Source organism: Lycorma delicatula, chromosome 9, assembly GCF_047948215.1.
Source record: "Lycorma delicatula isolate Av1 chromosome 9, ASM4794821v1, whole genome shotgun sequence".
Classification (NCBI taxonomy): Eukaryota; Metazoa; Arthropoda; class Insecta; order Hemiptera; family Fulgoridae; genus Lycorma; species Lycorma delicatula.
The window spans coordinates 41,549,435-41,693,613 of NC_134463.1; the positions used below are offsets into that span (position 1 = coordinate 41,549,435).

The 144,179-nt window shown below is 31.3% G+C and overlaps 2 protein-coding genes across 4 annotated transcripts; both read left to right on the forward strand.

Moving 5' to 3' along the window:
* Positions 1-787: 787 nt before the first annotated feature.
* On the forward strand, positions 788-79,358 carry LOC142330556 (UDP-glycosyltransferase UGT5-like). 3 transcript variants are annotated; one of them, XM_075375906.1, is made up of 4 exons: positions 788-1,702; positions 65,244-65,466; positions 70,180-70,399; positions 73,656-79,358. In XM_075375906.1, exons 1-4 carry the CDS (start codon positions 788-790, stop codon positions 73,960-73,962), a joined length of 1,665 nt encoding a protein of 554 aa, XP_075232021.1. In that variant the 3' UTR covers positions 73,963-79,358. The 3 variants fall into 3 exon arrangements, with proteins under 3 accessions (XP_075232021.1, XP_075232022.1, XP_075232023.1); XM_075375907.1 differs by lacking the exon at positions 788-1,702 and adding an exon at positions 31,094-32,095 and having other exon boundaries at positions 73,656-79,354; XM_075375908.1 differs by lacking the exon at positions 788-1,702 and adding an exon at positions 57,912-58,238 and having other exon boundaries at positions 73,656-79,356.
* Positions 44,247-47,420, forward strand: LOC142330557 (UDP-glycosyltransferase UGT5-like). Its single transcript, XM_075375909.1, has 2 exons — positions 44,247-45,375; positions 46,602-47,420. The coding sequence occupies exons 1-2, from the start codon at positions 44,533-44,535 to the stop codon at positions 46,611-46,613; spliced, it is 855 nt and encodes a 284-aa protein (XP_075232024.1). The 5' UTR covers positions 44,247-44,532; the 3' UTR covers positions 46,614-47,420.
* Positions 79,359-144,179: the final 64,821 nt, after the last annotated feature.

Here is a 144,179-nt window from a genome sequence, read left to right on the forward strand (position 1 = left end):
AATTTGGAAAAATCGCATTTTTAAAAAATCTAGATTGCAAAATTATTGTACAAAAACTGTCAGACCGATTTTGTTGAAACTTGGTGCGTTGCTTTATTATATCAAAAAATTGTTTGGGATAAAATCTGAAAGTCCTACGTATAATATAAGTAATTGCAAAAAAATTCGCAAAAAATTCTTTTTTTCGATAGTTATTGTTATTTTTGCATCAATAATAACGTATTTTTCGATTTACAACCGATGATATCAGGTGTAAAATAATTAACTAAACTTTTCTCTCTCTCGGTCTTTTCTATAAAATAAACAGTTATCGAGTTATCTAGGGAAATAAGAGAAAAAATGGATATTTTTTTTACATTTTGTTTAATAAAATTTAAGCACATCTTTTTCAACCGGCGCATAACGAAATATTTCTGATGATATTCCGGAGACATTAAAGCAAAAATTAGCCATCACATAGAAAAAATTCAAATATGCCCATTTTAAAAAAGATACCGTCAGAATTATTATATTTTAAGATATCATTTAATACTACTGGATAAAAAATGGCGTAGATAGTAGTACCTCTGAAAGACAACAAATACTAACGTTATAAACATTTCTATGCATTACGTAACGATAAGATAGAGAGTGTCTGTAAAAACAAACTCTCGATACGAATAACTCGATAAACGCATAACTCGATAAAAACTTACACGGTAGTCTAAACCCCACTACAACTTCCAAAATTCTATACAAAGGCGCAGATTTGAAGGCCAACTACCTTAGTTGTACGTGCGAGCATGGAATGTCCACGACGTATGTAATAAGTCTGCGTAAATATTACACTAAATATATAACGTTAAGAAATAAAAATAAAATAATAATGTTAAAGCAACACTTGTTCAATTTGTTTTTAATAATATTAATCGATCTACTACGCAACGCAACAAGTGCTAGAATATTAGGTATATTTCCAATACGCGGTGTAAGTCATTATAAATCGTTTGAAATATTAGGTTTAGAATTAGTTACAAGAGGGCACGAATTAGTTGTGATCAATAATTTTCCACAAAATAATCCTGTTAAAGGTTTTACAGATATAGATGTTTCAAATTTTAGTGAAATATGTACGAATTCAATATCCGTTGAAGATTTTGGTAATATACCGACGGGGACAATATATGATGTAATAGATTTATATTTTTTTATCCACAATACTGCTGAAGTATTTAAATCACCTCAAGTTATTAAATTAATTAATAATACTAATAATGAAAACTTTGATTTAATTATAACCGAAATGTTTAATACGGATATGTTTTTGGGATTTGCATATAAATACAACGCTCCGATTATCGGTTTCACGTTTAGCACAATGATGCCGTGGATCGACGGAAGATTTGGTAATCCAAATAATCCGAGTTATATACCGTGTTTATCCAGTCAATATTATAATAAAATGGATTTTTTTCAAAGAGTATCGAATAGTTTACAAACATTTATATCGATAATAGCGTATAAATGGTTTTATTTACCGTTATCGGAATTGTACGCTAAAAAGTATTTTGGACACGATTTACCTCCGTTGGATGAACTCGTTAAACAATCTTCGTTGATCTTTTTCAACGGTCATCGGAGTATTCACGGATCCAGGCCTCTAGTACCCGGTGTAATTGAAGTCGGCGGTCTTCATATCCGGCAACAGAAAAAAATCCCACAGGTAACTTTTATAAATTTTTTTTTTTTTTTTGTCTTCAGTCATTTGACTGGTTTGATGCAGCTCTCCAAGATTCCCTATCTAGTGCTAGTCGTTTCATTTCAGTATACCCTCTACATCCTACATCCCTAACAATTTGTTTTACATAAAACAAATTTATAATTTTATAAAAATTATATCGATTAAAAAATTAATTATAAAATTTCGATTTTATGTTGAAAATTTATTTATTTATTAACATAAATTTAAAATTGTATTATATTTTACATTTCCGTGACTTTCCGTTCTACCGTGGTAGAATGATAGTGTATTTCCCTTTCATTTGGAGGTTCTAGGTTCAATCGGTTATTAACGACATTTTTTACACGCTATAAAAAATTAATTTCATTATCATCCATCTGCAGCTGCAGAGTGTTAGCCAGAATAAATGGAAAAATAAATAAATGGCTTTCCCTTCAAGTCTCAATTATAAACATTCACCTGATCTATTCGTTCTTTCGAGGGAAGAAATCGGAAATACTTATTTTTAAAAAAATCTGCTTTAAATTTAAATTGCGTTTATTACAGTATTACCGGCTGCAAACATCAACATTTCTATATATATTCCTTTCTATATTATTCTATCTGCTACGCCACATTAATTTGGGCGATACGTCCGGTTACTCTACTAACACACTCTGATCGATTAATAATAATGCTGTCGCTTTCTTAAACCTCATGTTTGAATAGTTTTTACTACCATCGGTAGTTTACTAATTTCTTTCTTTAGTCTTTCTTATCGTTGTAACACTTTCAAAACAACCGAATTAGAAATCGCAAAAATTGTTGACTTTTCTGAAAGAAATGATTTTTTTTTTTAAACGGCCAGTTCCTGTGATAAACGAAGAGTGAAAGGGTATGCTAATCATGCAACGGTTTAATCGGCCCAATAAAGAACCTAATAGGAAACCGCTTCGTTCCTCATTTTATGAAATAAGTCTGATACAGTACACTTATATTTAGAGTGGAGGGGTAATAAATCTGATAGTGATAATAATCGGTTGAATTTATCACGAAAATCTCCAGTAACGTTATATGTTAATTTTTTTTCATATATAAAGTGATTCAGGAGGAAAGGGAAATAATTTGGGAACTAAATCTGGAACTTCAAATTAGAAAAAAGGTTCATATAAACATGTCCGAAAAATCTTTGTTATCGAATTACAACTAACAAAAAAATTCGCCAGGATTTCAGTTCCACCGGTAAAATAAGGTCATACTGAAATTTTTAAGACGTTATATAAGGGATAAAATTGATGATTTTTTTTTAATGTTGTTTGACGTGAAAAAACGAATTAAATAGATCCCAGAATTGCATCTCCTGTAGTTTTCATGATATCCAACGTAAAAAAAAATTTCGGTGACGAAAAATATGTTTTATTTTAGTTATTTTTTTTTACTACCATAACTTTGTTAAATGATTAATAAATTTGTAAATTTTATTCATAAAACTTGTAGAAAATTTAATTCTGAAAAAATTGTTGTAATGAAGTCTACGAAAAAGATAAAAAAAAAAACTTTTAATATTAAAAACAAAACAGAAGAAAAGAAAAGAAAAATGTTATGAATTTGTAAAGATTAAAAACAGCTGCTATCAGTACAATAAATTTAGACCTTTGAAAAATTAGGTTGGCAACACTACCTGTCTGCTTTGAAATTAATTCCAACAATACTCATTGTTATCATAAAATTGTGCTTACGAGTTAATAGTAAATGTAAGGCGGTTTAGTTATTTTTAATATAATTTTGATTGTGTTTTATTACTTTTGGGAATCAAGTTACGTAATGTTTTTGTATTTGTTATACTCTAAACTTACCTATATTTTTCCATTAGAATTTTAATTTAAAAACTTGAAATTCCGTTTTGAATTCTTTCTGTTGAGAAATGCCGCGTCTCTTCACTCATGCAAAATATTCAGATATGATTTTTGTGTACTGCTTTTGCAATGGAAATGCTCCAGCTGCGGTAGAAGAATACCACCGTATATATCCTTTATAGTTTTTCTTAGCTTCCGGGAATCACGTCAGGTATACTTCAGAGGATGAATGAGTTATGTATGACTGTAGGTGAAGTGTAGTCTTATACGGCCTCAGGTCAACCATTTCTGAGATGTGTAGTTAATTCAAACCCAACCACCAAAGAACACCGGTATCCACGATTTAGTAGTATTCAAATCCGTATAAAAGTAACTGCCATTATTAGGATTTGAACGTTGGAACTCTCTACTTCAAAATCAGCTGATTTGCGAAGACGCGTTCACCACTAGACAAACCCGATGGGTCAACGTAGATATCCTGGACGAGTAGTTCCGAACCGTAAAGTATTTTGTAGAATTTTTAATAATCTTCACGAGATGGTACACTTTCCACCGCTCATGTTTGATGTGAACGTCAACCGGTACATGATGATGAAAGGAAAAACATTCTTCAGGTTGTACAGCTTAGTCCTACAACGAGCACGCGAAAAATTTCTACACGGCTCAACATTCCACAGTACGTTTTGGAGGAGATTACATGCTCAGAGACTGGTCCTTATCATGTTTAGAATGTCCATCGGTGATCGTGCTAGACGACTGCAATTTTGTCGATGGGTTAACAATAATTACCACTTAATTCCGTTCATACAATTTTCGAACTAACCTACTTTTTCCCGTAATTTTCCCTAATTTTTTCCCGTATAAACAACACATGGAATTCAGATCGATTATCTGAAGAAAACCCACATGTTGTAGTTGAATCACATTTCCAGCAACGATTTTTGGTGAATGTTTGGTGTGGCATGATCGATAACCAAATAATAAGCCGTTTCATACTAGAACTACGTGTTACGGGGAGAAAATTATCTGGAATTTTTAAATAATGAATTTCTTACAGCGCTTGGAAATTTCTCAACGGTGAAACAAATGTACTATTAACTTTTGTATTCAGACCGATTTTTTGTGTCTAACAATTTGTTTCAACATCTTTGTACCATTGCAAAAAGCATCTGCGTCGATTGCAACAAGATTTAATTCCATCAGATTAATAGGAAAAATTTTATCCGCGAACAAACATAAAAAAAACAAATAAATATACGTGTCAATTACACAAACTCCTTTTTTGAAGTCGGTTAAGAATTCTCCGTTGGCTGGGATGGATCGATGAGTTACGATCGAATTATAAATAGAAAAATCGAGTTCGATAACAATGAGGCTACTGTGACTCAATAGTAATGAGGAACCTTCTGTAGGAATTGTTATTGGAAGATAAAGTGAAGTACAGATGTAAAGGCGTTCTGGCATAGACCAATATGGAATAAGCGCGGTGTTATCAAACCACATTCACATTGCTCTACTCTTTGCTTTCAGTCGACATGCATATTAAATTCATTACTATTGATTTCTCAGAGTAACGTCGAAAGAAATTTTTACATTATTGATGAGTTGTTTGTAATATCTTTGCTATTGTACTAAAACATTCAATAATTATTAAAATGATCTACGTTTTTATAAAATAAATTTGTGAATATTTTATATATTTAAACGATGTAAATTATAAATTAATAAATTTTACTATCCGATTTTCTCGCGTTATGCATAATTTTGTTGAAAAACATATGTATAATGTTATAAAAATGATTGAAATCTTATTTTTCATTTTAAAATTAGATGTTTATTATTTGTAGATTTGTAATTGCTCCTAACTGAATTAATAATAAGAAGAAAAATGAAATTTTTCTTGATTACGATAATGTATGAATAAACATAGAAACTCGTACTGCTATGCAATGTACTAATAGGCTTAGAATTATCACTAATAAAGTTTATGTTTATACATATTTAATGAATTATTGCCAGAGTTAAAAAGACTGTCATTTGAGCTCCGTACAAATCGTTTTATATGAACACGCTTTATCATTTATTGAATTGAAATTATTTAAAAACGTTATTGATATGTAAATCCATTTCAAGTAATAAATAAAGAAAAATTAAATCGAACTTGAGCTGATAACAACTGTTATTTCATTTATCAACTGCTTAACATGATGTTTAATTGAACAGAATATCTAGAAGTTCAACAGTTTCAGTTAAAAAAATGTATTATATTTGTTCATTGTTTTATAACCTCATTATATCTAATTAAAAGTATAATTTATATAACAGCAATGAATGAAGAAAGGAAAGAAAGATTGCGTAAAAATTTCCGTTAAAAAAATACAATTTAAAGTTTTGATTGTTTTCTATTTAAAAAATTTATTTATTTATGAGAGATTACGAAAGAGTGTCATTGAATTTTTATTAAGCTAATAATTTTATTTTTCAATTAGGCTAATTATTACCATTTAATTACACTTTAATGTCGTTAATAACGATCAAATAATCCTAATAACATGTAATTTTAGTAAAATCAGAAAATAAAAATGTATTAAATAAAGTACGAGGGTTATTTTTTTTCAAGGTTCAATCGGTCACGAAATTAAAACCACAGTGAAAATAAAATATTTTTTATTTGTAAAAAGTACTGACATAGTTACGCTATTTCTCTACATAATCGCCACTCCGATTTAAACATTTGTCGTAGCGGGATACCAACTTTCCAATATCCTCGTCATAGAACGGAGCCGCCTGTGTTTTCAGCCATGCTTGTACGTTGGTCTGCAGCTCGATGTCTGTGCCATAATGTTGTACTCCTAGCCAGCGTTTCATGCAAGCAAAGAGGTGAAAATCGGATGGAGCCAAGTCCGGGCTGTATGGCGGGTGATCAAACACTTTCCAACGAAAACGCTGCAAGAGCTTCTTTGTTACAACTGCAGTGTGCGGCCGAGAATTGTCATGGAGAAAGACAACGCCTGATGACAACATTCCACTCCGCTTATTCTGAATCGCCCTTCGTAGACGTTGAAGAGTCAAGCAGTATGAGGCTGCAGTGATGGTCGTGCCACGTTCCATGAAATCCACCAAGAGAACTCTATTTCGGTCCCAGAACACAGCAGACGTACACTTTCTGTTGGAGAAGGTTCGCTTGAACTTCTTTGGTTTACTGGAAGAATGAGAATGCATCCGCTGTTTGGATTGTTCTTTTGTTTCTTCAGTTTCGAAATGGACCCGTGTCTCGTCCCCTGTGACAATTTTTTTTCAAAAAATCTTCTTCATTGTAGTAGCGCTGGAGAAACGTTAGGGAGGCGTCCATTCTCATTGTTTTGTGATGGTCGGACAGCATGTTGGGAACCCATCTCGCACACAGTTTGCGGTACTGAAGTCTCTCACTCACAATGGTGTAGAGAGCTGACCTTGACGATTTTCTCGAATCACTACATCCACTCGCTCAACGAGATCATCGGTTGACACTCGCTTCCTTCCCTAACCGCCTGCATCATGAACATCTGTACGTCCTGCTTTAAACTTCCTGCACCATTGTCGCACTTTGCTGTCACTCATTGAAGTTTCACCGTACACATTACTTATTCGTCGATGAATTTCAGCCGCATTACAACCCTCAGCCTGAAGAAATCGAATTACCGCACGCACTTCACACTTGGCGGAAGATGCTATTGTTGTAGACATGCTTACGTGGTAGCTGCGTGTTCAGAAGTAAACGAAGTGTCGCGGCGTGATTGAAGGCCATACTAGAGACGCTGCGCAACACATATGCGCAAAGGTTCATCCAATTTTTGCGCGGGTTTTTATTTCGCGACCGATCGGACCTTGAAAAAAATAACCCTCGTATAATTATAAAAAAAAGAACAATAAAGGAAGAAAAATTAAACTTTTAACAATTAAAAAATTGTTAATTAAAAAATTGGAAATTAACAATCTTTATAAATGAAGATGTTTATAATTCATATACAGATTAAGACACAATTTATAATAATATATAATATACGTAAATATCGGGTGAGAAATTATAAGAATGGAAACAGCTTTATACTGTATATATCCTGAACTCCTAGGGGAAGACACCCTCCAACCATCTTTTCCGTACCTAGCCCTGATGCGCTTTACCGGAAGTCATATTATAAACCTCGGCATATGACATCTCTCAGTCGCCTCAGTCCTCAGTCGCGAATGCCACAAGCAACATTCCTATCGGTGTAGCGATTACTAAAAATAACAAAACACATCTCTAGTCTCAAGCAAGCCTGAAAGGACATCTCCTAGTTGTCGAAGGAACTGAATTACCTACCTATCTGTAAAGTAATGTGAGTTCACATGCGACACAAACGCGGAAAAAACAGCAAAACAAAAACAAAACCCCGAAATTAAAACTAATCATTAACCAACTAACTAATCAAAACCGATATAACACTAACAGAACAAAAACAACAATAACAAGAAACCGTAACAAAACAAAGTATGCAGGAACAAGACCAAGCAGTACCCTAGATTCTCTCCGCAATCCGTTCCCTGGCCAAATAGTGCAGAAATTCTACAACCACTGATCATTCAGCCCGGTCCTTCGAGTTTTGGCTGATGTCAAGTGTTGTTCCGACGGTATCCGGTCGACAAATTACTGCAACGTTAACATCGATGTTCGTTCTACGTAACAACCAATGCCCATACCTGCGTAGGAGGGTAACTCGCCAGGTTCATTAAAAACCTTCATACCGTGTTGGACTATAAAACCCTCAACCAAATCACCGCTAAAATCGGTGAGAGCACTACGCCACAAATGTGACTTAGCGTTGACATCCGCACCAATGAGGACTGGACTCGGACCAGAAAATTTGAGGATCCTACCCCAGAGTTCAAGATGACGATCAGCAGGGTCACGGTACTGAAAATATGAACTTACAATATAAAGATGCAAGTTCGGAATATCCAAACGAACGACAACATGATGCTTATTAGAGAACTGCCGAAGAAAAACACAATCCAACTCTTCTGCACAGAACAGGGACGTACTATTACAATAATGAAAAAACGTTTTCCAACGACAGAAACCAGTCGGCAGATCACCAGAAACAATGTAGGGATGTTACAATAAAACAATATCCATATTCCTACGAAGAGCAACCTTATCAACCTCTGCCTGAATAATTTATGCGTACAACTGACCGAACTAACCGTGTAAACCTATCGATTACAGTACATGTTGACAGCTCTCTGATAACACGGACAGTCATAATGCATACAATAGCGACATTTACAGTTTTGTAGTATTGATAATAATAAACAATAATAACTAATAATCAACAACACAATAAATTAAACGGCTATATCAACTGATATTATTTATTTTAAATATTATAATATCTATTTCAAAATTTTAAATAAATGTTTCAAATCGTAAATTAAAAATAAAATAAATTTTGAAAGCATACCATTCTACAATAAATGTTCAAAATGCTTCTCCTCTACAGTTTGTCAGTGTTCTAACCTCAAGTAATATCCGTTTATAACTTGTTATATCATGTCTGGTAGTACACGAGCAGATTCGTCGATTATTTTTCTTTTCAATTCATCAATGTCTGTAGGTTTTGTTTTGTAAACAATATGTTTCAGGTATTCCAAAAAAAGTAATCCAGAGGAGACAGGTCTGTAATCCTGACAGGTCAATCTACCGATCTTCTAGGACCTATCCAGTATTATTCATTTAAAATTTGTCGTGCTCTTAGATAACAATCAGTGCCGGATTTAACTTGGACGAGGCCCCAAGCAAATCGATATTTTTGAGTCCCCCCTCCCCCCTGGATAAACTTTTTTCTGCTGCAAAATCTTGAATGACATCCAAGTTCATTTAGTGAAGCAAATTTTTTACTTCGAGGCCCCTCTCAAAGTGAGGCCTAAAGCAGCTACTTGTTTTGCTTTATGGTAAATCCGTCACTGATAACAATCAGGTGGTGTTCTGTCTTTTGAAATCATATGTTATTATTTAATTCTTGCCAAACATTTTCCAGGGGGAAACTCCTATCGGCTAACAATTTGCGGTAAGCGTCTCCTATAAGATTGCTATTTAAAATAAAACACCCTATAATACCAACATTCCCGCTCAAACGTTCACTTTCTGAGGGTGCTGAATATGAGTTTCTAACATCCATCTGGAATTATTATCTCTTCAGTATGGAGAGTTTTGCTTATTCACATGGCCATTTAATATAAAAGTCGTTTCATCATTAAATATTATTGAATTAGAAAAATTTGCGTCGATGTTTAATTTTTGCATGATATTATCATAATATCAACTCGGCGCTCAAAATCATTTTCCTAAACTTCTTGCACCGGTTGTAATTTTTAAGGGTGAAATTTATTTGTTTTGAGAATTTTTTGAACAGAAAAATAACCGATGTCATGGGTTCGACAACAGCTTTCCGAATCGATGAATGAGGGTCTTCAATACATCTAATGACTTTGCATGAATTCTGACAGGTCCTTGGTCTAACGGTGCGAGTATGATGCTTTATAGTACCGGTATCTTCAAATTGCTACACCACAGTCGATTTACTTAATGGTTCTCTATTTGGAAATTTATTATTAAATAAATCACATACCTCTTGTAAAGGCCGAACTCTGTCACCATACCTGTACATTATCAACAGAATTATTCTTTCAGTTTTACTTAAAGAAGGCATTGTGCTATTTGAAGATTTAATATTTTATAAAACTAAATAAATGAATGAGGAAACTAATAATAAAACTTTCACTAAAAAGCAAATTTGAACAGCTATGCCTACAACTTAATTTTTAGTAGCACTATCAAATTTTACCACTACAATTATGTTGAAGTAAAAAGATGAAAGAGGAGTTAATAAGTCGTATAGTTTCAAACTGCCTAATACAAACTGTATTGTTGTAAATTAACAGCTGATAAGTAACAAATATCAGCTGATATTAAGACTAGAAGGTAATTTTTATTTAGAAAATAATATCAGTCAATATAGCCGTTTAATTTTTTGTGTTGTTAATTATTAGTTATTGTTTATTATTATCAATATTATAGTTCTGTTTAAAGTTCGTAATTGTATGCATTATGAATGTAAAATGCAATAAAATTGCTCATTCACCGCGTTTTACCTCGTTTTATTGTTAACACGATTTTTCGGTCATTGCAACTTTGAATGCTAGAAAAACGGGTTTCACCATTGTTTTTCTTGAAAAATTTTAAATCGAAGTCATGTGTCATATATCCACGTTACTATTTAAAAAAATTAAGTTTGATTCAATATAGCGGATCCAAGATGGCGGACAAATATTTTAAAGCCATCATAATGCTGATTTTTTTATTTATTTATGTAGAACCGCATTTCTTTCTGCCTCCAAATTCCTCTCAGATATATGCCGTATAAAGCTGTTTCCTTACTTAAATATCACCTGGTATAATATATATATATATATATGTATTTCCTTTTTTTCTATAACTTGTGTCTTAATTTAGACAAAACGTCCGCAATCTCATGCCATGTAAATACTGTTAAAAAAAAATTCGAAGAATTTTTAATTCTTTTGAGAAAAATGATGTAAACATATTATGTAAAAAACATTATGATTCCTCAGTCAGATTTCATAAATAATTGCCAGATGGAAGCCCGTTGCACTCCCTGCAAAACCTCTGGCTACGCTTTGGGGGGCGCTGAGGTTGCTGAAATGTACACCGGAAGTGAGGTGTACTCGTTGTGGAGCATAGAATTATGGAGCATAGAATTATTAGGATAGACTCGTGCAGGAGAGGTGGGACGGTCCGGCGTCTCATGACCGATAAGTGGACGGGGACGGCTGGCGGATCCATGGGGGAATAAATAAGATCGTAGTCCCGGTAGGGGGATCCCTCTGGGAGTTCCTCACTAGAGGCGAGGTGTAAAGACTAGAGTCCCGGTGGAGGAATTCCTTTGCGGTCCCCTCATTTGAAGCACGGCGACTAATGGAAAGACCGGGTCCCGGCTACCTGGGTGGAACTTTGAGTTCTGCTGAGGTAGTTTGAGGCGATAGCACCCACCGGAGCTATAAGCTGAATTTATGCTTAATTGGGGATTCGGCTTGGGGGGGGGGGAGGTAAACATAGAGTAAATAAAAAAAGAGATTTCATAAATAAAATATAAATTTTTATTTTTATTTTAAAAAAACAAATGGGGACAGAAGGAAAAAAAGGAAAAATAAGGAAAAATTGCCAATTTTTCATAGAATATTTTCACTTTGTTACGTAATACAAATATTTCGTTTTTTTTTTTTTATAACGTAATGATATAAAGACCCAAGTTCTGATATTCAACCCACCGGGTTGGTGTAGTGGTGAACGCGTCTTCCCGATTTGAAAGTCGAAAGTTCCAGCGTTCATGTCCTAGTAAAGTCAGTTATTTTTACAGGGATTTGAATACTAGATCGTGGATACCGATCTAGTATTAGACCTAGGTGTTTTTTGGTGGTTGGGTTTCAATTAACCACACATCTCAGGAATGGTCGACCTGAGACTGTACAAGACTGCACTTCATTTACACTCATAAATATCATCCTCCTCATTCATCCTTTGAAGTATTATCTGAACGGTAGTTACCGGAGGCTAAACAGGAAAAAAGAATAGAAGTTCTGATATTCAAAGAAAACTTAAAGGAAAGAATTGAAAAAAAATATTCGTTTTTGGTCCCGTGATTCTGGAAAAAGTAGATTAAAAAATGAATTAAAAAAAAAATAAATAAATAAAACCTTTATTATTTCTATTTTATAGAACGCACTTGTATAAAATAACTTTAAAAATTTAATATATGTAATTAAACTACATAGAAATTTACTACATAGAAGGTTTTTCGTTATTTCTGCTGAGAAACGGCGAAAAAACTACTAAAAGACAAAAGGATGCAGATTCTTTTTCTTATTTTTATTCAGACTCAAGTTTCTCGTCGACTATTCAGATACGTTTGAACGTATTTTTTCATGCGGACATCGTTTTTTAGGTTTACTCATGTATTATGGGTAAATAAAAATAGAAAATAAGATAAACTAAAAAAATTATGAAAACCGACTTCATTAAAGCACTAAAAAATTAAATATATGGTTTTTTAAATTCTTAAAAATTTTTCGTTTTTAAGACGGCGCCCAGTTAAAGGTTAGTAAACTTAAAAATTATTTGTTTTTATAGTCGCGCCAGCTTCAAAATATTATTCAGCTTTGACATTTAAAGATTGAAAAAAATTGATTTCTTTTCTATTTTGGTGTGTTAAGTATTTTAGTCTATTATTATTATCGTTATTAAAGCTTAATTTATAAGTATGAAATATTTTATTCCTCAAACATTATACGTAAAAAACTATCTCATTGTAATATCGAACGTGCAGCATCATAAATTATTTGTTCTGTTAACGAAAAAAAGAATAGATTAAAGAACTATCTTTTTTCTATTCATTATAAACAAATTAAAGAGTATGTGTCGTATACGCGTCATATATATATATATGAAAATACATGACACATATACTTAGCTTTGTAATTACAATAAGTACAAAACTCAAGGTTACAGCAGAACAGGATATTTACTTTTTGTAGTTACGAGTGTTATGTAAAATATTGTTAACCGTGATAAAAAACATTTAAAAAATAAATGAAATTTGATCTATCACTACACCGTAGAACTGTTATATAAAACCTTCGGTAAATAAATACTTAATAATATTATTGCGTATACGAATAATGTATATTGGTAAAATTATTAAATAATAATTATTATCATCACAGGATAAATAAATGTAACTAGATACTTTCTAATAGTAGTTTAATATGTAGGTATTGTAATACCTACATATTAAACCTACATATTTAATATGTAGGTATTACAATACCTACATATTAAACTACTTTGTTTAGTAAGTGGGGTCGTAGGCTTCGTGAACTGTTAGTTGTCCCCCCAGTATCAGAGAGAGTTTCGGTCTGCAAACAGGAACAGAGAGAGAAAACCATTTACAATCGGAATGGAATGGAACGTAACGATAGCGGGAGTTGATTACCTCCCTAACTAACCGCAGAACCTGGACAAATGTCCCTTATTGCTGTCTCTTTCTTTTATCGGTCGGATCATTAGTTAGTTAGTGGCGGTTATAGATTTTCATGTTTTATTTATGGAAGGATTTGGTTTTTGCGTTCTGGTCCTTCAGAATTTTTTAACACCCCCAAAGTCCTCGCCGTTTAAACTTAACACAATTACTTCAAAGTGTTGTGGTGTTCGTCTACCCCCCTAGTTAGCCACCATCCGTGGCGTCCCATGGGGGGTCGACGATAGCCTCATCAAGGCACGTCAGCCTCCTCTTCTGGATGACCAACGTACCTTTCTGCTAAGAAACTACCCTTCCCGTCGCTACACTACGTGTGCAAGACTCGCATTTCGCGAACCCAGCACAACGAAGACCGCGTCCCAACCTAAAAAACCTTGACGGTCCCCGTAGCCATCATTAGGGAGCTCCAATCCCCCACTCGGTCCTTTAGACCTATGTGAAATAATTTACCGGGCTGATCGTGGTAGACTAGGCGTATATGAGCCTCATACTCCCGGTGTAATTTCCCTTCAGTTCGTCCATTTAAGCCCACTGAAGGTGCTAGCGTCTTTCGGGTTAACAGGAATACGCTTACTGGCACCCTGGTTTTTGGAGGAAACAATACGCTCCCTTCTTCGGAGGGAGTCACATGTGCTGGTAAAATTGTAAGTTAGGAAAGGAAACCCACCGAGTTGGTCTAGTGGTGAACACGTCTTCGGAAATCAGCTGATTTTGAAGTCCAGATTACCAACTTTCAAACCCTAGTATAGGCCATTACTTTTATACAGATTTGAGTACTATATCGTGAATACCGGTTTTCTTTGGTGGTTGGGTTTCAATTAACCGCACATCTCAGAAAAGTTCGACATGAGATTGTACAAGACTACACTTCACTTACACTCATACATATCATCCTCATTCATCTGAAGTAATACCTGACGGTGATTCCCGGAGGCTAAACAGGAAAAAAGTTAGGAAAGGAAGGTGGGTAGTTGGTAAGCGGAAATTAGGGAACGTCTTCTTCATTCTGGCTGCTCTTCGTGCTGGTGCTCTGCTGGGCTCGGTCGGCCGGACTCCAGTCCATGGCGGTGGGTCGCGTTGTGGTTCTCCATTCTTCTTCTTCTTTCTTCTTTGACCTGCCTTTCCATAAACCGGTTGTAATCAGATTCCAAACCGCTAATCTCATAATGTCCCGTCGCCCTGAAAAGGGATGCACGGGGAAAGTGCAGGCCTCTTCATTCTTTCGGGTGGTGGCTGCTAGGCTCGTCGCTTCTGCTCGCTCTTCATCTTGATGAGATGAAATGGAAATGAGGAACTCACAATGTGACCTAGTTTCGCGTTCGCGGGTTGGGAGCGGCGATCGTCTTATAATTTTGTAGTTCGTCGGTCGAAGAAGAGAATTTTTTCTTTCACAAAAAAAAATTATTTCAAAATCTTCCAGACCACGTGTGTTCGGGATAGGGTTGGGGGAACGCGTGGCTGCCGTCAATTGCCTGCGCCAACTGTGAAAACCTGAAACAGACAGAAAAAGAAACAAACAGATATTTCCCTAATTCAGAAGGGTGGGAGGGCACCTCATTCGTGTAGTAATTCCTGGCATATAACATACAATTATGACAAACCAAAGGTATACTGATAATTGTGCGTAGCCCGATATGATGATGTGGATACTAACTTATAATGGCCTTTCCGGGCCTAAGGTTCGGTCGAAGTTGCTTTATCGCGAACGATTTTTTCTTCGTAAGATAGTAACCAATAGTCGCACTCCGACTGCGGCTCTGAAAAAAAACCCGCATCTTTCGCAAACGTTTTGTCCACGCGCGGCTTCTATAAAACGCAACAAAACCAATATCGATTGATACTTACTGATAATGACCCTTTTCAGGGCTGGGATGTGGTCCAAGTTCACTTCTTAAATCGCTGGGCAAAAAAGCGGCCAAACACGATCGATACTTACTGATGATGGCCTTTTTTTTAAGGGCCATCTCGAGTCGAGGTTCATTTATTGAGTCTGCTGGGCGACCCCCGGACTGTTGTTTTTTTTACCGCAACTTATGTGGGAAAAAGTCTTTTTTTCTTTTTAATGGCCCTTATACGGGCCAATGTTGAATGTTGCTTCGAATTGTATTTTTCACAAAAACAGGGTTTTTGTGAAAAACAGTTACTTTACAATTACTCTGGCACAGAGTATACCAGAAGGCCTCGCTGCCCCAAAACCGGGTGGCGGGTCTTCATTCCTTCTCGCAGCCTTTTATTCAACTTGCACACCGAAGAGATGTCGTTTGAAACCGAGGCGAGGTATTCGTTCCACCAATCCTCACTGTGTTTTGTCAGTAGCAGTTTCATCCTTTCTGTTTGTACATAAAAAGTCCGTTTATCATCGGGGGACAGGGTGATGCGGTATCTCCTGCTTAGTTTACGCTTCTTTGCCATTGCTTCACAGATGTAAGGCGGGAGATTATTACGAATAGGCCGCGCGCCCTTTTCCGTAGAGCTGTTTGAAAAAGCCCCGCTATGGCCGTTATATCGGTCATTGACGATATAACGCGGTCGACCATGCCGTCGATTTCTTCCGGTGTAGTAAGGATTTAAGGATCCTTCGGCCTATAATCCCGTTGGAGAGTTTCGTAGAATCTTTTCCAGTTCACTGACCTTTGGGGTAGAGTCGGCGGATCACGCCCGACCCTACTTGGCCCAGCTCCGGTAAAATTGGAGGGTGGTCCAAGCTGAGGTCTTCGATTGTTTCAATCATGAACGGAATTGTTACCGTCCTCATAATTACAATGTCGAGCACATCAGGTCTCGACCAAACAGTTCGATGGACGAAGGTGGGCAATTCGGGACCTACGACGATTAATCGACGGGCCTTTACCTTTTCGCATAGCAACCTGCCATTTACGCTTGTCAAATTGCTATTCCAAGACGTGTGCTTAGAATTAAGGTTGCCCAGGAGTATCACGGGTCTTTCTCAATTTTCTAGCATGGCATCGAGATCAGCATCGGATACCGTTGTGTTTGGATTACTATATGCCGAGACCAGCCGATACACTGTGCCTAGATGCTCCACTGCTCCACATGCACGCAAATCTCCATTACATTGGTGTGGAGATTGACCCGCATATGTAGATGACGTCTATGGGCTAAAATAACGGTTTCACCGCTGGCTCGGCCTCCGGGTTGTACTGGCCTACCCGTCCTATATGTAGTAATTCTGAGTGGTCAGTGGTTTGTCCGGGGTTAGGTGTGTTTCCGACTACAGTATCATGTCTATTAGTAGATCGTCGGTCAGACGGCATAGCTCCATCTTCTTGCCTACTACTGAATTGGCGTTCCATTGTAGTAGTTGGAGAGTTTGTCCAACCATACCGGGTCAATAAGTCCATAACATATTCTATTATGGACTGGAGAAAGTCCTTCAGTGATTCTGCCTGGAGCAGGCTGGGTAGAACCGCCAAAATGTTGGGCAGGACATCTTTAATCGATATCCTCGATGAACCGCCGGAACTCTCCTTCGAGGATACGGCCTCACTCAGTCTTCTTGCCACTGGAGAGACTGGGGATCTTGGACGCTACTCTGAGTGAGCGCTGGGCTTCAGGAGACCTGGTGGGTTTTTCTGCGGATGGAGGCTTGGCTTCCGTCCTCTTTGTCTTAACCCGATTGCTCGGCTCCCTTCTTCCCCTATGGGGCAGGCCCTATCGCGGGCTTGCTTGGCTTTTTAGCCTCGACCATTTTGGCTGTTGGCGCCGTTTGGGGTTCAAGTAGTGTGTGAGATGATATCTCTCTCTTTTCCACCGCCGCGGACACAGCCACTTGAGGTTGGGGGCTTGGTTTTACTCCATTGTCGACCCGTGCCCAGCTACGCCCGTCAGTGACAGCGGAATTTTTGTGGGTACCCTTTTGTCTGGCCAGCTGTTTCTTGTAATAAGGACAGCCCTTGTAGTGGTACCTTGCAGTTTGCGCAGGAGGCGGGCTCCTCGCGTGGTTTAAGGCAGGACACCGTCTTATGTCCCCCGCCACACTTGACGCAGAGCTGTGCCCTGCGGCAATAGTTTGACGAATGGCCAAACGTTTGATGCATGGGCATTAAGGGGAAGGCCCTCGTGACACAAATGAGGTCACAGTTATTCTACAATAGAATAAATTATCGAGGTTGTAAATACCTCTGGTGGCTGGCTTCTTTTAAGTGCCATAAAGCACGTAGGGGTCTCCCTTCCGTTCATTGTGGTCAGCTCTTTGACTACGTTGACCTCCCTTTCCTTACGGAGCTGATATATGTGGAATGCAATTCCCTTGGAGTGCAGAAAACTCTGTACTTCTCGTCGGAAATCACCCTTACTGCTCAGCTGCAGTCTCACAGAGAGACCGGAACTCTTGGCTACCAGGCGCCCTCTCACGATAGCGGAAATGGCTCTTGCCAGTGTTGGCTAATCCCTGGGGCAGTCCAACATAATGGGCGGAATTTTTTTCCGCTTAACGACCGGTGGTTGGGAGGTAATTTCGTCACCAACCTCCATGGTGACAGCTGCCATTTCTGGGCCGCCCCCAGCAGTGCTCCGCTCCGCGGCCAAATTCTCCACGGACCAACCCTTGGCGCTTAAATCTCTTCCGGACCTCTGCACCGCTTTCCTCTCCTCCCTCGGAAAATTCCTGTGATGGACAGCGAGGAGGAGAAGGACGAGAAGTCGCCATGGACAATTAAATTAAAATTAAAATTGATTATGGACTTAATTACTTAATACAATTCAATGAGTAACTTTATATTTAATTTGAAAGACTAGATGAATGAATCAATTAATATGATTAGAACAGTGACAACTATGCAATTAAGAATTACATAATTTTTTAGTGTTATATAATTTCGTTGAAAAGTCTAAAAGAGGTTAAGAATTAACCAGGTTAAGAAATGTACATAAGGTTATATGGAATATTTATGTCACGTTTTAATGTTTATATAACTTCATGTGTTACGTAATATTAATAACTACGGTAGAAACATCCTTAGCACAATTCTAAATCATAATTGTGTATAAAATATATAAGTACATAATTATATATATGTATATAGTTTTTTTGTCTCAGGAAAAAAATATGTGATTTTGAAAATATTTTTTTTCCTGGATTCAAATATGCTATCGGTTTTTTCCCATCACGCAAGGTTTCCGAGAGACGGGCATTTGGAATTTCAAACATTTTAATATTTCTGCATTCTTAACTACACAATATTCAAATATTTTACTCATCTACAAAGTAAGAAATAACGATATTCTGCTATATATCACCTGTGGAGCATCCCTCTTGATGATCCAACAATAATCGGTCAGCATAATAGGAATCCATTTGCCTTGATACTCTTTTCCATAGCTGAAAGCTCCTGATGAAAGTGTTCCCCGTGCTCATCGCTCACTGCACCAAGATTTTCCGGGAAGAAATCTAGGTGCAAGGGCAGGAAATGCATCCAAATTTTTATAAAATGTTATAGATCGTCGACAATATCAATATTTTCCGACAATATTGATTGTTGTCGACAATATTTTCCGCCTTTCGACTTTTCAAAAAAACTCTGAGTAACATTTTTGAGTGCTTGCCAACCTGATTTCTCCAGTGGATTCAATAGTACCTCAAACTTTTCATCACGCATTACGGTCGTATTTGTGGACCCACAAATATTTCTTCTTTAATTTTTGCATCACTAATTTTAGGAAACTTCTGTTTTAAGTACATGAAACCAGAAGTATTGCCATGGCCTTGACGAAATTCTTCATTAATCCTAGTTTGATATGTAACGGAGGTAGATACACATTTTTAGGGTTACAAAATGGGTCATGTTTCACATATTCCTGTTCAGGAATGAGTGATTCGCGTTTAGGCCGTTCTTTTCTAATGAAATGGTTTTTTCTGCCCCTACTATCCCATTTACAAAAAACAACACTACTTTGTGTAACCAAGCTGGAGACCAAGAATAAGTGCAATTACCTTCAAATAACCACAAATATTCCATTCAAATACTCCATATTGAAGCTTTTCCAATATGTCCTTTTTCAACCAACTGGCTTTCAGAAGTGTACATTTATTTCTCAATTTTTTTTTTGCCAGTTCTATTGTGTCTTCTAAATTGAATGTTACATTATTTTGGGCAATGTCATTTTTAACACATGTCCAGACATTCTTAATAGTATTTAAATCGGAATGATAAAGTGGTAATCTGACAACCTTATATCCCTTTTCAGTAAATAAAGAATCTATTTTGTACATTTTAAATTGCGGTTTATGTAGTTTTATCGGCATATACAATTCAGGTTTGAACATTTGAAAATCAAAATCGGCATATACAATTCAGGTTTGAAAATCGTATCCTGTTTTTAATGAGCCAGTCGATCATGCCTCGTTTTTTTTTTATTCGAATTAGAAACCGGGTTTATTTGAAAACTGTGGTACGGTGCGTTGTTCATGACTATTATAGATCTCGGTGACAGATTCGGTAGCAACAGGGACACAACCTATTTTTGAAAATTATTAAAATTCATATCGTCATGGTAATCACCTGTTTTTTGACTCGACTTAAATATTAGGAAAGCATTTTCTATAAAACCGTCTTCTCCTTCTGCATTAACTATTATTGCTCACTCCCTTTAGAAACGGGAACAAATCACGAAACAGAAATAAAAACTAAGCCAATAATAACACAATGAAACAAACAAATTTTAAACTAACCTAAAATAAACATGAAACAAATCTAAAACTAACCAATATAAAACAAACTTATCAAAACGCATAAGAAGATCAACTCCTATTTCTCTGATCTCCTTTAAAGTGATAAATACTTTATTCTTAAAAATATATATAGTTTTTAAAAAAATACATTTTCAGTGCATAAATAATAATAAAAATTATAACCTTTAAACTCTGACAAAATTAAACATTAAATGGAAACATATAATACAGTACCAAACTGAACATTAACGTTAAACCACAATAATGAGGAGAATACATAACTAAATCAAAAACAAAAGCAAAACCACAGACATCAAAGTCTGAAACTGATAAAATAAATCAACATAGATAAAAACAAAACAAAACCAACCTAACAAGACCATGTGTACATGCTGTACATACCATATGGCTTAGATCCGGCCCCTGCATGGTAGGAGGGAAAGTTTTTTAGCGGGTGAGAGCCCCGCACTGCCTTCAGTGCGGGCCTGACGGCGGCTGGTAGAGCTTTTTCCTCCCCTACGGAAAGAAAAAAAAACTTAACAAGACCAAACACAAATCAAAAACCGGCACAATAACTAAAAACAGAAAAATAGAAGAACAATAAACCAAAGCAGAAAACCCTAACAAAAGCAAAGACAATATTACTAACCCTATAATAGCCCTCAATATCAATCCTACCATTCAGAAGGTCCCCCTCACGCTTTTACGGGGGACATTCTTCTGACTTACAATCACGGTTGGCCGCTTTCGAGCACGGAGATAGTTTGCGGAGATAGGAGGGCCTACCTGCCCTCCTATTCTTTTTAACCTGATAGTCTTTAACATAGTGTCCCCTTTTGCCAAAGTGGGAACAAAGCTCTTTCTTTTCTTTACATGATTTTGCCACGTGGCCGAATCCCAAACACCGGAAACATATGCTGATGTTTAAATAATCCTTGATTTTATATGACTGGTAATCAATAAATAACCTAGCCTTTTCCGAAAACATCGTACGCCAAAGCTTATCGCACTCAACTACATAATGAACGACATTACTGTCTCTATGTCCAGCACGAAACACCACCTTGAACAAAGTGGCGAAGTTTTCCACTAAATAATCCGTGTTTTTTTACCCTTACCGCATTCATGAACCCGTCTTCTCTAATGTTCCACGGGACATGATACACTATCATCCTTGGCCGCATGGTTTTCGTTGCAACAGTAGTGATCGGATATTTGTTTACAACCTCATTACTTCTTACTCCACGCTCCGTCTCACTGTCATTGGTCACAATCCCTTCTTTCCACCAATTTACCGGTTTTTTCCCAGAAATTATGGATTTATGTTTACGCTACAATATTTTAAACTAACGGCGCATCCAATTTCTATCCGCCACCATTGAACAAACAATCTGTATTTACCGTTATTACAGTAGACGTATGCGTCACGAAAGAGTTATCTTACGAACCATTTGATCACGCTTTCCTACTAGTAAAACTTGTTCGTTTGTGCTATACTCTTGGATTTCAGTTTACTTAGAAAAAATCTATAAGAATTACGGATGTTAAAAAATACGTTTTCGACTTATTTTCCAGCTAGTTCCATTTCACCGTTTTATAACTTCATTCAGGAATTATAAAGCTGGTATTTAAATACATGCTTGAGTTTAACTAAAGAATTCACTTTCTATGCGTTAAATTTTTTTTTTCAGTTGCAATTTTAGTTGTTAGTAAAGTTGGAAAATTTTTTACTTCCTTGTACGAAATAAAGGAAGTATTGTGATCGAGAAAAATTTCGATTTTCATATTTCAACGGAAATATCCATTTTAAGTAGTTTAACGTGACGTCCGTGCCGGCATAAGACCTCACGCCGAAACTAGTCAAAATGGATTCAGGGATGGTCAAAATGGATATTTCCGTTGAAATCTAAAAACCGAAATTTATCGCGATCACAATACTTCCTTTACTTCGTACAAGGAAGTAATCAGTCATTTTACGGCATTATATTTCTGTTGCCATGGTGAGCAAAATATAATGAAGTAAAAGGATTAATCTTTGTGTTTTTAATAGCCTACCCCCACCGTTACGGGTTCTCGATCTATAGCTTTAAAACCTTTCCAGGATAACACGATTACATCCTGAAAATTTGAAAGCAATCTGTCGGTTGGTTTTCACGTGATGCATTTGCAAACAAACAGATCCACAAAATTTCGCATTTATATATAAGATTAAAAAATTAACAAAGCAGTATTTTTTTCGTAAAAGAAAATTTTTTAAGTGCATTTTAAATAAATTGGTGGAAAATGTTTTCTGACTGTTTGGCTCTTTATTATAATATAGGAAGGAAGCGGTATACCCTTCCTTCCTATAAAAAGGAAAGGCCGTATGGCCCTTTCTCGTAAACCAAAGTATTATGTTGAGTTACATGAAATCAGTTCCATTATCTGGTTTGGTAATTATAGACATTGTTATTCTTTTAGAAAATAATGACCATTCTGTTCAGTAAAGATTTCACATTTATAAATATTGTCGCGTGGTTCGCGGCTCGATCAGGATATTGAGAATCTGACAATTTAGAATTTTATAGAATTACAGTTTATTGGTTTAAATTTTTCATAATTACAACCAGACAAATTAATAATAATAACAATGGTGATAAATGCAATAATGATACTAATAATAATAAGTGAGACAATAATAAAACAATTAATAACATATAGTAAATGCACAAATATTAATATAGTAATTACAACCACAATAATAATCATGATAACAGTATTAATAATAGTTGTAAACAATAATATTACTATTATTTTGACTAGTTTGTCGTGACGTCTGTACGTAATTATGTACGTACATGCGTATGTATGTCGCATAACTCAAAAACGATTAGCTGTAAAATGTTGAAATTTTTTAATATCTACTTGTGCACCTCCCCTTTTGATTGCAATCGACTGAACGAGTGTCCAAAAAAAATCCAAAATAAAAAAAATTTAGATTTTTTACTTTTTCTTAACTGCACTAATAAGCCCTCATTGAGAGCTTTTCAACTATGTATCATAAGATATATATTTTTTCATTGGTTCCAGAGTTATAGCCAAATAAAATTTTAATTAATGAAATATTTAGTTCTTACAAGTAGGAATCTTTTCGAATCAGACTTCATCTCCTTTTTTTTAACTTTTTTTTAATTTAAATATATTGATTTGTTATAAAAAAATTTACGATAAATAATAATTCGTTAGTAACAATAAAAAAAAAAAAAAAAAAATGAAAAAATATCAGAAGTTATTAATGAAATAAAATTTTAGGTACTTTTTATTTTTTTTTAAATATGTATATGTAATTTAATAGGCGTACAAGGAAGCCATGCGGTGTCCATATCAGAATTTCTTTTTGTTGAACAGAGAGTTCAACAATTGAAGTGAACTGAAACGAGTAAACAACAATACTGTAGAGATGTGAACACAGTTTCATAATTTTTATTGGCAAGGGAATAAAGAAAAAATTACGAAGAAAAGAATTTTAATCTGTTATGAAAAGGAGTATCTAAGTCTCACATTACAACATAATAATGAAACAAGTAAGATAGACAAATACGAGTTATACTACTATATTCTACCATTATGTGAAGCGACTGCACTCTTTTTCTAACAGATGCGAGATTTATCGATTTTAAAGTGCATCGCTGGGTAAACGAACATCTCAACTGAAGGCGAATATTCTTCAAGAAATCAAAGACATTGGAAATTTTAACGTTTTGCGTCAGGTGACTCTCAGTATTATAATTCGAGCATAAAAATGCATCGCAGCGTAGGACTTTGTAAAAGTCCTTTGTAAAAATATTGTATATAAGTAAATCTTTGCTAATACAAAATTTAATTAACGTTTTCATTTCTTTCGTAATGTGTTACATGTCACAATTGTGTTTCGTCTGTGTATGTTCGGTTTGAAATCTCTCCCCCGGTTTTAATGATTTAATTATGTAATATTTTGACTACAATTTTGAAAAAATCAAAATGTTCAATAAAAAAAAATCTAGGTCTGATTTGACCTTAAAATCGCTTGACACTTGATCCCTTTCATCAAACGGGGTTTTTACCTTAAAAATTATGCAGCATTAAAAATATAATGGGAAAAAATTCAAATTTTTAATAAAATGTTTCACTTGACAAAATGGCGTTGCTAAAAAAAAATCAAAACATTTAGTAAAAAATTTGGGTGTCATTTGACTACTCTTGTTCGACAGCTACCTCACACAATATATTTTTTTTACTTTCCCGTCTATCGCTGTAACAGAGCGATAGCTTTAGAAGGGAAAATATTGTAATCGGTCCAATTTGGGCATATGCGGTTTTTCACGGGATTTTTACGTTTTGAACCTAAGGAACCCAAAAAATCTGATGGAAATTTTCCGGATGTTCATAGGTACGTATGATATTCGGTGTCGTCTTCTAAATTACCTTAATCAAAATAGGTTAATACAAATAAATAATACATCTTCCAAAAATTTCTATAACTTTTTTTTGTTTTTTGACTAAGGTCATATTGTTTGAAACGTCGATATTTGCAAAAATCATTATGCCGAAAATGTTGATTGATCGGTAAACTTTCTTTTTATAGAAACAATGTTTTAGCAGCTATAACCGGAAAGTAAAAATATTTAAGATAGCTAAATAAAGAATTCTTTAAAAGAATTACAAAAAGAATAAAACGCAGACAAATAAACATGATTAACTATTGTGATTTTTTATCATTGTAAGTTTCATTTCATAAGGCTAAAAAGTCGTTCGAGATATTTACTCAGCCTTTTTTTTTTGTTTTACTACTCGGTTTTATATTTTGAATTTTGAGAGTCTACTTAAGAAATCATCTTTATTTCACTTCGTTTGGGTTAAATTATTTAGCTGAAAATAAATAACAATTGCATAATTTGTAAATAAATTCCTTTAAATTATAAGCATGTACTTTTTTCTGTTAAACTAATACCTGACAGTGTTTCCCTCCGGGAATCACTGTCAGGTATTAGTTCAGAGGATGAATGAGGATAATATGTAAGTTTAAGTGAAGTATAAATCTTGTACAGTCTCAGGTTGACCATTTCTGAGATTCTTTGGTTAATTGAAACCCAACCACCAAAGAACACCGGTATCCACGATCTAGTATTCAAATCCGTATAAAAAAGCAACTGCCTTTACTAGGATTCGAACGTTGTAACTCTCGACTTCGAAATCAGCTGATTTGCGAAGACGCGTTCACCACCAGACGAACCATGTGGATTTATAAGCATGTATTAAATCAATATTAAGTTGCATAGTTAAAATAGCAATGTTACGTAGTAATAAAAATATTTATTTTAATTTGTGGTTTAGAGTTTATATCGCACTTGGTTTATTAAATGTTTAATGAGTCCAGTAATAATGAGTCATTAAAATTTTCCCAACTCCTACTGATCAACTTTGAAAATACTTGGGAGACGCATGATTTTTTTTTTACCGACGACATTATTTTTAGTTGTTTTTTTTAAAAATAAATTTGAGTCGTTGTAGTTTAGTTTATCAGAAGGTAGTTTACATCTAAACTTCCTTCTGATAAAAATTAATTTTATTACGTTTCATATCAAATTCATTTGCTCTGTGATAAGTCGTATCTGCTGCAGTATTTAAGTTAAAACTGAAAAAGGCTTATCTTTTGAAATTTAAAATCCTTGAAGTACATAAAACCCTAGTTTTGTTTACAATTGCCTTGATAAAAAATTTAAAAAATAGATAATGCATCTTATGGGAATAAGAATAAATTCTTATCATTTATTTTTACCATACATAACCTATATAAATCATAAGATAATTTTATTTTTAAATTCGTTTAACTTCAAATATTATCTCGATATACATCGAGTGAATTTAAGTTTCTTACGAACGAGTACGGTGTAGTAATCTCATTTATGATTAATATTTATTACAGTTTAATTTAAATTCAATTTATCTAACGACCGGATTTATCGGTAGAAAATGAAATACAAGGGCCGTTAGGAAAGTTCTTGACCTGACAAAGAAAATACAAGATTTTTGCGAAATTATTTTCTCAACCTTGTCACCTTGTAGTTCGATATAATTATACAAACGATTTTCCAACTTTTGCCCCTGTATTTATCAACCGAACTGTCGGCTGACTTTGGGGGGAACGAGTGAGCGGGGTTTGTTGTACTTACTATCTAACCAGATGATGTCATCCGATAATTAATAATACTGCAAATTTGTATATAAAATTCAAACACAACAGACTACTACAATACAATGACTAGCACACTAGATACAGCGGTGAGGGGCAAACTTTTAGCTCACATATTGTAAATGATATTAATTCAAAGTCTGACCTGTCACTGTCTATTAACGCATCAATTTATCTAGCTGCTGTGAACTATTTTTTTATTTTTAAATGGGCTTTAAAATATATACACTTGCCGCATGCCCTATTTTATACTACAAGTATTGGTATAGGTAGTTGGACATAGAGATTTACGTCAAGAAAGACGAGCTGGGCAATAGATGTTTGGGCTCTCGGATTTTCAGTGGTTACAGATGGCGTTTGTAGAATCATTGGCGCAGGCACGACAAAAGGACGGAGAGGAGGTTGATATTGACGAGGTCATCCAGGATGCTTGTACTTCGACCTTGAAGAGAAGAGAGGTGCGGTCGCGTCCAATGCAGATATATTGGTCGTCGGACGAGATTGTCGCTCTGTAGAGGATATGCGTTCGCAAAAGGCGTATCCTCACAAAATTAAGAAGACGAGAGAACCGACAGGAGAACGAGAGAGCCATGGCAGAATGGAAAGATTCTGCAAGGAGCCTTCGAAGAGCCATCAACAAAGCCAAGCAGAATAGACGGAGGGAGATCTGTACTCAGCTGGAGGAGAACCCCTGGGACATAGCATACAAATTGGTAACAAAGAGGCTGGGAAGGTCACTTCCCAGATGCTGAGATGGAGGGAGTTGGCGGCCACAGAGATACCGCGTATCACTTCGGAGCAGCTGTGGTACGCGGTCTCTCGACTCCGTCCTGGAAAGAGCCCAGGGATGGATGGAGTGCCTGCGGAGGCGATGAGGGCGTTAGTAGAGGCCTCCCCGATTACTTTTTTGGAAGTATTTAAGCCTGTTTAAGAAGAGATTCCCAATACCATGGAAGATGGCGAGAGTAGAACTACTCTCGCCATACAACTACTCTTAGGGAGGAGAACTCCTCCCTAAGGGAGTGGTGGAGAGGGGGGCCTAATGAGTTACAGACCGATTTATCTAACTGGTAACCTGGGAAAACTTTTCGAAGTTATTCTGGCAAACAGGCTGGAAGACGAGTTAGAGAGAACTATGGGATTCTCGGTAAAGCAATATGGCTTCCGGAAAGGAAGAAGCGCAGTGGATGCTGTTAAAAAAGTGAAAGAGGTGGTGGAGGCGGTGGTCAGGGGGTCTAGGAATGTGAGAAAGATTCCCCTAGTCGTTTTCTTGGATGTTGCTAATGCATTTAATACGGTAAGGTGGGAAGCCATACTGCGGCAGTTGGAGGAGCGAGGCATTTCACCTTACTTGTTGAGGATGATGTAGTTGTACCTCAGTGGAAGGAACTTAAGTATCACGTCTAAGGAGAGGGAGGATGTCATCGTGCCGCAAAGATCAATCTCGGGGCCCATCTTGTGGAATGTGGTGTACGACGACCTCCTTCAGCAGGAGTGGTTGCCGGAAGTATAATTATTGGCATATGCCGATGATTTGGCGGTAGTAGTGGCGGCGAAGGAGCTGGAGAAGGTGGTGGGGATAGCTACGAGAACCGTTGAGAAGATCAAATCAAGGCTTCAAACGCAGGGCTGCAACTGTCAGCTAAGAAAACTGAAATTGTAGCAATGACGGGGAGGCGGCGTATACCCCCTTTTGCTGTCCAAGTCGATGGAGAAATGATCGCCCCAAAGGAAGTGACAAAATACTTGGGAGTGTGGCTCTGGGATTTCTCACTTCACATGAAGCAAGTGGCCATGAAGGCGGAAAAAATGGCATTGCTGAAGCTTATGGCCAATGCCGGGGGTCCTAAGACAATCAAGCTCAGAATGCTGGCATCTACCGTGCTATCGATGATTTTATATGCGGCACCGGAATGGTGGGAGGCATTTGGAGTGATGAGAAATGCCCGGAGATTGAATGGAATATACAGGAGGCTGGCGATAAGAGTTGCGCGGCTCTACCGGATGGTATCATTGGATGCCTCACTGATGGTGGCTGGTATGCTGCCGTTTTACCTACTGGCCAAAGAAACAAGAGATAGAGCCACAGAAGGTAGAGAGGAGGCTAGGCGCCGCTTGCTGGCTGACTGGCAGGAAAGGTGGCGGATTGCAAAGGAGGGGCACTGGACCTACGCCTTGATCTCAGAGATGGCTGCCTGGGTAAATAGACTGCATAGAGAAATGGACTTCTGGACGGCTCAGTGGTTGTCGGGTCATGGGTCGTTCGGGGTTTACCTTTGCAGGATCGGAAAGAGGCGCACAGAACTGTGCCAGTATTGTGATGACGTGGATACGGTGGAGCACACCTTCTTTGTGTGCCTCAGATGGAGGCAGGAGATACCACGTGACGATACCACTCGCCGGGGGAAGTCATGCGGCTGATGCTCTCTTCCGGTGAGGGATGGACTGCGTGTTCCCGTTGGTTTAAAAGGGTGTTAAAACAGAAAACGATAGTGGCAGACAACGGAGATGTCGGTTGAGGGTAGCGATGGGCGTCAGCCTTCTAGGGCGGGTGGCGGGGGTGCCTCAGCATTGTCGTCACCAATGGCTCCCGCGGGACGCGTTCCTGTTGTCTGAGGCCGGGATAGCTGTGGTGTATGTATTCTGAGCTGTATATATTATTGATTCTAAATGTGTCTGAATGTGTTATGTAGTATATATATATATATATATATATATATATATATATATATTTGTAAATAGAGTGTGAATGAGAGGTGTAAATATTTGTATGATTGTGAGGTGTGCTCGTGACGCGCGTGGTGCAGAGGTTAGCCATCGGCGGCAATTGCAGCATCACGTTGCGTGAGGGAGTGGTTTTTATTGCGTCCCACTGTAGGCGGTGAACCCCACGCACCCAGTATGTACGAGCTACTGGGCGTTTCGTTGAGGCGAATTTTCCCACTTCCGACGTAAAAAAAAAAAATAAAAACAACTGAAACAATTTAGACAGGTCAGGGCAGTTAACACTAATAATTTACAGTTTTTTTTCAAAATAAATAACCGGTCATTTTCATATTCTCCGTAACATATTTTACATATTAAAATAACTCGACTGCAAGCAGTAATTACTGAATTTATTATTTAAATAATCAACACATTACAGTTAATTAATCGTGGTTAGCGAGCGTAGGTTATGCTTTGGTTACATTATGTTGATTCTGTGCAGTGACGAATCGTACATCAACATAACCTTTTTTTCTGTTTAGCTTCCGGAACCACCGAAAGGTATTACTTCAGAGGGTGATATGTATGAATGTAAATGAAGTATAGTCTTGTACAGTTTCAGGTCGACCATCTCTGAGATGTGTGGTTAATTGAAACCCAGTCACCAAAGTACACCGATATAGTATTCAGATCGGTGGGTTATATATTAAGCCCGGTGAGTTATATCAATATAACCTAACCAAACATAACCTACGCTTGCTTCGTTCGCTAATCTCGTCTAATTAACGTTAAATATACAAATACGTATGTTATTCTCCTACATTGGAGGCGATTAATAAAATTCACTAGTAGTGATGCATAATCACCGGGTTAATCAAATTTAGCTTAACATATACACCATCGTTCTTTTCTCGATCGCTATTAACTACTTAATCTCACGTCAATTGTCGAAAAATTTATGTTTACTGTTTTCCCCTCGACCATTTCCAAAAAAAAGAAATCTAATTTTAAAAAGATAAAGAGGTACTTATATCTTCTCCAGCGGTCTTCAGTTAGTGATGTACATTTTCTCTAAAACTAACCTCCCAACCTTACTTTTTACCGGCCTCCGTGGCGCGAGTAGTAGCGTCTCTAGCCCTTTCATCCAGAGGTCCCGGATTCGAATCCCGGTTAGGCATGGCATTTTCACACACAAATCATTCATCTCATCCTCAGAAGCATGCCTAACAGTGGACCCGGAAGTTAAGAAAAAAAATCTTCCGATATCGTTAATACAATGAGATTATTTGGCACTCGATCAATCGATCGACAATACTACTTTACACTTTATTTTTCCTTTATAATCTGACTACTTTGTAGAGCTGAATTTATCGAATATAGTATAAAATAAGTGAAATCTAAATTCTTTTAAAAACTGAAACGAAACACTGTCTTGAAAAATAATTACAATCAATGCACATTTTTAACTAAAATAATAATTAATTAATATGATAATTTTTATATTTTATTTATTTAGTTTTTATTGTTGTTAATTTGAAATAATAATTAATTTTATGAACAATAATGACATTTACTTTTTCATAAATAAGTTAGAACTTATTATGAATATATATAAATATATATATATATATTTGTGTGAGAAACTTACATATATGGACCATCACGACATTGTAGTAGAAGGATAAATCAGTCACTTGAAAACCAAATGCAAGTGGAATATTCAAGGTTAGAAGGTTGGCAGCATGCATTTAATATCCAGTAACTGTTGTATAACAATATACATGTAGATCAAACGTACCTGTACAGTCGAGTGGTAACAGTTAACTTACTACGTACCTCACTGTGAACAATCGGTCTTTAAGCGAATGAATAATTCAACGAGTGAAATTTTTAAAAAAATTTCATAATTTTAATACAGTAACAACTATTTATCGAACGGTTTTTAATTTATTTTATTTAACAATGATTAAAATAAGTTTATTTTTATTATTTCAACTTATTTTAATTTTAAATAATAAGGTCGGTAGTGAAAGGATATTGTGCATATTTCCGACTAATGCGAAGAGTCATTATTCGGCATTCGAACCGTTAGCTTTAGAACTAGCTAAGAAAGGACACGAGTTGGTTATAATAAATAGTTTTCCACAGAAAAAACCGGTCAAAAATATAAGAGATATCGATGTATCAGAGTATTTTATCCCTCTTATAAGCGCTATAAATATTAATGAATTATTGGATATTCCGACGGGCACGATAAACGAACTGACCATGATGACGGTTTTGGTCAACTTGTCCCAAAAAGTATTCGAAAATCCGGAGGTTAAAAATTTGTTAAATTCATCCGATGAAAAATTTGATTTGGTTATCGCTGAAATGTTTAATACCGATATGTATTTGGGGTTCGCTCAAAAGTTTAATACATCGATAATCGGTTTTACGTTCAGTACGATATTGCCTTGGGTAAATGCAAGATTTTCAAACCCCGATAATCCGAGTTATATACCGAGCATATGTAGTCAATTCAGTTATAAAATGGACTTTTTACAACGGGTATCGAACAGTTTACAGACTTTTATCGCAAAATTATTGTATAAATTTCGAGTCGATGTGTTATCGGAATATCACGCTAAAGGGTTTTTTGGAGAAGATATTCCTCCTCTGCAAGAGTTGGCCAAGAAATCTAGTCTATTACTTTTTAATAGTCATTTTACAATACACGGGGCAAGACCCTTAATGCCAGGAGTTATTGAAGTTGGCGGATTACATATTCCGTTTCAAGCCAGCACATTACCTAAGGTAAATTTGTATCATTTTTATTAGTTATTATTAAGTAGAATTGCTAAAATATTAATACAAAATACAAGTAAATTATTTTTGAAAGCTATTCTATCAAACATAGCTGTAATCAGTTCATATAATTAATATAAAAGTATAAGTAATAATTAAAAAAACACCTCTTTCCAGAGGTGTTTTTTTAAAATACTTTTTTAATTACTTAATAAGTAATTAAAAAAAGCTTCACGTCATCTTATTATAAAGTGTAAATTAAAAATTAGTCAATTTAATTAAAATTATAATAAACGGTTTGTGTTCAGAATGCCTAACCGAAAATTGTTATACTTATGATGATGGTACGAATAGACGGAATCGCTCGTAATTTTTTTTTTTAAGTAGTTCACTCGGTACAAAAAGACTAAATTATTTTATCTATTTTACTGCGACCTTGAGCGAGAGTATATATTCTATTTTAATAAATAAAATAAGATAAATGAATATATAAATGATAAAAAATCCACTCCCTGGGGATACAACCCGAAACCTGAGAGATATTAGAAATATCTCTTTACATAATTTTTTCTTCATCACATTGTAGGTTGTATTGCCATTACATCCAACCGTTTTCGAAATGGTTTCAAATTTTTTCAAGTATAATTCACTCAAGATTATAATAAACTGATCCGATGTACAATTAACTTATCGATATAAATAACACATTCAAACATTACATAAAACAGAATAAAACTTTGAAAATCTAATCGTAGAAATTAAGACAAAAATACTAAGAAATCTAAAGTAATATGTAAATTTTACAATAGCAAGTCAGAAATTTGTCTAATATCCGAGAGTTATTCAATATACTCCCACCAAATAAATTTGGAAATTAAACGAATATATCTTAAATCAAAATAACATATTCGACGACATACAAAAGAGTTTTCCTATACTTTTTAAGACGGGTCCATTAACAATAGTGCCACCTCTACCCCGTCTGAGAAGAAACTTCACTTCATAATTGAAAATATAAGTATTCTGAAAACATATTTCTACGTACTCAGAAAACGTTGCTAATTTCATATTATTATATATACAGAGTTTTTCTAAAATGGTGGGCTGACTATACTTTTTTGGATTCTATTGTAAAACCAAACAAAAAATATCGTATGGAAAAATGGCAATTTCTCTTTCGTTCTCCCCCTGTCCGCCATTTTGTAAATTATTATATAAAAGTTTATATTCCAAGTTCGGATAGAGGAATCACATTAATTAGATAAGCGTATTTGTAATATAATTTTAAAATTTAGCAAAAGATCTGACTTAAATACCTTTACAAATTCAAAATGGCGGCAATGTTTATTTTTCAGCCCGTTATATCTCCATAAATATAAGTTGTATCCAAATGTATTTAGCTAAACTATTAAGCCTTTTATTTTGAACAAAATTACATTTTATCTTTTTAAATCGGTTAACAAATAGCCGAGTTATGGCAGAAAATTAATGTTATAATTATGTGTTTGTTTTCATGTTCTCCACTTTCAATTCGATTAAATATTAATTGTTAATTCTACTATTGTAAATTATTGTGAAATTAAGAAATAATTTTCTCACAATAAAATTTAATATTACATAATAATAAAACAATTGATGTTAATTTTTCACTTTTGAATAATTTTACACAGAGACTATTACTGCTGATCGTATTAACAATGTAAAAATGAAGCTTCTTTCAACAGAATTGTGTTCAAAATTATCACAATTAGCGTATCTGGAGCGACGAGAATCCTCAAGGTACATTCAAAAGTAGCCATCAACAAGAATTTTCCCTGAACATATGGGCAGGTATTTTTAATGATTATCTTTTGGGTCCTGTCATTCTACCAAATCATTTAAATTGAGAAAATTATCTTGCTCGTTTGACCGAAAATCTTCCACACTTTTTGGACGACTTACCTCCATAATTAAGAGGAAATATGTGGTTTCACCACGATGGAGTTCCAGTACATTTCAGTCAGTTGGTAACAGATTTCCTGCATGAAACTTTCTATGAAAAATTAATAAGCCGCGGAGGGCCAGCCCGATCACCTAACTTAAACCCTCTTGACCTCGACCTGTGGGATTATTTGAAACATATTGCTTATTCAACTCCAATACTCAACATTGAGGATCTTCAACAAAGGATCCAAAATGGATTTCAAGAAATTAGGAATACTCGTGGAATTTTTGAACGGTTAAGACAATCTTGTAAGAAAAAGACTGGAGACTTGTGTAATTTCTAATGGTGGACACTTTCAACATCTCCTATAACTTGTAAACTTTTGTTAAAAAAACAGGTATAGCTAATGTTCTACAGCATTTAACGTAAGATTATCACCGGGAGTTGTTTTATTTTTTTAATTATTAGGTTTATTATTGTGAGAAAATTATTACTCAATTTGGTACTAATCTGCAATACTAGAATTAACAATAAATAAAAACAATTTATATTTAATCGAATTGAACTTAAAGTGGAAGACATGAAAACAACTCAAAATTTCATCAATTTTCTGCCATAACTCGGCTATTTGTTAACCGATTTAAAAAAATTAAATATCATTTTTTTTTCAAAATAAAAGGCTTAATATTTTAGCAAAAACACTCATTTTGATATTCCTTATATTTATGGAGATATAACGGATTGATAAACATGGCCGCCATTTTGTAATTTGCGAAGATTTAAGTTTTGAGTTTTTGATAATTTTGAAACTTTATAATAAAAACGCTTACCAAATATTAATATGATTCCTCTATCAGAACTTGAGATATACATCTTTATATAAAAATAACGAAATAGCGGACAGGTGGATAACGAAAGAGAAATTGCCATTTTTCCTAAGGATATTTTTTGTTTAGTTTTACAAGTAAAATCCAAAAAAGTATAGCCGCCAGCCCACCATTTAAGAAGCACTCTGTATTGTTTCAAAGCAGGAGAGACGCATCGACACAAATTTAAAAAAAAGAAGCTCATGTGTACTTATGTACGCACGTAAGAAGTTATACTTGGTGTGAATAAAAAAATAATTTTTTTACGCATTCAAACAAATTTGAACTTAGTCAAACGATCGAAAGACGACATTAAATACCATGAATAAAAGTTTGAATAAATAACACTTAAAAAAATATTTATTTTATACAGTTTAATAATATTGAAGTATTCGTTATCATATAAACTAAGTTCATCGAATATATTTCGATTAACTTAGTCCTATTAATTCTTCGGATGACGATTGAATAGGCACGAGGGTTATCAGTGGCTTATGATATGAAAAATATGATATAAATATTTTTATTTTATAATAGTGTATTTTATCAACAATTTTGTTTTTGGTAAATTTAAAATTATTTATGGAAAATCAAGAATTTATCTGATGGGTGCTATTTTCAGTGTCATTAAAAAATATAATTTTACTCATAACAAATAATGCTTACATGAATATAACCTCAAATCTTGATAAAAAATTTTCACAAAAAAAAATATTCGCTGCAATATAAATAAAGTTTTATGAATACGAACAGCAATATTCACAGTTTAAAATATCCGTCTTCAGAAATCCGTGTATATAAATATATATTTATTACGACTCAATATCTGTTATGTTTACAACACGTATTGTAAACATAACAGATATTGAATCGTGATTATCACGTGCTAATCACTTAATTGCACTGAACGACTGACTGAATTAGGCTCTACACGCAAACTGATCCACTTGGGCCTGCGCAAATCTTCATGGTGTGTTACATCGGCGCGCGCAACTTCCGTAACTTGCTGGAAATACATTCTGATCAGTTTCTCCTAACGCGCCAAAAGAAGTATAACTTTAAAAAAATTAATAAAAATTTAAGGTGAAAATATATCTTTTTAAAAATTTATATCCGGTTTTCTATATTAAAATATTCTTTGAATAATTCTCTTTTAAAGCGGTATTAATTAAAAAAAAAAAAACTTATGACAATTTTTAAAAAATACACATTTTTCACAGATGTTAGATGGTTTAGAACAAGATACGGCAACAACTTGATTTGAGTTTGTATAAGCGCAAGTTTAAAAGAAACTTTACAAGCATGCAGACTGATTATTTGACTGACGTGACTTATCAAGCGTTTAAAGAAGGGAAAGTAGCGTTGATGATACTGGCCTATGGTTTTTAGAAAAGTATTTGGTACAATAAACATAATACTCCGTAACTGAACACAATGCTTTGTGATTCAATATAATACATTGGCTTACGAGAAAGTGTCTTATTATGGTTCCATTTTCATCTTTTTCTAAATTTAACAAACTATTTAAATTAACCTTCTACCAAATTATTTAAAATCAAATCGAAAGATATTCTTTTATATAAACAATATTAATTTTGTGTATGTGTTTAAATAGATACTAATAAAAAAACATCTGATGTGGACACCATATGACTTCTTTGTACGGCTATTAAATTACATATACACATTTTAAAAAATACATAAAATTTAATTTCATTAACAACTTCTAATTTTTTTATTCTTATTATTGAATTATTATTTATTGTAATTTTTTTTTTACAATCACAGGTTAATAATTATTAATAAGTCAATATATTTAAATTAAAAAAAGGAGATGAAGTTGAATTCGAACCGACGTGCCTTCCCCTTATAAGATTCAAATATTTCATTAATTAAAATTTTATTTGGCTATAACTCTGGAACTAACAAAAATAAATACCACTTGTAACAGATATATCGTTGAAAACCTCAAAATCCAATTTTTTTGGATTTTGGGCTTTTATGGACACTTTTAGTCCAGTCGATTGCAATAAAAAGTGGAGGTGCACAACTAAATATTACAGCAGTCCTAAATCCAAAATTTCAACATCTTAACGGCTAATCGTTTTTGAGTTATGCGAGATACGTACCTACGTACATAAATCACGCGAAAATTAGTCAAAATGGATTCAGGGATGGTAAAAATGGATATTTCCGTTGAAATCTGAAAACCGAAATTTTTCCCGATCACAATACTTCCTTTACTTCCTACAAGGAAGTAATAAATAAAATAAAATTTAAATTTTCCGCATGTATGGTTCACTTGTATTTAAATATGTATTCAAATAATTTTCATTAAAGTCTTCTGAATTGTAATTTATTTCGTAATTATTTTATGTATTTAATATTTCCACTTACTTATTTTAATATTATTTCACGTATTTATATTTTTAATTATTAATTCTACATTTTGTTATCGTTACTCCTCTGATACCACAGTTTCCTTTGATTCATTCAGGTAAATTCGGGAGCAGTTACATAATCTATATAATATATTAATGTCTATCGATAAGAATAAAATATTTATTTTGACGTATATAATTCAGTTTAAATTATAAAAATTAAATGTGTTAGTTGTTTTCTATTAGCATTATGGTATTCATTACGTTTAGATCAATCAGCGAACGAAATAAAGTTGTTACTTATAGACTCAACTAAGTCAGTGATACAAAACTAAATATGACCTAAAAAACAAACACGACAAATTATTTACTGCATTACATAAAAATTAATCGATTAATTATCTTCAATCAATGGATTAATTATTATGTTATGAACCGGCCTCTTTTTCTTAAGGAGGATGGGTACTTGAAATTTCAGAAAATTTACAGTACATGTAATGTGAAAAGTTCTAATTCCTATACTGTTAAGCGAGTCTGAGACCCTGGAACCTTGCATACAACTATCGGTCGGTTTAAATATAGAGTGTGCCAGAATCTATTAATTGACACTAATAAGAGCACCTAATAGAAGCTGACCTTTATAAATAAAATATTTAACACGGGTGTGTCACATGAAGTAAAGGCTTACTAATTGTGTCTTTAACCCAAACAATCATATGAAACAGTTTCCATGCTACTAAAAAGAAGGGTTTACAAAACAGAATATCTGGTTTTAAAGCTTTTAATATCTCTTTACTTTGACTTAAAATAATGAATCACAATTAAAATGAAAAAGTATGTTACTGTTTTTCTCTTTTTAAGTGTTCAATGTGACCACCTTTCGTCAAGCGGAATTCATCCAACCGATAGGAAAGTTCGTTCCGTACTTTAACCAGCATGTCTGGAGTAATGCAGGACAGTAAATCGAGTAGATCTGTAGGTATTGGAGTCATATACACAAAATCCTTTATAAAACCCCGTAAAGAAAAAATCTGATGTGAACACCACATGATTTCCTTGTACCCCTATTTAATTACATATACACATTTGTCTAAAATGAAAAGTATATAAAATTTTATTTCACTAATAACTTCTGATAATTTTTCTTATTTTTTTTTTTATTGTTATTATTGAATTATTATTTATTGTAATTTTTTTTACAATCAGAAGTTAATAATTATTAATAAATCAATATAAAATATAAACTCAATTTAAAATTGAAAAAAAAGTTAAAAAAAAGGGGGATTAAGTCTGATTCGAACCGATGTGCCTTCCCCTTGTAACATCCAAATATTACATTAATTAAGTTTGGCTATAAGTCTGGAACCAATGAAAATAAGTACCATTTATAACATATCGTTGAAAAGCTCTCAATGAGAGTTTATTATTGCAGCTAAGAAAAAGTCCAAAATCATTTTCTTTTTTTAATTTTGGGCTCTTATGGGCACTTTTGGTTCAGTCGATTGCAATCAAAAGGGGAGATGCACAACTAGATGTTTCAACAGTCCTAAATCCAAAATTTCAACATCCTACGACTAATCGTTTTTGAGTTATGCGAGATACGTACATACATACGTACAGACGTCACCGCTGAAACTAGTCAAATTGGATTCAGGAATGATCAAAATGAATATTTCTGTTGAAATCTGAAAACCGAAATTCTTCGCGATCACAATATTTTCTTTACTTTGTATAAGGAAGTAATTAGTCATTTTACGCCATTATATTTCCTGTTGCCATGGTGACAAAATATAATGAAGTAAAAGAATTAATCTTTGTGTTTTTAATAAATATTTTTAATAGTCTACCTCCAACGGAGCTAGGGTTCTCGATCTATGGCTATAAAACCTTTCCTGGATAACACGAAGTCTGAAAATTTGAAAGCAATCCGTCGGTTGGTTCTCACGTGATGCTTTTGCAAACAGACAGATCCACAAAATTTCGCATTTATATATGATTTAAAAATTGATTAACAAAGCAGTATTGTTTTCGTAAAAGAAAATCTTTTAAGTGTATTTTAAATAAATTGGTGGAAAATGTTTTCTGACAGATCGGCTCTTTATTATAATATAGCAACGAAGCATAATACATCCCCTTCTCGTAAACCAAAGTATTATGTTGAGTTACATGAAAACAGATCCATTACCTGATTTGGTAATTATAGACATTTTTATTCTTTTTGAAAATAATGACCATTCTGTTTAGTAAAGATTACACATTCATAAATATTGTCGCGTGGTTCACGGCTAGATCAGGTTATTGACAGGTTGACAGTTTAGAATTTTATATAATTACAGTTTATTGGTTTAAATTTTTTTTAATTATAACCAGACAAATTAATAATAATAACAAATCAAACAATTAATACATAATATAGTACATGACATAATGCATAACATAAGCAAAACAGTAAATATGACATAAAAGCAGTGCATAATATATAACGTAATCAACAATGATATAGCATTCAAAAACATTACACATCAAATAGTGATAAATGTCAATAGTAAATAATAAATATAGATTACACACAAGACAGGGTTCAAAATAAATAATCGTTCGGAATTTATTCCAGGTAGAGGATCAGGTAAAGAGTAGGGTAAATAAGAAATTAGAATTCCAACCCATTAACAAAAGAAACCGCTAGTCTTAACCCTTTTTAGCCGTTAGTCTTATTTAAACAAACAATCGTATAAAGTTCACTTGCAAATACTTTTGCTGTCTACCCTAACAGTTTATGAATGAAATTTATTTCTTTATTTCTTTCACATACACTTATAGTTTTACTGTAACTCACCAATAGTATTTCTTGTTTACTAGAGTTACTCGTGGCGTCATTTTACTCGTATCGAACTCCAGTTCAATACGAACTGAAGTGACTCTTGAATCCATTCAAGACTCTCCTCGCTGGACTGATGTAGTAACGTCTCGCAGAAAAGAACTAATAGAACTCATTTTTAGGAACGGAAAGGAACGCAAAAGTGGCGGGAGTTTCACAAAATTTCTCCCTTTGAATCGCAGAGCGTGGACAGTGTCCCTTGTTGTATGATTCTGTTAATCGGGCATGTTTCAAGGGTTTATTTTAATATCGGGTCAAAGTTTAAAATTTTGTTTTAATTTTATGGACGGATTTGTGAATAGCGTTCCATATTCGTTCGGACCAGCGTTCTCAAACCCATTTCTGGGTCCGACCGCGGGAGACTAGGCTTTTAATACCTGTGCTCCCGACGTAATTCCCCTTCAGACCGTCCACTGAAGTCCTTTCGGTGCTAACGCTTCATAAGCTAGGAGGAATACGCCACAACGGGGCACTAATTGTTTGGAGGGAGCAATGCGCCCCCTTCTCCGGAGGGAGTCGCAATTGCTGATTTAATTTAATTAATTGTAAGTATTAAGATGTTTTAAGGAATGGATAAGGAGAAGATCTTCATCCACTTCTTCAATGGCTGTCCTTCACGGTGCTTCTCTGCTGGGCTCTTTTTCCGGACTCCTGTCCGTGACGTCGGGTCGCATAGTGGGTCTTCTTTCTTCTTTTTCTTCTTCTACAGATGACCTCTTCATTCTTCTTTGGCCTGCACTTTCCGAGACTCTGTAGTAAACGAAATTACATATCAGTAACCTTGATGTTCCCGTGGCCTCGAAGGGCTGAACGGGGGAAAGTGCAGGTTTTTCTTTCTTCGTTCTTCTATGCTGTCGGTGGCTGCTGGGCAGGTGACTGCTGGGCTCGTTCCCTCTTCTTCTTTCTTGAAAGGAAAGGAGATAGGGAACTTACAATTTGTGGTAAAACTGATTCGCGATCGTGATTTGGGAGCGGCGATCGCCTTTTGTCGAAGAAGTAGAAGTAAGAATAGATTGCTCACACAACATAATATTAATCTTCCAGAGACTCGTGTGTCCGGGAAGGGTTTGGGGGGACCGCGTGGCTGCAGTGAAGAAACCTCATTTTTAACTAGTCTTCCAGAGCTATTTATACTTCTAGCCTCTTTACCTGCTTGACCGAACTCAACTCGAAGCGTGAGAACGATAGACGAGCCTGTTCGTTCTCATGGATTCCATAACCAGGTCCGGTAGCTTTTCTCATTGTAGAAATAGTTGTTCATTGTGTGAAGCGAGCAGTATAACAAAGGACGATCGTTAAAATGGACCTATTCTTTACAAAAAGGGTTTTTTTTTGTCCCTTTCTGGATTGCTCCGATTATTACACTTTTTATAACTTTCATAATAATTTATACTCAGGCCCTATATTGATCTTGTTATAATGTAAAAAAAGGACATAAGTTAACGTACGTAATTTCCTAAATATCGGTATACATGATTATGGGTTCCAGATAATTTATTTATTTAATTTATTTATGTAATTTACGTAATGTATTTAGGTTATGTAAATTATTTTATTTATGTAAGGTTATGGAGTAACAGCACAGTGACATGATGTCAATAGTACTCTGCAGAGATGCCAAAGCATCTATTCACAATCTGGCGAGTAAAAGAAAGGTTCCGATAAATTTGTAGTCTCAAACAGACTCAAATTCTGAGACTTGTAGTTAATTGAAACCCAACCGCCAAAGAACACCGGTATTCACAGTCTAGCATTCAGATCCGTATAAAAGCAACTGCATTTATAAGGACTCGAACCTTACAACTCTCGACTTCGAAAATCAGCTGACTTTGCGACGACCAGTTTAATCACTAGACTAACCCGGCGGATTAATGATCTGACAATGTATTTTTTGTATCTTAAAAACTCGTTCTGACTATTTAAGAGAGCCCCATGAGATGATATTATAGTTTAATCGGGAATATACGCATGAATAATAAATATTTAATAATTATGTTAAGCTTAACATTTTATTAAGGCACTTCCGAGCAAAACAATACACAAAAGAGTTACAAATGAAATTGATTTCATCATTATACAATAATTATGACCTGATAAAACACTGAAAAATTACCTTTTTCGGGTAATACAAATATTGTCGTTATCATTAATGGGAATCCTATCCATGTGATAAGCAATAATTCGTTTATCTGAGAAGGATAATGCAACCGGTTAATCTACTATTTGTTTACTAATTGCATCATAATTTTTTTAACTTTATTCAAAATTAACTTTTGTTTAGTCGTTTAGTATATAAATTTTATAATTACAGACAAAATAATAAACAATAATAAGTAAATTTACAATGTATAGGGATTTTTCAAATTGAACCCAAAAAATTGACAGACTGTGGTAGCGACGTTGATTTTTTTTTTTTAATTTTTCAAGCGTTATTTGTTTTAAGTAGTTTATGACAAATCATCATGGAATACTAGACGCCTCAACAAAGTTAATAAATAATGTAATCTTTTACAGCTACGTATCGAGCAGTTTGCGATATTTATGGAGTACATAATCGGCCAAACAAAGGCAAAATTCATTGTTTGGTTAAAAAATTTGAAAAAAAACGCATTTATCTTGATATTAAAACATCAATTCACAAAGAAATGCAAGGAGTCAAGAGAATATTGCTGCTGTAAGTATTCGTAAAAATCGAAATTTATCGGTTTTACATCGTTCACAAGAATTGGGCCTTTCTTCAACAACAACAACAAGCGAATTTCGCGTCAAGATTTTGGTCGGTCTACACTAATATAAGATTCAAATAGCTCAAAAATTAAAGCCACGGGACCATTTTTGGCTTAAGACGGTTTGCTGATTGGACTCTACAACAGCTCGAAGTAGATCCAAAATTTATTAAAACATAATATTGTGAGATGAGGCTCATTTTTGGCTAGATGGCTTTTTAAACAAGAAAATTACTGTATTTAGGATAATTCCAATTCACAAATGATTCAAAGCTACCATTAAATCCGAAAAAAATATCACTGTTTGGTGTGGATTACGGGTTGGTGCATTATTAGCCATTTATTTTCGAAAATGAACAAGGAGGTGCTGTTTCAGTAAATGATGAAGGCTAACGAACTCGTGATTTTTTGTTGCAAATTTAGAAAATTTTGAAATTTTTGACGCGGTGGTGACACGGTGACCCACATGGGTCTGGTGGTGAACGAGTCTTCCCAAATCAGCTGATTTGGAAGTCGAGAGTTCCAGCGTTCAAGTCCTAGTAAAGGCAGTTATTTTAACACGGATTTGAATACTAGATCGTGGATACCGGTGTTCTTTGGTGGTTGGGTTTCAATTAACCACACATTTCAGGAATGGTCGAACTGAGACTGTACAAGACTACTTTTCATTTACACTCATACATATCATCCTCTGAAGTATTATCTGAATGGTAATTACCGTAGCCTAAACAGGAAAAAGAAAGAAATAAGATAGATTTGCACTTTTAATAATTGATTAATATATCAGTGGTAACCATGTTTGAGAAATTGTTTGTTGATATTTTTGATTGTCAAGCAAATCCGTTGGTTATGTATGAAATTGTTTTTCGAACATAATGTAGTATTATAAGCTTCAAAATAAAAAAAAATCTTGGTTGATATTATAAATACTTTTTGTTTTATTGCAGTTTTATTTTTGCGCTGAAAATGAAACTCTGTAATGATTAAAAATAACGTCAATAATAAAATAATAATCTTGATAATTATTTTTGCAACAAACACGTGTGGGTGAGCGCGCGCGCGTAAGTGTGCATGTATTTATCACACACACACAAACACACAGAGCGTATGGGTGCGTGTATATATATAAAGAGAGAGATTGAGAAGAAGGAATGTTAGGAAAATAGTTCATTTATTTTACTCGTGTATTAGTTAGTTAACCTCATGATATGAATAATAATTGTTTGTATATAATCTGATCACATAATCACAGTAAAATTTATTGTAATAGATTTCTTATTTATATTATTAAAGTGTAGTGAGAGAGCTAAAGAATTAAAATAAGATGAAACAACACTACTCATTTTTATCTCAATCCAAAGAGACAGCTTAATATTTCAGTACGTTCAACTACAGCTATAAAAAATTATCTACATTGATACTTATTTTGCAGTACAATTAATTAAGTTTATAAGAACAGTATGATGAAATCTATTGTATTCGTAGTTAACATTTTATTTACAGTTCGTAATATTTATTAAAATTATTTCATTAGTGTCTATGTATCATTCATTATGCAGTGTTTATAATAATTGTGTCATTGCAGATTTAATTGATTTTTTATTTAATTAACTAAAAAGTGCTTTTTTTTTTAAATTATTACATTATATAATTTATCTAATACATTCAGCGATGCGTATAATATACGATAATATACTCGTTTACTTTTTAATTTTTATTTTAAAAATAAATATTAATAATGTCAATTCGAGTAAAATTTTAGGAATATTTCCATTTGGTGCGAAAAGTCATTATATTATGTTTGAACCGTTAATGATCGAGTTAGCGAATAGAGGACATGAAGTCGTTGTTATAAGTGCATTTCCACAAGAAAAATCGGTACCTAGATTGACGGATATAAGCGCAAAAAGTTATTTACAATCGTTAGTTAATAATTTAGACATTAACGAAATCGCAGATACACCTTTTAATATGTTTATTGATCTTTACTATTTATATAAATCGATAAGTAATGCTTCTAAAATATTTGATGTTCCTGATGTAAAAAAATTAATCGATTCAAAAAATGAAAAATTCGATTTAATAATTACTGAATTTTTTAATAATGATATAACATTAAGTTTTGTAAATCGATTTAAAGTGCCATCGATAGCGTTAAGTTCGTGTACGCTATTTCCGTGGGCAAATTCGAGATTCGGAAACCCGGATAATCCATCGTACGTATCCGTCATATTTAACGGTTATCAAAATCGTATGAATTTTTGGCAAAGAACGTATAACACCGTTACTTTAATATTTTCAAAATTAGCTTTTAATTATTTTTATACACGTGAATCAGATTATTTTGGAAAAAAATATTTTGGAAATGATCTTCCACCGTTAGCAGAAATAGGAAAAAATACCAGTTTAATATTAGTTAATACGCATTATAGTTTGCATGGTTCAAGGCCTTTTGTTCCAGCCGTTATTGAAGTCGGAGGAATACATGTAAAACCGCCAAAAAAATTATCTCAGGTAATATTTTTTTTTTTTAATTACAAGTTTTATTAATATTAATTAATTTATAAAACTCTAATATTAATTGAAAAAGCCAAGAAAAAAGACTTTCTCTGGCATCCTGTATACTTTATTCCTTTTTTTTTTTACTAAATAATAACTCATAAAACCTGATTTCCAAGGACTTGTGGCAGCGTCAAACTTAGCAGGCGATTAGTTCTTAGGCACAGAACAAGTAGGGTCTCGTGTAAAGTGAGCGAAATCCTTTGATCATAATTTTACCTGATGATTTAAAAAATCAACTACAATTTAAATATAGTTGTATAAATGACTGAGCAAATGTTTAAAATGATTGATTTAATGTTGTAATTAAATCTTTTAGCATTTAATTTGTTCATTTTGAGTATATATTATAAAGTTATGTCAAAATGCATTTTTCCAACATTTATGAAATTTTGCGGTACTGTTTTCTCCTATGTGGTTGAATTGATACGTGTTCAATTTTTAATAATTTTTTTTCTCAAAACTGCAGATAATATGATATTTTTCTTAAATAGATAGATAATAGGGCTTAGCTTTACCTATTCCTGATATTATCCAGTATTTTCTCTGTTTTCAATGGATATCCATTAGATATTTTGCTCTTTCAACATTTTATTATATTTTAAAAGTTTATCTCAGATATCATTGTCCTAATATTGTGTAGCATTATATATTCCTCTGGAGAGTATTAATATTTAATTTTTTTTTCTCGATAAACTTATTTTTTATTGTTTTTCCCTCAAATACTATACTTTCATTTACAAAAATATTTGAAAAAACAAACAATATTAAAAAAAACACACAAAAAGTCTTGGAAATGTAGCAGATGTACCTGCTCGACAGTCATCTGTCAGTGATGTCTAATCCCTGGAAGCAGTGCCTCGACATATTTTTTCATGGTCAATTAACAATTCCATATTGAATATTACTTTAATTTTCACTTCAGTACAAATTCAACTTCATTGAAGAACACGATTTGTTAAATCCATTACAAAATGAGCAAGGACTGTCGTTCACAGATGCACTTCTATAATAGAGTGTAATAAGAGATTATACCTTCTGAAAAAAAATCGTTCAATCTGTGATACTCTTCATTGTCTATTTATGTTGGATCAAGAGATATTAGTCAGTTGGGTTAGAGTTGCTATATTTAAGAATATTTCTTTTGACTTTTGGTAATCCAGTTTCATTAAAAATTCCAGGTATTCAATTAGGAAAGTGGCCTTTCATCTGGTAAATCCTGGATTCAAATCCCATTCAGACTTGGTATTTTTCACGAACTACCGACATTCATCTCTCATCAATGGTTGTAATTCGTTGGTTGCGGTCGCTTATCAACAATAAAAAATACTATTTATCAAAAAATCCTTTATCAAATAAATAAATCTTTATTCTTGAACTCATAAAAATATATTATACTACGGATCATATCGATATAAGATAAATTATAATAATAAAAACAAATCGTAAATAAAAAATAGATATGTTACAACTCATGTATATAAACACAAACGCATGAAATAATACTGAAGATAAAATCATTATTAAATATAAAAGAATTACTACAAAATACTTCACGATTTAGTAGCCGCAATAGAAAATTGATTTCAGTACATATTTTATGCACAACTTGAATAGAATGCAGATAAACCATTTTTTTTTAACAGACTTAAAAAAAGGAGGAGGTTATCAGTTCGACTGTATTTTTTTTAATGTATGACGCAATATCTCCGATGTTAGTGAAAGATTTTGATATTTTTTTATGAAAAGAGTATAATTTCAGAATGATCACATATAAATTTTAACCAGATTCGATGATAATGCTAGGAAACATACCAAAAAAACCGAACGGCTCGACACCCTTAGCCGCTGACCGCTTACACCAGTATCGTGTTGCTCTGTTCCCTGTTTGACTAGTTTATTAATAACAGTCTATATTATCATTCTTTAGTCTCTATTACATTTATTTATTAGATATTTATATAATTTATTTTTTACTTTTCAGTGCATTTTTATATTTGTTAATATATTATATATATATTTTTTTTTAAATTCTCAATTTGATTTAATTCTTATTTTTTAGTTTTTAGAGGGTTTTTCTAATTTGTTTCCTTTTTTTATTAATGTTAATATTAATATTAGTTAAATAAAAGCTTTTTTAAAATATATTTTTGTAATATTCTTTTTTTTTTGTGTTTTTTTTATTTCCGGGACCACCAAGATGAATAACAATTTTTGTAGCGTGTGAAAATTTCATGCCTAACCGGGATTCGAACCCGGAACTTAATAGATGCTTAGGTAGATATATTATCACCAATTATATATACCTTGGCGAATTAAGATGAAGTATGATGGAATGGAATGCAAAGTTGGCAGGAGTTTATTACTCCCTACTTCATCGCAGAACCTGGACAGAGTCCCTTGCTGCTGGATCATTCTAATCGGGCTTGTTTTTTTTAAAAGGGTTATTTTTAATCTCGGATCTAGTTTTTCAAGTTTTGTTTATTATTAATTTAGTGAATTTAAGACGGATTTAATTGCATTCCAATCCGTTGTTAAACCAGCGTTATCGAACCCATTTCATGGGCCGACCGCGGAAGGCTAGGCTTATAAAGCCTGTCCTCCCGACCGTCCCCCTTCAGACCGTCCACTGAAGTCCTTTCGGTGCTAACTCTTTAATAGGCTAGTGTCCCGTTGTGGCTACGCCACAACGGGACACTAGCTATAAGGAGGGAGCAATGCGTCCCCTTTTCCGGAGGAGTCGCAATTGCTGGGTTATTTTGTCTTACTGTAAGTTTTGAAATAGGAGTGGTTGTGTAGAAGCTCTTCATCCGCTTCTGGTATGGCTGCCCTTCAGGACGCATCTCTGCTGGGCTCTGTTCCGGACTCCAGTCCGTGATGTTGAGGCGAGTATGATCATGAGACGGCTCTCTCTTATATGCTCTGAGATCTCATTTTACATGTGGGAGTCCCGTTTAGCCGCCTAGCGGTCGGTGGAGGTACTAACTTTATCTAACTATGCTAGTTATGGCCGACATCGAATTCAAAAATAGTTTTTTATTGTAAATAATTTTACTTTAGTTAATAAATAAAAATATAATTATTCGAACGTTTTTAGCAATATTATTTTTGAGGTCTGTTTTTATTTTTAGTTTTTATTAATTATTTTCTTTTCAGTTAGCATAATTTAAAAATTCATCAACAGAGTTATAATGTTTCAGAGTACAATTAAAAGACAACAGAGTAAAATGTAATTTTAAAAATCGTTTATTGCATTTTCAATAAATAGGTAGGAAAAATTTTCAAATTGTTCGGCAATTGATAAAAAATGACAACGAAGCATAAGACCCTTTCTCATAAGCTGAAGTATTATGCTTAATTATATGAAAAAGTTCTGTTTTCTATTCTGATAAAAACAGATATTGTTATTTTTTAAGAATAAATGACTATTCTTTAGCAAACATATATAACCACAGAGATAAATTAACATAATTAATTTTTCAAACATAAGTCTACATGATTCATAGTTATGGGTCCCAAACAATGATCTGACTGTTTATTTTTGTAGGCCCTCAGGAACTTTGATCTTTAAACAGAATTCTATGTAGATTTGTATCTTTTTGTTGACATCATTATTTCTAATTGTTTTAACATTTTTTATTAATATTTGATCAGTGTAGGCCCTTGGAAACACGACTGAATAGTATCTCTATGTAAATCTGTTCAATTTGAAGTCTTTCCATTGGTTAAACATTGACTATCTTCACTCTCTACTTTCCTTATCCATGATTTCTTTTCCCCAGATAAAAATCACTCATAGAATTGATAGGTTGATTTACTCACTCTCTCCACTACTGGAGAAGAAGAAATCAATGGAGTAGCTGCTACCTTAAGTGAAGTGGCAAGTCTGCTTGTAACTTTTTCAAAATGATTTTATTTACAACTCCTGTCCTCAAAGGTTGACTGTTAATTTGGTGAAGCTTTCCTTTTTATTTGTTCAATAACATAAAGTAGAAAAACTTATGAATGACTAAAATTTCAACTGGCCTTTAAAGGTCTGTTATTTCTCTATCAATTAAACTTGATCAATTGAATGAACATTTACTCTTTCATTATGGATATTTTCAGAAAAGAAAAGGAATTTCTAGTTAACCACTGCCTCAAATATTGAGTTAATTGTAGTAACTTATCAGTTTAATAAAGCAGGAAATCTTTTCTAGTTTCACAATAGACTCTCCTTATTGTATCATTAATTTAATAAAGTGACTAATATTTGCTGTTGATGCATTCAGTCTTTCTGCATCTTAATTTAACTGCTGCTTTTTATTAATTTCAACAAATTCTAGGAATATCTTGCAGATTATCCATGAAACTCTAACTCAGTTTATCAAATGTGGCTTTGGCTGTTAATATGTTATCTTTCTTTGCACCCTTTTTTCTAGGTTGATACTTCTGCAATATTCCTGATGTCAATAAAATCTCAGAATATAAGGGGGATACAGTTGTGTGCTTTATAGTTTTATTTTTTTGCCTTATTCAGTAAAGTCCACTTTTTCAGTTTATTGGTTTATCCAGAACCTAAAATATTATTAAACATTAACTTATTCTTTGTAAAGGAATTAATTCAATTTTTAAAATAATAATTTATGGAAGATTCTGGATTTGAATTTCCATGAAACTTGGCATTATTCAATTATTATAAAATTCACCTCTCGTCACCTCTGATGACTCTAATTACGTCTAGTTTGGAGATACTTAAATGAATAAATAATAATATAAAATAATCATTTTATTGTTCAAATAAATTAAATTTTACCATATAAAAATTAAAAAGTTCATTTTCTATTAGGTTAGCTTCAAGAAGAGAACCATTCATTCATAAAAATCCTGGAAATCAAAGCCATACAAATATTAAAGAAATAGTAACAAAACAAGAACCCACAACCTTAGCATAAATCCAGTATATAGCCTGTTAAATACTACAGAATGCCATTCTAAAAGAAGTGATCGGAAATTAAGAAAAGAGGTGAATAACAACAAAAAAATGTAATGACTGATACCTTCTATTAACATCAGTACCAATAAACAAAACAAATAGCTCTACACAAAGAAGTGTTTCAAGAACCCTTTTGAGTTGGAGGCATCCATCCTGCCCATGTTTCTCTAAAGAACTGGGTACCTTTAATACAAAACAGAAGAACATATTAGAGACAGATAATTTTGTTTCTACAAATTAAAGATTTTTTAATAAACTTCCTTTCCTACAAAAGCACATAATTTTATAAACTATTTTTCCTGTAATTTAAAAAAGTCAAACTTTGGCTCCTTTAAGGAAAACTCTTTTCCGATCTCAAAATTATCTAACACGTGAACATACCTGACTGAATTATAAGTTATTAACCAGATTGCCGTAGGAAATTAAACAAGACACATACAAAAATCAACACAGACAAATGATTATTGTGTAATAAAACAAATTAAACAATGAAATACTTCATTTTTTCTACAGATCTTTGCTTTTGTTCAGAAGTAATTTAATAACTAAGTTACTGCTGTCATTCCTAACTAAATGAACAGAACGCAATTTATAGACATGATTATAAAGAGATAATTATGAAAACCGTGTATTTTTTCTCAAAACTGTAATTTAATTAATAACTGACTATAATTATTTTAACAACAATGATAAAAGCATAAACTGTTTTGTTAATTTAAAAACTAAAATGAATTCTACTAATAATATTTAATTGTCTAACATAACAATACTAAAAAATAAAAATAGTATACATAACACCTTGTATAATACATACAAATGAATCGCTGAATATTTTTAATTTAATTTACGTATTAGATAATGTTTATTTCTGTAGATCTTATTTTTAGTGTAGTTCCAGAACTGTCAAATTCGTCTTTAATTAACAAAAGTAAAGGGAAAAAACATGAATTCATATAGTAAAAAAAAAAAACCACTTTCCACAAGCAATTTTTTTCTACCTCTTTTTTGTTTAGTTTGTTCTTATTAATTCACTTCACTAAACAGCAGTGAATTAATTATATGGTTTATGTATAATGATAATATGATTGTAATGCAAATATGTAAATTGAGTCATATTTTACATGTTGGCGTTTTCAGAGATCTTAATATTTCATGACTCCCTTTAATGAAAAATCCCAATTTCAGCTTTGGAAAATTCAAGAAGGATATATGTATGAATATATATGTGTGTGTATGTTGGCCTGCTTTTTACTTGACATCTCCAGGTTGGATTGATCTATTTGAATGAATTTTGACCTGATAATTTCTATATATGAACCACTGATGTTATTTCACAATTAGTTATTATTTTGGTTGATATCTTAAAACTGGATTAATTAGTATCTATGAAATTTTGTACAATGACTTCTGAACTCAAATTATTGATGACATTTAATTTTAGTTACAACTGATCAAGGGGGAGGGGTGATACGGTCGCTGTCTTTCCTGTACCTCAAAATTTTACTCGAGAGTAGAATACGTTTTTACATAATTCTTTTCTTGCATACCCAGCAAGGCTGGGACAGTTATGTACCTCTTTCATTTTTTTTTTGAAAAGAAATTATTTTATAATTACCATTAGTGTTAGTGTCTTGGCCTTTCAAATCTGAGACCTCTGTCTTAGATTCGAATCCCTGTCAAACATGGAATTTTTATATGCTACAAAATTTCAATTCCGTATTCCCATGAACAAGCTTTGACCTTATATGGTGAAATAACCATAAAAAAATATACATTTATAAAATGACTAAGATTCAACTGGAAAAAGAGGGTTACCTTTCAAGAAAATCCCTCTTTTATTGATTTTTTTTTTTACATATAAAATGTATATTTAAACATTTCTTAAACAGAAAAACTAAATGTGCAAGAACACTCAATATTTTATGATTTTAATTTAAATTCCAAATTCCACAGATAATAATCATACCATTGCACAGTTTTAAATTAAATATGCAACTATTAAAGAACATAAACAATGATACAATCATTTTCACTTTAGGAAAGAAATATATGTTATTTTGGCTGCTTTATAACTCATAAATGAAAGAAGTAATAAAGGAACTAAGAAGCAAAAAGCCTCGTTTCTCAATCTTAGAAAAAAATGTATGAAACTGTATTAACACACATATATTATTTCTTTCTCTCTCTTTATCTTTCTTTTATTGGTATCATTACTTTACCTTGATTATAAAATGTCCTAGGTATTTAGGCGTTTTAAACGAATCTTCTGCTTTAATATTAATGGTGGTGAAAATCTACTGGTCATTCCTTTTTTTATCCCTACTTTCCTATGTCGGACATACAATGAAGTAAGTGTCCTTACTTCAGCCCAAGGGAGTAGCCTTTTCACCTTCTCGCAAAGAGAAGGAAGTAGCCTTCCTTCTCTTTGCTATGTCTGACATAGCAGGTCAGCTCCCCGGCTGGATATTTTACATGCCTGCCCCTAATCGTCAGGGAATTGCTGGTCATTCCTAATCATCAAATGATGGTGTTTAATAAATTATTATTTTGTCGTATCTTGTAGATTGTGAAATTTGTTTCCAAAGAGTTTAGAAATATATAGGTAGGACACACCTTTTTTAAAAAAAAAAAATTGGAACCTGCAAAATTTCTCTAACTTTATATTCTGGTATTCTATTGTTGGAATATGTTTTGGAGCTTATTCTGACAAAGGCAAGTCTTTAAAAAAATGTCAATTTTTCATCTCCAGTCACATCAAAATTATCAGAAATCATCTGAAACCTATATCAAAAAACCTGAAATGTTATGAAAATAAATAAAAACATTCATATTTTAACTTATGTTTAAATATTTTGCAGGACTGTTTTTTTTTTGTTTTTTTTTTTAATTATAGAGCCAGTAAGTTATACATGAAAAAAAATTCTAAATCTTTTTAAAAAATGTAAACAATTTTTTTCTTGTATTTTAAAAAGCTCATAATGAAATGGTTTCAAACAGAACAATCTTCAATTTAATACAAATAAGATAACTTTTATTTTTTTAGTTTATAAAACGTAATTAGAAAGTCCATAAATTTATATAGAATAAAAAAAAATCTAAAAACCAATTTATCAATTCATATAACTTTCTATTATTTTTCAGTAATAATTTTCAGTTTTTAAAATTATACATTTTTTAATTTTATAAACTATAATATTGCACAGATAAAGATTTTGCTTCAAGGTTACAATAATGAGCTTACGCAGTAGTATTATGAAATATTATCATGTATTTCATAAAATCAAAGATGTTACGAATACAAATTACATAATGTAATTTGATGAAGTGTCTAACTGATAAAGCTTTTTTATTTTGTGTTCAGAAAACTGTTACACAATATATCTTCCTACAACTGAATTAAGATGTAATATAAAAATTCCTATAAAATTTATGGCTTTAATCCAATGTAGGTGTTTACTTTACCGACTAGCACTATAGCAATAGAGGGAAATGTAATCAGTCCAATTTGAGCATATGAAGTTTTCACCAGATCTTTATGTTTTGACACCTAAGGAACCCAAAAACTGGATGGAATTTTTCCATATGTTCACATGTATGTATGTATGTCTCTCTCTCTCTCTCTGTGTGTGTGTGTGTGTGTGTGTGTGTGTGTGTGTGTGTGTTAGGTGTACCCTAAACCACCTTATATCTCCAGAACTACTGGAGTGATTTTGACCAAACTTGAATAGATAGATTATTACTTCTATATATGGGCCATTGATGGCATTAAATTTTCAACTTAAAAGGTCAAGGGGGTGAGGCTGTAGAGCAATGTCAGTGCAAGGTCACCCTCAGAATCTCGAGATTTCACCTAATTTAAGGTCTTATTTTTCTTAGGCACATAAGTTAACAATTAAAAAATAAAATTTTGAAAAAAAATTTTTGCAAAAACACATCCTCACCCCAAAAAATGTTTTAAATAAACTAGTGGGTGTAGTGTGTCATTAGTATCCCCTCTGATCATAAGGAGCAGCAGTGCAGCACTGACTGTACACCTGCTGTAGTTGTCTCTATGTTGTAACATCACAGGTGAGCGGTAGAATTAAATAAATTAATAATATTTAAAGAGTAAAAAAAATATTTAAAGTGGCCGTTAGTACTGCCACACCTGCAGAAATTAAATACTGTATGTGCACGTGTTTTAGTTAGAATCACTGAATTAAGTAAACAAAAAAATATTATTTTTAAATAAAATGATAAATATTTTAAATTAAGTTGTGTCTGTAAGCCGTGCATCAGAAAAGCCGCATGGGAAGAAAATCCTACAATAATAGGATTTACTTATCTAAGTCTGAAAAAAACATTTGGTTCTGTATAGATAAAATTAAAAAAATAATATTCTCATGAATTCATCATGAAAAAATATCAGTCATCGTTTGATTATTTAATTTTATATCATCAGTAATAATATTTAATCCAGCCCAATGAATGGAAATAATGTCAGATAAACATTAAATCAAAGTTTTATTTTCTAGAATAGTCTTAACATTTTTTCATCTGTACAAAACCATCTTGTTTCCTTTTGCTATGTGCTAATATAAGGGAATTGACCCAGAACCTTTGCTCATGCACAGATATTAGTTGATCACCCGGCTAGTTTGTACAACAGCCACTGATTCATAATGTGCAAAATATTAACCACAAGTTCTCGCACCTTGATTCATGAAAATAACTCAAAGTGCCTCCTTAGAAGATGCCAGCTATCAGCAAGCAATTCTTGTACATAGTAGGCCACAAAATGTTGTAAGAATTTTAGTCTTTTCCTAATTATTGTAAAAATCTTTTAGGTCTTATAAAAAATTAATAAGAAGTATTATCCATGTTTGATTGGGAATATTATTGAGTAACATAGTTTTTTTTAAATATATATTTAGAAAGACAGGTTACATTAATTTACCAGGTTACATTAAAACTGGTGTGCAGTTAACTTTCTTCCATTCAACCACTATCACAACAAAATGAAATGTATGATAATACATAAAACACTAACAAAACATTGTGCTATGCTAATACTATCCAAAAAAAAACTATTTTATTAACTAATTCTGTTATTATTATTATACTACCTTATACTATCATATAATACAATTCTATTACTTACATAATATTGACTTACACTAAGCAATATGAATGAGTTATATTAGATGCAATGCTAATTCTATACTAATACCTACTCTAAAAATGATGACCATAAATATCAATGAACTAAACCTAACAAAGTAAACACAAAATAAATAGTAGTGTTGATGATTCGTTATTGGTCAGTAAGGTATAAATATAAAATATTTAAAAGTTATTTACATTAAGTTCTGTCAAACACATATTCCACTTATTAAAACAATTATTAACCCTAGATGCAGGACTAGCACAAAAGTAAATCTCTAAAATTAGATTCTGACTTCAGTTATAATTACAGATTTATTTTGTTTGATTGAAATTTACCAACAGTTGAACAGCTGATTGATTTATGATAACCTTTTGATCATATATTTGATACCAGTTGACCAATTTTTATTTTGTTCCTATCAAATTATTTAGACTTCTGAGGGATTTTCAATCAGGAGTCACAAGCCATATCATCCGCTAGAAAAAAGATAAAGTTTCAACACTAAAAAAATAACCTAATTTTTAATTGCAAAATTTTCTCTTTTCATTTAAAAATAATTTGATCAGTTTTAATTCTCTAATTTATAATATTGCAAGATGTTTAAAAAGTTTCATCTGCTGATAAAATTTTTCAGCATAGTGAAAAACCAGCCTTCGTGGCGCGAGTGGTAGCGTCTCGGCCTTTCACCCGGAGGTCCTGGGTTCGAATCCCGGTCAGGCATGGCATTTTTCATACATGCTACAAAACATTCATCTCATCCTCTGCGGAATGAATTGCTTGACTGTGGACTCGGAGGTAAAACAAACAAAAAAAAAAAACATAGTGAACAAAAGTATGGACCAAATTTTCTTTACATTGCAATTTATGATTTTTGATAAATTTTTGTCGTCAGAAGATGTCACAAGATTTTCACTACCATTTGAGAATTTTAAGTCAAGTTTAGTGGTATGGAAGGGACAGAGTGCTGCTTTTTGAAAGTAATTTATTTGTTAAGTTTCCCCAGGAGAAATAACATGCCTGCAAACAGAACTACTAAATTTCTTATAGTTTTTAATTACTGCATATGGAAACTTTTAAATCAATGCTTTGTAATACTTGTCGACCTTCTTTGAGTACTGGGAGTTTTTTAGACTTTTATTCTGGGGATCAGGCTTGGGATTTTTTACAAATAAATGCAAAAAAACTAATATTCTGTGCTTTACAGAATTTACCCTTTGTATTTCCACCTGTAAGCTTTGAGCTGATGCGATGAAGTAATCATTGACATAAAAATCCATATTACCTGGTATATGAATAAGAATAACAAGAAGGAAATTAAAGCTTATTTATTAGTGGAAAGAACTAAACTATATTTTCTGGTAGAATAATTTAACTGATCTGATTAATTTAATAATTGCTTTTTCTTTAAATCAGAATGATAAACACTATTATGTAGAAGGAGCTGCAATAAAAAAGGTTTTAAGTGATCACTTAAACACTTCATTGTGTAATTAAAGTGGGTGATTATATCAAATAAACATTTTAATCTTACAAAAAAACTGTTACAAAAAACAAATCTAGTTACATATAAAAGACAGCTAAATCGAAAGTTTTATTAGTTATCAAATGTAATTAAGTGGTGCAATGTCTTTAATTTATTCAGTAACATTTTATGATCTAGTAAAATAGACTTACAATAAATTATCATCAAAAGTGATATAAAATTGTTAATATATATATATATATATGAGATAAAATATTAAGATTAAGGTACTTTCATAAGGAAAACGTTAAATACTACAATACACTTGGTGAGAAAAAGTTCATTTTCATAACCAACAAGACAATTCTGTTCTAAAACAACTGCACAAAAATATTACTTGATAAAATATTGCAATAATGTATTTTAAGTTATTGCTTTTATTTTTTTTATTTTTAATACCAACAATTAGTACATCACGTATCCTTGTTGCATTACCATTTGGTGCTAAAAGTCATTTTCTATCATTTGAAACATACATAAATGAATTAGCAAACCGTAATCATAATATTACTGTTATTAGTCCATTTCCAGTAAAAGCACCAATGAAATGGATAAATATAGAAACATATACCAAAATAAAAATTGGTAATTTGGACATAAATATTTCTGATGAGGGAAAGTTTCCTCAAAACGTAATTAATGTCATTGAAAAATTTGATGAAATCATTTCATATAATACCTTGTTTTTTAAGAGTTCAGAGATTCAAGAATTAATAAAATCACATGAAAATTTTGATTTAATAATAACAGAACTTTTTGATACAGACGCATTGCTTATATTTTCTCATATATTTAAAGCACCTACCATTGCTTTAAGTTCGTGTCCTATACTCCCTTGGGCTAATTCACGTTTTGGTAATCCTGACTCCGTATCATATGTACCCAACGCATTTAAACCTTTTGATACGTACAACATGAACTTCTATAACAGATTAATTAATGCTGTGAGTATATTAATGTATAAATTATCATTTTACTACACATTCACAGAAACATCACAAAATAGTATTAAGAACTATTTAAATATTGATTCACCATCTTTAATAGAACTAGGAAAGACCACAAGTTTGATGTTAGTCAACAGTCATTACACATTATATGGATCAAGACCATTTGTGCCGAACATAATTGAAGTGGGTGGAATTCATGTAAAACCAGCTCAAAAGTTACCACAGGTAAATAATTCAACAATATATAGAGGCTCGATGTAAACATAAATAAAATTAATTTCTAAATAATTGAAAAATAATATCCACGTTGTTTTATTGACAAAATAAGTGAATAACTACGAGGGTTATTTTTTTTTCAAGGTCTGATCGGTCACGAAATTAAAACCACAGTGAAAATAAAAAATATTTAATTTGTAACAAGTACTTACATAGTTACACTATTTCTCTACATAGTCGCCACTCCGATTTAAACATTTGTCATAGCGTGGTACCAACTTTCCAATACCATCATCATAAACGGAACCTCCTGTGTTTTCAGCCATGTTTCTACGCTGGTCTGCAGCTTGATGTCTGTGCCAAAATGTTGTCCTCCTAGCCAGCGTTTCATGCGAGCAAAGAGGTGAAAATCGGATGGAGCCAAGTCCGGGCTGTATGGTGGGTGATCAAACACTTCCCAACGAAAACGCTGCAGGAGCTTCTTTGTTACAGCAGCAGTGTGCTGCTGTAACAAAGAATGCTGTTTTTCCATTGTCATGGAAAAAGACAACGCCTGATGACAACATTCCACTCTTGCTTATTCTGAATTACCCTTCGTAGACGTTGAAGTCACGCAGTATGAGGCTGCAGTGATGGTAGTGCCACATTCCATGAATTCCATCAAGAAAACTCCATTCCAGTCCCAGAACACAGTAGCCATACACTTTCTGTTGGAGAAGGTTCGCTTGAACTTCTTTGGTTTACTGGGAGAATGAGAATGCATCCACTGTCTAGATTGTTCTTTTGTTTCTTCAGTTTCGAAGTGGACCCCATGACAATTTTGTTCAAAAAATCTTCTCCTTCATTGTGGTAGCGCTGGAGAAACGTTAGGAAGGCATCCATTTCATTGTTTTGTGATGGTCGGACAGCATCTTGGGAACCCATCTCACACACAGTTTGAGGTACTGAAGTCTCTCTCACAATGGTGTAGAGAGCTGACCTTGAAATTTCAGGAAACAAATCGCTCGATACAGAAATGACGAGTGAACCGACGATTTTCTCGAATCGCCTCATCCACTCGCTCAACGAGATCATCGGTTGACACTCGCTTCCTTCCCTGACCGCCTGCATCATGAACATCTGTACGTCCTGCTTTAAAGTTCCCGCACCATTGCCGCACTTTGCTGTCACTCATTGAAGTTTCACCGTACACATTACTTATTTGTCGATGAATTTCAGCCGCATTACTCCCCTCAGCCTGAAGAAATCGAATTACCGCACGCACTTCACACTTGGCGGGAGATGCTTTTGTTGTAGACATGTTTACGTGGTAGCTGCGTGTTCAGAACTAAACGAAGTTACGCGGCGTAATTGAAGGCCATACTAGAGACACTGCGCAATACATATACGCAAAGGTTCATCCGATTTTTGCGCGAGTTTTTATTTCGCGACCGATTGGACCTTGAAAAAAAATAACCCTCGTATATAGTAGAGAAATAAAACAAAACACCATTTGGGAAATCGTTTTTGTCTTGATTTTAAATTCTATCTTACAAAATAAAAAATTTCTTGATTTTATTTATTTTCTTGCATAATAACTATTTTTCATATAAAAATGACAGTATGTAAACAAAGTGTTCCATTTATCACTTCTTCATCTGACCACGGATTCTATAAAACTGTGAAATGTACACTTTCTGCATTTAAGGATTAAATTTTTAAGGAATTAGATTGAAAGTTTCTTAATTTAATTTTAATCTATTGTTATATTAAATATTAACATTGAATTAGAAAAAATAATTTTATCAATAATAATGACAACAATGACAAGTAATAATAATAATAAACATTCAAAATTAAACATGATGGTTTTAATACTTAAAGTGTTTTGTTTTAATACCACTCATTTCATTTACTTTTTAACAATGATAACAACAATAACGTATTATGCTTTAATTAAAATTAAAATTAGTTTTGAGTATATTTTATTGTTGAGGTAAGAAACACTATGTTCAATGTTTTCATATAATTATCTATAATAATAAAGCTGTAGTGTCTGTTCATTTTTATGTTTTAATTCTAAACGTTTATTTAACAAATTAATGGTTTCAATCATTTTATAATTTTTTGTATCTATCTGTTACTCTGCTACATTAATAATCACTGATATAATCTGAATTAAACTTTTATCTTTTAAAGTTTGATTGACAAAAGAGGCTACATAAGGCCGGTGAATCGCATAACACTTTTAAACAAAACAGGATGTTCTATCACAGAAGAAATCTTTTTATTGAAATTATAGAAGGATGATTATTCTGTTATCATGTTTCATTTTCCGGCAACTCATGAGTTCAAAATCTTTTTGCTAATATTGTGAAAAACATGATATTGAACAGATTCAGATAAAGTAGTAGGAATAGTTTTGATAAGTATTTCTGATTGTAGTCAAATAGTTACGATATTAATTTTAAATAAAGTGGGTAAATATTCAATTTGATTTAATGAAATAATTACACCTTATTACAAAATAAGTTTTATGTACTATTATTTTTTTCTATTTGCAAATTTATCAGTCTTTTATGAATGGAGTATTTCTACTCGACTTAAATCTTTTATTTTTATTACACATCCTAAAAAAGTCAAAATATTTATTCAAAATATTAAATAAATCTTGCAACTATCCATACTGTCTTGATTATTTGAAAAAAATTGGGCAAAATAGACTTTTAAATTTTCTTGAAAAACATGATGTACCAAAACTTACTTTAAAAATGATTTTTTGAAAATTTTGTCTACTGACAAATCTATTTTTGTAATCTTGTAAACACTATTATTTCTTTAATATCATATTATTATTATTAATTATTTATATTATATATTTAAAAAATCATTTTTACTGTGCAGCAGCAACTGTAAATAGCAAAATTAACAAATTAAATTTATAAAAATAAATAGAAGAATAATTAATTATATTTCTGTATTATTAAATCCTAATTTAATTAAAAACAAAAGATTGTTTTTTTCTTTTAATCCAAATCATAAAACTTTAGTGGTGTATGCACAAAGAATCAAGAAAAGACTTTTATGAAAAAAAAACACTTCAACAAAAATGTAAGTCAGTTTGAGTTATATAATTATAATTTTCTGTTTAATGAGACTGATAAATTACTACGTAAATGTTTAATATTAATAACTTTATAAACGTTGACTTATAGTACAAAATGATAACCTAAAAAATTCTCTTCATTCTAGAATAAATTTATAAGCAATATTAAAAAACGAAATATTTTCTCAAATAAAAGAATATTTTGATAAAAAATATTATTTATTAACATTATATAAACTGTGTATTTTGATTTTAAAACTTAAATAAATAGTTTTAAAAAAGAACTTACTGTGAATTAGTTTTAAAAAGTGATCTATATTTGTTCTGTGGATATATTAGAATACAATAATAGAGAAAAAGAATTATAAATTGGTACATTAAATAGTTTAAGGAAAAAAGTTAATTATATAAACATAAAATTTGTTTTAAAATAATAACATATCAATGAATATATTAATTCAAAAAATGATAACGGTAACAATGCATTTTACGCTAAAAACTGTTATTCTTTGTTTTAATACAAGGATTAAACACATCATGTATTTGTGTTGTATTACTGATTGGTATTTAAACTCACTTTCTAGCACTTGAAACATACATAAATGAATTAGCAATCTGTAATAATGAAGTGACTATTAGTACATTTTCAGTAAAACTACCAATAAAATGAATAAATACAGAAACATATACCACATTGGTGTTTTATAAATTGGACATAAATGTATTTTAAGAAGAAATTTGAAAAGTTTCTTGGAATTAAAAAATTTAATATCATTTCAAAAATAACATTATTTTTTTACGAGACCAAAAATTCAATAATTAATAAAATCACATAAAAAAGGTTGATTTAGTAATAACAAAACTTTTTGATATGGATGCATTACTTATATTTTCTCATATATTTAAATCACCTACTATTCTGTTTTAAATTCATGTCCTTAACTCTTGCGCCTACTCACATTTCGATAATCCTGATGGTGTGTCATATGTTCCTTATATGTTTAAAACTTACAATGATTGAAATGAATTTTTAATTTAGATTAATTAATGCCATGAGTATATTCATTTATAAAATTCAATTGTTTAGAATATGAATTTTTTTAACTATTTAATCAATTTAATTGTACAGTGTAACATGTTTGTCTTGTGTTGAGTAAGTGGAGGTCACAATTCTCATATCTAATAGTGCAATAATAAAATCTCCCAGAAAGAAACTTTTTCATTATCAAGAACATATTTCTAGAAAAAATAGCCAAGGTTTTCTAAAATAAAAGTAAACTTTTATTATACCAATTTTTATTTTTTGTTTTCTACAGCCAAATATTTTTATTTGCTAAATTAAAAAAAAATCTTTTATCTGTTTAACATAGAAACTATATTTTGATTAAGAAAAGGAAATTAAAATGTATTTAAATCTGTTTTCTAAATCCAATTTTTGTAATTTTTATATTGAACAAAAATATTTATAAGATTATGCCTTTTTTTTCCAAAAAGTTTTAAAACAGCACAATTACAATAGTAGACTTGAAGAAAGTGATGGAACAAATATTTATTGATAACAATATTTATAATAAGATTCATTGGAAGATGGTCATTATCTAATTAAATTTAGTTAAAACCATTGCGTTATGCAACTTGGTATATTGCTGATTGTGTGAATAGAATTTTCATTAATAATAACTTTACTATTTCTGTCTCCCATAAAACAAAATTTCTTAGTGTTTTATTTTATGTCAAATTCTCTTGGGGTGATTAAATTGATGATTTCATTAGCATCAAAATCAAATGCATTATTTTGCTTTGAAACACGTTAATAAAACTTTAAGCTTGCCATCATTGTAAAATATTTATTATTTATACATATCTCATCTAAAGTGTAATATCAACTCATATGGCTCCAATAAACAGTCAGAATGGGTTTTTAAGATATAAAAATGGACTGTCTGATTACTATCTGGCACCCAGTAATATGAGTCATGTAGACTGATATTTAGAAAATTAAATATGTTAACTTATTCTTGTTTTTTTAAATTTATGAATATGTAATGTAATTTTTGCTAAAAAGAAAAAAAATGGTCATTTATTCTTAATAAATAACTGTCCATCTCTATTAAACCAGACAAAAGAATTGTTTTCATGTTATCAATATGTTATTTACAGATATTCAGCAATTTATTATAGGAATAAATAAAAATAGTAATTTTTGTTTTGTTTATTATGCAGCTAGTTGATTAGTAGGTTAGCGAATGTAAATTATAAAAGTTTCATAGTTTTTGTAAATGGTAAAGGATATTCACAAAAAAAAACAGTATTTAATTGGATCAATGATCATTATTTCAGCCTCACTGATATAGTTGCAATAATAATTGCACTAATTTGAATACATTGGTTTATAATTAATCTCCTGATACTTTGTGCACATATGTTGTGAAAATACATGTTCTTTGTTTATTATTTCACCAACAACAAGCAAGAAACTTACTAGTTCACTGACATATTTATTTTCATTCTAACCACATATTTTCACATTCTAACCATCATATACAGCTATTCTTGATGTAATAAATCCATATTTTTTTATTTCTAAGAAAATAACAGTCATATATTCTTTGACAATATATAAAGTATTTAAATCATATTTCTTTCATGATTTGGATAACTCAAGTAAATCTTTCCATGGAACTGGAAGTAAATGCAAAAAAAATAATAATTTTACATCCTCAGTAATATTTTAATGTGATAATATTTTATTATTATGTTAATCTGTAAATACAAACTAAATGGATTTCTCTTTTGTGACAAATTATTCATATAACAGCCATCCACTTGCAACATAATATCAATGATTGTTTAAAGTTACATAATAATGTTTATTTAAAAATTTCTAAAATTCAAAATTTTGCTGTAAATTTTTTAGATTAAAAAACATTTAAATGTTTAATAATCTATGAAAAATTTACTATCCTGTTTGTGTAGTCTCTTTCAATACAATTTGAGTGTTTGGGAAAGTACTGTCTTTGTATAAGACAATTATACAAAAAAATGTATTGAAATATTACAATAGTTCTGCTATTGAGAGTAAAAATATATTGGTTCCGAGACAAACTACTATTATGAATAGTTACAGACGTTACTATTCCGACATTACAGTATTTAATTGGCAATTTATTTATGCTAGTAATAAGTTAATTAATACAATCCCAAAAATATTTTTTTTGTAGCCGCGTGAACGATGTTGATAAATATGTTTTGGTTTGAATTTTTTTGTAACTTCTTTGAATTGAATATCGATTAAAATGCATTGTCTTAAGGAAGAGAAATAAGGAGATAATGGTTTTCGTTTTAGTTTTATATATGTTTCAGTCAGGAGGAAGTTTTTGTTAATTTTTAAATCTGTAAATAAATACGTATTTAGAATACTAAAAGTAAATAATTTATAAGATTTTTTTGATCTCTGTAATATTATGTCAATACTAATTTATAATTATATTTATCGTAATTATTTTAATAAAATGTAACTTGTTTATTTTTTTAAAGTTTTTACTTTTGTAAGTGACGTTCTGTCTTTGAATAATTTACTCTTTTGAAGACTTAGGTTGAAATAGTATTATGAAAATACAGAATTTTAATTTTATTAGTATTTAAGTGTAACCTTGGAAAGTATTTAAATGTATAATTCTCTTTAACTTTTGTTTATAATGCTTTCTGTTCGCATTGAATTTAATATGTCTTTGTATTTTCAGATTACGTATTTAATTTTGAGTCTAGTTTCTATTTTTTTTATAATAAATTTAAAATTACAGCTTTACATTATTTCCTACATCAACTATCTTTTAATTTTTGTCTTCTCTTATGCACGAATAATAAAACAAATTTTTTTATTAGCTGGGATTAAATTAATATTCTCATTCTTTTTTATTTTGTTTTAGGACCTGGAAAAGTTTATAAATGAATCCTCACATGGTGTCATATATTTCTGTATGGGTTCGATGTTAAAAGCTTCAACGTTACCAGAAGAAAAGAGATTAGATTTAATAGAAGTATTTTCTAAATTACCACAAAGAGTATTATGGAAATGGGAAACAGAAACAATGCCTGATAAACCAGATAATGTTAAACTTCTTAAATGGATGCCACAAAGAGATGTTCTAGGTAAGTTTTGAAAAAAAATTATTTTAAAACTGCTAGTATTATATATATATATATATATATATATATATATATATATATATATATATATATATATATATATATACAGGATGTCCCATATAAAACGCAACCCAACCTTATATTGGTAGGTATTGAAATAATAAAAAGGCATGTGTAAATTTAAATGTAATTTTTATTATTACCATCCATTACCTTACATTTAGAGTAAATGTTGGAAGTGGCCGCCATCTTCTTGAATACAAGCTTCAATTCTTTTTACAGCGTTTCTTGCAACTTTTTTCAAAGTTTGTGGCTGGATATTTAATACAGCTTGTTCAATATTGACTTTCAATTGTTCAAGTGTTCGTGGTTTGTTGCTGTAGGCGTTTTCTTTGAGGTAACCCCGTAGAAATATTTTTTTCCGCGATATCGCGCATCACACGCCCAACTTCTGCGGGTGTAATTGTTTTTCGTGATAAACGTGGGGATTTTCAGCGCTCCAAATTCTATTGTTTTGGCTGTTTACGTAGCCATCCAAATGAAACCGTGTTTCATCTGTGAAAAATAACGAATTCATAACATTAATTCCCTCGCGCAGAAATCGACGGAAGCGTTGACAATATTGTAGCCGTTTTTCTTTGTCGGGCTCAGGAAGTTGATGAACCGTTTGAATGCAATAAGGTCGTAATTGTAATCGTTTGGTCGCCCGATGAACAGTTGATCTAGACAAATTAATTTCAGCAGACAAACGTCTGATCGATTTATTTGGCGAGGCGAGTAATCGGTCTTTGATTTCAGTGACTGTATCTGTATTCAACACTGACGCAGATCTTTTGTGTTCCTTGTTATTAACAGAACCGGTCTCTCTAAATTTTGCGACTAACCTTAATACTGATGTTTTGTTAGGAGCTGGTTTATCTGGGTACTTATGGCGAAATAAATCTCTTAGTACCTATGTACTAAATCACTGATTTCGTACTGAAGTACTACTCGACAATGAAAACACGTTCATCTAGCGAAAACACCATCTTGTCTCTAGCAATACACTGAACGTTATAAGTGCATTGTTGTTACTATCGGTAGTGTTCTACTGCGTCGCCGCGATGTTCAGATGTTGGACGAGTCCATTTCAGTAATGAGTAGGGAAGAAACTTGACTTTTGAAATTTCATGGATGAGCGATTGATGGGTTGCGTTTTATATGGGACACCTGTATATACTCTCATTCTCTCTCTCTCTCTCTCTCTCTCTTTCTTTCTGTGCCATGTTTCTCTCATTGCAAGTGTTTTTGTAGTTCATTTTGATCCATTAGATAACAATTCAAAATTTAATAAGTTAATATTATTTTAAAATACAAGAAAGATATCATTGTAATATTTCATTGAAAATTTATTGTTTAATTATCTGATTATTCCATAGCTTTAAATTTAAAAATTAAAAACATGGAGTTACTTAATGGATTAGTTATGCATTTAGAAGACACTCATAAGCAAGAAAGAAAAAAATAATAATAACGCAATTTAGAAAATATTTAAAAAATGTATAATTATTTATTTTGTTTCTAAAATGCCTTTTAATGGAAATATTGATATAATTTTTTATTTGAGCTGCAAAATTTTATTTTTAAATACGTATACTTTTTAATATGTATGCATATAAGGTTTTTCAAATTATTCTAACACAGTATCACTCTATTTTATTGATTATTAATACTGTCATTAATATATTATTCACTAAAAGTAATAAACCTGAACCTGCTGTTGGAGAGATACCTTCAGATTCTTAAATCATCTTATTCTTGACGATTTTAAATTATAAAACTAACATAAAAAAATTGGGGAATAAGGAAGATGGGTATCAAGAACTACATAGATTTAAAGGAGTATATAGAGATCTGTTATGTTTTTATCTGAGACTATTGCTGACAGCAGTTTAAAATTTTACTGACATACTGAACCAAATCATGTAATAAAATGTTTTCAGTCATCTTTGAGATTATCAACAGTGACTGGTGGTGTTGTTGTTTTCATACCAGTACCAGTCGATGTTTTTTTTAATTAGGCAAGCACATTTCATAATATTCAATCGTGTAAAATACAAGAAGAAAAAATCAAGGTTGTTGTCTGTGTCAGGGACTTTTTGATTTGTGACTGTAAAGTCGTTAGCAAATGTTGATTAATGTTACAGTTTAGCTACTCAACATACTTCTCATATTGCCTGAAGATCACTTAGAAGACTAGAAGACTCAACTCTATAAAGCCTCAACATTATAAAATACCTGAGACAAGAATGAATTTAACAGAACTCTCCGATTCACTTCTAACAAAATAATTAAAAATAAAAAAAATAAATTGAATAACATATGCCATATAAGACTCAAAGAAAATAGCTTGATAAAAATTTAAAAATCTAGATGCACTGTAGCCTTCAGAAAAAACAATCAAAACAAATGATGAATATATAATATAAGCGCGAAAGAACACAATACCAATAGAAAACGTAAACTAAAAATTTTAAATTATGCAGTTCTCTGGATTGGTCAAATTGAATGTGGTTTTAATTAAAGAAATAATGAATACTTAAAAATACTTTATAGTAGTATAGATACAAATCACAAATCCAGCACTGACATCTTATTCTACTTGCACACAAAAAAAAGACCACCCTTAACACGCTTAAATAATAGATGGTTATCTATAATGAAATAGACAACCATACAAATACACACCACAACAATATACTAAAAGAACAGATACAGTTCAAATTACAAACACTTTACAACTGCATCCTTAATGTGGTCTGCCTACTTAAAACAATTTGCCAACTGCAACATCAGCACCAACTGATGAAAATGCTGTAAAAGATTAACTAGGTTTTTAAAATTGTTTTATTGTGCTGTTTGTTCAGAGTGTTATTATAAAAGTTAAAATTTTAAATTAAATGCACAGAATTGCCTGGCAAGGAATCATTTGACAATACAATAAGAAGTGGTATCAAATTGGATATAATTTATTTCCAACATTATTTAATGTTGTTATTGAAGTTAGGAAACCAAGACAGACAATGGTAAGGGAAAAGGGCAAACTCTGAATTTTGCTGATGACTATGTTTTGGGGATAAAAGATGAAAGCTGTTTAAATTCAGCCGAATGCGTGGAATGAGATTATGAGAAATTATATAGTAAATCTTTTACAGAACTCAGCATTTTACACTTTTTTTGCAGTTTACTTGGAAACTAAAACCCTACAAATATAAACGCTTATTTAATACCCTCCAACTTGAGATAAATGCAACCTGTTAATATTTTAAATTACTCAAGCTCAGAAAGTAGTACTAGTAAAGCTTTCATTGCTTTAATAAATTACGTACTCACAATTGAGCTTAGTTTTCCTTTCTAATTTTGGGTTTAAAAGTATGAACCAATAATAATAAATACATACAGTAGGTGATGTTTGAAAATTAATCGAATATATTTTATGGAAACATTACAAATATTCATGTTTAAATTTTTTTTAAGAATAATTTTATAATAATAAATTTATGAAAAATAATCAATCTTTCAGGACCAATATATAAAATAATATTATATTATCAAGAAACCAGAGATTTTTGAATAGTAAGTAGATAAAAATATTTAGTTCTAATTGGCACTTAATAATAGATGATATAGATTATAATAATTCATTATATAGTAATTAAACATTATATAAATATACTGCTTGATGAAAATAACAAGGAACTGCACAGAATTTGCCTGGCTGGATAAAGGGAAACTGCAGTAGAACCTTGATTAGAGCTGTTTCACAACATACACAATTACAATTCTTCAAGGAGGATTATAGTACATATTTGTGATTTATTTTAATAATAAAACCTTAGTTTAATATTCATTATCAATGAAGATTTGAATTTAGAAACATATACCTGGCCTTACCTGTTCCATAATCTACCCTCCAAAAAGCTAATTTTCTTACAACACTTACATGGGCAAAGTTTAAATTTACATCTTAATAATCTCATTCAGTAAATTCTACCAGTATTGCATCGGTCATTCATGTATGATGTGAATGAATTTGGAGGGATAAAAATACAAACTGTCAAATAGATAAGAGGGTAGATAGGTAAATATTCATTCTGAAATATTTAGATGGAGTGTTACATATTTGATCCTCCCTCAAATTAATTCCAATAAACATTAGATTATTTTAAATGCTAATAGGCAGAATTTTACTACAAAGTAGAAGAAAATTTAAAATAAAGTGGAATAATAGTGTTTATTTATGATTATGAATAATTCTAAATTAATACAAAAAAAAGTTGGGAAAATGATGCTTGTAAATATTTCAGAAATAACAAAATGTGTACAAAAAACAAATGTAAAGAAAATGAAGGGAAATAATAGGAGAATTATGCAGTAACAATGATAAAATAAACAGAAAAAATATAAGAGATAAAAAGGTTTTTTCCTGGGAGAACCTAAAAATTCTATATTTTATGGAGATTAATTTTTATCATCATTGATTAAAATTATATTGAAGCAAGAAAATAATAAAAAATGATTTTCCACAGAGTTGAATTCTTAAAGACTTTTACAATCTAAGTTTGAATTATTTTTAAATATGTTTAATCATAAGTGAAACATATTTGTTTATTTTTTTAACAATGAAATGAGTAAGTGTGAATTTTATCTTGGATTTACTTTTATTTTTTGTGACAGCACATCCAAATATTAAAATTTTTATATCGCATGGTGGATTACTCGGTACAACAGAAGCAGTGTATAGTGGTGTTCCTATAATAGGAATGCCATTCTATGGTGATCAAGCCGTTAATGTAGAAGCAGTGCAAGCAGCTGGAGCTGGTATAAGACTAGATTTCAAAAACTTAAATAAAGAAACATTAGAGAATGCTATAAGAAGAATATTAGATGATCCTAAGTAAGTAAATGTTAAAACAGTAAAAACAGTTGTGGTTTTGTTTTAATCTTTTTCTTTTTGTAATATTAGTAATTTCATTATCATAAATAATTAATTTAGTAAAATTTTTTTATTTCCTTTTTTAAGTAATTAAAGGCTAACTCAAATTACAGTCATTGAAACAGATGGATTTTTATAATGTGTGAAAAATGCCAAGCTAGGCTGGGATTCAAAACCACATTTCTGATGAAAACCAGAAATATTACCACTCCATCATAGAAGTTGGTTGAGGGTAATAATAAAATAAAAATATTGATTTAAATTTAATTTACCAAATAATAATGCCTTTTTTTAAATTGAGAATATTCTATTAATTTGAATATAGAAGAAATAATGAATTTTTGTAACTGAATGCATATTCTATGTATATATATACAGAGCCTCACAGTCAAAACAGGAAAAATTTCAGGCGTGTTTTACAAATTATCAGAATATGTTTTAAAGGTAAAAACAAAGTTTATAAAAATGTGTGCAGAAATGTTTTATTTTCAAGTTACAGTTGCAAAAAATTTTCCCCTGATTTCTGTTTCAAGGATAAAATGAAGTCACACTGAATTTCTTTGAACTTTAATTAAGGAGTAAATTTAATGGTTTTATATGGTTTTTGGTCTGAAAATTGAATAAAACAGGTTTCAGAACTGAATAAAAATAATTTTTAATTTCATTTTTTAGGTTTGATGAACAATAATTTTGTTGAAAAGTCTGTAAATATTTGCAGAGAATTGAATTCTGAGAATTTAATTCTAACTATGTATGTAAGAGTGACTAGAAGAGTTTAAGAAATTTGATTTTTGTTATAAACAAACCAGATCGAATGTGACAGAAAAATACTGCATTATAATTTTAAATTAAAACAAGAATCATTTCAATATTTGAAAATATCTGGAAACAAAATCACAAATTATTTATCCAGCGGATCTGTGTATGCTGTTTCAATGGTGGCCATTGAAATGGGTCCAGTGATATGTGAATCATGATTGATACAGCTACCTGGAAATAATTCATTTAGAAAATCACACACTCATAGAGCAAAATTAGCAGAAGCCACATCCCATTATACCCAGATACATTTCATGATATTTTTGTCCTGAAATCGAGATATTAGCTGCATGAACCTTACTCCAGGAAACCTGACTCCTGGTTCCTTGAACTCCAATAAATTGCATATTCAAAATTTTATATTGGAGACTGCTCAGTTGAATTGGCGATTATGACACAGTTTGCATTGGCTACTTCTTTCATCCACTACGTGGTCTGTCTTTAACACTGTCAGAAGTAAATGAACATTTCTTCCAACAAGGATTAATGCTTTACAAGGCAGGACCTTGTTAAAATGTTTATAAGTGCATTCATTATTTGTGGCGTTATAAATCTCATGTGTTGTCATTCATGCACACAAACATTTCCACAACACTGCAGCTGCCTTTGCATCAGCTACGGTTTTGTAGCTGAAACAAAAAAGCGAGTGACTGACCTTGAGAACAGGTAAACTGCAGTAAAAAAATTATTTCTTAGGAAACCAATACCCCATGACTTTCAAATCAGTAGCAACATGTCATCTCTGTGGCAGAATGGTAGCGTCTCAACCTTTCATCTGCAGGTCCCAGGTTCAAATCCCAGTCAGGCATGGCATTTTTCATATGCTACAGATTTCTATTTACAAAATCCCATGCACAAACTTCTTTATAAGCTTATGTGGTGAAAATTAATTCATTAGTAAAATAACATGTTGATTGCAAGAAGGGGTACAGAGACTTCTTGGACATATAGTACAATATAGGCTTCAGAACAAAAACAAAACAAAGCAAAACAAACCATCACCAAAAAAACTTGATTCACAATTAAAAAAAAAAAAAAAAAAAACAATCATAATTAATATATTCCTTGATGTTCTACAATGGACAGCAGGATATAACTACTAACACAATAAAAATAAAAGTGGTCAATAGTAATATATGAGTAGAATCAAAATTTCCTGACCACCTCGTACAAGCAAATTACAAATCCACCATTAATAATGGCTTATATTCAACACACATCCTGAAAAAGGACATCTTGAACATTAAAAAGTAAATATACATGCAAGATGATATGCTAAATTAACGGACAAGTTCGAATTTAATACGCCAAAAAACAATTGAAAATTGTATAGAAATTGTTCTTACAAATGGGACCTTTCTTTTGCAATTAGTGGTAAAACCACTGTTGCACTACCATTAACTCTGCTGAAGAAAGTGTTCTTAAACAGCGTGAAAGCTGTGGATGTTATTTTTTGACATTCTGCTTGATAGCCAACACTTCTGAACGGAAAGTAAATACCGGGGCCTGATTTAGATTCCAGTCTCCAATTAAAAAATATTGCGTAAGAGGTCTGTTTTACATCTTTAAAACAGACATTGTTATTTGCATGTTTGATGTTATTGTAATTTCACTGTTGTAATAATGATAATAATAATAATAATAATAATAAAATTTTTTAATTATGTTCAACAGATTCATTGAAGATAATTTTAACATTAATTTTATTTATCAATCAATTTAAAAAAAAAATTGCGATGAGATTTAAATAATTATTTATTTAAAAAATTATAATTACTCTTTGGTTTAAAGTTCTAATACTGTACAATCTGTATATTTAAATAGATGCTATATAGAAATATTTTATTTATACATTTTTTCCTGACTTAAGCTCATGAGTTTATAACAATAAACATTAAATGAGAAACTTGATTAAATTGAGAAATTAATGATGAAATAGAAGATATTAAATAGAATTAGATATCACATGAGAAACATAAGTGAGATCAGATATTTAACTACAAAGGGAAGTAACTGCAAGCTTAAACCCAATTACAGCTATTTTTTTATTTTTTTTAATCAAAATTAGAAATTAATTTTGTAGCAAATCAAAAAATACCAAGGATACAAACACAAAACCTTTTGCACGCAAGGTGGAGATACATGTTTATCTCTTTATTTACTCTGTTGCATCGGTCAGCAGAAACGCGACTGGGGAAATATGTTTAATCGGATTACTTTTTGAACTCAGATTTGTGTTTACTCATCCCTCAATTACAAAGGACTTTTTAATGAAAATTAATTAGTGGATTTTCAATTCTGATAACCGAAAATATTGCACAACAAAAGAAGTTTTTTTTTCAATAAGTTCACTATATTTTTGAAATACTTAAAAGTTTATTTAGACTTTATTTTACAGATACAAAGAAAACGCAAAACAGTTATCGGAAAGATTTAGGGACAGACCTCAATCACCATTAGAAACGGCGATTTATTGGACAGAATATGTAATAAGACATAAAGGAGCTCCACACCTTAGATCAGCGGCTGTTGATCTCACTTGGTATCAGTATCTTTTGCTTGATGTTGTAGCATTCATTATTTTTATTCTTATCGTTACCGTAACTATACTTTATTACAGTATTAAATTTATTTATAATTTAATAAACAAAGTATTTTCTAAACCTCAAAAAAATGAAAAAAGATCAAAACATAAAGATGACTAATATTATATTAATGTATAAATGAAATTAAGATTCCATGTATGAAATGTTCTACAATCAGTATTCTTGTTTTGAAATTTGTAAGAAAAAATAATCTGCATATCTTTGTATTTTTACTATTTTTAAAATAAATTTTTGGTCTGATGTTTTGTGATGACATGAAAATCTTTGCAACCAGTGGTCTAGTATTCATATAAGTTACACAAAAGAAAATGAAACTAGAAAAGTTATTCATTTTTTAATCGAATTTATTCTTATTCATTAAAATCTTCACTTATGGTACAGATTTCTGCATGGACCACAAGCATATGTTATGGGTATTGAAAAAAACACATACGAAATGGTCTGAAAGATGATGAAAAACTAACCTGATCGGGTTAGTTTTCCATCAGTCACATTGTGGACTGATCGTAACTTTTCTTGTAGTTCACTGTTTAAATACCATAAGCATTCTGTTTATAGTTATTTACATAACTTTTTTCCACACGTTGTGCAATTTAGTTAACACACAGTCAATCTGACAATTTTAAATAGAAAAAAATAAAATTTTAATAATTTACTATTTACTATCAACAAACCAGTCATTAACTGTACAGTGTACTGTTTATTTTATATAGTCATTAATTGTACATATCATATCCCATAATTAGTACATATACTATAACAATGAATGAAAAAATAGATGTTGATATATATGACATGTACTGTAATTATGAAGCTGTCTGTATATACTATGAATAGTAGATGAGCTCTAAAAAAGTGATAACAGTATAGCAATAAAGGATGTCAGTAAGTAGAAAAAAATTAATAACATTATTATAATTTAAAAAAGTAAGTAATATGAATAAGTTAAAAGTAAAATAAAAATTATGTTCTAAAACTCCTAGGCGGAGAGAATTAATTGCATTCCAATAAGAAATAAGTTATTTAGGCCGAGTCATGCTAGTTATAATTTTTTGAAAATGAAAGTGCATATTTTGGTAAATATACACAGAACTTTTCTACATACTATAAAGTAAAATAAAATAACAAAAAACCTCTTTCCTTCTTTGTTGTAATTTTAGATGAGAATGACAGTCATATAAAGAGTGAATGACATCCTGACCCCCCCCCCAGAGTTTTTGAACCTTCAGTGTTTAGTTTTGAACACCTTCAGTGTTTCACTTGTGTGAAACACAAAAACTCTTTCCACATCTAACTTCAATTAGATTATGCTCTCAGATCATTACTTGAGTCTTTGAAACACCAAAAATACTGTTTTCATACCAACACATAAGTGTTGTTTGCAACAACTACAATTTTATCCTACAATTCAATTTACTCAAAAATCAAGAAATAAAGTCACAAATTTAATCTTAAATTTAATCTTTAAACTTCTAATGAAAACATACCGTTAACAAATAGTTTTTAATAAATTACAGTATGATTCACAACTAAATGAGTTATATAAAGGATATGTGATAAAACAAGAAAAATTATAAATGAAATAAAACAGTAATTACAAAGTAACACAAGATGAATAAAAATGGAAAGATTAAAAGATAACAGCTTAGAACACTGATTTCTCTGCAAAGTACAGATTGTACTATACATCAACCCCACTTCTTTTTTGAAGCGCATACAGTTTCACAAATGATACCGTATATGCTTCATGAGAAAAAGATAAATAAACGTTGATGAATAACATCCATAATATTCATACTGAATGAAAATATTCATATTACTCAAGAAAACAACAGGTCTAATTATATTTGTGAAATGAAATCGAACAATAACTTTATCCTTTGTTCTTAACGATCAAGTGTCCAATTTTCAGTATAACTGCTTCTGTAGATGCTAATACATTGTTGGATCGATTAAATATGTCGCACTATTTACTGGTGCAACCACCATTATATTGAACTGAAATGATAAACCCCCTTGATATTACATACATATATGCAAAATGGAAATCCCAGAAATAGTTCAGATAAAAACAAAATTCAATAAAATGCTAGTAATTCAAAACCATAATTATTTCCATAAAAAAAAGTTAAGATCATAATTCATCAGAATTTAATTTGGAACATCTTTAAAAAACTGTTTCACCAACAAAAACTACACAAAAGAATAAAAACTGTGGCAGTATTTACATATAATATTAAATTTCATTCCATGTCGACTCTATTATGTACAGAATTGTTATTTTTAACAGAACTGTGTATTTAAATATAAGATATGAGCTTTGTAAATTTGTTAGAATATAATTTATAATTCTGTAGAATAAATATTAAATAAATGCAACAATTAAAAAAAAAATTCATTGATTTTTTTTCATTGTATCATTATAATCATCCACTTTTGATTTGCAGTATCTGCAGTATCTGGACTGCACTTTCCAGTATTTGCAGTATCTGGACTGCACTTTTTTCTTTACTCTAGCATTTTCAAAATAATATCTGGCAACAGAACACATAATAAATGGAACAATCTTTTGCAATGAACTCTAACAATAGGAACCCAAAATTTAGTTACGATGCATTAGGTAAATATTGTCAACACCTTTTTAATCAAAAACCAAATAATATATTTAAGTTATCCAATAGATATAAGGATCTGTCGATGACTACAACTATTTTAATTTTGCATTCAACAAAGTTATTTCTGAGAATTCTGAATAGGAAGATTAAGTAAAAAAAATGTGGAAAATTTTCACAATGTAATGGAAGAAAACAGAAGAGCTGGTTGTACTGCTAGGCTGTAGAAGATTAAAAATTATGGATAATCTAGAAGGAAATGGGATCTATCAAGAATTTAAATGTTTGGCTGGAAATAGAAGAGAATGGAGATGTACCTGATGAACATAAAGATACTGTGCCTTTAAATTTTTGATTTGTACATCTTCACAGATTCAATGCATTATATCTGGTATATTTTGTTTAGAGAAGAAAAATTAAAACAAATCAAAATAAATAAAATTTAAACATTTACATATTTTTATTGCAGCTCTGGGGATCTCAATGGTGAAATGGTAATGTTTCTGTCTAATCTAAAAGGTTTTGGGTTCAAACCTTAGTCGGATGTAGCTTTTTTTACATATTACAAAATTCCATATTTCTTTTCCTCTGGTAGGCAAGTTCCAGAAGCTATAAGAAGCTTCATGGTAGTTATAAGAAGTACATACAGCTGGACCAACAAACACTTTTTACCTAACATCAGAATGTCGAGGAACAATTACACAGCAAAATTACAACAAATTACAATATTAAGGAATTTGAAAGTTGTTTGTAATCTGATAACCAATTTTTATGTTATTTTGTGCACAGATTTAAAATATGGCCACCATTTTTTTCCATCACCTAAGAAATTTTCACAATACTAAAAAAGAAGTATTATATAAGTATTCCTCATGGAAAACTTTTATTTATAAAAAAGTAATAGGCAGTGGTGGCTCACGTAAAGGTACTGTGGAACTGCAGCACTCCCTATTTTCATTTGATATTATTGATAACATTTAATATAATGAGTCCTCTTTTCTTTAATTCTTTCTTTATACTTGTACAATATATAATCCTTAAGCTTAATGTCAGTAGCCATCCACCAGTTTATGAAAAAGTTACAAAAATCTTTGTATGGAACTGTGCGCCTCGCAGTTCCACCAGTGTGGTGTTTGGTTGATTTGCACATACGCACATAGGAAGCTGCTCGCGTTCCATTTCCTTTATATCTTGGTGAAATCTTTCACCCTGTTCTTCACTACAGCACCAAGATTTTCAGGGAAGTAATCAATATGAAAATGCAGAAAATATACCTTCAAGCTCATCAAACAACCCAAGTCTTGGAATTTCATTAGCATGTTTTCCACTATACACCTAAAATTTGGGTCCTTATTGTTCCCAAGAAATTTCTTTACAACCTGTTTAAGTGCTTTCCATGTTTATTTTTCAATGTTCTCCATTTTGGTTTGAAAGTCTTCATCTTTAAAAAGTTTACGAATATCTAGACTAGTGAAAACGCCTTCTTTCACTTTGGATTCTGACAGTTGTGAAAACTTATGGCATATGTATTTAAAACACTCTCCTTCTTTAGATAGAGCCTTCACAAATTGTTTCATCAATCTCAGTTTGATGTGAAGTATAGGTAGGAGGACTTTCCATGGATCAACCAAACTTTTCTGTATTACATTTTTGCTTTCTAGTTCTAATTATAACAATAATTGAAAGCCAGAGTCATCTGGGAGCTTTCTTTGACACAACGTATACGACTGACTGCTACAACTTACTACTTGTGACAATGTAAGCAGTTTTATTTAACAATATGTTAGTGAGTTCTGCTAATACTGTATTGACATTTTTAATATTCTAATGGTTAATGTTTAAAATATATAAAATGTTTATTATTTTTTAGTTTTACCATAAAAATGCCAAATAGAAAGTGCAAATTTATTGAAAACTATAGTGAGACATATCCGTTCATTAAAAAAGGCAGAACTGAATATGAAGTCTCTTGCAAACACTGTAATATGTATTCAAGTTTTAGCCATGGAGAAATTGCCGATATAAAAGATCAAGATCTTGGTGAGAGGAAAAAACTAAGTGGTCTAATATTGTTGATTATTTTGGGGGAAGGGGTGACCCGGTTTAATTTGGAATAAATCTGGCAACCCTAGTTGTATTATGTGTATCACCCAGAAACCTTTCTGATCTCATCCAGTGCAAGGTCAGTTGTCACTGAAGAATAACTTTAATCTAAGGGGATTGATGAAATTCATTAGCATTATTAAAAAAAGTCCATTGAGTGTGAAAAGAATTTTGACAGAATTCTTTCTATCTTATTAAAACTAAATTTTTAATTATAAATTTATCAAAAAGTTGAGTCCAACAAGAATGAAATTGTACTTGACTGTAAATATATGAGTACTAAAGGTATAAAATAGCAGATATTTGAGCTCAGGATGTCCTGAGATCTTGTGTATATGTATAAGCACATCAAATGCTCATGCTTGCTCTCTTTTTTTAAAATATATTTTTCTTTTTTAGTTGCTCTATACATCTTATAGGGAATTTCATTATTACTGAAGTAAATACCAGTCAAGTTAAAGTAAAATAATTTTCTGAATAGAAACTTTGACAAAATTTATTAAACTCATCTTAATTTTTTCATCTTGATGGCATATTTTACAAACCAAGACTGAATGAGGGGTTAAAATATCAACAACAAACACCATATTTAATGAATTATATTCTGTAGATCATTATATTATAAATATAATATTAATAATCTAATATAATATAATATTAAAAACATTTCAATTTGGAAATGCATAGATACATATTACTGGAATTTAGTTGCTTATGATTATAGTAAGCAATAAAGATAAAATTTAAAAAATATATATTTCATTCAATTATCAAGGTTCTTCTATTCATAAATGTAAAAGACATATATTATAATAGATAAAATTTTAATTCACAATCTACCTACTAACCACTTTAATATTATTGTTATGTACGAATGCACTAACTATTTATTAGATGCAATTTTGTATGATTATATAATTTTGATCACTTATATGAATAAATATATATTTTTATTTGCTGATATATAAATGTATTTATATTATGAGAAAAAAAATTATGTATGAATGTATTTGTAAGACAAAAGTATATGAATTTTAAAAATTATTATAAAAAGTTAGTAAACTTGTTTTTATTTAACCTAATCATATTTTGACTTTCTTAATTAATAGTGAAGAGTGCAAACAGTGTTATACTTAAACATGACTTCCTCAAAAACTCTGCATTTACAAATTATATAATTATGTTTATACATTTATGTAAAATACATGCATCACAAATATTAAAATGAAAAATATTCAACTTTTTTTTTTTAGTAAGGGACTATGGAATGATTTTCTTGTTTTCTTTCCATTATAGAACACTGAAATAATGTATATTCAATAAATTATGCGTTCCATGAGAATAAAACAGTATATCAAAACAGATGTTAGAAATCTGAGGCACTTATACAGTAACACAAGAGCACACATCAAATCATGTTGAAAAATATCTGGTATATCTTGAACATATATTTGTCACTTAATACAGAATGTTTCTGGTAATTCTGCTAATGTTACAGATGCATGAAATAAGCAGCAGATATTATGTAAACACAAAAGAAGTAAGGGACAAGATTAGGCTACCTTGGAGGTCATCATAAATCCAGGAAAATTATTCTTCCAGGAATTCCATGGTATTCTGTAGTGAATGCAGCATTTAAAACTGGTTTCAATGTTTATATACAATTGGTTTCAGCAGGATGTCCTGCAAAATGAAATCACAAAAAGAAGTGATATATTGTCTTCTCGCACTGGTTTTGTAACTAAATGTTCTCTCTCTCTTACAATTAGACAACTCTGCTGCTGATATATATATATTTTTTACTTTTATTTGACAGGTCTTAAATTTTTAATGTAAATTACAATCTTGGGAGTTGTATAGTTGAAAGAACCAAAAGTAAAACAGTCTGTAGAATCTGCAGAGGTGGTATAATGAATGACGAACATTGTTGTATGTCACGTCTATACCACATACTGAGATCGTAGAACTGTATTCATTTATTCAACTACAAATAATTTTGTATCAATTTATAGATATTTTTTCCTAAAGAAAAGATGAAGTATATGCAAGCAGGAATATTTAGATATATAATACCAGGTAATCAAACATGTAATGCCAAGAACATTGACAAAAAAATCTGATTGTGGATGCCATATGACTTCCTGGTACACCTATTAAATTACATATAAACATTTTTTTTTTTTAAATGAAAAGTATATAAAATTTTATTTCATTAATAACTTATGATATTTTTTCATTGTTATTATTGAATTATTATTTACTGTAAATTTTTTTTTACAATAAGAGATTAATAAATCAATATATTTAAATTTAAAAAAAAAGTTAAAAAAAAAAGAGGATATGAAGTCTGATTTGAACCGATGTGCCTTCCCCTTATAAGATCCAAATATTTCATTAATTAAAATTTTATTTGGCTATAATTCTGGAACCACTGAAAATAAGTACCACTTATGATATATTGTTAAAAAGCTCTCAATAATGGCTTATTACTGCAGTTAAGAAAAAATCAAAAATCCAGATGATTTTGGGTGTTTTTGAACACTTTTGGTGAGTCGATTGCAAAAGAGGAGTTGCACAACTAGATGTTAAACAGTCCTAAATCCAAAATTTCAACATCCTATGAGTAATTGTTTTTGAGTTATGCAAGATACGTACAGACATCGCATCGAAACTAGTCAAATTGGATTCAGGGTTGGTCAAAATTGATATATCCATTGAAATTTGAAAACCAAAATTTTAACCGAAGTAAAAATGACCCTTTTTACTTCCTTGTACGAAGTAAATGGAGTATTGTGATTGCAAAAAATTTCAGTTTTCAGAATTCAACAGAAATATCCATTTTTGACTATCCCTGAATCCATTTTGACTAGTTTTGGCGTAACGTCTGTACATACATACGTATGTATCTCGCATAACTCAAAAAGATTAGCCCAAAAATTTAAAAAAATTTGGATTTTGGACTTTTTCTTAACTGTAGTAATAAGCCCTCAATGAGAGCTTTTCAACTATATATTATAAGTCGCCCTTATTTTCATTGGTTCCAGTTGTAGCAAAATGAAATTTTATTTAATGAAATATTTGGATCTTACAGGGAAGGAAAATCAGTTCAAATTAGACTTCATCTCCTTTTTTTTAATTTAATTTAAATATATTGATTTATTAATCTGTGATTCTAAATATATTTTTATAATAAATAATAATTTAGTAATAATAGAAAAAACATGAAAAAAATCATAAGTTATTAATGAAATAAATTTTGTATTTTTAAAAATGTATATATGTAATTTAGTAGGCATTATTACATATGTAAATATGTAATAGATTGGGTGAAACATCTGATTATTTAATATTAATTGAAAATTATAATTTACAATTGTATTATTTTTTTATTTTTTAGTTTAATTTTATTTAATTATTCAGGGATTTCTGTTTAATTTTATCTACATTAAAGTTAACTACAGAGTGACTGAAAACTAAACCCTCACAAGAACAACATATAAACTGAAGCATACATGTCCGATCTTTAATAAATTGCAAAAAATTCTTATCTTTTAGTTCATTACTCTGCTGATATCGTCTGACAATATTCTCCATAAGTTGGAGTTGATCATCATTTTTTTTATTTGTTTTTTGTTCCCAATCATTTAATCACTCATTGGTTTGATATAATTTTTCTGATCTTAATTTGTGTACACATTCTCTAATTTTTCAATTTTTTTCTCTCTTTATATTCATCATCCTCTCTTAATTTTTTTATTCTTTCCTTGGTCTTAACATTTTCTTCCTCTTTATATTTATTATCTTCTCTTAATGTTTTTATTTTTTCTTTGCTTGCAACATTTTCTTCCTGTTTATTTTTTGTAAAATTTTCTTCCATTTTATTCTTTCTTTGGTTTTAACATTTTCTGATCTAGTAATAAAGTAAGCAGAGTAAAGGGACTTCCACTCCATCCTAATATTTCATTAAGATTGTTGAATTAATAATTGTATAAATATTTGATGTTAATAAAAACTAATATTTCAGCAATTGTGCAACTGTCCACTTTATTAAAGAACTGTAGGATCAAACCTCACATTCAAATGAAATAAGTTTAAATGAAGTGCAGCAAAAAATGTTTATATGTAATTTAATAGGCATACAAGGTAGTCATGTGATGTCCACATCACATTTTTATAAAAAGAAAACCAAAACAACACATTTTCATCCTCTTAACACGTGCTGATATCATACTCATATACTTTACTTTACCTTTTCCTTTATTGTTTTGTATTAGGTAGTATCCTGAATTTTATTCATAAATTATTAATAATCTATCAGCCAAACAAGCACAACACTATGCTTCATATAGATCTGAAAGTCATCATGTTTCTGTAATTTTAAATTATATTCAATGTTCTTTTCTCACTGTTATTAAGCAACAAACCCTTTTAAGCAACATTTTAAAAACCCAAAACTGTATAAAAGATACTGCAGTACATTAGAACAAAAAGAATATTACAATATTTATAGTTTATTCCCCCAAAAAATAAAAAATGGAACAGTCTTAATAATTTACAAGGAAAAAACAAGTTCTGCAATAAATAAAAAAAATTAAACAGATTTTTAATAAAAATTATATTTCAAAATGTGAGCCAAAATCTTTTTTTCAAACTACTTATCCAATTAAAAAAAAAATAGATTGAAAAATTTGACAGTTATAAAAAGGTACAATTTAAGATTAGGAAATCTAATTACTACTTAATTACTCAGAAGTCTGTAGTGCATAATAGGCATAACACTTTGTATTAAATTAGAATTTATAAGTAAATATGTTTTTGCTTCTTTGACATTCACAGTTTTATATGACTTTTTGCAAGACTGTTTTTATAAGAACATATCATAGCCAATTTTTAACACTAAAGCGTCAGTGAGCTTAAAAGATTAACTTAATTTTTAAAATAAAAATCATAATCTTTAGAGATAGATAACTACTTCAATTCAGGGAAACTTATTTTATTCATTTTGTTTAATTATACATAATTAGGATATTTTTTGCCTTATAGCGAGGATCATATTAGACACAAAACTTGAATTTCACAGTCAAGCGAGTAAGATGTGGTTTATCACATTTAAATTCTGAAATACTAATTTTGTGATGAATTATAAGAGTTTGGATCAGCTTTCATTTAAAAATAGATTAAGTGCTCTTACATAAAAATATTGAAAAAGCTTTAGATCAGTCTATAATATTCTGAAATAAACAATTTATAAACATAAAAATTCTTTCAAGATGATTATGAATCAATTGAATATGTCAAAAGAACCGAAAGAGCAGTAAGTCACTAAGAAAATAAATCATCAAATACAATTGTTAATCAGTAAATCACTATCATGAAAGTTGAAGACATTATCTTGAATGACTCATATGAAATAATTTTAAGTAATGTTTTGCACATGAGTTGGTATTTAGAAGTCGTTTTAATTTTAAACTGCCCCTTCTGTTATTCTTTGTGTAACTATATATTCAAATCCTAGATCAACGTTTTCAGTATGCATAATATCAGATAATTTTCAACTGAAAATTTCAGTAAAACTGGATGTTTCAATAAACTTGTTTCAACAAACTTGATTTGCCTTTATTACTTATGATTTTAGGTGATATCAACCTTTTTAGTTGTTAATATTTACAAAAAAAATCTGTAAGAAGGATAATGATTGGAGGAAATCAAAATTCAGTTTCTTTTTTCTGCAATTTGATTTTTTTATTCTTCTTTAATAATAGATTTACTACATAAGCTGTAAGCTTTTATGTAGAAAAGCTTTGTATTATACATAAAACAGCCATGTTTGTAGTAAATGTCAAACCTTACTGCGATTAAAATCCAGAACCTTCACTGAATGAAGGTACTATTCTGCCATAGAAAGTTGAAATTGAAAAATTAATATTATTTACTCAATCAACACACCATGTATTTTTTGCTTTTCAATGAAAACAAATTATCTTCAAATGTCTACGACCTAATTATGATAGCAATTCATTACTGAAAATTTTCTAAGTAGAATAAGTTAAATTTGGTCCTGGATAAGAGGAAACCACACACACACGCCTTACTACCTGATGATTTCATAATATTTGGATTATCTCAGGGAATATTATTCCAGAGATTAAAGGTTAAAGTTCGAATAAAATGATAATCGCCAAAGTCACATTTTGACTGGTAAAATTACAAAAACTGGTTTAATGCAGATTCACTAAATCCTGCTATCTTTTATTACTGGCTAATAACCATAGCAGTTGATTCAGATTTCAGAATAAATCTGTTAAAGAATAGAATTAATAAATGATGATAAAATTAAGAATAACTTAGAAGATTTAATGAATGGTATGAATGAAGAGAAATCCAATTTGAAAGTAAGAATTTTGTTTTCTAGTAGTCAATTACAAAGGATAGATAAATTAAAGAAAATATTGACAGGAGATTAGATATCAGAAAAGAAATCTGCTATATAAACATATATTTAGAAATTCTTAAAAATAATTCTACTGAGCATAGTATTTTATGGCACCAAAACAAGATCAATACAAGAACAAAGCAGAAAATACTGAAATAGAGTTATTTATAAAATATAAAATATTAAAGTATCATTTTTGAATTAATGAAAGCATTTCTTTCAATGGCCCTTAAGAGCTATTTATTGGCTTTTTTTCACTGAAATATTCAATATTACCACAGCAATGGCATCCATTATGAACAAATCTGCAAAGTAGGTTATTGAAAAGATTATTCAAGTGAAACACAATATATATATATATATATATATATGTGTGTGTGTGTGTGTGTATGCACACGTTAATATGTATAACACTGCATCAAATAAATTGTAATTCTGTGTCTTGCATAATTTTTTTTAATCAGTCTATTTTCTACATTTCTATATACTCATATATTTGATTTTCTGTTCAATGTACTTGACTCAAAGTCAATGTAGTAAGCACTCAATTTGGCAAACTAAACTTATTTATATGTTTCATCTTATCATGATAAAAAATTCACTTCAATGATAGCACATTTTATCATATTAGACACAAAATTTGAATTTCACAGTCAAGCGAGTAAGATGTGGTTTATCACATTTAAATTCTGAAATACTAATTTTGTGATGAATTATAAGAGTTTGGATCAGATTTCATGTAAAAATAGATTAAGTGCTCTGACATAAAAATATTGAAGAAGCTTTGGATGATTCTATAATATTCTGAAATAAACAATTTATAAACATAAAAATTCTTTCAAGATGATTATGAATCAATTGAAAATGTCAAAAGAACTGAAAGAGCAGTACACTTTGGAGATATTTATTGGCTCCTTTTCAGTGAAATATTTAACAGTAAAATTTTAATGGCACCCATCTTTATTTATAAAAATTTGGTATATAAACTTTTACATAAAAAATTTGATTATAAAAAAAGATCTCTAGTGAGATGGCAAAACGGGAGTTGATGAGATTAACTCATACTATAATTGCATAATGTGTAACTTAACACACTTGAACAAAGAACAATTACAAAAAAAACGTACTACTAAATTTGCTAAAAACATATTAAAGAAAATTAACACAGAACAAATTTAATCTCTGATATATATGATATGATAATATTTGAGGGTGGTCCAGAAAGTAACTTATGTTTGTGCCTAGTGTGGATGGGTGGGAATAGACCCACCATCTTGGCATTAAAACGTCTCTGTACTCAGTATGCATCAAGCTGTTATAGCATGTGGTCTGTGATTTTTCTACTTTGTTTGTTGTGAATTATTGAAATGTGTGTTTCAATAAAAAATTCCTGTGAGTTGTGAGGTGCGTTCAGTGATTAGGGGTTTACTGGCATACTGGCAAAAAAAAATCAAATCAATTGAAATTCATCAGCAACTTTGTGAGGTGTACGAAGATGGAATGAATGAAGGAAAAGTGAGGCAGTGGTGCATTCAGTTTAAAAATGGCTGCACCAGTGTTTATGATGAGGGTCACAGTGTTTGGCCTAGCCTAGTGACTGATAAACTGAGGATGAAAATCAGTAATAAAATTTGTGAAAATCGCCACATTATGATTACAGAACTCTCGCTTCATTTCACAAAGTTTACTGCATGAAATTGTATCGGGGAAGCTTGGTTATCACAAGATAGGTGCCAAAAATCTAAGGCGGCAGATTTCTACAGAGAAGGAACTGAAAAGCTTGTGCACCGTTATGAAGTACCTAAAATTAAATGGTGACTATGTAGAAAAATTGTTTAAGATTGTCCCTTTCAAATGTATATAATAAATTTTTTTTTTTTATTTGTTTGGTGTTTTATTTCAAAACGAAGTTACTTTCTGGACACTGCATATAACTTTAATTATATGTTAAAAACAAGTAGTCATTAGATTGATTTTAATTAATTATATCGATTTATTATTCTTTTAATACACAATCTTTATTACAATATTGTTTAAAAAATGTTAAGTCAATATATTATAATTATTATCATCATCATCATCACTTAATAAAGCAAGATAATAGGAAGTTTCCTAAGTAAGTTAGAAGATAGGAAGTTTCAACTTAGAATCATCACTTCAACTAGGAAAAAAAAAACATGAGTATAACTAGTAAACTGAGATCTATTTTGTAAAGTAAATAAAGATTCTATTTATTTCAATAAGTTTGATATTGTGTGCAGGATAATAAATAACAAAAAATATACATTTGCTAAAAGTGTAATGATTTTTTAAGACTATCTCACTCGAGCACAATTTAAACTACACTGCGCCTTCTTATGGATAAACACTTTATGTTGTCAGATTAAACATATTGAAAATTGTCACAAAAGAAGTTCTTAGTCAACACAAAAATTTGTTACTTACAATAATTTAAATCCTATATTTGATTAAGAGTAAAGTAAATTTTAAATGATTAATTTAGACGCTAAATTCAAGACCCATCTTGAATATCTTAAAACACAGAATATGGTCACAATAAATATAAAAAAACAAGAGAAAATTAGTTAAAAAATATAAAGTTAAACAAAAATTAAGTAAGAATCAGCCAATAAGCAATGTATACGTATAAAAATTTACAACACCTATTATAAAAACTTATGTACAAATAAAAAAAAATACAATTCCTTACAGTAATACAAAAAATACAGCACAATTACAAAAAATTACATGCAATGTATCCTTTGGTTATTTCATGTAATGATAAGTTGTAATTGTTTAATATTAAATCAAAAACAACTAAAATAAGAATAAAATAGTCTATGATGAAACTAAGTAAATGCACAAATAAATATCATAAAATACATAATTCAGTTACTTACATCATAAGCTGCAATTTTAATCTATAACTCAGTTAATAATCTATCTAACAATATATCTAAATGTCGATCTCATTCAAATTACAAGAAAACAGAAATATCACATGCACAATGCTTTTGTCATTTATATTACTTTTCAATTTTTTCAGATTAATAATTTCAATAACCATAGGGACATTTTTCAAGTTGTCTAATATATGTTTGAACTTTATCATAGTATGCGATATAAGAAGGATCGCTTATTACATTTCCATCAGTTTCATGAAATAGTTTCATTAATATACAATACTCTTTCGCCAGGAGAAATTTTCCAAAAAATTCAAGATAGGTCAAAGTGGTTTTTCTTTCGTTCGCATCTAAAGTTTTCCTGTTTACTATTTCTTTGCAGCAACTACGAAAGATTATTTCATCTTTTGAAACTGTTGTTTTAGGAAAAGTTATTTCTTCTGCCAATAACGACACTACATCATAGTAATATCTAGCTCCATGCCAACCAATAAGTTTTAATGTACTCATTATTTCAATATGCTTACTTATCGATAGATCTGTTTTCTTCCCGTCAACTTTTAAATATTCAATAACTTTTTTTTGTTCATCAACTATTTTAACATTACACGTACATATATGTAAAACAATGCTATGAAAATCTTCCAAATCGGATGGAATCCTTAAATGATCTGAGATTTGTCTAAGAACATTATAAAATGTAACAGCTTCTTCATTAAGATCATATAGTTTTTTGATCGCCTCATGGTAAACATGGTAGTCCTCAGGAGTAATCAAACGACAATTGTCTAAGTGATTATTAATCTCTTTCCCCCATTCACTTCCATCTAAACTCTTTTGAAGTACCATTGATCCTACTACATTAACTTGAAAACTGAATTCACTAGCTTTTCTATATTGATCATTACTAACATATAAAAGACTTTCATATAACACAAATTTTTCAAGAAATCTGTATCTCTCTATCCTTTGGAGACAATTCAAAATATCGTCTCTAATTCCTTTTATGTGATCAAAGCTGGTCATTAAGTTTCCATGAAAATACCTATTTCTAATAAGTTTTGCCATATTAATCAAGCATGGAAGAATTTTTGTTGCTTCATTTCTACTACGAACATCGTAACAGCAAATTTCAATCATCAGCTTCTTAAGTTCTGAAGTAACATTAGACATGTTTGTGTAAATAGATTTCGCTATGAACAAATTTTGAATGGAAATACACTACTCTTACAAGATGTATAGAATTGACAAATTCACTATAAGAGCAACTACCAATGACTATTGAACTTTATTTTTAACCTAGGTAAATGAAAAGTTATCAGATATCACTTACTACTCTCTTCAATAATAATGTTATCTCTTTGATTATATCTTTATCACTAAAAATTTAACTTTAATTATTCAGGTTTTCTTTTATGAACTTTATTAGTCATCAATATAGAGGAATTTTTAATTGAAAATATTTTAAATATTAGTTATTTGCAAATTTATTTAATTACAAATACTTAATTAGAAAAATTATTTATATGAGTCTGTATTATTTGGAGTTAGGTAAAAGTAAAACCTAGTAATGTCTAAAGAATTAACAATATTTTTTTTTTTTTGGCATGATAAGAAAAATGTTCTATTAGGTCTATATACAATTACTTCAAATTATACATGAGAAACAAACAAAAGAACAACTATTAAGACAACCAACATAAAGATTTAGTTGACCTACAGCAATGGTTCAGTTACTATTTGGGTAAAACACTGATATTTGAGTGATGATACTCTATCTTTCACTTCATGCAATTTCAAACTCCATCCATCTTACACAAAAAGACAAATAATATATAACTGCCACTAAAAATTAAATACAGCCACATAAATAGAAAGAACCAGCAGCAACGGACTGTTGTCCAGATTCTGCACTGAATATAGACATAAAATATTCCTAACATCCTTGCTTTCCATTCCATTTCACATTACTTGCAGTTCTGAATATATAGGTTTTCTTACGGCTGTTTTATGACATAATATATTTATTTAGAGGTAATGGAAACAAGAAGCATTCTGCAAAACTACTTTTTTATGAATACATTTTTTATATTCACTTTATTGTGATATCCCAATTAGAATATAGTTTGTTTAAAACTCATTTAAAATTGTTTGTATTAGGTAAGCACAAATCTATAGAGCAAGTGTCTACCACCGTTTTGTCTTTGAAATAAAAAGCAGCGGTCAAATATAACCTACCTAAATCCTGCTAGTTATAACTGGTATAAGGTTTTGAAAAAGGAAAAATTATAGCATAAATTGTACTATAGTCAAAAAATATTTGTAGAAAAAAAATTATGGATCTGGTTTGGCAAATGGATTAAAATAACCAATTTGTTATAAATACTTCAGATCTGAGCTTAATTATACACATCCCAACCATGTAGGAGGAAGACACTCACCTTGTGATGTTACCAGCCGTCACAACAGCCCGTCTGTTCTGAGCCCTGAGGGACTATACCGAAGGTCCTCTTTAGACCCTCTAACTGATTACATCTCACAGTCATCAGCCAGACCTCGGTCAGGATGCCAGCGATGTAAATGCTTTGGCAGACATTTGCATCAGTAAAATACAAATCAAATTTTGCCTTCACATAGGCCTCAATCACATCTTCACATACAACCTAAAATGATTCCCTTAAACTAACTTTCAAATCACAATCAGGACCGCCTCCAGCAGAACAAAGCCAAGCCTCTGGTCGCACAGGTTACCATACTCCAGCAGCACGGCCACCTCCACTGGCGGGAAGCAAATCGAATCGCAAACAATACCAACATAACCGTGGCACAATGACAATACGACCAACCAATCCAATGCCTAGGCCAAAAATCCTAGCTACCCGGGATCCTACCATGATCAAACACCTCGATTAAACTCCCTCTGCAGACCTACACATCGCAAGGCCGTGAAGAAAACCAGCCTCTAAAGACCACTCCTCGTGGATCACCCAGTTAATACAGAGATCCAGAAAGGAATGTATTGTCTCAAGTTTCCTAACAGCTCATGAACATTTGACCTCAAATTGGGAACAGACATAAAGGATGGAGCAGCAATAACACAGACTGCCTCCTGCGAGACTATTCTACAACCACCAACAAGAGGAGTCGCTGGGCCCAATAACATAAACCACATCATTAGTAGATTTGTTATTCTACAGGAAGAAAGAAGGTATAACTTTCCTGGCTATTCCGTGATCAAGAAGCAAGAGGTGAAAATATTTGACTAATTGTTTGTTTTTCAACAAATTTTAATTCCTAGTAAAGGCAGTTAGTTAATTTTATACGTATTTGAATACTAGATTGTGTTTTCTTTGGTGGTTGGGCTTCAATTAACCACACATCTCAGGAATGGTCAACCTGTAACTGTAAAAGACTACACTTCATTTACTTTCATATATATCATCCTCTTAAGTAATATCTTACAGTGGTTTTGGAGGCTAAACAGAATAAAAAGAAGAGTAAGGGGTATTAAAAAATAAGATTTTTATATTTTAAATACAATGGGTAACTTATGAGATGGATTTAAATTTAAAATAATATTTTAAAGATTAAAAAAATATTTTTGCCACAAACCTATGGAGTGGGATGGGCAAACTTTTATAGCGGTTTGAAGGCTTATAGCTGAAGAAAATGTAGATGTAAAAAAATTCCCATTGATTCCTTTTCTGAAGTAAGATATAGCTAAAAAAAAAAAAATGCCCTGAGGTAGATAATCCCCACGTCCGGAACACAACATCTACGTTCCACGACCAGGGCGGCAACAGCTGCACTTAAGTACATTACATATAGCTGGCTAACGGGGTTCCGAGTGTTATTTCTCGGATATGCTTTTTTCGGCCGATTTTCATCTATAGGCCGAATTACAGGACTGGACTTTGCGGCCACCTGCAGATACGAAATTCTTAACGATTATGGAAATGGATTAATACCGCCTTTGGAGCTGGCGATGTAGCGGCCACGGTCAAAGTTATTTGCAGGTGTAACGGAGACCTTTCGTCGTCCACATCCCCCCCGCGATGGCAAGCATGTAGTTAAGGTGCCCATGTTCGGAGCATGGGAGCCCTGAAAGCTTCGGTGTGTAAGGGCCTGGAGTCAGTGCAGAGACTACGCATCCGCTCTCTGCCTGGACATATGCCGGTTCCACCGGAGTACCGGAACGGACCTCGAGGGTTGGTAGCCCTGGAGTGGGGGTGTACCCCGGCGGCTAGCCTTACTACAGCAGGGATCAACTGTTCATGCAAACTGAACAACCAAACGTGGCAGAGGGTTCACGGAAACACCCTCGTCTAGAACCAGCCGTTTCGCCTGAGGCAAAACGGAGAAAGAGCGCGGAATCTCGTAAAATTGAAGTTGAGGCTAGGAAAAGCTTGCAAAAAGCTTTCTTCAAAAGCAACGTTCCAAAGCCAAAATACTTAGTTGTTACAAAAGAAGATGGTAATTTCTCGAAGGTGAGTCCATTCCTCATCGCTCGAGAAATAACAAAATGTGCTGGAGGCCCTGTTAAGGAAATTAGGAAAACTTTCACAGGACTTCATGTAGAGACTGTAAATGATATACAGTCACAGAAGATCCTAGGTCTTAAAAAAATTGGAGAACTAGCTGTACGTGTTGATCCCCACGGCACGCTCAACACCTCAAGGGGTGTTGTGGTCTGTCGGGATCTTCTTAACTGTACGGAGCAGGAAATTGTAGAAGAATTAGCGCCGCAAGGAGTATTAGAATGTCGGAGGTTGAACATGAGAAGGAATGACGAAGTCCTACCTTCAGCATCCCATGTTCTTACATTTAACCGGCCTACTTTGCCGGAGAAGATAAGAGCGGGCATACATCGGTTGGATGTGCGGGCATTTGTCCCGCAACCAATGCGATGCTTTAAATGCCAACGCTTTGGACACACCGCTGTTAGGTGTGAGAGGCCGCAAATATGCGTGTGCGGTGATGAAGTTCATGAAGGAGAGCCGTGTAAGGAGCCTCCTACCTGTATAAACTGCAGAGGACAGCATTCCTGTAGATCCAGGAACTGTCCTGTTCACAAAGACGAAGTAGCTGTGCAGGAAGTAAAAACCCTGCAAAAAGTCAGCTACTTTGAAGCAAAAAAGATCGTAAACGCCCGCAGACCTAGAGCAACAACAACCTATGCTCAGGCTGCGGCTGCTGTTCCTGCTCCTGCTCCAGTTGCTGTTGATGAGAGTGCAATCATCAACAAACTCGCACCTACCTTGGCTGGCTTAATTGAGAGGATAATTGAAAACAAAATGAAGCCTCTCAGCACTAAAGAACCTGTTAAGCCAAGAATAATTGCACAGCCTCCTGAAGACATATCTCCAAAACAGAAAGTCGCTCCAGTACAGAAGAAAACGGACACTAAACCTGAAATCCAAGTCCGTCTTAGTGAGATTTTAGTTGAAGATAAGAAAGTGACAGCTACAAAGTCTGTTATGGAGGCTCCCAAGCCTCCTGTAACTGAAGTGGCCTCTAAGCCTCAGAGGCCACAAAAAATTTCACAGGGGGGACGAGTGTCCCCCCTTCCACAGGCGGTGACCGGTGCGACCCCAGTGTCGGGGAGCGGCCAGGTTGCCGCCTCTCAATCGGCGCCGATCCATGCCCGTCGTTGACGGCGGCTTCGGTGGTCTCCGATTCGGAGGCCGGAAGCTACGCCGGCGACGACGTTCTCCGCGAACTTGATGCCGTTCGCATAATGGAGAAGAAGAGAAAAAAGGATGGCCGAAAGGCAAACCCAGACCATAATTTAATTAAAAATTAGCGAGTCGATTGTACAATGGAACATCAATGGATGTTTTTCAAACATCCATGAGCTCCAACGCTTGGTACATGATGTAGACCCGATTTGTATATGTCTGCAAGAAACGCATTTCCGCCGAAATGAAAATTTTAAATTAAAAGCATTCGATATATTTCGGCGAGATCAACCGCCAAATGTAAGAGTTAGAGGTGGAGTAGCTATATTAACATCGACTAGAGCTACCACCGAAGCGGTTGTTCTAAACACAAACCTACAAGCGGTCGCCGTTAGAATGAAGCGTCCGCTTCAGATCACTGTTTGCAGTATATACTTGCCGAATTTTGATTGGAATAAGGATGACATAGCAAGACTAATTTCCGAGCTTCCCCCACCTGTTTTATTGGTGGGTGACTTTAACGCTCATAATTCTCTTTGGGGATCGGATCGAGTAGATCCCCGTGGAAGAGAACTGGAAGGGTTCCTGATGAATTCAGAACTTATTATTTTAAATGACGGATCAGGAACCTTTTTCAATGCCAGAGATGGATCGACGTCCTGTATAGATCTTGCACTTATAAGCGGATCGATAGCACCGAGGTACAGTTTCCATGTCATAGACGATCTGCATGGAAGCGATCATTTCCCGGTGCAAATTGTAACTGATGTTACAAGAACAATATATCCCACTCCTAAAAGATGGTTATTTGAAAAGGCAGACTGGACGAGCTTCACAGCTAGAACGATACTCCCAGAAACAACTGGAGTTAACGGAGACGATGTCGACGCCATAACAAATGCAATAATTGAGTCGGCATCGAGATATATTCCCAAAACATCTGGGAAACTTACGAAGAAACCCGTTCCATGGTGGAACGATGAAATATGTGAAGCTATAAAAAGAAAGAAAAGGGCGTATAACGCCTTTAAGAAGCGTCCTAGTATAGAAAATCTTGTTGCCTTTAAGAAATACAGGGCGTATGCAAAACGTCTTATGATAGACTCGAAAAAACGATCCTGGCAGCAATACGTGTCATCTATCGACAAAACTACTACTGCATCAGATGTTTGGAGGAAAGTGAAGGCGATTTGTGGGCGTAATGATTTTGCTCCCATAACTAGCCTTCAAGATGAAGATGAAATAAAAGACACTCCATATGAAATTGCAGAGCTGTTATCCAATTACTTCGAAAAGGCCAGCAGAACGGCCAACTACGAGGAAGGTTTTCGAACCAAAAAAGAACTCGAAGGTCTACTAAATTTTAGAACTGAGTATAATTACTCATATAATGTACCATTTAAAATGGAAGAATTCGCGAAAGCGTTGGAAAAAGCAGGTAACACAGCTGCTGGTCCGGATGAAATCCATTATAATATGATCAGGCAGCTGAATACCACTGCAAAAAGCAGATTATTAGAACTTTATAATAAAATATGGCGGGATGGAACGTACCCGCAGCAGTGGAAAAACGCTCATGTTGTTCCAGTACCAAAGAAAAATAAAAATTTAACAGACCCCAATAGCTATCGTGCTATTTTTTTGACGTGTGCTATGGGAAAAATACTGGAAAAAATTATTAATAATCGACTCGTCTGGGTTTTGGAAAAAGAAAACCTGATATCACCGTATCAAGCAGGTTTTCGGCAATACCATTCTACCACTGATCAAATGATCAGCTTAGAGGACATTATATATAACAGCTTTATTAAAAGGAAACATTGTGTCGGAGTCTTCTTTGATCTTCAGAAGGCTTTCGATATGACCTGGCGTCATGGTATAATGCTCCAGATACATGAATGGGGCATTCATGGCAACCTGCCAGTCTTACTGAGCAACTATATGAATGACCGTACTTACCAAGTACGAGTCAGTAGCGAATATTCATCTGTAAGAAATTTGGAAAATGGCATACCACAAGGTTCGCCGTTGAGCGGTACCTTGTTTACCATTGCCATTAATAAATTGATATTAGCCATTCCAGCAGAAATCAGCAAAAGCGTCTATGTTGATGATCTGGCAATTGTGTATGCCAGCAAAAAGACTGCTATGGTGAGGTACAAATTGCAACGAGCGATCAATGCTCTAAATGAAGTTGCAAAGAATAACGGATTCCAATTCTCACCAGAAAAAAACGTGCTGTGTACACTTTTGTAGGAAGAGAATTCCTCATCAAAGTCCTGCGTTGACAATTGATGATAATCCAATACAATATAAAGACAATGTAAGATATTTAGAATTAGTATTGGATAAATCCCTTACATGGGGATTACATATACAGGACTTCAGTGATAGATGCAAAAGAGCCCTAAACATTATAAAATGTTTATCGAACTTAAATTGGGGCTCAGACAAAGAGACATTATTGAGATTGTATAAAGCATTGGTTCAGTCTAAACTAGACTACGGATGTATTGTATATTCATCCTCTAGAAAGTCGCATTTAAAAAAGTTAGACGTAGTTCATAATAGCGGAATAAGATACGCAACAGGCGCTTTCCGCACAAGTCCGGCGGTTAGTCTGATGTCTGAAGCCGGAATAATGCCACTACATTATAGAAGAGAGATCCTCTTGTTAAGATATGCAGCAAATATATGGGCTTATCTTGCCCATATAAATAATAAACTTTTTAACAACCATCCTATGGCTGCATTATACGAACGTCGTGCTACCTATTCCAGACCAGCCGGAATTAGGTACCACGAATTAAGAAGTAAATATGAAATTGCCATTCCAGATACATTGGCAATTTCTACTAGAGACATACCGCCATGGCTCTTGCCAGCGGTAAATACAAATTTGGATCTCTCTCAAGGAGAAATAAAGATGAAACCAGCAGTGATCATCCAACAAGAATTTTTGGCAACCGTCAGTAGTTACGAAGAACATATTAGAATTTATACAGACGGATCTAAAACCGAACATGGTGTTGGATGCTCAATATATGTAAATGAAGAAGCCCACTTTTGGAAACTGCCAGATGTGGCCAGTGTCTACACGGCAGAACTCACTGCAATTCAGCAAGCTCTTCGCTACACTGAACACTATTGCGAAGAGAGAGTGCTAATATGTTTCGATTCATTAAGTGCACTTGTCGCAATTCGGAACAAGAACATTAAGGATATCCTAATTGCAAACATCTTATCCATTTTATACGTTCTAAAACAACGAGGACAGCGATGCGTATTTGTATGGACTCCGGGTCATGCTGGTATTACAGGTAATGAAATCGCAGACGAAGCTGCCAGAAAGGCAACAGTCTGCGATTATTTGGATGCATTTCCTGTAAGAGTGGCAGATATTAAAAACCGTCTAACAAACATAGTAAGAAATAAGTGGAACGCTGAATGGAGGAGTTTAAATACAAAATTAAACTCAGTAAAAACTTCTCCTTATAAATGGAAAAGCGACTTTAAGTTGACTCGCCGTGAACAAGTAGCGGTGACCAGACTTAGAATCGGTCACACGCGATTAACAAATTTATATATGTTAACCGGCGAAGTGAGACCAATGTGCGGTGTTTGTAATAAAACACTGACAATCAAGCATCTAATAGAAGAGTGTACCATATATGAGGACCTCAGAAAGAGGTTCCGTCTTACAAATAATATTAGAGCTGATCTGGATAATGGAAATGAAGAAAATATAGTTGCATTTTTACACGCCAGTGGACTTCTTAAAAATCTATAAAATGAATGTTTAAAGCTGTGACAAAAGAATCTCTAAGCGGTAGTTTTATATATACATATAAGGGAGTCTCAAAGCGTGGCACGTATTAGTGACGGGAGGTAGCCCTCTTGCCTAGGCCATTTTGGCTCACCTGCATTCAAGAGCAGTGAGTCGGGGTGTGTCCGATGATGGCATGGGGGACCCTCAAGGGTGGATTGAGGGCGCGAGGCTATGGGTGTACGCCGTGCATGCCTATAGCCTGTTTATAAGAAGGATTCAACTGCCACGGCACCCTGGCGCGACTGATATACTGCTCAACGGCGGTTCTGGTAACCCCGAGGGTGCTTAAACAAACTATAAATGAGACTCGTAGAAGAAAGAAAGAAAGATATGGTATTGATAAGCTGAAATTTTAATTTTATGGTCTTTTGAGAACCTATCTCAAATTTTAATATTGGGGCCCTTACACCCCATAAGTGTTTGTGATTGTCCTTGTCTTTTATGTCTTAATGTTTATTGTGAAGTTTGTGTTTTTAAATAAAATGTAAGGGCCCTTTACACCCTTACATATGACGATTCTGATGGAGATAATAATTTCTTTTAAAGAATGTGACGAGGGCTAATGACCTTAGCAGTCGATGCCCGTAAAAATTCAGTTAATAAAAAAAAAAAAAAAAAAAAAAAAAAAAAAAAAAATATATATAGTCATTTTTCAGAGAGAGAGTGAATATTAAATAAACACATTTGGTACTTTGTGTTCTTGATAAAAATAACTTCAACTTTTGTAAGAAAAGATTTTTTTCTGAAATGTCCAATATAAATAAGAAATTTTATCTTGGCCAAAACACCACATTCTCCTAATTACAATTTTTGCGAAAATTTAATACATTCTTGCCTCCCCCAAAGGTATTACTCATATATGTTAAATCTTTTTACAATCTTTTTTTCCATTCATTTGAAAAAAAAAAAAATTTCATTAAATTATTTCAGCATTTTATTTTGAGGGGACCTGAAATCATCACAAGTTTGAAGCTTGATTTGAATGAACTGAAATTTCATTCATAGGTATTAAAACAATTGTTTAATATGCACAAATATCCATCTGGCAAAAATAGATATTTTGTGGACTTACGAGAATTGGAATAAAAACTTTTTTCACAGATTTACAAATTTATTTAAATCTTTTTTTTTCATAAATATTACTTGGTCTTTTTTAGTATCAGCTTTGAACAATTTATATACAGAATTTTTATATTAAATTTAAATTACTTTTTCACATTAATTTACATTTTGTATTACTTCAAATATTGTTCAATTATTAAGTCGATAATATATGTTGTATCCTAATTAATTGCGTTGTGAATTTATAATTCATTATTCTCAACAGGAGTTTAAATATTAATTTTTTGCGTGAGACTAGCTGTTTCAGTCTCTATATGGCAGTAAGCACATAAGGTATCTCAGGTTCAAGAAGCACTAGAGCAGCTTTCTCTGAGTGATGTTTACTATACATTCGGTTTCTGTGGTGAATAATGCAAAACTGGCTCTTGTGTTGCTAAAGCTAATACTAATAATACCATAATTTTAGTGGATTTGGCATGCCTTTGTGCAGCAACATTTTTAACTATGTGAATAAAAAAGCCGGGAACTTCTTCACTACTCAAGTTTCTTAGAAAACCTGAGATGAGATACTGTTATTCTTAGGAATGGCTATTTCAGCCTTGGCAGTAATTTGTATCTCATGTCAAGTTGCCTGTGACCTATCGGGTTGTCTAGTGGTGCATGCGTCTTCCCAAATCAGCTGATTTGGAAGTTCAGAGTTCCAGTGCTAAGTCCTAGTAAAGGCAGTTACTATTATTCAGATTTGAATACTAGATTGTGGATACCAGTATTCTTTGATGGTTGTGTTTCAATTAACCACACATTTCAGGAATGGTTGAACTAAGACTATGCAAGACTACACTTCATTTACACTCGTACATATCATCCTCATTCATCCTCTGAAGTAATACCTGAACGGTAATGCTCAGAGGCTAAGTAGAAAAAAGAAAGAAAGTTGTCTATCTTTTTTTGTTAAGGTAGCTAACAAACACATATTTATTAAATGTTAATGTTATTATGACTATAAAACTATAAATATTTTATGATTATAAAATATCATAAAATTAATTTTCCGACCCATTTTGTAAAAAAATTAAACTTAACATATGTGTACAGTAGAACCTTTGTAACAACTTCCCTCGAATGAACAAGAGGGATTTTCTTATTAAATTTTTAAATTAACGCATGATTTAACAATAAGCAGTATTAAATAATGTTTTAAGACAATTATATTTGAAAATTTCTGTAAACCAGTACAAAATCAGAATCAGAACCACCTGTGTGATTCTCCATAAAACAGGAAAACTCAATCGGTTACTGTGATGTAACTACCTAACTACAAAAAAAGCTTTAAAGTTTTCTTTTGTTTTTTTTTCTTTTCGTTAGAAATTATGTAAAGTTATCAAACAGAAGATTGTTTAATATATAGCAATACTACAAGGTAAGCTCTCAAAATCATTTGAACAGAAAGGTATATAGCAGGCAGGCTTAAAGTAAAAGTAATAATAAAGTTAGCTATGTTTTGATGCCACTGTCACATAAGGTTTTATTAAAAATATAAATATTAAGTCATAACTTGTTCAGACTGTCAATATGGAAATTACTTCATAATAAAATTATATAATTTATTTTTTGCATTCCAAAGTTTTACTCCGTATGTTATCATTAAAATCTATTTTTGGAAAAATATTGCCAATTAAACAACAAATATATATATATATATATATATACAAAACTCTTGTTCATATTCCAAAATTTTATTGTCCAATTGAAATAAATTGTAATATCAAGTAGTAGAATGTTCGTCAAGAAAGAGTACTTATAGAAATAATAAAAAAAATGGTCTGGAATAGGAAGTACTTGAGGGCAATGATCAAGCCCCTCAAGTCTAGTGTACTAAAATTGCTATACTTGTGAAGAAGTTAAAAGGCTGGAAGTTTAAATAGGTAACACATAAAGGGTAAGGCAAGGTAAAAAAGGACGGCAGAAATATGACATTATGAGCAAAGACATATAGACATATAGATATATGACATTATGATTTAAAGACTATATTTTGTAGCTCTTCATTAATTTTTTAGCAAATTAGTTCTTTGTAAGTGTTAATGTGTACATACTAATGTGTTCTTTGTAAGTATGTAATATGTATGTGAATATATTTAAGTATGAAATTGGTAAGTATGCATTTTACTTTGGAATAAGTTTACTAATTTTAGAATTTTAATTATAGTACTATTATACTAATAGTATAACTAGTTTAGTTGTTGAACTAATAATAGTTACACTAATTTTAATAACATTTTAAGAATTTGTTCTACTGATCAATAAATAAGTTTTATCATGTTTAATAAATTACTATTTGTATTAAAATTTGTTCTCAAGAATGATTATTTGGTTTATGATATTAAATCTGTTATTACTGTAATGTAGTAAATAATATTTCTAATTCAACATATTTGTCTACATTAATTTTATCTTCAACATGATAAGGTTTAATATTTCTACAATCATACTGCAAAAGTAGATATCTTACACACCACTGTATTCTTGATTATTAAAACTATTGTATTAAATATAATCATAGAAATGATAAAAATATTATTATCATTAACAATAGCATCATCATAAATAAAAGGGCTTGTTAAATCTTTATTACACAGGAATACTGATTAATTATAATGTCAAATGTACATCATACAAAAATTATTATAGATGTGTGTGAGTGTGTGTGTGTATATATACTTGTGTGTGTATTTGTATTTTTAAACACACACACACACACAATCATGTATTTTAAATAACCTTCTATTAAATAAAACCTTGTATTTTATATATTTACAAAAATTTTTATTGAGTGAGAAATACGTGTAAAATGTTTAAATGAAATGAACATTTAATAAAATTCAGAGCAAATGAAACATTTAATTATCCTGTTCATCGAACTTTGGCTTCTGGTTACTTTCTGTATACTGTGTTGCAATATCTTATATTATCATTTTAAGAACTTCAAATGTGGACCAGATAAAATCTCATTTAAAAAGAAATAACAAAATTTAATTTCAGAATTTTAATAATTACAAGTTTATTTTTATTTTAGAAAATATTTGGTCAGGAAATTTCTTGATTGAGTATTACTTCCTATGTACAGATACCAATATCAACATTAAAGAGAAACAAATCACCTAATAGAGTTATGAAACAGAACTCATCAGTTATTGAGAAATGTCTTTTTTTTAAGAAGAGTTAATAGATCAAACTTTAAGTGATAAAAATTTCAGCCACTGAGCGTATGTCAAACAATAACTATAAGGAAAGGGGGCCCCTGAATCATATTCTGTGTTTTTGGGTAGGAGCACTCCACAACCACCTAACACTTAAGATCCACTGACTCTACAGGTTCTGTCATCATTAGCATGGAAACCTAGTAAATCTACTACCCACAAAACTGATAATGGAAAATGAGAATTGTAGAAAAAAAAGAGTTGGATAAAGAATCTACTGACAGAGAAACACATAACAAGATAAAATAAAACCACATCCAGTCCTGTCCCACTCCCAATCCCTTGAGAGATTAGGTTATCTTAGACAGGAGCTGAATATTATCATCAACCAGTGAGTTTTCATTGACCAGCTTAAATATAAATTGCAAAAAACTTTTCAACAAATTAAATGGCCATTTGAAAGGAGAGTTCCTGTAGGTAAAATCTCCTCTATACCTACAATTATGTGATACAAGAAAGTACCCAACTGAACTATAAACCAATCAGACAGACTTCTAATGAAGAATTCACAGTTAATTATAAATTTTTCAACCTTAATTCCCAATTATAATTAACATTAAAAATAGTTGCAATTATTAATGCAATAAATAATATTAATTACCAATGCTGTTAACAAACATTAATGCATTCAGCTGTTAATGTACGAGGGTAAATCAATTATTATCCGCAATTTAGTTATATTTTTGTTTATGTTGGTAGTACTGTCATGTTGCGTGGATGACACATGCGTGATTTAACTGTTGTTATGTCTGCGCAGGTTTGATGCTGCTAGGTTAGTTCCATTATCGCTGCCCTGCTGTTAACCATGGCTGCTCCGCTTTCTGTTTGCACCAAAGAAGAGCAATGTTCAGTGATTTGTTTTTTTGTGGTCGGAAGGTGTATCAGGGACCGAAATTCATCGAAGACTTTCAGTACAGTACGGGAACAGTGTGTTGCCACAACGGAGTGTCTACAAATTGATTGGAAAATTCAAAAATGGTCGCACAAGTGTTATGCACGACGAAGGAACCAGACAACTATTTATCGCCACAAATGAGGAAAACATGAGCATGCACGTGACATGGTTTCCTTAGACAGATGAGTAACTATTGATGAAGTGGCTCATCGTCTGCAAATTAGTCACAGTTCTGCCTACAAAATCATCCACAACAATACTTGGATTTCATAAAGTCTGTGCAAGATGGGTCTCAAAACAACTCACACAGTTGCATAAACAAACATGCTTGGACATCTGCCAAAAATATTTGGATCGCTATGGTAACAAACAGGATATCTTCTTAGACAGAATCATCACTGGTGACAAAACATGGATCCATCATTACGAGCCGGAGAGTAAAAAGCAGAGTATAGAGTGTAAACATCCAAATTCATCCTGCAAAAAAATGTTCAAGACCCAACCGTCCGGAGGAAAACTGATGCTTATGGTTTTTTGGGACTCACAAGACCCAGTACTGGAACATTATGAGGAAAGGAGCATGACAATAAATAGTGAGCATTACATTGAGATGTTTACTGCCAAGCTGAAACCTGCAATTCGAAGCAAACACCAAGGACTACTGTCGAAAGGTGTTGTGTTGTTGCATGACAATGCCCGTCCACATACTGCTGAAACGCTCCTAAAACTCAACTTTAAAGTACTGGCTCATCCTCCATATAGTCCTGATCTTGCCCCTTCTGACTACCACTTGTTTGGTCCACTCAAAGAGGCATTAAGGGGCTATCAATCTACCTTAGATGAAATGGTGAAAGAAGCGGTGCATTCCTGGCTCGCACCTCAACTGAAAACCTTCTTTTATGAGGGCATCAGGACGGTTGTGCAATGATGGACCAAGTGCGTTGAAATGGAAGGGGACTACGTTGAAAAATGATGTACATGTAAGTTTCCTGTTTGTATTGCAATAAAATTTATAACTACATTGCATATAATAATTGACTTACCCTCGTACAAAGTGTTTGTATTCATTTTTTTCATGGATGAAAAATGCTCTCGCAGTATTAAAATTTTGTTTAATATAAAAATATAAAGAAGATGTATTTATTTATATGTTTTCCTTTATATTAGATATCATTACTATATTAATAGATTTTTTAAAATATAAGTTATATCTAAGAGTCAAGCTTGAAAATAATTTAAAAACTGAAAGGTATCTCTCAGTCGGAAAGTTTTTTTTTTTTTTAATATTTTGTTAGGGAGTTAATTTAATAACATAATTTTAAAGTTACTTAAGGCCTAGTTTCTTCTAAATATTTTCAGTGAAAATTCTGATTGTTTTTATTCAAGAAGAAATGAAAAATTTGCAATATCAGTTTTGAGTCTAACTTTTTTTGAGGATACTAATTGTTTTTTTTTTTGTTTTACTGTAGTTCTTGATAAAGTTTTGCTTTGATTAAATCTCTAGTACAGGGGCAAAATTTAAAACATGCAATCCTACCAGAAATCCCTTAAATAAATATTCAGATATTCCTATGAGCCTCTTTCTAATAATCTGGAATAGTTTATGGCTCATAAAACAGCTTCCTAAGTATCTAACGTTTTAAACTTTTGAAAGTTGCTGACCAATAAAACAGCATATAATTTTACTATTATCCTTCACATGTTTACGTATATTTACTTTTTAAATCACATTTTTATATTTCTTACAGTGCACTAACTGGTATAAGTATAAACAAATTTAGTTTGCTAAAACAAATATACCCTTTTCTATAGATACAACGAAAATGTGATAGCAAAACCGATAGTCATAACAAAAGAAGACTACAAAAACTGTTTCTTGCAGTGAAATGACCACTTGGTAAAGAGTTCATAAGAGAATTTACTAACACATTCATTTCACAGTTAAACCAATAAAATCAAGCCATTAAATCATTCTAAAATGAGATGAATGAATGGGGAGCCGCTCTAAAATGTGCATGGAATAACTTACATTTCTGCACAATATAAAAGTATAAACATTTGACTGGGATGGAATGAATGACTACCAAAGTTTTTTAATCAACACCTGTAGGTTCAGAAATATTAATAATTGCAATTCAAGGCAAGTCACAAGAGTTACTTGTTTGTCTTTGTTTGCTTCAGGGTGGATAACAAAGAATCTAAAAAATGTAAATTATTTATTTAGATGTCTCAAAAAAACAAAAAGTTGAATAAGGAGAAACTGATTTATTTCATTACATTTTAAGTTATGTGATTAGTTTTAACATGTATAAACAAATTTTGACAACTTAAAAAAAAGTGCAAATGAGAAACAAACGCTAATAAATGAATGAAACATCATTAGAACATCTCAAACATCACATCGAATATTTGGGGATTCAATTAAGATGGCATAATCCATAATTAATCAAGTGTTTAAGGAGGTTAGGTACACTGAAAATTGTGGATTTTTGTTTTAAGCTATTATTTTCCTTCATGATTCTCTGTTTAATTTGATATATTGTTTGTAATGTGATCAAGGGAAAAGAATATAATTAATTTTGAAAATTAATCAAAACTTGAAACTTTTTATTGAATTTTGTCATCCAAATCTTTTTTTGTATTTTTTCTTTAAATATGTTGATTGCCGATTTTAAATAAGTACCTCGGTATTAGGTTTAGTTATTTGTATAGTCACAAAATAATTCCTTACATAGGAATGATAGGCTGGATCCATCCCTACTAGACTACAAAATACCAAGGTGTAGAAACTCCAAAAATCCCAGGATAACGTTAAATATTTTCAGTATGATCCTGGGGATGACTGAATAAAACCACAGAATGCCATGACAAAGGGATCAAGATGAAGAATGGGGAAAAGAGTAGGTAGGAATTGTTGGAAAAGGCGTGATGGACTGTGTACAAAGGTTAATAATCAACTTGAATGTGGGTTCTTGAAATATAATAAACATCTATCCTGACCACTATCCTTTAGGAGATTTGGACATCTAATTTACAATAGATACAACACAGTACAAATAATTTTCTATTGCTTTTTCTTCAGATACTAAAAACTCCAGAACAGTCTCAGCTTCTTTACGAAAAATCTTCACCTGATTCAGAATTGTTTGGCATGTGAATGTATCCAATTAAATTTACACATTAAAGGAAAAAAATTTAAATTTGAAATTATAAATATACTTTTATTATATTAAAAAAAAGTATATATTGTAATTTACCTCAAATACATCAAAAATCATTTTGTACATAATAATTTACGTAAAAATATTATGCATGATAAGTATATTATGAAAAGTAAAAATTAAAATAAACAAAATGCATATATATCAGCATTTTAAATTTTACTACTGATAAACAGAATCAATTTACTGATAATTAAATTCGTACCGAATAAATTTTACTTTGTTTCGCTAAGAGATTATTTTATTTCTTAATAGATTAATACACTTAAAAGTACTATGATTAAAGTAGCTATGATTAAAATATTTTTCAAACGTATATATTTTGAACACGGATCAAACATTACAGTGACATTTACTGCAAAACGCTCACCAAGACGTGCGATCAAAATTCTACGACGCAGGAAACTGTCGTCCGGCGTAATCCTTCTTCATCACAACGCGCGTTCTCACACCGCTGCCTTAACCAAGAAGAAGATACAAGATTTTTGTTGGGAACTTTTTGAACACTCTCTACATCGTCCTGACCTTGCACCTAGCGACACTTCCTCATGCATTTGAAAAAGTGGCTTGTCGAAGAACGGTTTGAAAACGACGAGGAACTCAAGACTGCCGTTGTCAACTGGTTCAATTCCCGGGCGGCGAGTTTCTATGCAGAGGTGTTAAAAAACTGGTGCAGCGTTACGAAAAGTGCTTAAACTGAATGGCGATTGTGTGGAAAAGTGAAGTAGATGTGTAGTAAACTAAAACTGTAAGTAAAAACCTTTTCTCAAGAGTTAATTTTTTTAATGACCCGTACTTTATGAATGTGCCTCGTATGTAGTCGGTAACTGATGGTATAATATAAAAATAAGTACATATTTGTATGTTATACATTTAATAATAATTCTCAGCCATGACGCGTACTGTAATAAGAGTATCGTGATCGCTTGCCCATTACAACCCTTTTTTTAAATAAAATAAAAATACTTTTTTACACTTATCTTTTATAAAAATGAATTACAAAATCAAAAAGTTAAACAACAAATCTTTTACTCAAATACTAACATAATTTTTTCAAAAATTGCTTAACAACTGTAAGGCCAGTTCTAATTTTACATAATTTTTTTCAAAAAAGATTGCTTAACAACTGTTCGGCCAGTTCTAATTTTAAATCATCTTGTTAGTTATTAAAACCAAGCACACCCACATTACTGCTGCCTTTATTACTAGTGTTACATTTACTGTAAAACTTGGTGCTATTAAAACGATTTTATTTTTAATTTCAGGATTGAATTGTGTGAAATTAGTTATTATTTCTTTTTTTTATTAGATATTTTCTATTTTTATCAATCATTCTACCGTTCTCAAGAGAAACACTGTATGAATTTGGCTTATCATTAATGTGAGCCATTTTATCATTACAACTAGAACTTATACTATCCTTAACATTATATTTATGTAAGGGTATTACATTAATACCATTTGTGAGAGTCTGCTCAGGGTGGCATCCCTCCTATCATAATACAATTTTTTAAGGTGACCTCTACTGTACAATTTTTAAAATTTTCTTATTATCCAGACAATTCAAATTTGGAAGCAAGTTTCTGATATCACTTCCATACGGTAATTTATATGGAAATTTTGAATTAAAGTCAGAAATTGGGGTAGTTCTTAATTCAAGAAATCTTAATATTTGTCTACACCTATTTCTTCAGCTTTTTCGAGTATACCTTTCACAGTTTAATATACCCTTGTACCAAGCCATTTGATTGCTGATGCCAGGGGGTAGTAGTAAATGTTTAAATCTACTTATTCACAAAATTTTTAAACTAGTATAATTTGAGCCGTTATCAGAATATAATAAAAAAGGAATATTATGTCTAGAAAATATAGATTTAAGCTGTTAAGTTTTGTAATTTAACAATTTAAAGAAAATTACTAAAACAATCTTACTATAATAATGGGATTATTTTTTTATTTTGAAAAAAAGCAGTTCGTCAGATACTCCAAGGCTTACTTGGCATTTCTCTAATTATCATTGTTTCTTTCTGGTTAGCTTTTCTGTGTCGTTAACAGGTGACACAATCTATAACCAAATCCTAATCAAGCTGTTTACTCATATTAGGCCAGAATAGTTTTGTTTGCCCTCGCTTTACACATTTCTGTCCAAAGATGATTAAATTAAATTCGTTTCAATATATTATGCCTAAGGGACAAAAAAACAACTAAACAGTCATCCTTAAAAACTAAGCCTTTACATACACACAAATTATCCTTATATTATGGTTTTACAATACCAGGTAAATTCTTAAATTCAGGCCAGTCATTAGCATCATGTATTTTTAAGAATGAAAATTCACTATCATGAAGTGGAGCTGAGTGGGAGTCAGCGGTCTGTCTACCTCTCCCTGGTAGACTAGACCGGAGTTCGTAGTTGTAATTTAATTGAAGGCTTAGATCAGAAAAAGATGAAAACATTAAGGGAAATAGGAATAAATTCCGTTATTACGATCAACATTGCTGGTAGCATGCATTATATTTACCAAATAGACTTGTATGATATGAGACATTTACAATCACAAGGGATTTGTCCTTCCACGAACTTGGTTAGCTAGTTTAGAGGGAAACGATGTAGGACAGTCAAGATGTTCGGAAGAGGCCTGCAGCGAAAGTAAAAGCTAAGTTAAAAATCACTGATGTAATTGTCTACCAAGGCATTTACATCGGTGGCATCCCAACCGAGGCCTAGCTTATTACTGTGAGGTGTAATTAGTTAGAGGATCTGAAGACGATTCCTGTTTAAGACCATCATGGCTATGAATGGGGGGGATGTGACGACCGGAATCATCACTAGGTCTTCCCATGTGAGGGTTGGGATCTGTGGAAGTTTGTGGTGGAAATATGTTTGATTCTGATATTGTGTTTCTTTTAATTCTTTGCAATAAAATTATATAACACTTGGCTGAAATTCCAGGTCTGGTCATCAGTGACAAGGAAGGCAGTGACAAGTGACAAGGAAGGCAAAAGGCTTGTAAAAAATTATAAGTGGCGTATTAAAAGTAGCTTTGATTAAAAGATTCATTTGATGTTCCATGAATTTTATCATTTTAAAATAGAAATCATAGTTCAGCATCGTCCTCTGTTTCTTTGTTAAACCAGATGAAACCATTTTTAAAATTGTTGATTGCCAGTCAGTTTCAGGTTTTCTCCATTTTCAGGATATTTATTCACCTCACTTTCTTGTTTTTATTGTCTGCACTCTTGTGGGTGTCTATTGTAACCATAATTATCTTTTTCAAAAAATTCACTGTTCATATAAAAATAAAGTCGTTGAGTGTTTTGAAGCAGAACCAGTGATTATTGTTTGTTTTGTTTTTTCGTGGATTTCAACAAGAATTTCTTGTTTGCATCCACTTCTTGATAATTAGTTTGTAACAAATATATTAAAATATGTGTAGTCAAAACAATATTATTGTTTTATTTTAGAGTAATACAATTGTAACGACATTTCATTGTTTTTATTTGTTGTAGATATTTGGCATCTGGGTGTTCATTTAGAGATCTGCATTATTACTATGTAGTCAGTGTTTCAAGTATCAGCAACATTGTGAAAGAAGTAATGAAAGTAATATGAAAAAATCTGCAAGGCAATTTTTTGTGATTACCAGACTCGTCTGACTTTATGGGGGAAAGTATTAAATGACTTTCAGATGAAAGTAAATTTTCCTCTTCACCATAGTGTCATTGATGGAAAACATATTTAGGGGCACATTTAGGATGAACTGACCCAAAAACCAGCATTGTACCATACAATTCACTCCCAGCCAATAACAGGGAAAAGGGTGGAGATAGACCACTTGTCGTTCGAGGTGTGCATTTGCACACACATGGACACACATAAGTTCACTACAGAAGTTGTGAAGGCAACATTCTGTGTACACACACACACACAGAGAGAGAGAGAGAGAGAGAGAGAGTGAGGGAGTAAGTGTAAGTGAGGGGGTAGTGGGATGGGAGAGTATTGTACTATATACAGTACAATATTCAAAACATAGAAAATTTTATTTATATAAATATTAAAATCAAATAATTGGTAATATTATTAAAATCAATAAAACAACTAATTCAAATAACTATTTTGATTATTACATCAAATAATTATAATTACTTTATCCGCTTAATTCATTAAATTACTTTATTAAACATTAATTGTAAAACTTAATAAGTATATAGTTCAATACTATTATTATTATTATTAATATGAAATAAACAAATTAGATTGCTTCTAAACAAATATTAATTTATAAAATAACAAAATATCTCTAATGCAATGAAGTATTAAAGTAATTTGTACTAGTTAAAAAATAAATAAATGTCAAGTAATTATAACAAATATAAAGTAAATTAAAATATAATATAAAATGATTAGTTATTTATTTAATAACAAAACAACATGATACATGCAAATTATTTTACATAATTTTGATAACAGCATGCACAATAAAAATAATGCTTAATAACCATAAATGTAAAATAATAGCTTTATATGTATATATGGGTGATTCAAAGAAACGGGAAGTATTGAAAGTTGTGTTGGTAGCCGTGGGCGATTGGTACCACTTGATAAGTGGTGCTAGCCTCTCTAACCTAACCTGCCATTTAGTTTTCATGAATCCTTTGAGTGGTGCGCAACGTGCATTTGCTATCAAAGCGTTTTACAAAAACAATGACAGTCGAGGGAGCGTGTAGAGAATTTCGCCGTCATTTTAATCTGGTTCAGCACAACCGTGTTCCATCAGCACATGCAATTAAAACATGGATATCTAATTTTGAAGAAACTGCAATGAAAAAGAAACCTCCAGGCCGTGAGCGAACCGTCCGTACACCACAGAATGTTCAAGCTTTACAAGATGCTGTCACACAAAGTCCACATTGGTCAATCCGTCATCTCTCAGCATCTTTACAATTGCATAGTTCAAGTGTTCGAAGAATGTTAGTGAAGGACTTGCAATACCATCCATACAAGTTGCAGATCGTCCAGGAACTGAAACCAAACGATGCAGTTGTGCGAGCACAATTCTGTAATGTAATGCTTTAGAAGTTAAATGATAACGAAGAGTTTGTTCACGAACTGTGGATGTCAGACGAAGCCCATTTCCACCTCAGTGGATTTGTTAACAAGCAAAATTTCAGATACTAGGCACAAGAAAATCCTACGCAGCTAGACCAGCGTCCGTTGTACAGCCAGAAAGTGACAGTGTGGTGTGCTATGTCATCTTACGGTGTTATAGGCCTTTATTTTTTTGAGGATGACAACGGTCTTGCGATTACAGTGACGTCGGCTCGTTACGTAGCCATGCTTGAAACCTCTGTTGCCGAACAACAAAAGAGATTTCCACCGATTCTTAACACAGCCTGGTTTCAACAAGACGGAGCAACGTCTCATACTGCACGAATATCGATGGCAGCTGTACACCGATTGTTTGGACAACGTGTCATTTCACAAAATGGTGACATTAGATGGCCTCCAGATCGCCTGATCTCTCAGCTTGCGATTACTTTTTGTGGGGTCACCTTAAAAGTAAAGTGTTCCACAGTAGACCTGCTACAACGGAAGAACTGAAGGCAAAGATCCGAGAAGCAATTGCGGAAATTCCAGTTGAGATGTTACGTCAAACCATGAACAATTTAACGAAGAGAGTTCGTGAGTGTTTACGTAGAAGAGGAGGTCACCTGCAAGATGTCATCTTTAAAAAATAAACTAAAATGTATGTATCCTAAAATGGCAACATTTGTACAATTACATGAAATAAAATTCATTTTCTAAAAAAAAATGTTCAATAACGTTATTTAATTTTTTAAATTTCCCGATTCTTTGAATCACTGTGTATATGTAAAAAAAATATGCATGCCAGTTAACGCACAAGTACAAACAACTTTATTAGTTTTATATTACTGTATTATTATTTTAATAAAGTGAATAAAGCAATATTCCAAATGTTATATTAATAATTATAAACCACTTGGTCAAAGCATATTTCAAAGAATAATAAAACTAATATTTACCACTATTACAGAACCAACAGAAGTTGTAAACAGAAATCCAAAATCCATGCAAAGAAATGAACAAATGACAGAATAGCAAAATAAAAACTAAAAACGCCACAAAACAATATAAGTCACTTTTCCCTTCAATATAAAGAATACTGCAAATGCTTCCAGTATTATAATTGTAGGTTTATAAATTATAGTTAAGATAATATTAGTTTAGCAAGTAAATTACTTATTTCCTTAAAACCTGTCCTTGAAACAAAATTTCTTGCCTAAAGTATACCATCTCCTGGCTTCCTTCACAAAGTCAGAAAAAGTTTTCAAAACATGCAAATGGCTGTGAGATCATTGCTGATTAACACAGAGTGGTTCTAATTTGTTCAGCAGTTTCTCGGGAGATGATTCTATAGCCAAAAATAAGAAACAGAGGTTCATATAAAATAGGTCAGATAACAGTTCATCAGCGAGTTTTGGCTCTTCAGACATCTGTGAAATTAGCCGTACTAAAATTCTTGGGGTAAATTTGGTGCTTCCTTATGGTTTTTGATCTAAGAGATTGAATAAAAGTGGTCCCAGACCTCTATCCCACTTAGATTTTAAGAAAAAAATAGATAAAACATGAAAAAGTACTTTTCAGAAAAATACACTTTTTTAGTTTTTTTGTTTGTGTATCCTTTGAGATCACTGTTATGTATTGCTTCAGAGGATGAGATGAATATGATTTGTAAAGTGTGTGAAAATATCATGCCTGACCGGGACTTGAATGCGGGATCTCCGGATGAAAGACTGAGATGCTACCACTTGCGCCACGGAGGCCGGCACTTTTTTAGGTTTAGAATTAAATAACTTCATTAGTTTACCAACAAACAAATAGAAATTTCTAGTCAAATTTGTAACGAATTTAAATTTTGTAAATCTGATGTAAATGATGTCTATTAAAATTAAACACAAATTTGAGATGAACTTTAATTAGAAACAAAACACACAAATTGGATCGGAAAAGTGATACGATTTATAATTTCTATTTCTTATACCTATATTTGATGTTAGTAGACTTCATAGAGTGTTGGTCAAAAAACAGAACATATTGTAAAGAATTGTTCTGGAATAAGAAGTACTTGAGGGCAACAATCGCTCCTCAAATCTACTGTATTTTAAAATTGTTACATTAAGAATTTAAAGTAAGTAGCACATGAATGGCAAGGCAAGGTAAAAAGGGAGGGTGGTGGAAATGAGATACTATGTGTGAAGATGATTTAAAAAGTATATTTTGTAACACTACATTAATTTTGTAGTAAATTACTTTTTCTTCAGTGTTAATGTATACGTTAGTGTTCTTGTAAGAATGTAATGTGAATATGTTTAAGTGTGATATTGGTAAATGTGCATTTTATTTTGGAATAAGTTTGCTAATTTTAGAAGTTGAGTTGCAGTACTATTATTTACAGGTAAGTTAGATTAATTTTAATAAAATTTTAAGAATTTGTTCTACATTAAAATGTTCTGTTTGTTATATTATGATCAATAAATAAGTTATATCGTGTTTAATAAATTATTATTTATATTAAAATTTTGTTTCAAGAATTACTATTCAGTCGATATTAAATCTGATATTATTGTAATATAATAAATACTATTTCTAATTCAGCATAATTGTTTACTTAAATTTAATTTATCTTCAATATGATAAGAGTTATTATTTTTACAATCATATTGCAATCATCTTACACAACTTACTTGTACTGAAGTGATTTTTTCAATAATTTGTTATTTCTTGATTATTAAAATTATTGTATTAAACATAATGAATGTACTATGTAAAAATTTTATTATAATTAATCATGATAGATAGCATCTTTAAAAATGAAAGGGTATGATTAATCTTTATTGCACAGAAATATTGATTAATTATAATGTCAAATGTACATCATAAACAATTTATTACAGATGTATGAATGTAAAAAATACACATATATAAAATGTATATATATATATATATTTTATATTTACAGAAATGTTGATTATTATGAAATATGTATAAAATATTTAGATGAAATTAACATTTAATAAAAATCAGGCTGACAATACATTTACTTATCCTGTTAATAGAACTTTGGCTTCTGGCTATTTTTTATATATTGTCATACAATATCTTACATTAACATTTTAAGAACCTCAGATATAGACCAGATAACATGTAATTAAAAAAGAAATCAAAATTTATTTCCAGAATTTTTATAATTATAAGTTTACTTTTTTTAGAAAAATTCTTGGTTAAGGAATTTCATAGTTGGATATTACTTTCTATATACAGCTAACAATATCAGTAATAAAGAAATAAATCACCTAATAGAGTAATAAAACAGAAATCGTCAATTATTAAGAATGTCATTTTTTTAAGAAGCGTTAATAGATCCTTTTTAAGTGAAAGGAATTTTAGCCACTGAGCATATTGTCTAGCACCCATTGGAAAGAAAGGTAGTTCCTGAATCAGATTCCTTGCAATTTTGACTATGAGTACTCCACAACCAGATAACACTAAAGATCCACTGAGTGTACTGGTCCTGACATCCTTAGCATGGAAACCTAGTAGACCTATTCCCCACAAAACGGATAATGGAAAATTAGAATTGTAGGGCAAAGAAAAGCATTAAAGGGTTGGTGGATAAAAACTCTACTGTCAGAGAAACACAGAATAAGGTAAAATAAAACCACAACCAACGAAAAACTCAATGCCAACTCAATTTTTTTCAACCAGATACCCACATTATTACACAATAATCCTAACAAATCACTTTTGAATCGTACATCAGGGTAGCACAGAGGGTTTCTCTTCAACTGTAAGGTTAACAGTTTTTAGCAGGACTAGCTATATTCTAATATTATACCTCAATTCCATCTCTGGTTATCACTCTGTTAAAAGATATAATTAACAATACATCCTGCCAAAGCAATCTTGAATATCAGATGATACTGAAATGATTGATTTGAATAGGTAACAATATAAATTATTGTCTTTTTACATAACATGAGTAACTCAACATGAACAATACAATAACGTGAATAAATATCCTTAAATAATTAAATGCAACTGATGTCAAACAAAACTCTTTATTGCATTATTTGAAAGATTAAACAAAATTGTTTGATTGTTTACTTTAATTATGTTAAATTGTTTAATATATTGTATTTATACATTTTTTTTATCTTAAAAAGATGGTTCTCTATCTGTAATCATAATTTATTTATAATCTTCAGAGAAAAAATAAAGGTGTTAGAATAATACTGTACATTGCATATGAATGTTATAATATAATGAGATTATACATCCACATACAACCATGTTATATGCCCACCTACCTATTCATTAAATAATAATCTTGTCAGATTGAGTGTTTATTTTTTCATAAAATAATTTCTGAGTGTTATATCACACAAGTAATAATTTGAATATATATTTGTTCATTAAATAAACACTCAATCCAATGTAATAATTAAAGATTTAAATTGTTAAAATGAAGAAGCAAAAGAATTAGTTTCAAGAGATTGTATAATTGCTAGAATGGGAGTGGCAAAGCAGAAGAGGCCATTACAATAGGAATGGGAAATGGGAGGAGCTTAATATACTATTTATTTGACAATATGCCAAGAAGACTCAATGCTAAAGGCGGGTTTCAGAATCAAGGAACTCCAAATGTTAGTGACAATGCTAGGAAGGACAGAAAATAACAAATATAAGAAACAAATATAATTTTTAATCATAAAATATATAAAAAATACAGAAGATTTTAAAGGATTAAAAGGCTTAAGTATTTAGACCTTTTAATCTAACTTGCGACATAGATAGGTTTGCCAATATATCTATTTTGTCATTCCAAGATTAAAATGTTATACTGTATCCTAAATATGTCTAACACATTGTAATCTATATTGTAATTGATATATGTATATATACATTATTTTACACATACAAAAATATAAATAGACACAGAAATATAAATTGCACCACTCCTACAAATTTGCATACATAGATTCATGGATAAACTATGTATAATCATAATTTATTTATAATATTAAGGGAAAAAAATAAGAAATGGTAAACACCAAAAAAATTTGACACTAAACATAAATTTTATGTCAACCACGTGCTTAGAACCTATACTCCTCGCAGCAGATTGCCTGAGAATGTTCCTACAAGTTTTGAAGTTTAAATAAGCTATATAAATGTAGCTTCATATACATACATTATATATTCAGAAAAAAATACGGATTTTATGTTCAAATACATTTGAAAAAATAAATTTTTATTAATTTATATATTTTATATATATATATAAAGAAATAACTGATTAAAAAGTAAATTTTAAAACAACTCATGTATAACAGTTTTACAAGCTTGCCATGATAAACTATGTGATTTTAAAACCAAGCTTCATCTTTCTATGTGGTATGCAGCAGTTTTTTTTTTTTTTAGCAATTTTATGCACTGAAGGAAGGTAATGAAGTTATTGCAAGGAGGCATTATAGTGGGTGTTGAAGCACTCCAGATTTATGTAGAGCATAATAAATATCTAAGGAGACTTTGACAAAGGAATATTTTCTTTATTGATTCACAATTTATCTAAAATATTACCATAAGGAGTTTGTCAAATGCCTTATGAAAGTTCTGCACTACCTTTTCAACAGAAATTGTAGCTGAAGCATTTAATCTACAAATTCAACATATTAACTGCCATTTGCACTATGGGAACAAGTAGAACGACACTAAAAGTAGTTTGTATGCGCTAGTTAATGACTTAAAAATTATCTGTGTTTGGAAATTGCTGAATGTAGTGTCAATGAAATAATTTTAGTAAACATATTACAAGTAAACCAAAACATTTCATACGATACAAAATATTATGTTTCAGCAATATTATCAATTACAAAAATTGTATAATTTCTAAAACATAATTTTTACCAGTCTTAAAAACAGATGTTAAGAAATTTAATGTGAGGATAAATTAAAAATGTGGTTCACATCATTCTTTTATTTAATTTAATTTACATTCATAGATGAAAAGAATTATTTAACTTAAATTGTAGAACTGCTGACAATGTAAATGTCTCAAAGCTTGAAATAGTCTTACATAAACTAAATATTTATTTTTTAACTTGGTTATCTACTATGGTTTTCTGAAGCACCTATGTCAGTTTTATAAAAGATCTTCTAAATTTAATCTGTACATGAAATAGTACAAACTAAAAAATAAATTAACAGAAATATAAATTGCACCACTCCTACAAATTTACATACGTAGAATCATGGATAATGTATCGACACAATTAATAAATTAATCTAATTAGTTAATTAATCACTTAAGATAATCTTTGTTTATCTGAAGATAAAAATAGAAAATAGCAACTTGGAAATTACACTATGAAATTAACCTGGCTTCATATACTACTAAAATTTAGTCATCAGTCACCTGACTTCAAGCTATTTTCCAGTCCTTTGCATTGCATGCTAATCTTTTACACTGGTACCCTAAATATTCATACTAAATAATTAGATTTAAATTTTTAAAAAACTATTATTTCCCTGTATGGATTTTTAACATCTGAATCAAATTTTAATTTATTTCTTTTGAGATCAATCCAATTTATCCTTAACTCCTTTATTTTGAAAATAATCAACCATTTATTCTCCTTTAATACATTTTAAAAGCCTTAGCTCCCTCTATGAATCACGAGACCTTGTTAATGGTGAGGGGGCTTGAGTTCTCAGTGATACAGAGTTGCTGGACCATAGGTGCTACCATATCAAATAGGTATCTGTTGAAAGCCAAACTAAGGAATGATTCCTGAAAGAGGGCAGCAGCTCTTTCAGTAGTTATTAAGGACGTAGGTCAGGAACTTAAACAGCGATATCAACATCACTCAATCTTCTGAGTACTTCTGAAAGCAATGGAAAACTACAGTTGCTTTTTTTCCAAGAAAATGTAGCTTTCTGCATTTTCATATAACAAGATAGAGTTCCTTGCATTTACTTCCTTGGTAAAATATTCCGCAGGTAGTCCCCCATTCGGATCTCCAGGACTTCTTAGTAGTCCAGGGGACTACTAAGGAAGGGGTCACCAGAAAATTAAAAAATAATATTCTACGAGTCGGAGCGTGGAATGTTAGAAATCTAAAAGAGGTTGGTAGGTTAGAAAATTTAAAGAGGTAAATGGATAGGATGAATGTAGATGCAGTAGGAATTAGTGAGGTTCAATGGGAAGAGGAAAACAACTTTTGGTCAGGTTATTTTAGAATAATTAACTCTGCTTCAAATAATGGGCAGGTAGGAGTAGTTTTCGTTATGAACCAGAAGATAGGGAAGAGAGTAGAGTATTTCAAAATGCATAGCGATAGAATCATTGTAATAAGGATAAAATCAAAACCTAATCTAACAACGATTGTTATCATCTATATTCCTACAAGACTACACTTCACTTACTCTCATACATGTCATTCTCATTCATCCTCTGAAGTAATACCTGACGGTAATTCCCGGAGGCTAAACAGGAAAAAAAAGGATATAAAGATGATAGTATTCTATTCATTATAAAGTGTATGGTAGTTCTTTTGTAAACAGTAAAGTAAATAATATTTGCAGAAAGTAAATTGTATGAATTTTAGATTTTTCTAATGTTATCCTATTTGCTAATTTAATATTAGTTTCTATTAGTCATTATAAATATTTTAGTAAATCGGACAGTATTTTGGTATTTTTAATTTAATAGTATGTATGTATGCCTACAAGCGCCCATGATGATGATGAGGTAGAGTGTGTATACGAAGAGATTGATGAAGCAATTAAACACGTAAAAGGAGATGAAAATTTAATAATAGTTGGAGATTGGAATGCAAGCATTGGAAAAGGCAAGGAAGGAAATATAGTGGGTGAATACGGGCTGGGCAAAAGGAATAAAAGAGGGGACCAACTTATAGAGTTTTGCACGAAGTATAATGTAGTAATTGCCAATACCCAGTTTAAAAATTATAATAGAAGAATATACACACGGAAAAAGCCAGGTTATACTGCAAGGTATCAGATAGATTATATCATGGTTAAGCAAAGATTTAGAAATCAACTCGTCGACTGCAAAACTTACCCTGGAGCATACATTGATAGTGGCCATAACTTAATGATAATGAAATGTGGACTGGGGTTTAAAATCCTGAAACAAAGGTGTCAGATGAATTGGCAGAATTGACAGAAGCTTGAGGAAGAGAAGGTAAAGAAGATTTTCGAGGAGGGCATTGCAAGAGGTCTGAGTAAAAAAGATAAGGTAGAAAATGTAGAAGAAGAATGGGGAAATTCTTAAATCAGTAGAAGTGAACTTAGGCAGAACAAAGAGAAATGGTAGAAAACCTTGGATTTCAGAGGATATATTTTAGCTGATGGATGAACGTAGAAAATATAAGAATGCTAGTGATGAAGAAAGTAAAAGGAACTATCGGCAATTAAGAAATGCTATAAACAGGAAGTGCAAACTGGCAAAAGAAGAGTGGATTAAAGAAAAGTGGAAAGATAAATGAACATTGATAAAATAGACGGAGCATACAGGAAAGTTAAGGAAAATTTTGGGGTACATAAATTAAAATCTAATAATGTGTTAAACAAAGATGGTACACCAATATATAATACGAAAGGTAAAGTCGATAGATGGGTGGAATATATTGAAGAGTTATACGGAGGAAATTAAAAAAAGGTGTTATAGAGGAAGAAGAGGAAGTTGAGGAGGATGAAATGGGAGAAACAATACTGAGATCTGAATTAAAGAGAGCATTAAAAGATTTAAATGGCAGAAAGGCTCCTGGAATAGATGGAATACCTGTAGAATTACTGCGCAGTGCAGGTGAGGAAACGTGATAGATTATACAAATTGGTGTGTAATATTTATGAAAAAGGGGAATTTCTGTCAGACTTCAAAAAAAGTGTTATATTAATGATACCAAAGAAAGCAGTGGCAGATAAATGTGAAGAATACAGAACAATTAGTTTAACTAGTCATGCATCAAAAATCTTAACTAGAATTCTATACAGAAGAATTGAGAGGAGAGTGGAGGAAGTGTTAGGAGAAGACCAATTTGGTTTCAGGAAAAGTATAGGGACAAGGGAAGCAATTTTAGGCCTCAGATTAATAGTAGAAGGAAGATTAAAGAAAAACAAACCAACATACTTGGCATTTATAGACCTAGAAAAGGCATTCGATAACGAAGACTGGAATAAAATGTTCAGCATTTAAAAAAAATTAGGGATCAAATACAGAGATAGAAGAACAATTGCTAACATGTACAGGAACCAAACAGCAACAGTAACAATTGAAGAATATAAGAAAGAAGCCGTAATAAGAAAGGGAGTCTGACAAGGATGCTTCCTATCTCCATTACTTTTTAATCTTTACATGGAACTAGCAGTTAATGATATTAAAGAACAATTTAGATTCGGAGTAACAGTACAAGGTGAACAGATAAAGATGCTACGATTTGCTGATGATATAGTAATTCTAGCCGAGAGTAAAAAGGATTTAGAAGAAACAATGAACAGCATAGATGAAGTCCTACGCAAGAACTATCGCATGAAAATAAACAAGAACAAAACAAAAGTAATGAAATGTAGTAGAAATAACAAAGATGGACCACTGAATGTGAAAATAGGAGGAGAAAAGATTATGGAGGTAGAAGAATTTTGTTATTTGGGAAGTAGAATTACTAAAGATGGACGAAGCAGGAGCGATATAAAATGCCAAATAGCACAAGCTAAACGAGCTTTCAGTAAGAAATATAATTTGTTTACATCAAAAATTAATTTAAATGTCAGGAAAAGATTTTTGAAAGTATATGTTTGGAGTGTCGCTTTATATGGAAGTGAAACTTGGACAATCGGAGTATCTGAGAAGAAAAGATTAGAAGCTTTTGAAATGTGGTGCTATAGGAGAATGTTAAAAATCAGATGGGTGAATAAAGTGACAAATGAAGAGGTATTGCGGCAAATAGATGAAGAAAGAAGCATTTGGAAAAATATAGTTAAAAGAAGAGACAGACTTATAGGCCACATACTAAGGCATCCTGGAATAGTCGCTTTAATATTGGAAGGACAGGTAAAAGGGAAAAATTGTGTAGGCAGGCCACGTTTGGAATATGTAAAACAAATTGTTAGGGATGTAGGATCTATAGGGTATACTGAAATGAAACGACTAGCACTAGATAGGGAATCTTGGAGAGCTGCATCAAACCAGTCAAATGACTGAAGACAAAAAAAAACATCACTTAATGAAGCAAGATAATAGAAGTTTCCTAAGTAAGTTAGAAGATAGGAAGTTTCAACTTAGAATCATCACTTCAACTAGTAAAAAAAAAAACATAAGTATAACATGTAAACTGAGATCTATTTTGTAAAGTAAATAAAGATTCTATTTATTTCAATAAGTTTGATATTGTGTGCAGGATAATAAATAACAAAAAATATACATTTGCTAAAAGTGTAATGATTTTTTAAGACTATCTCACTCGAGCACAATTTAAACTACACTGCGCCTTCTTATGGATAAACACTTTATGTTGTCAGATTAAACATATTGAAAATTGTCACAAAAGAAGTTCTTAGTCAACACAAAAATTTGTTACTTACAATAATTTAAATCCTATATTTGATTAAGAGTAAAATAAATTTTAAATGATTAATTTAGACACTAAAACCCACCTTGAAAATCTTAAAACACAGAAAATGGTCACAATAAATATAAAAAACAAGAGAAAATTATTTTAAAATATAAAGTTAAACAAAATATTAGTAGTAATCAGACAATAAGCAATGTATACATATAAAAATTTACAAAAACTTATGTAGAAATAAAAAAAAAATTACAATTCCTTACAGTAATACAAAAAATACAGCACAATTACAAAAAATGACATGCAATGTATCCTTTGGTTATTTCATGTAATGATAAGTTGTAATTGATTAATATTAAATCAAAAACAACTAAAATAAGAATAAAATAGTCTATGATGAAACTAAGTAAATGCATAAATAAATATCATAAAATACATATTTCAGTTATTACATCATAAGCTGCAATTTTAATCTATAACTCAGTTCATAATCTAGCTAACAATATATCTAAATATCGATGTCATTCAAATTACAAGAAAACAGAAATATCACATGCACAATGCTTTTATCAATTATATTACTTTTCAATTTTTTCAGATTAATAATTAAGATACCCATAGGGATATTTTTCAAGTTTTCTAATATATGTTTGAACTTTATCATAGTATGCGATATAAGAAGGATCGCTTATTACATTTCCATCAGTTTCATGAAATAGTTTCATTAATATACAATAATCTTTCGCCAGGAGAAATTTTCCAAAAAATTCAAGATAGGTCAAAGTGGTTTTTCTTTCGTTCGCATCTAAAATTTTCCGGTTTACTAGTTCTTTGCAGCAACTACGAAAGATTATTTTATCTTCTGAAACTGTTGTTTTAGAAAAAAAATTTTCTTCTGTCAATACAGTCACTACATCATAGTAATATCTAGCTCCATGCCAACCAATAAGTTTTAATGTACTCATTATTTCAATATGCTTACTTATCGATAGTTCTGTTTGCTCCCCGTCAACTTTTAAATATTCAATAACTTTTTTTTGTTCATTAACTATTTTAACATTACACGTACATATATGTAAAACAATGCTATGAAAATCTTCCAAATCGGATGGATTCTTAAGATCATCTGAGATTTGTCTAAGAATATTATAAAATGTAACAGCTTTATCAAAGATCATAAAGGTTTTTGATTGCCTTAAGGTAAACTTGGTAGTCCTCAGGAGTAATCAAACAACAATTGTCTAAGTGATTATTAATCTCTTTCCCCCATTCACTTCCATCTAAACTCTTTTGAAGTAGCATTGATCCTACTACATTAACATGAAAACTGAATTCACTAGCTATTTTATATTGATCATAACTAACATATAAAAGACTTTCATATAACATGAATTTTTCAAGAGATCTGTATCTCTTTATCCTTTGGAGACAATTCAAGATATCGTTTCTAATTCCTTTTATGCAATTAAAGTTGTTTATTAATTTTCTATAAAAATACTTATTTGTAAATTTACCTATTTTAAGTTTTGCCATATAACTCAAACATGGATGAATTTTTGTTGCTTCACTACTACAATGAACATCGTAACAGCAAATTTCAATCATCAGCTTCTTAAGTTCTGAAGTAACATTAGACATGTTTGTGTAAATAGATTTCGCTATGAACGAATTTTGAATGGAAATACACTACTCTTACAAGATGTATAGAATTGACAAATTCACTATAAGAGCAACTACCAATGACTATTGAACTTTATTTTTAACCTAGGTAAATGAAAAGTTATCAGATATCACTTACTACTCTCTTCAATAATAATGTTATCTCTTTGATTATATCTTTATCACTAAAAATTTAACTTTAATTATTCAGGTTTTCTTTTATGAACTTTATTAGTCATCAGTATAGAGGAATTTTTAATTGAAAATATTTTAAATATTAGTTATTTGCAAATTTATTTAATTACAAATACTTAATTAGAAAAATTATTTATATGAGTCTGTATTATTTGGAGTTAGGTAAAAGTAAAACCTAGTAATGTCTAAAGAATTAACAATATTTTTTTTTTTTGGCATGATAAGAAAAATGTTCTATTAGGTCTATATACAATTACTTCAAATTATACATGAGAAACAAACAAAAGAACAACTATTAAGACAACCAACATAAAGATTTAGTTGACCTACAGCAATGGTTCAGTTACTATTTGGGTAAAACACTGATATTTGAGTGATGATACTCTATCTTTCACTTCATGCAATTTCAAACTCCATCCATCTTAACACAAAAAGACAAATAATATATAACTGCCACTAAAAATTAAATACAGCCACATAAATAGAAAGAACCAGCAGCAACGGACTGTTGTCCAGATTCTGCACTGAATATAGACATAAAATATTCCTGACATCCTTGCTTTCCATTCCATTTCACATTACTTGCAGTTCTGAATATATAGGTTTTCTTACGGCTGTTTTATGACATAATATATTTATTTAGAGGTAATGGAAACAAGAAGCATTCTGCAAAACTACTTTTTTATGAATACATTTTTTATATTCACTTTATTGTGATATCCCAATTAGAATATAGTTTGTTTAAAACTCATTTAAAATTGTTTGTATTAGGTAAGCACAAATCTGTAGAGCAGGTGTCTACCACCGTTTTGTCTTTGAAATAAAAAGCAGCGGTCAAATATAACCTACCTAAATCCTGCTAGTTATAACTGGTATAAGGGTTTGAAAAAGGAAAAATTATAGCATAAATTGTACTATAGTCAAAAAATATTTGTAGAAAAAAAATTATGGATCAGGTTTGGCAAATGGATTAAAATAACCAATTTGTTATAAATACTTCAGATCAGAGCTTAATTATACACATCCCAACCATGTAGGAGGAAGACACTCACCTTGTGATGTTACCAGCCGTCACAACAGCCTGTCTGTTCTGAGCCCTGAGGGACTATACCGAAGGTCCTCTTTAGACCCTCTAACTGATTACATCTCACAGTCATCACCCAGACCTCGGTCAGGATGCCAGCGATGTAAATGCTTTGGCAGACATTTGCATCAGTAAAATACAAATCAAATTTTGCCTTCACATAGGCCTCAATCACATCTTCACATACAACCTAAAATGATTCCCTCAAACTAACTTTCAAATCACAATCAGGACCGCCTCCAGCAGAACAAAGCCAAGCCTCTGGTCGCACGGGTTACCATACTCCAGCAGCACGGCCACCTCCACTGGCGGGAAGCAAATCGAATCGCAAACAATACCAACATAACCGTGGCACAATGCCAATACGACCAACCAATCCAATGCCTAGGCCAAAAATCCTAGCTACCCGGGATCCTACCATGATCAAACACCTCGATTAAACTCCCTCTGCAGACCTACACATCGCAAGGCCGTGAAGAAAACCAGCCTCTATAGACCACTCCTCGTGGATCACCCAGTTAATACAGAGATCCAGAAAGGAATGTATTGTCTCAAGTTTCCTAACAGCTCATGAACGTTTGACCTCACATTGGTAACAGACATAAAGGATGTGATCCATTGTATCATCAGTCCCACAATCCAGGCATTGGCTTGAATCCACCAAACGAAACCTTGCTAAACTTGCTCGAAAGCCACCATGCTGGAGAGACACTGTGATATACCAATTGGTGGAAACCCACCTAATTGCACCTAAATCAGACATTATAGGAAATAAACCATGTGTGTAGTAACCTGTAGGGGATTTGTTCCAACTGACCTGCCAAGACGCAAGGCCTCCCCTGCTTTCATTCTGACGTCAATAGGTTATTTACCTTGGAAATGTAGTGTCCGTTACACTCATTAGCCAAGATATCTATCTATTGGTTTGATGCCGGCAATAACACAGACTGCCTCCTGCAAGACTGTTCTACAACCGCCAACAAGAGGAGTCGCTGGGCCCAATAACATAAACCACGTCATTAGTAGATTTGTTATTCTACAGGAAGAAAGAAGGTATAACTTTCCTGGCTATTCCGTGATCAAGAAGCAAGAGGTGAAAATATTTGACTAATTGTTTGTTTTTCAGGAAATTTTAAATCCTAGTAAAGGCAGTTAGTTAATTTTATACGGATTTGAATAGTAGATTGTGTTTTCTTTGGTGGTTGGGTTTCAATTAACCACACATCTCAGGAATGGTCAACCTGTAACTGTAAAAGACTACACTTCATTTACTTTCATATATATCATCCTCTTAAGTAATACCTTACAGTGGTTTTGGAGGCTAAACAGAATAAAAAGAAGAAGAGTAAGGGGTATTAAAAAATAAGATTTTTATATTTTAAATACAATGGGTAACTTATGAGATGGATTTAAATTTAAAATAATTTTTTAAAGATTAAAAAAATATTTTTACCACAAACCTATGGAGTGGGATGGGCAAACTTGTATAGTGGTTTGAAGGCTTATAGCAGAAGAAAATGTAGATGTAAAAAAATTCCCATTGATTCCTTTTCTGAAGTAAGATATAGCTAAAATAATAGAAAAAATATATATAGTCATTTTTCAGAGAGAGAGTGAATATTAAATAAAAACATTTGGTAATTTGTGTTCTTGATAAAAATAACTTCAACTTTTGTAAGAAAAGATTTTTTTCTGAAATGTCCAATATAAATAAGAAATTTTATCTTGGCCAAAACACCGCACTCTCCTAATTACAATTTTTGCGAAAATTTAATACATTCTTGCCTCCCCCAAAGGTAGTACTCATACATGTTAAATCTTTTTACCAATCTTTTTTTCCATTCATTTGAAAAAAACATTTCATTAAATTATTTCAGCATTTTTTTTTTTGAGGGGACTTGAAATCATCTCAAGTTTGAAGCTTGATTTGAATGAACTGAAGTTTCATTCATAGGTATTAAACAATTGTTTAATATTCACAAATCTTCATCTGGTAAAAATAGATATTTTGTGGACTTAAAGTAATAAAAAGAGCCTTATTATTATTCCATTGCCATTTTTAATAAATTTCTGAACCATTTAAAAACTTTTCTCACCAATTTATATAAAATAAATTTATTTTTTTTTACTTAAAGTTTACGGTAATTTTATTCTATGCATACAAATACAGTACAGACGAAGTTATAAACTTAACTGAATTTTTAGTCGATGAACAATTTCAGTACAGTTATAGAAATACTTCATAAATGTATTTTCCTGAATCCTGAAGTAAAGACAGCTATATTAAAAATCGTAAAGCACATGATACAAAATTTAAACTGAAATTCCTTGGATATGTTACACAAGAGAACCTTTTACCTTTTTACCTTAATCAGCTATTATAACTAAGTTAGTTAATTGTATCAATGTTGATAATGTGATGAAAAGAAACAGGGAACTTCTCTACATCTAGAAATCATTTGAATATTAATAATTTTATACAATATTAATCAGTCTAATTCATTGAAAAGGAAAAGATTATTTGACATCAGACAAAACTTACTTACTTACTTACAAAACTGTAATATTATAGAAATTAATAACCATAAAAATCTGGGTTAATATAATGATATGCAAGTATGAATGATATAATATTATGCAAGTATAAATACTTGTATATATTGTGTTAAAAAATAATTAAAATATTTATATAAGAAAATAGTTAAATTAAATGTTCTGGAACAAAATTAAAAAAATAAAAACAAATAAATCGAATTTAAAAAAAAAAATATGTATATATAGAAATGTTTAACATTTTATATAAAATAATAATGTTATTTTGTAGTCATTAGCCAATTGATTAATTTGATGTTGCTATCCATTCCTTTCTCTTTGGTGCAAATCTTTTATTACATCCTCAATCTTCTGTTTCATACACTCCAATTTTTATTTTCCTCTACAGTTTTTATCTTCTACAAGTCCCTCCATCAGCAAATTAACTAAACCTGGATGTTTTATCGCATGACCCACCAACCTAGTTCATCTCTTTATAAGATCTGCCAAAATTATTTCCTTTATTATTTGTTTTAAGATTTCTTTGTTTCAAATTTTATTGATCTAGCTAATTTTCAACATTCTTCTACAATAATATAAAAGTCTGTATTCTATTCCTTTTTATTTTTCATCTTTTCCATTATTAACTATCATAAAGCAAGCAATCAATATATAAATATTTTCAAGAATTTTTTGTAATTCATAGACCTATATTTGATATTAGCAGACTTCTTTTTTTTGCATGAAAACTTCTAGATTGCATTTATGCACAAACAAAGGGAAGCGTTTATAAGTTAGGACTTTATACATTTGTTAATACACAACTTTAGTTTTGTAATTACTTAAAAAAATTTTGAGACTAAGTGGGTATTAACTGATAAACTTAAATTTCAATACTTTCAGTAAAACCAGATGTTAATATAAGAAAAACTGCTTTTCAAAGTAGCAAATACAGTGTCTGGATATATTTTTTAATTTTCTAACTGAGTATAACATTTTTAACAAATTTATCTATGTAAATATCATTTTACTAAAAAAATAAAATTAATAAAGTTATTAAATTAGACTTACCAGTTCATATGAAATATCCTGATATGGTCAAAATACCGAAATAAGTACTAGTTTTTTTTTTTTTTTTTTGTCTTCAGTCATTTGACTGGTTTGATGCAGCTCTCCAAGATTCCCTATCTAGTGCTAGTCGTTTCATTTCAGTATACCCTCTACATCCTACATCCCCAACAATTTGTTTTACATACTCCAAACGTGGCCTGCCTACACAATTTTTCCCTTCTACCTGTCCTTCCAATATTAAAGCAACTATTGCAGGATGCCTTAGTATGTGGCCTATAAGTCTGTCTCTTCTTTTAACTATATTTTTCCAAATGCTTCTTTCTTTATCTATTTGCCGCAATACCTCTTCATTTGTCACTTTATCCACCCATCTGATTTTTAACATTCTCCTATAGCACCACATTTCAAAAGCTTCTAATCTTTTCTTCTCAGATACTCCGATTGTCCAAGTTTCACTTCCATATAAAGCGACACTCCAAACATACACTTTCAAAAATCTTTTCCTGAGATTTAAATTAATTTTTGATGTAAACAAATTATATTTCTTACTGAAGGCTCGTTTAGCTTGTGCTATTCGGCATTTTATATCGCTCCTGCTTCGTCCATCTTTAGTAATTTTACTTCCCAAATAACAAAATTCTTCTACCTCCATAATCTTTTCTCCTCCTATTTTCACATTCAGTGGTCCATCTTTGTTATTTCTACTACATTTCATTACTTTTGTTTTTTTCTTGTTTATTTTCATGCGATAGTTCTTGCGTAGGACTTCATCTATGCTGTTCATTGTTTCTTCTAAACCCTTTTTACTCTCGGCTAGAATTACTATATCATCAGCAAATCATAGCATCTTTATCTTTTCACCTTGAAGTACTAGTAATAATTAAAATAAATTATATTTATAAAAGGAGTTGCTTACAGTAAACTCCATGATCTGACATATTACTATATAAAAAAGTACATTTTCAAGAAGAAAAATTTTTTTTTAGAATTGGGCAATTCTTGTTAATAGATTATTCAAAAAAATATTATATTATGTTTTAAAAAAATATCATAAAATTAATTTTCTGACTCATTTTGTAAAAAAATTAAACTTAACATATATATACAGTAGAACCTTTATAACAACTTCCCTCGAATGAACAAGAGGGTTTTAGATTTTCTTATTAAATTTTTAAATTAACGCATGATTTAACAATAAGCAGTATTAAATAATGTTTTAAGACAATTATATTTGAAAATTTCTGTAAACCAGTACGAAATCAGAACAACCTGTGTGATTCTCCATAAAACAGGAAAACTCAATCGGTTACTGTGATGTAACTACCTAACAACTACAAAAAAAGCTTTAAAGTTTTCTTTTCGTTGGAAATTATGTAAAGTTAACAAAACAGAAGATTGTTTAATATATCGCAATACTACAAGGTAAGCTCTCAAAATCATTTGAACAGAAAGGTATATAGCAGGCAGGCTTAAAGTAAAAGTAATAATAAAGTTAGCTATGTTTTGATGCCACTGTCACATAAGGTTTTATTAAAAATATAAATATTAAGTCATAACTTGTTCAGACTGTCAATATAGAAATTACTTCATAATAAAATTATATAATTTATTTTTTGCATTCCAAAGTTTTACTCCGTATGTTATCATTAAAATCTATTTTTGGAAAAATATTGCCAATTAAACAACAAATATATATATATATATATATATATATATATATATATATATGCAAAACTCTTGTTCATATTCCAATATTTTATTGTCCAATTGAAATAAATTGTAATATCAAGTAGTAGAATGTTCGTCAAGAAAGAGTACTTATAGAAAAAATAAAAAAAATGGTCTGGAATAGGAAGTACTTGAGGGCAATGATCAAGCCCCTCAAGTCTAAGGTACTAAAATTGCTATACTTGTGAAGAAGTTAAAAGGCTGGAAGTTTAAATAGGTAACACATAAAGGGCAAGGAAAGGTAAAAAGGAAGGACAGCAGAAATATGGCACTATAAGCGAAGATGATTTAAAGACTATATTTTGTAGCGCTTTATTAATTTTTTAGCAAATTAGTTCTTTGTACATGTTAATGTGTTCTTTGTAAGTATAATATGTATATGAATATGTTTAAGTATGAAAGTATTAAGTATGAAAGTTTAAGTATGAATATGGTAAGTATGCATTTTACTTTGGAATAAGTCAACTAATTTTAGAATTTTAATTATAGTACTATTATACTAATAGTATAAATAGTTTAGTTGTTGAACTAATAATAGTTACACTAATTTTAATAAAATTTTAAGAATTTGCTCTACTTTAAAATAGCCTGTTATATAATGATCAATAAATAAGTTTTATCATGTTTAATAAATTACTATTTGTATTAAAATTTATTCTCAAGAATGATTATTTGGTTTATGATATTAAATCTGTTATTACTGTAATGTAGTAAATAATATTTCTAATTCAACATATTTGTCTACGTTAATTTTATCTTCAACATGATAAGGTTTAATATTTCTACAATCATACTGCAAAAGTAGATATCTTACACACCACTGTATACTTGATTATTAAAACTATTGTATTAAATATAATCATAGAAATGATAAAAATATTATACCATTAACAATAGCATCATCATAAGTGAAAGGGCCTGTTAAATCTTTATTACACAGGAATACTGATTAATTATAGTCAAATGTACTTCATAAAAAAATTATTACAGATGTGTGTGTGTGTGTGTGTGTCTGTGTGTATATATATATATATATATATATATATATAAATATAGAAAATACAAGGTTTTATATAATAGAAGATTATTTAAAATACATGCTTGTGTGTGTGTGTTTAAAAATAAAAATACACACACAAGTATTTATATATATATATATATATATATAATATTTTTAAACACACACACACAAGCATGTATTTTAAATAATCTTCTATTAAATAAAACCTTGTATTTTCTATATTTACAGTCCTTTATCCAGGAGCCATACCCTAACGTTTTCCACAGCTACATTCGCCTTCTCAACTATGTTCCATTGTCTTCTTGCTGACAAAACCAGTGCAAGGTTATCTGTGAAGGCAAAGAGCTCCACAACCTCCAGCAAATCCTTTTTCAGTAAATTGTTGTATACCGAGTTCCAAAGTATGGGCCCCAAGACAAAACTGTGTGGAACTTCACACTCCATGCTGATGACAACCTCTTCGTTCTGAGCGGCTGCCTCAACCTCCTCCATAATTGCGAGCCAAAACACACTGTTAAACACATTTATTAAGTCTAATGGAATCACTACTGGAACATTCGCTGGCGTCTATTGTAGACCGCCCCTCTCTAAAACCCAAAAACTTGTCTAAAACATTAGTGTGCAGACTTAGAAACGAGTTGGAATTTCTTAATTATTTCCAAATGTCTCAGGCTTCATTGGGTACCTGTAGAGTAGAGTAGAGTAGAGTGGGGAAGGATTTAATAAAACAGGATACAACTACAAGAAGGATCATATCTGCAAAAAAAAAAGACTGTCATATGCTTAAGTAAGATTGTTTTGCAAGCTAGCTGTTGTCGGGGGCTACAGAACTGTCTCACAAGAGGCAGTCTATAATTGCTGGCAATAAACCCATCTGGCTGTGGAACGTAGCAAGATGGATGCGTTGAAGAAGGAAGGCCTTCTACTCCCAGGGCATACGCAAGAAATTGAAGACCAAGTTTTTGATTCTTTGCAAGTTAGGTGAAACAAAACTTCTACTGGTTGATTTATGCATGGTATATTTCTGGATGTTTGAAAATTGAGAGTGGTTAAGTGGGTTTCCCCCCAATCCGAACATAACACAATTTCTTTCAGGACATAGTGCATTTAGGGACAGTTTGCTTAGGTTTGGTTTGGTCTACTTGGCCCTTTGCCCGGATTGTGGAGTTGATGATCATGTCTTTTATGTCTGTCCCTGGTACGAGGCTGAACGTACCAGAGTCGGTAGGGAACTCGAAAGAGTAAATTCCTTTTTGGATCTGCAGGTCAACTGGAAGACCTATAGAGAATGGACAGTAGTGGCTGGCTTCCTGAGGTATCTTGCACTGAGCAGATCAGCTGAGGGGGTATGAGTAGAGTAGTACCTCAAGTGGCTAGGGTACTGCCTGGAAAGTTAGATTGGCCGAAGGTTGGCGCATTGGCATCACGTCTTGGTAAGTTAGAAGTATATTGGAATTATGTAAAGCATAAGCTGTAGGCCGGAAGGCGACTGGACTACCAAGGGTATGGTTAGCCATGCAGTCGTGAGGTGTAGTGCCATTTTGATGTGGGCAGTTAATAAATGAGTAACAATATAGCTGTCAGCGGGATGGTGACTGTACTGTGAGGGCATGGGTATCCATGCAGTCATGGCTGTTGTGCCATCTCGACGATGGTTGTTTTAGGTGATGAAGTAAAAGTCACGTGAGACTGCAGTGCAGCTGAGTGGGAGTCGGTGGTCTGTCTACCTCTCCCTGGTAACCTAGACCGGAGTTCGTAGTTATAATTTAATTGAAGGCTTAGATCAGAAAAAGATGAGAACATTAAGGGAAATAGGAATAAATTCCATTATTACAATCAACATTGCTGGTGGTATGCATTATATTTACCAAATAGACTTGTATGATATGAGACATTTATAATCACAAGTAGCTTATTTAAATGTAGAACCAGGCGCAGAGTTTGTGCTTCCACCAAGTAGGTTAGCTAGTTTAGAGGGAAACGATGTAGGACAGTCAAGATGTCCAGAACAGGCCTGCAGCGAAAGTAAAAGCTGAGTTAAAAATCACTGATGTAAATGTCTACCAAGGCATTTACATCGGTGGCATCCCAACCGAGGCCTAGCTTATTACTGTGAGGTGTAATTATTTAGAGGGTCTTAGACGATTCCCGTTTAAGACAATCATGACTAAGAATGGGGAGGATGTGACGACCGGAATCGTCACGAGGTTTTCCCGTATGAGGGTTGGGATGTGTGGAAGTTTGTGGTGGAAAAATGTTTGATTCTGATATTGTGTTTCTTTTAATTCTTTGCAATAAAATTATATAACACCTGGCTGAAATTTGAAGGTCTGGACATCAGTAATTGACAAGGAAGGTAAAAAACTTGTAAAAAATTATAAGTGGCAATTAATTTGCATATTAATTGTAGCTTTGATTAAAAGATTCATTTGATGTTCCATGAATTTTATCATTTTAAAATAGAAATCATAGTTCAGCATCGTCCTCTGTTTCTTTGTTAAATCAGATGAAACCATTTTCAAAATTGTTGATTGACATGGACACCCATAAGTACACTACAAAGTTGTGAAGGCAACATTCTCTGTACACACACACAGAGAGAGAGAGCGAGGGAGCGAGTAAGTTAAAGTGAGGGGGGAGTGGGATGGGAGAGTATTGTACTATATACAGGACAATATTCAAAACAAAAAAAATTTTATTTATATAAATATTAAAATCAAATAATTAGTATTATTATTAAAATCGATAAAATAACTAATTCAAATAACTATTTTGATTATTATGTCAAATAATTATTATAATTATTTTATCCGCTTAATTCATTAAATTACTTTATTAAACATTAATTGTAAAACTTAATAAGTATATATAGTTCAATACTATTATTATTATTAAATTAAAATATAAAATAAACAAGTTAAATTGCTTCTAAACAAATATTAATTTATAAAATAACAAAATATCTCTAATGCAATGCAGTATTAAAGTAATTTGTACTAGTTAAAAAATAAATAAATGTCAAGTAATTATAACAAATATTGTAAAGTAAATTAAAATATAATATAAAATGATTAGTTATTTATTTAAACAACATGGTACTTGTGCAATAACTGTCATGCACATTATTTTACATAACTTCGATAACAGCATGCACAATAAAAATAATGCTTATTAACCATAAATGTAAAATTATAGCTTTATATGTATATATAGTAGTTGTATATGTAAAAAAAAAATATGCATGCCAGTTAATGCACAAATACAAACAACTTTATTAATCTATAAAGTGAATAAAGCATTATTCCAAATGTTATATTAATAATTATAAACCGCTTGGTCAAAGCATATATCAAAGAATAATAAAACTAATATTTACCACTATTACAGAACCAACAGAAGATGTAAACGGAAATCCAAAATCCATACAAAGAAATGAACAAATGCCAGAATAGCAAAATAAACACTAAAAAAGCCACAAAACAACGAGAGCTTGTAGACATATCTATCTTACTGCTATGATCTCCAAAACTTGACTAAATTCCTCAAAGGCTGGTAATCTAAAATGTTCTCTTTTGATGGCTTTAATCAGATTTCAAGAGTCTAAGCATTCTTAATATACTATTTGGTTTTCTAACTATCACTAAATTACTTACAAAATCTGTTGATTTATTTATTTTCTCCATAACTTCACTCACCAGTTTATTTAATTCACTTTTCAACGATTGAAAGCTGATGGAATATGCCTGCCTGCAACTTCTACTTTTGGATAAACTTTGTTTTTTACAACTATTTTACGAACTATGTTTTTTTTAATTAATTCTCAATTACTATTAAATACATCACTAAATTCTAGCAATATATTTTTCAAACTTATCCTACTAACATTATTAGTTACACTGAGACCTAAAGGTCATTAACTGTAATATAATTAGCATTAATTTTATTTAATCATTTTCTCTCTATTAATTTTAATTCAAGTAGTGTTGGTAAATCTTAAACAGCTGGACTTTTACCTTTGCTTTTTACTACTTCAACCTCAATGAAAATATTTTTACCATTTGTTACAGTTAAATTTTGCCAAAAGTATTAATTTGTGAACCATAATAATTAGATATTCTTATTTTATTACAATAAATATGTTTCAGAGTGCTTACCTCTGTGAGTGTGTGCTGGATCATCACATAAATTTATAAATACAGAGTGATTCCAAATTACACAATAATCAATTGGGAGATGATTCTATAATATAAAACAAGAAAAAAAGTTCCTACAAACAAATCAGAAAACAAAACGTTAGTAAGTTTTGGCTCGCTAAACACTTGTTCTTGTTTTCTGCTCCCTCTGAAATTAAACCATACTAAATGCTTGGGGTACAAATTGAGGTGTAAATTTGGTGCTTCCTTGTGGTTTTTGATCTAAGAAATTGAATAAAAGTGGTCCCGGACCTCTATCTCACTTAGATTTTAAGAAAAACAGGGTAAAAACACAAAAACGTTTTCTTGGAAAATACACTTGTTCAGGTTTTGAATAAAATAAGTTTGTCAGTTTATTAATAAACAAATAAAAATTTCTAGTTACCTTTGTAGCAAATTTAATTCTGAGAAAATTGATATAAAAAATGTATATTATAATAAAACACAAAGTTTAGATCTACTTTAATTAAAAACAAAACATGCAAACTGGATGAGAAAATTGATACCATTTTAAACAGAAAGATTTACATAACTGCTAAAAATTGTAAAAATAAATTTGAAATATGCCTTTTTAAAACACATTAGAAATTTTTATTTTTTCACAGGTTGGCAGTAACAGCTGATCAACAATTCAGTTCAGGGTCTATTCAACTTCTTTTTTAGTAAGGAACTACGAAATGATTTTCTTCTTTTCTTTTAACTAAGAACACTGAAGTGATTTATTTTTAATAAATCATGTGATTCATGAGAAAGTAATCTCAGTATATCACAACAAATGATAGAAATATGAGCCACTCATACATTAATACACAAGAACATGACAAATCATGTTAAAAAACACTATCTGGAGTGTGCTCCAAGATATGTTGTCACATAATACATAATGTTTCTTGCAATTCTGGCAATGTAACAGATGCATAAAATAAGCCACAGATATTATGTAAACACTTAAGAGGTTGGGGACAAGACTGGACTATTTTAAAGTTCATCATAATTCCTGAAAAATTATTCTTCCAGGAATTCCATGGTATCCCATTCTGTGTACAATGTGTAACATTAGTTTCAATGCTTGTTTACAATTAGTTTCAGCAGGATGTCCTGCAAAAAAAGTCACGAAGAAAAGTGATGTATTGCCTTATCCCATAGGTTATGTAACTTACTAATGCTCTCTCTCTCTCTCTGTTTTTGTTATAATTAGACAACTCTGCTGCTACCAGATAAATATATACATATTTATTTTTACTTTTATTTGTCAGGTCTTAAATTGTTAATGTGAATCACAATCTTGGCAGTTGTATAGTTGAAGAACCAAAAATTATTGGGTTGGTTTATTTGCTTTTTTTCATTTTTTGTATTTATTTTTTATTTTTTTAGAGTCTGTAGAAACTGCAGAGATGTAATGAATGACAATACATGCTGTGTATCACCTCCATACCATGTATTATAGAACTGATATAGCCTACAAATTATTTATTTATTTAACTGTGAATAATTTTGTATAAATTCACACATTTTTTTTCGTAAAATGATGAAAAGTAGTAATATGCAAGCAGGGTAAGACATGCAATGCCAGGAACATTGACAAAAAATGAACATTTTTCTATGAAAAGAAAAACAGAAGAAACATTTTCACCCTCATAACTATTATTGTACTCGAATACTTAACGTTACTTTTTCCTTCAGTTGTTTTGTATTAGGTAATACCCTGAATTTTGTTCTGAAATTATCAATAATCTATCAATCACACAAGCACAATGCCATGCTTTATGTAGATCTGAAAGTCACTATGTCCTTTTTTTAAAGTGCCAATATTCTTTTCTCACTCTTGTTATCAAGCAACAAAATCCTTCTATGAACATTTTCTTTCCGGGACTACCATCTTTAAGATGTTTGCCTAATCTGCAGATTCCTACTCACTGTTTAAAATGTCAATAATATTTGATTGAGAGTACTTTCTTGAACATTATTCAGGCAAAAAATAATCAGTTTTCTGACTAATTTAAAACATAAGAGACCAAGGTAAATCTATTGTTTTCTTAACTTACAAAACTTATAATAAAAAAAAAATGACATAAAAAACTATTATTCAAAATTATTTATAATTAAAATCATAAGTTTAAATTATATATTAGTCATTATAAAGTAAATTATTAGTTATTAGAATTAAGGCATAATAATAATAAAATTTGATCATTAATTTTTAAATGACCTCTCATTCCAAGGAAAACATGAACTCTATCTAATCTGGAACTTTTTGTTTTTGAGTTTTTTAGTACATGAGGAAAATGTATCAAACTTTCTGTTTACTTATTGTAGTTATTGTTGTTTCTCTATCTCTGGTACACTTCAACTGTGCACTTACATTCCCAAACATTTTCATTTCCAAAAAAATAAGATGAATTAATGAATGGTTATTAAACTGTAGGAGTAAATTATGTATCACAAAAAACTTGTTAAAATTTAATAAGTTTGTGGTAATAAAACAGAATTTTAAATCGGAAATGTTTATTTCAATCACTTTTTCACAAAAAAATATTCTGAATTGGAACACTGTTGATGTAGCTTTATTGTAATATTATAAGGTTCTAAACTTATAAATCATTTAAGAAAATAATGTTTTACCTTCAAAATGGTAAAGGATACCTATTATTTTCTAATGCCTTGCTTTTGATAACCAAATCAAACTAAAATTTAAATCTTTTATATTGATGTAAGTGGAAATAATTTTTAAAAATCTGAAAATACCTTTTATAAATAAACAGTATTATGTAAAAGAACGATAATAATAATAATAAAAGAATGGTAATAATTTTATTATCATCAATAAAAATTGTTACTTTAAAACAAATATTTCAACATTCTTTTTGGAAAAGAAAATTTTTAAACCAATTCAACTACAGTAGTAACATAAATAACTACAGTAAAAGGCCTAAATATCCATTATTTATCCTTAAACTATTCTTTAAAATAATTATACTCAAAATATTGTTTTAAATGCAATTTGAGAAGTAAATTACTTTATTTTATGTTAACAAACAGTGAAAAGTTTTAGCAACATTTTAAAAACCTAGATTTGTATAAAAGATGTGTAAATAAAATGGTTACTGCAATACATTAGAATAAAAAATTTAATATTTATAGTTTATTCCCTAATAAATTTGGAGTAGAACAGTCTTAATAATTTGCAAGGGAAAAAATGTTCTGCAATAATAACACAAAAGAAATTAAACAGATTTTTAATACTGATATATTTAAAAATCTGGACCAAAACAAGTTTTTCCAAACCTTTTATCTGTTAAAAAAAAAATTGACATAGTTATAAAAAAATAAGATGCTATGAATTAGGAAATTTAGTTACAACTTAATTAATCAGGGTTGAAGTGTATATTAAAGAAAGGTGAAACATTTGATATTAAATTAGAATTTATAAGACTATGTCTACTAAAAATTGTAAAAATTATATCTGCTATATTACTGGCTTGGACAACGCAGGTGAATTTCTTTGTTTTTATTTCTTTGACATTCACAGTTTTATATGAATTTTTGCAGAAAAGTTTATACAAGTACAATCTTTGCTGCTTTTTCAATTTTTTTGTACTGAAATGTCAGTGAGTTTTAAAGATTAATGTCATTCTTTTTGATAAAAATTTTAATCTGTAGACATAGATAACCATTTCAAATATGGGAACTAAATTTTGCCATTTTATTTAAAACTTAGTCCATTTTTTTGCCTTACATTATATCATATGATACAAAATTATAATAGAAAATGAAGGCAGAGAAAAGAGTGAAACAAGGATGAAACTGCACTTTCACATTTTAATTTGTATTAAAGCAGTAAAATAATTTTGAGAACAGAATAACAATCGCAGACAAAAATAAAATGTTAATTATTTGATGATGATATTATTGAAGAATTGAACTGTTAAAGAATGGTATTATAATGAGTTGCAAGATTTAATGATTTGGATGAAGTTATGATTGAAGAGAAAACCAGTTTGAAAGTAAATGAGATTTAAAGAAAGGTAATAAAATGTGACAGAAAGGATAATTATGAGTTCACTATTTAGATGAAAAAAAAAAACAGCCCACCAAAACTATGAATTTTGTTTTCTACATAGTAAATTACAAAAAATAGATAAATTAAAGAAAATGTTGACAGGAGATTGGACATCAGAAAAAAAATCTACTATATAAACATAGATTTAGAAATTTTTAAAAATAACTATTGAGTTGTGATAAATTTGTATTTATCAAGATTATTTCAATAACAATACTTAAAGCGATCACACATTTCTTTCGACCATTCACTTTCATTTAAACTGGTTTTAAGTTGCGCTGTTTCCAGTTTATTACATTCATAACTGTAATTATCAATTTTTTTATATTGATGATTAGTAACATATAAAAGAGCTTTATGTACAATACAGTTCTCAAGAAATCTGTTTTTATGTATGTTTTGAAGACATTTCAAGATTTCATCGCCAATTGTTTTATATTATTAAAATGGTTCTTTAATTCTATAAAAAAAAACACATGAGTAAACAAAACACACTATTCTAACACACTATTCAAACTTTCAAGAATTCTTGTTTTCTCATTTTTATTATGAACATCACAACAGCAAATTTCCATTATCAGATTCTTAGTTTCCAAATTAAATTTAGGCATTGTAGAAATAAATTTCACCATAAACAATTGTGAATGGATAAAATACACTACTCTTACAAGCTGTATAAAATTGACAAATTCACTTTATGAGCAACTACCAATGACTACTGAACTTTAATTTCAACCTGTGGTATGTGAAAAGTTATCAGATATTGTTGATCTACTCTCTCCAATAATAATATTATTTCTTTGATTACATCCTTATCTCTAAAAATTTAACTATAATTATGCGAGTTTTCTTTTAGGAACTTTGTTAGTATCAAAATTTTTAATTGAAAATTATTTACTATTCATTTATTGTTGTAGTTAATTGCAAATATTAAAAAAATATATACGATTCTGTATTATTTGGAAATAACTTAAAGTAAAAACTAATAATGTATAAAGAATTAACAATATCTTATTATTTTTTGGCATGTTAACAAAAATGTTCTATTAAATACAATTACTTCAAATTATACATGAGAAGCAAACAAAAAATCAACTATTAAGACAACCAACATTTGCTAGTGCAATGCTTCAGTTACTATATGGGTAAAACACTGATATTTGAGTGATGATAGTCTCTTTTTTTCTGTTTAGTCTCCGGAACCACTGTAAGGTATTACTTCAGAGAATGAATGAGGATATGTATGAATCTAATTGAAGTTCGGTGTTATATAATCTTGATTATTCCTGGGATGTGTGGTTAATGGAAACCCAACCACCAAAGAATACCAGTATCAACGATCTAGTATTCGAATTCATATAAACGTAATTTAAACCTTAGAACTCTCGACTTCAAAATCAGCTGATTTGCGAGACGAGTTAACCAATAGACTACCACAATTATTAACCCAGTTGGCTAACATCCCATCGGGTTGGTCTAGTGGTGAACTCATCATCGCAAATCAGCTGATTTTGAAGTTGAGAGGTTTAAGGTTCAAATTCTAGTAAAGGCAGTTACTTTTATGCACATTTGAATACTGACCCAACAGGTTGGTCTAGTGGTGAATGCGTCATCCCAAATCAGCTGATTTGGAAGTTGAGAGTTCCAGTGTTCAAGTCCTAGTAAAGTCAGTTATTTTTACACGGATTTGAATACTAGATCGTGGATACCGGTGTTCTTTGGTGGTTGGGTTTCAATTAACCACACATCTCAGGAATGGTCGAACTGAGAATGTACAAGACTACACTTCATTTACACTCATACATATCATCCTCATTCATCCTCTGAAGAATTATCTAAACGGTAGTTACCGGAGGCTAAACAGGAAAAAGAAAAAAAAAAGATTTGAATACTAAATTGTGGATACTGGTGTTCTTTGGTGGTTGGGTTTCAATTAATGACACATCCCAGGAATAGTCAATATTGTACAAGGAATTGAACTACACTGTACAAGAAATAGTCAAGATCATATAAGACTGCAGTTCATTTACATTCATACACATTATCTTCATTCATCCTGTAAAACCTTATGGTGGTATCTGAGGCTAAACAGAAAAGAGAGTGATGAAACAATATCTTTCTTTCATGCAATCTCAAACTCCATCTATACTAAAGTAAAAGACAAGCATATAACTGCCACTAAAATTAAACACCAGCCAGATAAATAGAAATACCCAGCAGCAAGGGACTGTTGTCCAGCCTATGCGTGAATAGGGGTATAAAATATCCCCCGACATCCTTACATTCCGTTCCGTTTCACTTTACTTGTAGTTCTGAAAATATAGGTTTTCTTACAACTATTTTATGATATATTAAATTTATTTATAGTGACGGAATTAAGAAACATCTACCAAATTACTTTTTTATAAATATTTTTATATTCACTTTGTTGTGATATCCCAAGTAGAATAATGTTTATTAAAAATTCACTTCAAATGGTCTGTATTCAGTAAGCACAAATCTGTAGAGCAGGTGTCTGCCATCATTTTGTCTTCATTGTAGTATTAAAAAGCAGGAGTAAAACATACCCATCCTAAATCCTGTCACTTAAAATAAGGTTATTGAAAAAGAGGATGAGTATAGCATAAATTGTTCTATAAACAAAAGTTATTTATAAAAAGAAATTAATGGATCTAGTTTGGTGAATGAATTAAAAAGATCAGTTTGTTATAAATACTTCATCAGATCAGAACATAATTACGCATAACATAAACATGTCATTCGTCAGTATGTTATTCCATGAGAAAAGAGTCAGCAATTAACTGTATAATTCTCCTGGCTACTCCAGTCAATTAAGAAGGGGATGAAAGCTTTTGGTTAATTGTTTGTTTTCAAGAAATACTAAAGAGCAATGACTATTAAAAATCAGGTTTTTACATTTTAAATACAATTGGTAACTTACATGATGGATTAAAATTATCATATTTTTTTTAAATTAAAAAACTATTTTTTGTTACCACACCATTGGAGTGGGATGGGCAAAAAATATTTATATATGTTTGAATGCCTATTATTGATGTAGAAAATATAGATGCAAAAAATTTCCATTAACTCTTTCTGTAGCAATACAAGACAAGCTTAAAATTAAGCACAAATTTGAGATGAACTTTAATTAGAAACAAAACGCACAAATTGGATCGGAAAATTGATACGATTTATAATTTCTATTTCTTAGACCTATATTTTATATTAGTAGACTTCATCGAATGTTGGTCAAGAAACAGAACATATAGAAATTGTAAAGAATTGTTCTGGAATAAGTACTTGAGGGCAACAATCGCTCCTCAAATCTACTGTATTTTTAAATTGTTACATTAAGAATTTAAAGGAAGTAGCACATGAAGGACAAGGCAAGGTAAAAAGGGAGGGTGATGGAAATGAAACACTATGAGTGAAGATGATTTAAAAAGTATATTTTGTAACACTTCATTAATTTTCTAGCAAATTGGTTTTTCTTAAGTATTAATGTATACGTTAAAAGTGTTAATGTATATGTTTGTGTTCTTGTAAGTTTGTAATGTGAATGTGAATATGTTTAAGTGTGATATTGGTAAATGTGCATCTTACTTTGGAATAAGTTTGCTAATTTTAGAAGTTGAGTTGTAGTACTATTATTTACAGTTAAGTTAGATTAAAATTAATAAAATTTAAGAATTTGTTCTACTTTAAAATGTTCTGTTTGTTATATTATGATCAATAAATAAGTTATATCGTGTTTAATAAATTATTATTTATATTAAAATTTGTTTTCAAGAATTACTATTCAGTCTCTGATATTAAATCTGTTATTATTGTAATGTAATAAATAATATTTCTAATTCAGCATAATTGTTTACTTAAATTTAATTTTATCTTCAATATGATAATAATATTATCTATTATATCTTCAATATTCAATTATATTATATCTTCAATATTTTTACAATCATCTTACACAACTTATTTGTACTGAAGTTATTTCTTCAATAATTTGTTATTTCTTGATTATTAAAACTATTGTATTAAACATAATGAATGTAGGAAGTAAAAATTTTATTATAATTAATCATAATAGCATCATCACAAATTAATGGGAATGATTAATCTTTATTGCACAAGAATACTGATTAATTATAACGTCAAATGTACATCATAAACAATTTATTACAGATGTGTGAATGTAAAACAAATACACATATATAAAATATATATATATATATATATATATATATATATATATTATATTTACAGAAATGTTTATTATTATGAAATTATGAAATATGTATAAAATATTTAGATGAAATGAACATTTAATCAAAATATGAGCAAACAATACATTTAATTATCCTGTTCATAGAACTTTGGCTTCTGGCTATTTTTTATATACTGTCATACAATATCTCACTTTAAAATTTTAAGAACCTCAGATATGGACCAGATAACATGTAATTTTTAAAAAAAATCAAAATTTACTTCCAGAATTTTTATAATTATAAGTTTACTTTTAGAAAAATTCTTGGTTAAGGAATTTCATTGTTGGATATTACTTTCTATATACAGATACCAATATCAGTAATAAAGAAAAATCACCTAATAGAGTAATAAAACAGAAATCATCAATTATTAAAAATGTCATTTTTTTAAGAAGCGTTAATAGATCCTTTTTAAGTGAAAGGAATTTTAGCCACTGAGCATATTGTCTAGCACCCATTGGAAAGAAAGGTAGTTCCTGAATCAGATTCCTTGCAATTTTGGCTATGAGTACTCCACAACCAGATAACACTAAAGATCCACTGAGTGTACAGGTCCTGACATCCTTAGCATGGAAACCTAGTAGACCTATTCCCCACAAAACGGATAATGGAAAATTAGAATTGTAGGGCAAAGAAAAGCATTAAAGGGTTGGTGGATAAAAACTCTACTGTCAGAGAAACACAGAATAAGGTAAAATAAAACCACAACCAACGAAAAACTCAATGCCAACTCAATTTTTTTCAACCAGATACCCACATTATTACACAATAATCCTAACAAATCACTTTTGAATCGTACATCAGGGTAGCACAGAGGGTTTCTCTTCAACTGTA

Coding starts and splice junctions, on each gene's coding strand:
- LOC142330556 (XM_075375906.1), top strand. CDS start 788: ATGTCCACGACGTATGTAATAAGTCTGCGTAAATATTACACTAAATAT. Junction 1,703..65,243: donor AACAGAAAAAAATCCCACAG/GTAACTTTTATA, acceptor ATTTTGTTTTAG/GACCTGGAAAAGTTTATAAA. Junction 70,400..73,655: donor AGAATATTAGATGATCCTAA/GTAAGTAAATGT, acceptor TTTATTTTACAG/ATACAAAGAAAACGCAAAAC.
- LOC142330557 (XM_075375909.1), top strand. CDS start 44,533: ATGCGTATAATATACGATAATATACTCGTTTACTTTTTAATTTTTATT.